This window comes from Parus major, chromosome 1 (assembly GCF_001522545.3).
Source record: "Parus major isolate Abel chromosome 1, Parus_major1.1, whole genome shotgun sequence".
Taxonomy (NCBI): domain Eukaryota; kingdom Metazoa; phylum Chordata; class Aves; order Passeriformes; family Paridae; genus Parus; species Parus major.
Genome location: NC_031768.1, coordinates 12420114 through 12564292, shown reverse-complemented (window position 1 = coordinate 12564292; position 144179 = coordinate 12420114).

The following is a 144179-nucleotide window of genomic DNA, read 5'->3' as shown; positions in this document are numbered from 1 at the left end:
ACAGAACTGCCAGCAGAGCTGCACAAATCCCATGGATCAGTGTTTGGACTGTTAACTGGACTTTCACATTGCCTATTTGCCTCTGGAATGTGAACTTCCAGTGTTCATTTTCAATGTATATCCTAGTGGGTAAACCTTCATGAAAATATAGTTAAGTTTAGGAAACTAAAATTACTATGATGCTAAGAATAGTCACCTTCTCCTTGTCATCAACCACCCCTGGTGGCCCACACTGTTCTCTCTTTAAAAACAGTAGTAAATTGGGCTTCCCAGCTCAACCAGGAGGTCGATGAAGCAAAGTGTGCACCTGTGTAGGGTACAGATGCCAGAGGAAAGAGCCTGCCCCATTGCCTACATCTGAGGAAGCAGAACTGTTGCAGTGTGCTTCTTGTTAATGGTATGTTGTGTTGCTTAGGTTGATGGTTTGGTCCAAATGAGACTCTCCCACCTCACATTGTCAATCTACCCTGAGTCTCCAGTCAGTCCTATCTTAAACTCACCACTTCGGAAATCCCCTAAATGTTGACATTTGATTAGTCCATGTGACCCAATTTTCCCTCCCTACCTGCGTCATTGGATGATGGTTTTGTGAACCCTGCCTTTTACCCTCCCCAGGATATCTCTGATTAGCTGATGTTTTGTACCCTCCCTTTGGACCTTCTCCCTATTTCAGCTGTTGCACGTTTGCATTTTCTGTCTTTTGCCCCCAAGATTGCCCAGAGCAATAAATCCTCTATTATCCCATGCAAAAGACCTCCCTCTCATCCTTGTCTCCTCAGAGCACAGACTGACAGCCAAAAAGCCATAGAGCAAGTGCTCTGGTGGCACCTTGGGTCATCCTGCTCCTGGGGTGTGACCCACTTCTGGTGCAGGCTGAAGTGACAGAGCCAGATCAGCTCCAGCCCGATGTGGTAAAGAACAGACTTTTCTAGCCTTACAAGCAGTACATCTCTGGAGCCCTCTGCTCTTGCTGGACATCTGACCTTGTAGCTGGGAAGATCCTGGACAGAGACAGGAAGAAGTTTCTTGCAGGACACAGGAGTGTTCAGAGAAGGGCACCTGCTTCTCCCAGGGCTATGAGGTAGCTTCAGAGAGGCAGCACAGCTTCTGTAGCACAGCCATTTCTCACTCCCCATCCTGACTGCTGGGAGCTGCTCTGGGAAGTCTCCCTTCTGACTGAGCACTGGGACTGCCCAGTTGTCTTAAGTACAGATGCCAGTAGGTACACCTGGCTGTGCAAAGCTCAGGGTGTGCTGTGCTCTGCTGGGCATTTAATCCTGATACAAAAGATGCACTGTTTGTTTGTTGGTTTGTTTGTTTGTTAGAATATTGCAGGCATCAATTTTTCTCTCTTGCCACTAAACAGAGAAAAGCAAACCCCAAAACATATTAATAACATAGGTTAATCTGCTTTTGTGTTATTAGTATGATGTATTAATACAGGGACATGGACTACTTTCTTCCATATTTAGTTAGTGTGGGTATGCAGCTTTGCTCATATACAAAAAATAAATCTGAAAAAAAAAAGGTTACTATTTTAGTTTTAATTTATACTCAAAGACAAGAGGTATGGTTTCTCTGCAATAGTTACATTTCAGCTATTTGAAGCCAGCTGAGTGCCAGCTGTGTGCCCACAGCCTCTCAAGGGTGTGATTATTTAATGATAAAACTAATTTTCCTCAGTGCTCATGATTACCATTGCAAAAATTATTTTAACATAAACTGAAGTGGTGAATTTTTGAGCGGTCAGAAGGCAGGGTTGGTTACTCAGAATATTGAGCAGCCTTTTCAGCGGAGCTGTGGAAAGTCCCATAAAATAACACTACCTGTCAAAATCTAGGCTGAAGTCTAGAGTCCAATTTATCTTAGAGTGGCAAATAGCCTGCCCAGCTGAAAAAGAAAAATTTCTACTACGCCACTAACATCATAATTTTTCGTTGTATTTTCTTTTAAGACAACAGTTCTTCCAGGTCAAATGGGCTTTATAAGCATTATATTTAGCATCCTCTGATGCCAAGACACTGCATTGGGAAAAACTCTCTCTTCACTCAAGTTCAGAATGAGCCAGACATGGTCCTTTTGATTACAGAATTATAGAATACTTTGTGTTGGAAGAGACCTGTAAGCTCATGGAGTCCATCTGTGCACGAAGATGAAGGCTGAGGGATGTGGTGGGCACTGAATAGGACCTTAGAAGATGGGGTGAAATTTTGAGGCACACAAAAAAGCCATTGTGATGATTCTTATGAGATATAAGGTACCCTCATTTTAAGGAAAGCTTTTGCATAAATCACTAAGTTTATACTTTCCCTTCTTTTCCAAGTGATGATGCGTCCCCACCATTGAAAGGTCTGCCAAGGACCATCCTGTCTTCAGTATTTGGAAAGGCAAAGGAATGAATGACATCTAATTTCTTATTCTTCTCCTGTTGAACTAGATATTATACACTAAAAAGGACAAGAAAATGCATTTTTAAATTTGTGAGATAAATTGTTAAGGTAGACCCAAAAAATACTTCTAGGCGGGACCTTTCCAAAAATGGAAAACTATAAAAAAATTTGACTTTTAGTTGCATCTAGAACTTGTAGATCTTGATGCATTCTTATTTTTTATATTTCTCTAAATTTTAAAAAATATTCTTAATTTCTCTTTCATTTTTCATTTCTCATTTGACATCTGAAACGGCTGCCAAATTTAAAAAGAGAAAATCTAGTTCCAAACAATTTTGGTTTAAAAATAAAATATTTTAGTCTTATTAAAGTAAAACATTTGATTTTGAAGCTTTTAAATTTTTCATATTAAAATATGTTTTTTATTTATGCCTCTCTAAAAGTTTAATATTTGGATAACATTATTAGCAGCTAGAAAAAAACCCCAAACCTTCTAATTTTTGTGTTCATTAGCAGAATCTGCCACAGACCGATGGTTCCAATTGATGAAGACAACATAAGCCTAGAAAAACCACCATTAGTCATAAGCATGGGTTTTCTCTGGAGAATTTCAACCACCCTCTGTTTGGGAGACCTTGCCAGATGGCAGCTGATTGCAGTGCAAATTTCTAAGGAAAAAGTGGTACCAGCATTTGCTGTCTGATAGTTGTCAAAAAATTGCAGGATTAAAATTTCTATATTTTTAGGTGTACTGCACTGAAAGAAGCAGCCATCTTAAAATTAAAACCAAGGGATAGAGTATGGGGTATAAAGACTATATCTGAGGGTTATTATTACCCTGAGTTATTATGTAAATTATTCCCCTTGCTCACAAATACACACATGCTTTTTTTCATCCTGATTTAAAACATAATTGCAGTCCTTGACAGATTGCCATTGAATTTTTTCTCATAGAATGAATTAAAATATTGAAAATAGAAAAGGATAGAATGGAACATTATGTCCTATTATACTAATCAAGTGTACTAAAACTAACCCCTCCACCCCAAAACTACCTCCTGCTGCCATCCATTGCATCAAGATGGGTTATGCATGAACAAATCCACTTGGCACTTTACAAAATGAGGTCATGATAAGTGTATGAAAAAAATGGAATCAAAGCCCTTTATAGCTGGCAGGATTCTGTCTTTGTAGCAGTGAGTTTAAATCAGGGCAGCAAGATCATCAAAGTGATTACAATTCCTTACAAGAGCAAATTATAATTTCCTGTTTCCTGACTGTCCATTCACCTTTTCCTACAGGATGCTGTAGAGCCAATGGCAGGAGTTGACTGGAAAGAGAGACCTATCAATTGTCAGGAGGGTAGGTCCAAGGAAATCTGTAGAAGAGGATGCACTACATGTCACTTCATGGGTAAGAAATCCTCCTGTGCCTGATGGTCAAAGGACAGGGCAGCAGAAGGAGGCAAAACAGAGCAGCATCCACCCCTGACTTGGAGCATCCATTAGTAGGACCTCTGTAAGACTTGCTTCCCCTCCACAGCCTTTTTTATGGGATCCCTTCTGCAGTTATATTTAACTCAGACTGTAACAAAAGGTCTTTTGCTACTGAGAAATAACCAGGTAGTGGGAATATAACTCACCATCTTCAGAGGGGCTGTTTTTATGTACTGTAGCAATTTAATTACTGTGACAGTTAGTCAATGCAATACAGCCCTTGTGTAAACGAGGCGGAGCTCTTTTTCCTTTATAAATTAACTTTGAAGTATTTCTCTTCATTTTGGGATTAATGAACTTGAGCAACGTCAAGCTCTTGGTGCACTGAGTTTTTTGGGAGGTGAGTTCCAATTTAGTTCTGAGTAGTGTCTTTGGACATATTAAACCAACAAATCTAAATAAATTAATAATTGACTTTGGCTTTGAATTGGTTGGAAAAGATTCCCCAACACACATTTGGGTATGCCTCACTTTTATATTGTTGGTGATGTGCACATTTGGCATATTTTCTAGACAGTGGCTTCCTGTAGCAATTCCCCTCCTGAACACTTACGTTTTAAACAGTTGCAGATTTCTGAAAGGTCTCCCAGGAACTCATCTCTTTTCCTTTCCTTTACACACCAATAGAAGGACATATTTCACACACTGAGCATTTGATTAGGTCAGTGGCCCGTTTCTAGTGGTATCACGTCCTGGAGCTGCTCCTCTCTGCTCAGTGCAGTTTAGTGCCCTGTCGACTTTTAAACTATTTGAAAATGCACTTCAGATGTGATAACTAATTTTGCATAAAGAAAAGACATGATCTAATGTACCAACCTGAAAGGATCGTGTGAAGAATAATTTCAGACGTTTGCATATATTGAAGCGTTAAGAAAGATGTTCTTCACTCATTTAATGTGCATACACATTTTCAAGACCGGTTTCTAAAAATGTGACTACTCAACACATTATATCCTCTCAACTTGTAGTCTGAGTAATTCAGGTATGATTCTATTTCAGGTAGCAATGAAAGGAAGAAAAAAGTTAATAGAGGTAAAAAGAATAGAGGTAACACTCTCCTCATAGTGACGCATTTTTGACTGTGGCAAGAAGAGAAGTGCTGGCCTGGTTTTTACATATTAATATTTAACTTTGTATTTAGAATTTGCCAAGAGAATTTTAATTATAGTACAGATAATTTTTTTTCTCACTAATGATTTAAGAACCTGGCATTTTTTTTTTTTTTGCCACTGCTTGTCATGTAAGATGATGAAATGGGCTTCAGTTGCCTTAACAAAGACTATTTTGACTAATTTAGACCTTCAAGGATGTACCCACCTGCCTCCACTAAAAGGATACAAGTTCCTCTTGGGTTCCAGGTTATATCTGCCAACATTCATGGATGCCTCAGATACCTTGGAGGATCCAGAATGGGTGTTTGTGCTGAGGCAGCTGAAACCCATTTTAGCTGCCTTTATTCTAATTTGAAGTTACTTTTACATATTTTCAAAAGCTATTGATTTTTTCTGAGTGGTTCAATATGGGCATTCAGTTTATTGCTTTATATCTGGAAACTGTACCTTGTAATTGACCTCTTATATTAATATTTTCCTTGCCTGTCAAATAATATTTTGACATCATTAAACATTATTAAATTCACTATAACCCGGAAGTAACATGCAATTTCGGGGTGTTGGTTAAAATAAGAATTATCCAATCAGGACAAAAACTACACAAGGTCTCCTTGGTGGTTTGTTATAAATTCCTGGTTTGTCAGTTAAGTAAGTGGTTCTATTGGTTAGTTCCTACTAGCCTATCTTACAAATATATAACTTTTAAAAAGCATGAACAATAATCATGATTTAGACTAATATTGAGGTTCCACTGCTCTGGCTGTTTGGGAATCAGGACACTGCATGAACTACAAATACTCAGGTCTGTGCTGAATGCAGAATTAGTGACATATAAAATTAAAAGTTTGTGGTTGTCATGGTTTTTAGCTAGCTTAAGCTAAATACTGACTTTTTGCAAGTTTTTGCATTAATGAAATTAAAGTGCCTCATCTGTACGGGAAACAAACTTGGGAAGAATTGCGAACACAGTAAAATGAAAATTCTCTTTTGAGAATTTTGTGCTCAGATGATATGGAGATGGGTAGCAGCATAAAATCTTAAAACAAATTTGAACAAATGTTCAAATATTCCCCCAGCACACATTTACAATATTTGCAGCTAGTCATCCATTTCCTACTGAATGCTGTGTTCTGGAAACCAAGCGAAAAAACAACAGTAGAGAGGTTAATTAATCATAAATGAGTCTCATACTAGAGAATTTTTATTAGCCATAAAAGACCACAGTAACAGCTCCACCCTATGTATACAATAAGAATATGAAATGATTATGGATATACTGGTCTTTTTTCACTGATCTGCTGTTTTATACTATAGGGAAGACAGAGTGTGACCTTCTCAGAGGCCCCTTACATACACTGATCAAAACCATAAACCTCTGAAGAAGTGTAATTTTGGTAGACAACACCATTTTCATTTTGTTTTGTATAAAGTGAATACCATGCAGATACCCTGTATTTTATTAAAATACTGGTGAAACACAAAAATAGTCATTGATAGGCATAAGGGAATTATTTTGATATTTCCATGTAATGGTCTTGCACAGTAGTTTGCCAGGCTGTCACGTGCAGATTGAACTGCACAGAAACATAGTCTTGGTACTTGGTGTACCACTAATGTCTGATTATGACGTGATTTGTTTTTTTGAAGAGGTTATAAATGCATATGTGTAGAGTTACTAAGAATTCTGTACTGTCTTGCAGTTTTTCTGTTCTTGAAGAATTGGTGTGGATGAGTACCTGAAGTATCTGAACATTTGAAAATTTTATTATGGTATTTAGGTTATTTAGGAGAGTAAAATAGACATGCAGATCATCTCTCTCTTGTGAGAGGAATTTGTATGACCATAAAACAGGATGCAGAAGGAAGACAGCTTGGATTTTCTGCTTGTAGAATTGCTTAAAGAAATAACTCAGTTCAGGAATATTTAGTAAGTGAATGTTACTCTACCTGAACCAGAATAGTTTAATTCTGGTCCATATTTTGAATATTAGGAAGGATCAGTTTGCACTGTTCTAGGCAGTGTTCTTCCCAAGGCAAATTTACTGCTATTTCTCCTCTTTTCGGTGTGAAAGTAAGAGCTAAACAACTAGGCTTGTGGAATAAGCCTATGAAAGATGAAAACCAGGGCATGAATCAGGAAAACTGAGCAAAAAAGATGGCTGAGGAGTTAGCTCCGTGTTCTAGATTCTTTTTATCTGTCATATCTCTGTTGATTTGCTTGTTTATTTAAACATTTTTTGTTTTTAAATTTTTCAAACAATTTAAGAAGGAAATTCCATGGAACAGTGTCAATAGAAGGGTATTTCGGGGTAGGTTAAGTTAATTGACATGGAAAAATACTTCCATTTATAGTGCAAATTAGAAAGAATTTCACTGAAAAAAAATTACTCCTGTTAAAGACTAATTATAAATGAGCTTCAGTGGAAAATTTATATGCTCATTTGGGAAGGATCTCTGGCTTTTGCCTTGAAGTGCTGAATGATGATTAAAATAAAAGGTATTCCTGCAGTGGGGCCAAATACACTATAAAGGCTGTACTGCACAAGCCCCAGGTTTCCATAGTGTGGAGCCCTTAAGCATCAACTCATGTTTTCCAATTAGCACTGACTAATGTTCCTCTGTGTGTGGCAAAAATATAGTCAGTTGTTTATTCCTCCTGGAAGCATATGAGCAGAAGCCCCCACTAAAATTATGTATGTGTATATATACAAATATATATATATATACACATTGTAGTCCTTTGTTATGATTGAACATATATCATGCTATTTTTTTATTTTAACCCCCCCACCCCTGAGCTATTTAGGATTCATTATAGTATAGTGTGACGTTTAGCCTATGCAAAATGGTTGCCTGCTGAGTAACAAAGAAGAGTTATGAGGAAATAACTGAAAAAATAAACTTATTAAATTATCCATAGCCTAGCATGCATAGCTTGGATCATAAAAGATTTAACCAAAGGCTGGAGCAGGGCTGCCCAGCTCCTGCACTGTGTGAGTCCCAGCTAAAGGCTGTCACACAATATCTGGGCTCAGTGTCCAAGTATATGAGTATGGAAGCAGTGTTAATGCTCTCAAACCTTATCTGAGCTTCTGGAAGCAGAACAAAAACCAATTTTATGGTATTTTATATTATGTGAGTTAATTCAAACTATGTTTTACAAAATTGACCCTTGACACAAGGGTCCAAGCAAGCATAGAAGGAAGAAAGCAGATTGAGGACCTCCAGGTTGGGCAGGGAATAGGGCTGGGGATCTTTCTAGAAATGATTGACCCATAAGTGTGAAGCATAAGAAGTAAGTATTAAATAATATGTCTGCCTTATGTACTGCTTTGCCTGAAATGTTATTCCTCACAGAAGGCATCATGTTTATTACCACTTTTAATGTCAGAAAGGTTTGTAAAGCGAATTTTCCCAGAATTTTAGACCTAGTTCTTCCTTTTTTGCAGCTTGTTGGATTTCTTCTATTCAATCCCAAGGATATTTATTTTCCCTCCCCGTGATTTGCTCCTACTGGAGGATGCTAGAGATCCTAGATCTCTTCCTTAGATTAGCACCACAAAATATTACACAGTTTGAATTTAAACAAGAGCAGATCAATTTCAGATGTGGTGTAGGGGTAGTGCACTTTTCTCTGGCTGCCACTTTAAATGTTCCTGAGCATCCCTCTGTGCCTTGATTTGGTCATCCATAAAATAAAGGTAACAGACTTTGGCTTAATTTTTTAACCAAAAATCTCCAATACCTGTTGGGGAAGAATGAGATGTATATGCTTAAAGTTCATTACTATGCCCACCACATGCATGTGATGCTTGATACCTTCATCCCCCTCACTCCCCTCCCCTTCCCTCTGTATTCCATGCTTAGATTTTGGCTGTGCCCTCCTGTTTCACCTCTTTTCTAGTTTATGTTTACATCTAACTCATCACCTGTTCTTCTTAGGGTCTGATCTGCTGCACATTTCCCATGATGAATCTCTATCTATATTACCTGAAAACATGCTTAGTTGCAACAAAATTCTTGTTTTTTTGCTTCTAGTGTTTGCAGAATTTCTTGATTAGAATCCTCAGTAGAACTAATTAATGTAGCCTATAAAGGTGTATTTATACATGTAAGTGATCTGAAAAATGTTAAATAAGTGGTTGACATTGTGCATTACAATGGGATTACTCAAAGTTCACGAAGTTAAACCTATGCAGGATGTTGGAGCATCTGGAGCCATTGATTTAAAGCAGCACACATTCATTCATTCACAAGGCAGCAAAACTCTCTTGAGCTGAGTACTGTGGTGAACTTGGATTTTCTTTAATTTTTTTTTTCACATGATGGTTCTTGACCCTCTGAACAGTAAAGTCTGGAGCCTCTTCAGGAGAGTAGGATGTTGTCTTACTTTCACACTAGGAATACTGTCTGTAAATGTGACAAGATTGATAACTCAGACATTAGTATTGGTAATTAAACAGTTAAGGAATAAACCAGAGGGAAGAAAAGGAGCAATAAATGGTTATACAAGGTTATCTCTAACAGGTTGACTAAATTAAGATGTGCCTAAGCTCTATGCCTTTTCTAGCCTGGATGGTCTTTAAATGTCTCTGTGTCAGCTCTGAAGTCAGTTGTCCTAGAAGAGGGACCAGACTCTGGTGACAGTGGGAGTTTGCTGCTGCACACTCACCCAGGACAGCTCATTGTCTGCTGACAGCTTGTTTCACACGTGGTTTATAAATGAGCCCTCAAAGGCCTGATGTTTGGAAATCCAGTTGAAAATTAATTTTTCATCCAAAACCCTAAACCAGATGGTACTTGGCCAGTACTGCTGTTTGGAGCATTTCAGTGTGTAAATAGCTAGCCAGTTTCTTTTGATGAGGGTCCTCTTCTGATTCAATAAGCTATAATCCTCTTTTAAATGTTTGGACAAATCATTCACCAAAGTCATGGCAGGAGGATTAAATGTGCAATTCTACACAACTCCTAGAATTCCTAAAATACCTGGCTGAAGCTGGAGTCTGATACACACCAGAAGCTGTGGGAAACAAAAATATAATTTCTAGTCTCAGTGACAGGAACTAAATTAGAGCTCAGAAGCCAAACACCTTTGCTGGAAATTGTCTGATACCTGCTGATGCCAGTAATTGCAGCTACTCTGCTAAAATAAGCCAGAGTGATCATTGTCACTGGCAATCTGCTCTGAGATAGCAGCTACTGCAAGCAAAGGGCTTGATACCAAGGTAGCATGTGCCGATATCAAAAGATGACATGCACAATTTCTCTGGAGGCTTCTAGTAGATGTCAGACACCTGGCATGGCCTCCCCATGCTACATCTGCAGGAAGCCATTTCCTTGCATTCTTTCTGTGGTAGACTGCTTCTTTATGGGTTTGGGCCATACTCTACATGATTTGGCTGTTTGGATACCAGTGTTTTGCTCTAAAACATGTTTTTTTGCCAGATCTTTCACTTTAATTGTACACAATTTGTTTTAGTAGAGAAAAACAGAGGGTTGAGCTGCTTTGAGCTGGCAATGTTGATAAAAATCTGGAAGAGTCTTTTGCCTCATTAAAAAAGTCTTTGGAGACATGTTATTCTTATCTTCATTTTAACAGTTCAGACTTTGGATGGTATGTGCACTTAAAAATAAATTACCTTTGGAATAATACAGAAGGTGATGAGATTTTTGGAGACAATGAATGCATTCTAGCTCTGTAATAATTTCAGTTTGCTCGAGGAACCAAGGCTAATATATGTAATACTTGGATTTTTCCAGCAGCATGTTTCGTGCTGCAGTATGCCAGGAAGAGAAAAGCCCATGCACAATGCACCAGATGTGCACAACTGTTTGTACGGAGAATAAATCTTCAAGACAGGCTGCAGCAATGTATTTTTCTTCATCCCTTACAGCATGCTTGAGAAGAGTGCCTTTTAGGCAGAACTCTGAGAAGGATGAATATGTATTATCCTCAGCCTGAAATGCTCGTTCACCCTCTCTGAGCTCCTCAGTTGTGCCCATGCTCAGTCCTGGAGACAATGCTGCTTCCTAATCTGCAAGGCACTCTGCTGGCTGCTTCCTCTGGAGGACATCCCTTTCTCATGCTATTCATGGGATTTCCAAACAATGAAATTTGCTACTATATAGCTGCTTAACTGAAAATAACCTAGTGCTAAATAGCTCTGATTGTTTTTTAATGTTTGTGTGAGGAGGGAAAGGAGGCTTTACAAACACTGCTGGTATGAGGGGTCACTTGTCATTGAGGAACCACAGCTGTATCACTTACAACCATTAGGAACTGCAACCATGGTGGCAGCCAATAAGATCAGAATAAGAACACAATAAATACCTGTTGCCTTATCCTCTGATTTATTGCTTACTAACATGATTGTACATTTTTTATTTATTCTAGATATTATGGTCTGTCTAGACATTACTTTGTGTTAGATTTTTTGTAAAACACTGCACAGTGAGGAATTGATTCTGGAAGAAATTTCTTAAACATTGATAGAGTGCAAGTGACACATTTTACTGACTGCCTTCCATTATTCAAGACAGGAATTCTGTATTGTGTTGGTGTGTTTTAAAAGAAAAAAGAGTTTTTTTACATGCCTGTTCTTCAAATGTTTAATAAGGAATTTGAGTGGTGGCTCATATGGCATTAACTACTCTGAAATATATACTGTTACTCACTATGTATTTGTCCTCTCTGATGTTAAAAGCTATGAATATATAAAGCAGTCAAAATGAATCCTACTTATTGCTCACTTTCACACAAGTAAATCCACAGAGCTCAATGTCTACTATAAGCAGGTAACAGCTGGTAAAATAGCTCTCACTTTACCTGCCTGCAAAACTTCTGTAAAACATGCCAAATCTTGTGATTCCACAAAGATATTTTTCAATAATGAAACAGAAGATGAAATGCTTGAAAAGAATTCAGCTCTTGCTGACACAGGGCAGAGATGCATGGATTAAAATGGTAAAAAACCCTAGTCTTAAGCCTTCAAGTTGAGTTAAGTTCTGAAAAATTTACCTAGCAGTGGGCATCCTGGATGTTTATAAATACAGTGGTGACATTTTTAAGACTGTTGTGAAATTCTGCCTTCATGTAGAAAGAAGCTGTTTTGTGCCCTGATTCTATTCACCTCTCTGCCCTTGTTTGTGGTTCAGTTAATGGGGAACCAACTACTTGTGGTACATCTGCAGGTCACATTTTTTCTTCATGTAGTCCCTACCCAGCCACAGCTTTGCCACAGTTTTATTGGATAATATTCAGTTATGCTTTTCATTTTGACAGATGCTCTTCAAAGTTCTGTTCAAATTACAGCAACAAAAAACCTTCTCATCCAAGTTACAGCTCATTATTGGACTGTTTATGTTATCTCAGGGCTTCTTAGACAAAGAAACTGCAAACACTACACTGAGTTTATGTGAGCTAACTGTGAGATTATACTCTGGATTAATCAGTGTATAATCTCATACAGAATAAGATCTGGTAGTTACAGATATACTGTTGCCTATGAGACAAAACACAAAGTGGTCTTACAATACAGTGGCCTCAGCCTTTTTAAAGGCACTTTTATATATGATTGGGATAATTTACATCAGAGGATTATATTCCCTCTTTGGGAAAGGTTTGTAGCCAGAGCTGGAGACAGTGCAGGGACTGTGCCAGAGGATGCTTAGATGAGCTGGCCTGTGTGCCAGTTCTTGTTTGTCCCTGGTAAAAGCTTGCACTTTTTTGGATTACAGCCTTATCCAAGTGTCTGGGCAGAGCAGTGGAATAAGCTGTGTGTGTGGTGACTTGCTTGTAACCTTCTTCCACTTACACTGCTCTATAAACATGTTAGGCCATGCTGACATCAAACACTTTTGATGGAATGAAATTTGTAAAGATGGTAGATTTAATCCTGGACATATAAATGAGATTTTTATGCATAGAGGGCATATGAAATGCATAAAAATGCATTTCAATCACTAACAATCTCTGAGAATATGGTTTAGAAAGCTCATGTGTACCAGCCAGAGGAAAAGTTAATTTTGTATTAATTTTCATAGAAAACATGGTAAGATGGAAATTGAAATGGAAATCTGCATTGGCCAGCCAGCTTCCAGAGGCACTGTATTTTCTTGCCCATTAGGAAATGTGTGGGAGAGAAGCATTTTCATGGATCTTACAGTGCAGCACTTGGCACTTGTAATAATGATAAAGTGGTTAAAGATACACCAGCATTTAATGGAGTGACTATTTCAACCAGCTCTGCTCCTGTATTTGAAGAATTCAGTGGTACCAGGGGAATCCTGTCTGCCTTAAACCCAGAGAAACTTTTTCCTGGGTCCTCTGTGCTAGAAGGCTTAAACTAGCAAGGAGTGACAGTGCTTTGCCCTCTTGAGCTTCTTAAGGTTTCATGGTTGCAAAGGCAAAGTGACTTACAGCTCTCCTATAGCCTTTAAACATTTGTATGCATATAAAATTTGAAGTGCTGAAGTGCTAAATTGGCTGAGCTCTAAGCCAGTTTACCTCTACATGCATAATAGTTTAAGCAGTTGAACAGAGTCAGAGGTTCCTGTTGAGGACAAAATGCCTGCAAAACTTCTGTGGGTGGTAGATTTCCTGTGCTTTGCTTCATGTCTTGCTGGCAGTAACCTGTAGCATGACATAAATGCAAAAAACACTGTGGCTTCACCAGGAGAGATTAAAAAATCTGCTGGTTTGAAGGCTATTGTACATTTAATTTGGTTTAAAACTCACTTCCCTAGATATCTACTATCTATATATCAATGTGGGTATCTAAATAACTTTGTGAGCCAGGAGACAGGGCTCCTCACAATTTGCTCTTGAAAGGTATGGCAATATTGAGCTTGCTGTGACTCGAAAAAGATGTTTTTTAAACAACTTGAGCTATGGAATAAATTATTTCTGTCAGTTACCTCAATATTTATTCACTCAGGATTAATGTAGGGCAGCTTGGTAGCCAGAAGTGCAGAAGGAGGAAGATGGGCTTCCTGAGCACCAGAATGAATACTGAACAAGAGATTTGAAAGCACAGGATAATATTTCTAAGTTTATTACCACCACCTTCATAATCAACAAGAGTTAATGTGCAGCTAAAGCCCAGCTAACAACTCTTTCCTTTCATATGCAAGGAAGAGTCACTCTGTCTGATGGCACTGGCAATGCAGCAGCTACAGATAGATTAGTCCAAGTGAGGGGCTTTGCTTGTTTGTGTGTTTTGTTTTGTTTGTTCTTTTTTGTTTACACAGAGTGAAGTTAAGCAATGAAATACTAGGTTTGTACAGGTACTTTTCTGACAATGTTCATAAAAATGCTCAGATTTCTCCATATGAAAAGCCATCAAGAGATCCAGGAAAACTAAGAAAGCAAGAAGAGTGGTAAGTATTTTTTTTTTTCCAAGCAAGGGATCGTGAGTCTTAAGGTGCTGCTTTTTAAGGTGTATTCTCCTAAATTATAAAACAAGATGAAGCTTATTCAGCTTTGAGACATAAAACTGCATTGTATGGTTGACTCTACTTTGCTGCTATTCTTTCAGTTTTCACATTCAAAATCATACATGAACTAACTTCTAGGACTGAAATATATACTATGGAATTCCCTTTAGCCTGACAGACATTTGGTCCTTGAGATCACAAACTCAACCAGGCTGCCACCAATCCTGTCTCCTTTAATGAGCTCATCCATAACCATTGGATAATTCAACATGCAATGCAAATTCACTAAAAATTAATCAAGAAAGTTCAGAATCCTGGTTTAGTTCTGTGTTTTTGCAATAGTTGACTAAGACTTCTGAAAAGCTAAGCCCAGAAACTATCTCTAGTGTCCTTCAGGGATCTAATATATAAACAGGAATTGTGCACTTCTAAAAGTATTATAAATCAACATTTTCATTCACTGCTAAAATATTCAGCTCCTTAAGACTTAAGAATTTCAAAGGACAAGCAGGAGGCCTGTGATGCTGCTGTGGAGCTCCAAGTGTACCACTACCAGATTTTGAGACCATATGCAAATGATACATGGTCCCACTCACCCATTTTCCAGCAACTTGTTGCAGAATTTTTGGCAAATGTTTGTTGGTATTCACAGCAGTATTTTGCACCACTTTGTTTCAAACACAGGTGCTATTCTCAGCTTGTCAAAATACAGTAAAATAAACGAAGCAGAATGAAAGTTTTAACATGGTTCAAATTCTTAAGTGTGGTTAACATATTCTTCAGATAAAAATGGTGCAAATTTCAGATAATTCAGGTATTTCTTGAGATAAAAATAAGCAAATGGCCTTTCAATTGAGAAATACACTTGCTCTTTTAAAATTGTGCTAATTTGTTTCTAGCTTCTTGAAAGAAGACATGGCTGGTGTTTTTATTATGAATTTATGGTTAATAAATGAGGAATACTTCTCAATTTATTAGAAAAATCATGGATATTGTTGGAAAAAGGGAGAGACAAATGCCAGCACCTCAGAAAAGATATTAATAAGAATTATGATTGTGCAAGGCTCTGTTTTTACTGTATGATTCTTTTGCCCCTACTGAAAAATTTAAGAATTGCTTCAATTTTTAATACAATAGTTACAGAAGATGATATTTGTTTTAATTCCTTATTTAGCTTGGTAAAATGTTCAAGATTATTTTATTTCAATATTATTATATATTATTTGATTTCTGTGAAACATGGACAGTTCCTAAATGTCAAGGAAAATAACACCTTTTGAACCAGTAATCTGAATTTGTTACTCCTGAGTGTGAGTGAAAAATAAAGCAGAATCTTAAATATTTAAGAATTTTAGACTATATTCTGTATCACAACATTTTTAACGCTATAAATAATGCTAGATAAATTTGTTCCTTGCACTGAAACGTGATATTTTTTAAATGGAAAATTATAAATATACCCAAAGGAAAGGCTGTAACTCCCTAGTATATGGCCAAAAGAAAATCAAATGAGTAGGTGTTTTTACAAAGAATAGGATGAATTTCTCCTAATTAAAAAAATCAGATAGCAGACATACCAGATCTTTACAAATCAGATAGTCTTAAACTCTACATCTCCTTGCCACACAAATACCATCAGAGCTGCAAATGGAGCCAGCATTTGACCTCTGTAATTTCTATAATGTGACAGAGTAGGGACTTCAGAATCCCTGATGAGATGGTGTTTCCAAAAGTGATGTCAAAGTAATCTTCCAACCCTGCCCCTTAATGCAGTTAATAAGATACTGAAACTCTGCTGTAATCCAAGGAACTAATTGTTCATCCTCTTCTATGCCAGACTGTTTTGACAGTGAATTCCTAGAAAGGAGACAAAAATCTAACCTTCACTGGCAGAAAGAAATCTAACATGAATTAAAACTTGTTAATACCCCTGTGACAGTTCCAGGACTGCTCTTTAGATGATTTACCTTTAAATGAGGTATAAAACTGTCTTCATTTAGATAAAGCTTAGTTACGATTATTTCTACTTGCCAGATGGGATTCACCAGTATCTCTTGTCTTTGTATAGAAGATATTAGCAATATGCGATGGAGCAAGGCAGGGCTTGCTGCTGTCTTGATGGGATGAATTTCTTTTTCTAGTTTATTTAGACAACAGTCTCAAACACACTGGTCACCTTCAGACACATGGTCCTTGTTAAAAAAGAGCATAAGGATGAATCTATATATAAAAAGACATGTTTTTCTTTTCCCTCCAGCAAAATATTCATAATTAAGAACAGTTTTTACTTAACATACTTTTAATGATAGCATTTTCCAAGGTTTTCCACACTGCCAAAATGACACTGAAAGAGTTAACACTTGTTTCTCAACAGATTATAAACTCCAACACTTTCACTTACTGGGGAGATAAAACTTAATTATCAGGGTATTTTCCAGATAATTTTATGTTCCAATCTCATTTAGAGAGGGTAACAATTGTTATGACCTAACAATTATTTTAAATAATGAATAAAGCAGCTGTGGTTTAAATTAAATTGTTTCTAGAAAAAAATAAAATGAGGTATTGCGTTTTATCAAATTCAGAAACTATTTGAATATTCTGATTTCCAGGCAGATATCCAGAACTGGTGTGCAAAGAAGAAATAAAAATGTATCAGAGTGAGATAGATTTTGTATAAACAAAATTGATGTGGACTTTGGGCCAAAAAAGTTGAAATAAAAGGTAGATGGGGGTTACACACAATTGGAGGGAGCAGTTAATACTAAAACTGTATCAAAAAAGAAAGGGTAAATTAAGATTATCAGAGGGCAGAATTTATGGAGCTGCTCCAGAACATCATTGTTGTGAACAATGGCATTAAAACAAAACATCTCCTATGGATGTCTGTCCTTTATCCTCTCTCAACACACTGTAGATCCCTCATCTCTAGCCTCAAATGTGAATGCTTCTGCCTTCTTACAATTCAGCCAGTTCCCCTGTGTTACCCCTTGCCTCTGCAGCCTCCTCTGCTCTCTAAACAGCATTTTGGGAAAGGCCCCAAGGATGTTGCTGCTTCCAGGTTGCAACTGTGCTGTTCAGGTGTGTATATTTGCTGGCCAGTGTGTATTTGCTAAGCTGCCACCAGGGCAAAGAAAATAGATAATTGTTAGATTTGGGTGGCAGAATTTGTGTTAGATGAGGTAGCAATTTGTGCTGCTCTCTCTATTTGACTGTCTGTGCTCATGACAGTACTTCCTTTGAGACTGCTCCTCTGGCAGATTTGTTGGAATTGGCTAATGACTTCAGCAGCTAAATGGGAAAGATACTGAGAGGCTTATAGAGAAAAAGGCAGGCACATGGTATTCTCACTTCCTTGAGAAGCTTAGGGGAGAGAATAAAACTATTTTAAAGAAATTTTGTTATTCAGCATATGATTTACTGATTTTTCATATCTTGAGGATAGTGATAGGGCATAGCCTTGAATATTCAGGAAACAGAGCCTGAATTAAGTTCTTCATGTTCTCATCTGTGCCATTAGAAAAGAAGGTTTAGTGTGTGAGTCCCCAGCTGAGCAGACAAAAACCTGAACACCAGGGTTAAGTCCCTTAGAGCAGATGAAGGTACATAACGGTACCTAAGAGCATCAGACGGGCTGAGGACACTGGAGACAGAGAAGAGAGGGAGATGAGGAAGCATTTACAGAAAGCAAAGTACAGATTACTGTAATACACAGTAACACTCTCATCTTACCAAATAGTTTTGTAATAAAGTACAGTACAACAGTGGCCACAGTCCCCCAGGTACTGATTTCATTTGTTATAGAGTTTATTTTCTTAGTAGCTAGTGCAGTGCTGTGTTTTGAATTCAGTATAAGAATAATGTTAACATATGGGAACTGGACTGGCTGGGATGGATAGTGGCTTAGCTCAGGTGACTTGTACAGAAGGCATAAACCTGAGAGCGTGGGAGGAGTGATCCTGAAGGATGGAAACTAGGATGTTACTGGGATCATTCCATAACAGGCCATGTTTCTGGTTCTGGCTCTCAGTTGGTTCAGGACCTGTCACATATAAGGTCATGTTGCTGGTCTGTGTTTGCCATTGGACCCCTGCCCTCAGATACCCCTATCTATTGTTAAGTTCACCATGTCCCTTGGTCTTTGGAGCTTGCCCCAGAATGTGTGGTTTCTGCAGTTTGTTATTTTACCATCAATAAAGTATTTCAGACAACTCCATTGTTCCCGTCTCTGTTTTGCCACGCTCACCTGGCCAGACCAGACTTGGAAGTGCAATGAGCTGACTGTGATAACAACACATTGCAATTTTAGTTGTTGCTGAGCAGTGTTTACACCTAATTAGGGACTTTTCAGTGTGTTATTCTCTGCTCTGTGAACAGGTGCACAGGAAGCCAGGAGGGAACATGGCCAGGACAGGTGACACAAACTATCCCAAAGGATGCTCCATAGCAGGTCATTCCCAGTATTCCAGCTGGGGGGAATTGGCTGTGAGGGGTCATTTGTCACCTGGGGATAGGTGAGTGTGTGGAGAGCAATTGTATTCTGCCTCACTTGTTTTTCTTGGGTTTTATTCCTCTCTCTCCTTTTGTATGCAGTATTATTGCTATGGTTATTATACTTACATTTTGCTTTATTTCAGTTATTAAACAGTTCTTATCTCAACCCACAAGTTTAATATTTTTTTTTTTTACAGTTCTCCTCCCCATCCTACTGTGGCAAGGGGAAGGAGTAAGAAAGTGGCTGTGTGGTACTTAGTTGCCTGCTGGGTTTAAATCACAACCATTTTCCTGTTACTTTCAATTCCATAAAGTCTCTATTACTTTGCCCAGGAAAAAATTATCTTCAGTCCATCACACCCTTTGTGAGCTTCCTACCAGACCACTGCAGTCTAAAGGGTGAATGGCATCAAGACTCAGGGGGACAGCTAAACTCATGAGGTACTTCATGTAACCTTAGTTTCAGAGCACAGGAAAAAGCCTTAATGCTTTTTCCAGTCTCTCCCAACAGACTGGAGCATCCCATGTTTAGTGCCCTTTGCCCAGGTGAGCTCTCCCATCCTGGAGAAAAAGCATAATGGCCCTGAACAAAGGGATTAAAAAAATTGCTGGGCGTCTGCTGGCAATTTCTGTGGCAGAATTACATTTACCACAGGGGAGAGTATCTCTCACCTTAAGAGTAGGGAGATTGGTGAAAACACTTTTTTTGGGTGTGTGTGTGTGTGTGTGTGACTACATGAGGGCTGATACTTCCTATTCATTCTGCTTCAGTATATAATATTTGGATTCCCAGGTATGAATATCATCCTCTATGAACATAAGTGCTGTCATTGTTCTTTTGGGGATTGTGTATGAAGTTTGAAGGCCTTGATAGTTTCATCCGACTTTCCAAAATTTTACCCTTTTATCTGAATCTACAAAATACTTCGAGAAACATTCTTGGTGCACTTGAGTTACAATAAAGGCTCAGCTTCACAGCTCTGGTTTAATCCAAGCTGTTGCACACTTGGCAGTGGCAGCATTTGAAAGCAGCTTGACTTTCAAAGACTGATCATAGATTTACTTAAGCTGTCTAGACAGTAGTTATCTGTTTTATACTCCAGCTTTCCAAAACAGGCATCTAAATGGTGCTTTCCTTTTGCCTCTGATTAGTGAGGGAGAATGGTAGAGACTAGATCAATAACTTAAAAGACTTGAAGAGGCCATGACTGCTTGCAAAAATGAAAATAACAAGGTATCTCAAAGACTGGTGGAATATTTCTTCTCAGGCCTTAAATGCAGTGCATTTCATTTGCTGTATTGATATTTCCAGCCCATTTTAGCACTTGTTCTCTCCCTGGTACTCTGTTTCTCTCAATTTTCCTGTTATAACAGGAGAGATGGTAAGTTTTGGTTGGCTCTTTACCTACCATTTTCCCCCTGAAAGCTTCTCTCCCTAAAAAAACAAATTATCACTCACTTTATTAATTTTAGGCTGTACAGAATTAAAAGATTCCAGACAGGAAGAAAGAATTTAATAAAGAAAACACTTCTTGTGAAGCATTGATAATCCAAATACCACTGTAAAACACAGTGCACAGAAGTCATTCTACAAGCCATAACTTTCTGCTGCTTAAATGCTTTTTTAATGACTTCTTAGTCCTTTGAACTTTAATTTCCAGCCATCCAGTGTGTGATTACACACTTGTCTGTAGGTCTCTGTAAATACATCTATTTTTGTTGCATAAATTTTATGTTCTTTTATGGAGTTTATGTGGAATGGGACTCTGGGTGAATTTTCTTGTAGTGCAGAAATAGCCTGTAGGAGTCCTGCAGTGTTGAATATCTCTTGTTCAGAGTCGTTCACACTGTCATCCAGGATGTGGAAACTCATTGACCAAGTGACTTGATAAATATAGCTCTGATTTTATATGTTTTCTGATTCTTCTACCAGCCACGTATCATCTCAGGTCTCATGCTTGAGGTAGAGTGTGAGGACTAGCTCTTTGAAACAGAATCCTTGATCCTAGTTACTTATAAACTTTTTTTTTTCCTATCTTTTCTTTTCAATTAAATATTGTACTAGAGTTTAAAATTATACCTTGGATAATTGATTTTTAGATAAAGAATACAGGAAAAAATATGAGGCTTTTTTACTAAGGCATGATACTTCATAATACCTGCATTATTATAATTAATTGGAGTGTACCATGTTGAAAAATAACTAAAAGAATATAAACTGAAAAGCAACTGTGAACAAGACAGAAAAGAATACTAGTCCTAGATTTTTTTTATAAAAGTAAATAATCCTCCAGAATTTGAAATATGATGCAAAATAAGAAGGATCTTGTAATCGGTGGGACAGGGCTGTGGGACAGGGAGTGAGAATTGATGGCAGTTTGTTTTGTGGTAAGTGATAGGGCAGAGCAGTGAAAAAGGGGCCCCCATTGAGCCCAGCTGGGCTGTGTCACTCCCATCTCATCCTGCAGTGCTGTGCTCTGGGTGCCCAGGCTGGCTCTTGGTAACTGCTGCGTGTGCTCAGTGCAGAGCTGCTGCCCTGAGCCCCACCCCACTGGTGCAGCTTTCCACCTGGCTGAGAAGCAGAAGTTTTGCCTCACCACAGACATCTGCACAGCCTCTGCTTTGAGAGAAATGTCCATGTTTCTCTGCATTGTGGAAAACACACTAGAAAATCTATGTTTATCCAGGAATGAGCTAGTTACTGGCTTGATTGTCTGTGAGTCTAGCTCTCAGACAGGTCTTCTCATCTTGCTCAGGTCTCATCACAGGAGCCAGCATATTCTGAGTCATGTATCTGGCAGGATGTGAGACCACTTAACAGGAGCTCAAACTGGGACATTTTGGCACTCTGGTGTGATGCCTTGACTCTAAAACCTGGTAGACGCTGGGATAGGGTGGAGCCATCTCAGGTTCAGAAATTCTTTCTTGGAAGGAAACCCATGACACAATTAACAAATAAAATACAGATACTGCAGCAGGAACGTGCCTCTGAATCCAAGTGTGACCTTGGACATGCCAAGCAGTCTATGAAGTACAATGCTACACCAGCTTCTATCCTCGCCACAAGATGTTCATGCTGCAGAGAGAAAGCAGTCCAAGATTTCTGATTGCTAGCTAGATTCACATAAAAGATAGGGCAGTGTTCAGCAGAGGTGGATCAGGAATTTGCTTTCTCTGCTAAAAACACTGATTACTTTATCCCAGTGAAATTGGATACCACATTGTGAAGCTGAGAAGAAACAACTTTCAAGTGAAATTCTTCCTCCCTAGAGGAAGTGCCAGGGTAATGGCAGACCTTGTTTTTACTGCCAATTTCATATGAATGGTATTCACACCTGTAGGATGGACAAGGAGATAAAATTTGTAAGATAGACAGAAAAAAATAAATAGTACAAAGCCAGAGAGTACTACAGTACTCTGTTCTACGCTGTGGTATGTCTTGTAAAAGCTGAAAGTTCCTGCCATGGACAGCAACATGAGATAGCAATGACTGTAGATTCCTATCTCAACATCACTCAGATGTCATTTGGCTTTATTAAAAAAAAAAAAAAACAAGTTTCCTGCTTCTTTAAAAATCCAAAATTCTTCCATTCACAACTGTCTTTCAGTCTATCATTCAGATATGCAATTATTTAACTACACAAACATTTTGTGAACAAAAGAGTAAAGAAGTCATCAACAAAAAATGAAAAGAAAAAATACACAGAAGAAAATCTCTTTTTATCCTCTCCTCTTGGTGCTTTCACATTAATGTGCATTTCCTTACATGTTGTGTTTTAGATGATGGCAAATTCTGTTGGATTTTTGGAAAGTGGGGAGAAAAGCCCGCCTACATGAGAAATAATTGTGCTGTACAAACAACTATCATAAATTTGAAGTAGTTTTTGTTGTGTCTTTTATTAATGCAAGCATATGTGTTTGATTGAAATGTGAATTACCTTGTCATTTTTTCAATATTTTTTAAAATAAATTGTTCAGATTAGTTTATTTATATTTATTGTGTATCCCCTTAATGGCATAGGAATTTAGGGTGTAAAAGCATGCTTTAGACATGGATTTTGAGTCTCCTCTGACCAGCCTGCAGGCACACAAGATGAATCTCAAGGTAGGAAGTTTGACCTATCAAATGCATCCATGTGGTGCAGATGACCTGCACGTGCAGAAAAGGCTCTTGTTGGACTAGAGAACATTTGTAGAGGAAATGGGTAAGAGGTAATAAATGACAGATACATTTGATTTACTGCATTTATTCTGCCTAGAAGTTCTATGTTTTGTGTTAGATGCCCTGAATTCAGAACAAGTCAGGTTTACTTTGCCTCTTGGGATGAACTATGCAAATCCCAACTGTAATTTATATTTTATAGCTTGGGTGCTGCTGCAGAAATAGGATTCTTCCATCCAGTCTCTGTATATATTTTGGCATCTATTGCAACTGTCTAACAAAAAGCAAACCTCTTTGTTTTGTAATCACATTGACATACATTAAGGAAAGCACATTTGTGATTTGTCTCTTTTTAATGATCTCATTAAAAAAGATGAGGATGTTTACCCAATTTTCATGTCAAATTTGATTTAAACTCTGCATACAAGGTACAAGACATCAGATGCATTGGTATATGGCAGAGTCCATTTAGACTAATTCTTGGTGTAGGTGTTGTAGACATCTATTTACAGACTTGCTGCTCTAGACCAGGCTCCTGTTACCGACATATGGAGAAAAATTCTAAAAAAAAATCAGATGTCTAATGCCTACAAGTACCTGTTTCTCTGCATTAGCTATAAAGGGAGCTCTGCTGTGTGATAAACTCAATTGTACATGTACTCTTTGAAGATATTTACAGTTCCTGCCTTGTTCCATCAGTATTTTCTGTAGTAGCAGAGGGCTTCATATCCTTGGCAAAGAAGCTCGGAGCATAAGATGCAGCTTATAGACATGACTTGCATTTACAACAGAAATGTTTCTGTTCTTATCCGTTATTATGATCAGAAACCTGGCTTTCTGAAATAACTAAGCCCAAATATTCTCTGTTTCCTCAAGACAACAACAAAAAAAAGTCCGATCTCTAAATTTAGAAAATGTTAAGTTGGCAAATATAGCCAACTGTGAGGAATCAGTTTTGAAGTCAGGACAACCTAGTGAAAATTTAAGCGTCTTTATAAAAAGGTTACAAAAAGTAGAAACAAATAATTGTTAAAATAATTTAAGATTTAAAGGTACCAGGCACTATTGAAATCTGATAATACAAATTTTCTTAATGGCCTTCTGTTTTTTCATTTCACACAACTTAAAAGTCTTGCCTGTCCCACCCTAAGTCTGGGGCATTTATGATTGTGAAGTATTACGTTCCCTTGGTGGTAATTGTAGTTTGCCATTTATTTGACAATAATTGCTTCTCTTTCTGCTCCACTCTAGGGAGCATCTGAGGACACCAGCTGGCTGTACATTATTCTCCCTCCATCATCTTTATTTATAGACAAATAAAAGAAGCCTTTGGGAAGAACAAATGGTTTCTTTTAACCTTAGAGTGTGCCTCTTGGGATAGTATGACCCTTCTCTTCTAAATCCCATGTTTCCTACTCTCAAATTTTCATTACAGTTCCCATGATACCAGTATGTGTCCCAAACCATTCCATCTCCAGACTGAACATTAGGCATTTCTTTGCACCCAAATTCTCCTTGATCTTTTGATATTAAGCTGGAAATCTAATAACATTTTTCTACTTTTAATCTCGGTGAAGTGCCTCCACTGCAAAAAGACAATAAACCATTGTGCTAGTAGTTTGAACAATCATTTGTCATCCATGGAGCAATTATACTCAGAAAGAGTTGACAGAATGGACCACTTTCTGCTAATAGTGCTAACACTCTAAAGCAGAAACTACCCACAACCAAGCCCAGCTAATGTCTGTGTGTCAAAAATGATGTTTCTGAAGCAAAATCTCAGGTACTTAAGTTTCTGCTATTTCCTCCCCCAGACATCTGCTTAAGCTGATGAATGAGAAACTGCCACTCTTCGGTATAATTATTGTCTGAAACAATATTTGCTGATAGCTGACTGTCCTTAATATTGATTACCTGGAAAGGTCAGAATGATTCCTTGGTATTCTATTAGCTTTATAAATAGAAATGGCAAAGACAAAACGTGAAAGGTAGCAGTGAGGAGATTCAATAGAATTAAAAGTATGAAAATGGGAAAGGCAATGAAGATATCTCAGGAAAAAGTATTTGTGCAGAATAGCAAGAGAAATTTCTTGGGTTTATGTAATGTATACATAAAATTAAAAGAAGTGTTATGAGGAGTAAGACAGAAAGCCAAAATAATTGAAAACATGCCACCAAGAATAAACAAAAGGTCACATTTTCACTTAGATTTAGAAAGTATCTTATTTGCATGCATAAGAAAGAGACAAAATGTGATTGAATTGGTGCATGTAGCAAAACCATACATGTGTTTTGAGCTACATGAAGTGCCACAACTATTAAATTTGAGAATTGCAGTCAGCAGCAGCATTTTATACCCAACAGTCAACAATACTTTAGAAATGGCTTAAGCCAAAAATGAGCCTATGTCCTGGTTCTGGCCAGGGCAGGGTTGATTCTTGCAGAAGCCAGGAGCAGGGGCATGGCTGGGATACAGAAGTTGTTCTACACCACCACACATCATTGCCAAGGTGGGGAGAGGGGAGTTCCTGGGAGAAGTTTCTTCTGGTCAGTGACTGTGGCAGAGGGAGTGGTTGGTGATGCTGGTTCTGAGCAGGGTGGGGTGGCCAGGGAAGCTGTGGTTGGGTTGGGTCAGGCTCTGTGGTGACCATTTTGCTTGTGAATCACTCTCTCCTTTGTACACTTTTGTTATTATTATTGTGCACTTTTTTATTATTAATAATAATAATTAATATTAATTGTTATTAATACTGTTTGTTTTCTTACCTCATTGCTGTTTCCAGTAAATTTTTTCTTATTTCAGCCTGTGATCTTCATCTTTTGTGCCTCCAGTTCTCCTCTCCAGCCTGACACAGAGGAGAGGGAAGTGGGCGAGCGGTGGGTTTGGAAAGTCTCAGTGTGAGCACTGTGTTGGGAGTACCATTCCTAAACCACAGCCTAATAGCTCATCCTGGTTCACATTTTGTTCTCTCATAATTTATGCTCTTTCTCAAAGTTGTTATATACTGTTCAGAAAGCATCATGTTGTATCTCTAAATAGGAAAAGGTCCCGTGATATTTTCTGCTAAACGGCATTGCAGAAGTGCTGGAGACTTCATGCTTAAAGGTCTCTGACCATTGCAGTATGCAGATGTAGCTGAGAATTCTTAGCAATACCCAAAAAGGGAAATAGTCACTATTAGTTTTGTTGAACCTGTTGAACATCACCACCAGCTGAAGTCCACTGCCACTAACCTATTGTTCCTCTCAGACAGGGAAATATATTTGTTCCCTTTGTTGCTTTGTTTTCAGAAGTGGGAGAGGGAAACTCTGCTGTGAGGATGCATGGCTGTCTCAGTTTACCTCACAAGCTGAAAGCATTGCCACCTAAGGTATCATTCTGTTATCAACACTGTTATCAATCTAATCACATCTCATTGTACTGCCACTAAGCAAAACTAGGACTTACTTACCACACAGTGTGTACATCTCTCGTATTATTGCCAATTCTAAAAATGAAAGAAGAGATACTCTGTAAGGTATGAAGGAATAGTTCTGGGAAACCATCCCTCCATGCTAATGAATTTTTTATGCTGCTTTAGTTTGCATCAAATGACAAGATTGAAGCAAAGAAGCCCAAGTATTGATAGTGTTAGGAGTGTCTTTTGGCCCTGTCACTCTCTGTGATAGACTTTTTGCTAACATATAGTCAACTCTCCAATGGGATTCCAGTCCCCTTACACCACTCCTATCCCTTCTCACTAATCTGGAATAGGAGAGCTGCAAAAAAGCCCCAAAACCCAAAGCCAAACTCTCCCCCTCTCTGACAGTGAGACTCTCTTCATTAAACTACATTAAAAAAAGATGCATTGCAGCTTTCCATGAGAGAAATGGCATTTGGATTAGGTTGTTAATTTCAGTTTCTGCTGAAGAATTTCAGCTCATTTAAATTTGGCATTATTTTCTACTGGTGGCTTTCTAGATGTTTATAAGCAAGTTTTTCCCTGAAATTGCCAGAGGAGTGTGTGTGACTTCAGGAAAGCAGTGCAGAGGTGACAAAAAGATCATTGTCCTGCCTTTATGAAAACTAAATGCATCAGCTCTCATATCACACTGCTCCTTAGATTCCAGGATGTGAATGGGTGCAAGAGATCTGTAATACAAGGTAGATCTTCAGCTGAGAGGTGAAGTAGAGAGACTAAGGTTCTGGCAAGATGTTTTTTCTGCCCAGTAGCAGGACTTCTTTCTTCCTTTTCTCCTTTCAAAGCCTTGCAGCTCCAGGTTTTGAATCCTTTCATGACTTGAGGATCACAAATGGCACAAATCATCCAAGCGTGCCATCTTACATTTGCGTCAGGCTAGGTACTTATTAAGAGCCCTCTCAAAATATTATTTTTCCATTGCAATTATCTAAGCCCCCTTAACAGATCAGAGTACAGCCATCTGCTCTGCACTGGGCTAACCCTGAAGCCTAAGAAAATGTTACAACTCATAGAAATCACAGCTGCTTATTTACTTAATCATATTAAATGTAAAATATTATCTCAGTTCTTTCCCAGATGAATGAACTTCATATTGTTTTCTGGAAAAAATTCAAGATGTTTGTTTCAGACTGTGGAAAGCTGTATTGGTGTTAAATACCAAAAAGACTATCACTGATGAAATTACAATATAATGAAAGTAATATTCCCAATTTCAACATCAGGTGGTTGCTGCAGATTTTTATAATTGTAAAGCCCTTGACTGGGCTTGATTCAACCTTTATATAAATATTTGATAGAACTAGAAATTTACTGAAGGGCATAATGAAAGGCTTAACTTTTCAAATGCTTGTGCTTTAGAGAAAACTACTTATATAAATATTTATTTTTGGTAACATTTGGTTTTATATTTATTTTTGGGGTAAATGACCAGTTCATATACAGTGTGATATATGTACATGAAAATCAGTAAAATGTACACTTAAAGAAGGAAACTGAAAGTAAATTGAAGAATCTTGAGGCAGCGTATTTTCTCAAGTAAATAAATATAAATTAAAAATTAAATCCTTAGGCACTAAAAGTTTCAAGATACTCTAGTGAATTAAAAACAACAGGCTGGACATACATATACATGTACATAAAATACATAGCTGGACAGTAATCTCATGGAAAATGTCAAAGAGTTTAAATGTGGATATTCAGATTCACTGGAGGTAAAGTAAGAACTTTTTGCTAAGAAACTTGAACCCAATTTACCAGAAGTTCAGTACATCAAATATTTAAAGAGGAAGTAGTAATCCTCAGTTAGTAATTCCTCCTGGTTCCTTTCTATACACGGCTGTTTTCTTGTCCTGAGACAGACCTTTTGTATAAAGGGAAATGTGGAAACTAAAAAGTATCATGACACATATCTGGAGAAAGAAAATAAGGCTTCCGTCTCAAGTGTTAGTTCTTTACACTGATGACCTCTCAAAGGTAATTCCTGACAAAAGTGAGAATGATAAACAGTCCTAAAATCAAAGCAGTTTTTGTCCAATTCCATTCAGTTGCTGAATTACTTTTGCTCTTACTGTTTTCCCACTACTGTCTCTCCATTTCCTGACAAAACTGTCTTTAAAAATGTTTTGCCTGTTTTGAGTCTGCATCTTGCTGAAAATAACACTTACTACACCTGGCAGAATCAGAGAGCACCTCAATTTTTGACAATGCTTTCAATGTAAACGTGGTTTGACAGGTGCATTGGACAGGGGCTAAAGCCAAAGGCACCACTGTAGGAGCATAATTTCTCAGCCACCGAGGATAACTACTAATCACAGCCTCTGAAGGAACAGATGGAGTCTATTTGGTATAAACTGACAGCCTAACATTAGCTCAGACATATTGCTTGACCTGATGAGATGCCAAAATAAAGATGACAGTATTCAGGTGTTACAATTTGTTGAACAAAGGTGTACCTAAGTTCATGTGGGACTTGTAATACTGACTATGCATAGCTCTGCCATCAGACTGTAAACAAATGCTGCTCTGTTTAGCAGAGAGCAAGGCTTGTGACTTTCGAAGCCAGACATGGTCTGTGCAAAAGAAATAGTGGAATACAGAGCCAGAAGGTATTTGAGATCCATTTTTCAGAGATATGCTTATGCAGGTAGCTACTGCAAATGCTCTGAGAGAACAGTTACATTCTCTCTGCTTTGTCAGCAACTCAGCCTAGCTTATTGTTTTTGTGATAAAGACTGGTTTGGTTATGGGAACAGTGTGCCTTTCTTCATAACTTTTGTTCCATTGATTAGGACTGTGAGGGTTGCAAATTGTACACACAGTAATTTCTTCACCATCATAATTTCTAACTTCTGAATTTTCTGCTTATAGCAGATATTATTTTTATTTTTCCTTAAATAATAAAAATAATATTTTTTTCAGCATATTTTAGTATTGCACATCATGCAAATTGAAGTCCATTCACATCTCACAATATGCTGCCCTTACCCTCACATGCACAGACAAAATCTCATGCTCATGTCCAACATTCTTAGCACATTCCTGCTTTGTTTTCCTTGTGTATCTAACAAAACTGTAAACAATTTTAATTCTTCAGGATTGTGAACCTTTATCCAACACCAGTGGTTTGCTTTCAGCATGACATTATTGCCTCCTCATAAGGCAATTTAATAGACTTGTTATAAATCCTGTATTTGTCTTTATCTTCTCCATCTTCTCCAGCTGAACTAATTCCTGTATGTCCTCATGCTTTGTTGAATCAGATGTAGATGAGCTCTGCTGAATTCCCCATCTCTAGTAAAAACCAGTCCTTACCGGAAAAGTTGTCAAGTTAGTCTGTAAAAATCTCTTTGAAGGTCTGACACCCTGAATTTTATAATTTTTCATGATTTAACACTGTGTCTTTGATTTATTTTCATATAATTTGTCACCTCCTACTTGTCTAGCTTTTATTGAGTATTTTACTTTTGCAGTTTGCAAAGCTGGGTTTGCTCATTTTCTCTGTCTTTTTCTCATCACTTTTTTTCCCCACTTTCTGAGGTGATAAGGCAATAGACAGAGATTAATTCTGGTTTTGAATTTTCCGCAATAGATTGTAAGAGTAATCTCTACTTAGGCAGGAAAAGGGAAAAGGAAAGGGAAGCTCTGCAAGAGTGACAGTATCTGTTGATGCAGAGCTTTATACCCCATTATTCACTGGTAAACTACAAATGCCATACTCTCCATGCCCACTGGCTGCTCTTGCTGGGAATGTCCAGTGTCTAATCTGGATCTGGAAGCTCTGATCTACTGCCCCAGGCAAAGCCACATGTCCTGGAAATCTCACTGAGAGGTGGAGAGGGGCCCTCAGGTCCTGGTGGGGACACAAGGCACTGGTGTCACTTTTTGTGTAGACAGTTACGCTGTCCTTGAGATGTGGGCTGCTGGGCCTCATACACAGCATAGAGATTTGGATTCTCTTAGAAATGCAACCTCACCCTGATATTTAAAAGTTTAGGACTGAAAAGTCTCCAGTGAGATGCATCCACTTGAGTCACTCTAGGAATCTGTATTGCTTGACTTGAGCAGTATTTGCTCATAATTGAGCTTGGCTTCACCTCAAGGTCCAGTCATGCTGTTTTTGAAGTCAGCAGGACTTTTCATACTAAAATGGAAGAAGGATCTGAGCTGCAAATATATGCCACAAGCCTAGCAGCAAGATTTGAGCCCTTGGGCACCTTTTCCATGGAGCCAGGCTTGTAGGGCACCTGGACAGATCAAGAGCTGCCATGTGAACCAGTGTTGGTTTCTGTGCATGACAAGCTATGCCATTCTTGCCTTTGCAATTCTTCACAGCCATCGGGAGAAAAAAGCTAAGTGAAAAATGCCATATGATTCAAATATCCTTCCTGGAATATAAATGTATTCCTATCAGGAGAGTTGCCCTTGATCTACACCCATGTGAAAGAGAACTGCATCTGCTCTGAAAATCACTCAGCACAGAAAATATTGATGGGATCCCTGCTGTCTCACTAGGATAAAACAGTGCTTTTTAACTTCCACTCCAGGTAACTAAATCCTAGAAATGAGGTCCAAATCATTTTCACTGAGGGAATGTTAACTAAGAAGCACAGGAATCCAGTACATGTAGCAATAAAACAAAATCAAATACTCAAACAAAATTTAAATACAGTAAAAAATGAAGTAAAAGAAAATAAAATTTAGAAGTTGCATTAGTGTTCAGGCATTCAGTCAAAAACAAAATGAGGTTGTAGAACCACTGAGTAACAGTCTTTAACATTTCCTTTTTCTAAAAGCAAAGGAAAACAAACTCCAGTAAGATGTTAAGCCAGTATTACTCTTAGTAGTAAAAATTACCCTGCTTCAAACAGCAACAAGAACAGTGCATAGTATTTGTCTTTTTAAAGCTGCATATTAAATGCAGACATAAGCATTTGTAAACATGACATACTGATGGAGCATAAATGCTGTGGCTCCTTGTACAGACTCCCATTTGAGAAATGTGCTGCCTGACTGAAAAGTGCAATATTTCTGTCTGAAATTTATTCACTTCCCAAATCCCTGACAATGCTAGGAAACATAAACTTAACTGTTTTTATTGCCTTCATCAACCAGTGCTAGTGAGACAGCTAGTGGTAAATAGGCAGTCTCTGGAAAGTAAAAGTGTCTGGAGTTGTTTTTTCAGTCCAAATGCTGCCTACAAATTATTTATTGTACCAAGAGATACAAAAGTTAAGCAACATGAGAGATTTTCAGTCTTTAAATTGTAAAGAATATTATTTATATCCCTTTTAATGGTCTTGCTGTGTTGTCTTAATCTTGGCAACAGAAGGATATATTATTGCTTGCTCAGAAGAAAATGGGATATCCTTGGTTTGGTAGAAAACACTTGTATGGATGTTAACCAACCATGACATAATGAACAATGAGGTGTGTAACTAAGCATTCTTAATTGGACAAACACTAGACTCTGTCAGCCAAAACAAGTGAAGATTAAGGAGAGTCAAAAAGGAGCTATAGTGGATTTTTACACATGTAACACCTGCTATAGCATTACTAGTATAAAGTAATTTTTTCTGGCAGTCCAAATCAGGCATACCTAGAAAGTTAGCATGAATTTGCTGCTGAAGTTGAAGAACTTTTTAAATGAACATGTGTACACACACATAAAATATGAAGCTCACTAGATGTAATTTAGCAATGGTCACAAGCATATATAAATTGTCATTCAGCTATAAAATGGTGTTTAAAAACCCAGGACATTCATTTCTATACCTTTTGTAGGACAAGAACTCTCAAAAGGCAGAAACATGCATGCAAGTAAGAATAAAATATCACAATCATTAAAAAATGCTTTTTAAGTGTTACAAAATCTACTAACCACTTGCATTTCATGTAATTTCAGCCTTTACCTTCTTTAGCTGTTTTCAGCTAAAGAAACAGTGTTAACATCACTTCTCAAATAAAATTAGGGCAGGCAAATCCTTTGCTGACAATTTGAATGGATCCAATATGAATTAAATCTTTCCAGAAGCCTCGGCAGACTCAAACTGAACAGAATATTTGTGCATTTATTTAAAAAAAAAAAAAAAAAAATCCTTCTATTTTCTCAGCTGTTAAACCTTATCCTTGGTAACTTACTAAACATTATACAGCACTTTTATGAGTTGCTGTTGGACTTTACAATGATCCTAAGTTCTATCAGTCTCCACACAGAAAGAACCAGCACAAAGTGTTACAATTTAGCTTTTATGCTCGTATGAAATACAATTATCTAGCAACTTTATCACACTGGTTTCTGAAATTTCCACACCTTTTCCCAACAACTTTGCTAGATTTTGTGAAAATCATCACTTTGGGTTTTTATTTTTTTCTGTTGTTCCTTCACCATTAAGGATACTTTAAAGAGGGACAAGATGTGGAAAAAAAAAAGTATAAAAACATACCAGAACAAGCAGCATTAGAAGATGAGATACATGAAAGGATGGTGTGACTGGTCACAGTTAAACACAAGTTGTTTGGTTTATAGAGCTAACTCAGCCCAGTACATCTGCCCTTATGTTCCCATAAAAACACAGCAGGGCAAAGAACAGTAGCTATAATAACATCACATTTTTATCCCCCCAAGCAAAATACATCCACAAATTCAAGATGGATTGGCTCTGTCCAGTTCCTGTTGCAGCTGTAATAAAGACACCTTTAAGACCAAGTACTGTGCATGCTCTGTCATGGCTGTGGACAAGGGTGCAGGCTGAAATGACGCCCAGGGAGTGAACTCCTGTAATTCCCTGGTGGGTTAGTGAGCTGCCAGGGACAGATGCACAAGGCTGTCCACCTCAGGCTCTGAAGCCCTGTTGTGGAGTGCTGCAGGTGGCAGGTGGAGTGGGTAGTGCTGCTGGTTGCCCTTGGGACTGCCTTTACTAGAGAGGAAAGATAAAGGCTCACAGTTATGGCTGCTACTTGACTGTAATAACAGTCTCCTGAGGAGCTGGAGTGGAGAGCAGGCTATGAGTACCTGAATACAGCTAGGAAATGTACATGGCTGACCAAGCAATGAGCTCTTGCCTTGGCACTTACACAGAAGAAGAAACCTTGCTAATAGTGTGTGAAAAGAGGAGGTTTTAATTTTCTCTTCTCACTCTGGATCTGTATGTGTTGTTCTGCAATGGATTGTTTCCTCCCCAAGGCAGTCAGGACATATGGATCTAACTACCCCTCACATGCAGGTTATCTCTCCTCTTTCTCCTATGTTCCAGCAGTGTGGGAGGGACAGGACAGTGTCCCTGAGCTGGCTCACACCACAGCTGCACACACATTCAAGCATCTGCTCACAGAAATGGTCTGTAAACAATACGGCAGGGAGGCATTTGTTCTGCTTAACTCCAGCTCACCTTAGGACCTTCAACTGTGCCCAAGTGAAGAAAGATTTGCCTGGCGTGTTTAAAGCAGTGCTTACACACTGAAAATCTCAACAAAATGTTATGGCTAGCAAGTTCGTACAGCTTTTACCAGAAAATTTGTATATGTTTATCCTGGGAGGGGCACTAAAATCAGAGTTGGGGTAAACTTGAGAAATGAAAAATAGAAATTGGTGGCACTAATTAACTGGTGTCCATTAACTGGACAAGATTATCCAAAGACTACCCAGTTAAAGATGAGGATTTAGATGAACTGTCCTGAGCTGGAAGGTAACCTGGTTTAAGGTGTTATTTTTGTGCCTTCTCCATTTTCTATCAGAAGAGGTTTTTCTAAAGAGGCTTGGAGGACTTGTTAAAGGTTTTGATCTGATTTCACGTACCTTATAAAACATAACTGCTTTCATATATCTCAGACTTCTTTTACTTGCATTTCTATTAGCGTTGTTTCTAAATTAGTATACCATTACACTAGTTTATAAAAGTTAGATCTTGTAAATATTTTAAAAAATTGGTCATCAGCACACCCTGATTTCACCAATATTTTATGAGAACATGAGGTGGTAAAATCTCATTCTTGTCTCATCTAGCCTTGTATTAATTGAACACATTAATTCAGTACAAGTTACCCTGTTAACAAAACCATAGGCTGCCTTGTATGTCTATGGTCCTACAGTGACTTCTGTCATCAACATATGTTTCTGAAACAGCAGTCTTTCTTGGGCACTGAGCTTCTTATTGCTTACCAAACTTTAAAATAAGCATAACCAGAAAAAATTTTGAACATTCAAGACAGCTCCTATATAACATCCCCAATTACTGATCTCTCTCTTCTCTGCAGGGTCTGGGAGTTACAACCAACCTGATCACTGATCCTATTTTGGGGAAGAATACAACTCACTGTTTTCTTTACAGAGGACTTTTCTGAGTTAAAGCCTGTGCTTTGCTCATTTTCTGGTCTTGATAGCTGAATGAGCTAACCCACATTGGGGTGAGTTAAGCTTGGCTGCCATATGCCCATCGTTCCTCTCAGCCCTCCTCTGCAGCAGGACAGGATAAGAAAACAAGATGAAAAAGTTCATGGGGAGATTGCTTACCAATTACTGTCCTGGACAAAACAGACTCTATTTGAGAAAGATTACTTTAATTTGTTGCCAAATAAAAAATAGGCTAGAATTTTGAAAAGCAAAGAGAGGAACTGAAACATCTTATGTCTGTGAACCCCATTCTTCCCAGACTCAAATCTGTTGTGGTATGTTTTCTTTTAAAAAGTTGAAATTTTTCTTTACCATGGTTTGTTCTGTTTTATCCTCCCCCCCCCCGCTTTGTTGGTTTAACCAAAATTATCTCCTCCCCTTTTCCATCAATCATTGTCAACCCTACCCCTTGTTCCTGAATGCTCCCTCTTCTCCCTCCCATTGAATTGTCAATCCCATTTTGTACCTACCCCTTAATCTGGAACCTTCCCTGTCAATCACCCTGTACTCAAGTTCCTATTGGTTTATGTAAACTGTCCCTCCCCTTGTGCTTCCCCATTGGTTTGTGTTGTAAACCCCACCTTATGCTCCTCCCCTAGGTGCTCCCTATTGGTTAGAATTTGCACCCGCCCCTTGATTTCCCTGTATTTAAGTTGCTGTATGGTGGTGTCCATGTCTTTTGTTTTTGGAGGTTTCTGTTAAATAAGTTTCCTTGGGGACCATGGAAAAGACCCTTCCCTGATCTTTAATCTGACCCTAGGCGCAGATCTGTTGTGTGCTGTAGAGAGTAGCCTTGCTCTGCTGCTGCTGGGGCTATTTATAGTCTGAGGGTGGCCGTGATCAATGCAGTCTGAAAAAGGGCAAGCCGGCAAATTACCTCCAGCACTGCTTCAGACTTCGTCATTCCTGACTCCTCTACCTTCTCCCCTTGTGAGCATTTGAAGGGGGAATGGGAATTGCAGTCAGTCCACAATGCCTTGTTATTATTGTTAATTTCTTCTCACACTTTTCCCTTGTTCAAGTGTGAGGTCTCTGCTGTTGCATCTGCTCCATATGAACTACTCCAGTGTTGCTCCTTTCCACAGGCTGCAGTTCTTGAGGAATTGCTCCAGAGTGGGTCCTTTTCAAGGGGTGCAGTCCTTCAGGAATGGGTTACTTTAGTGTGGGGCCCCCACAAGCCACAGATCCAGAAAACCTGCTCCTGTGTGGACTCCTCTCCAGAGGCCACAGTTTCTGCCAGTCTGCTGCTCTCTAGAGGCTGCAGCTTTCTTCAGAAGATGTCCAGCTGCTGCAACATGGGATTTCCAGAGGCTGCAGTGTGATACCTGCTCCACCACGGTTTTCCAGAGGCTGCATGGAACCCCTGCTCTGGAGCACTTCCCCCTCCTTTCTGATGAGCTCAGCTGTGTTCTCTGGTGGGTCCATTGGAGCTGGCTGGACCTATGTGTCCAGCACAAGATGGTATCTGGTTTTGTCTCGCAGAGGCAATACCTGCAGTCCTGCAGCTGCCGAAATCCTGCCAGGCAATCCTGTTATGTCTCTGTTCTGAAACCTTGTGAATGAAAAAGTGAGCTGGTTAGGAGTTAACAGTAGGAGAAACAGGATCCCCAGGAACATCAGGTAATCTGCTCATTAACAGCAAGCCTACTTTGGAGATGAGGAGCAAAACCTTCAAAATAGCATTGAATAAACATTCTGAGTGGTTGCCACAGTTAAAAAAAAGAAAGTTTTGCTGAACTATTACTTGGCAGCATCATTAGCACAAGTGTGTATCTTGGGAAGCCAAGTAGCCTGATCCCTGCCATAGGAAACAGCCTTTACTATTTTTCTGGAAGCTCACAGGTTTCCATCTGTACCCATAACAGATGCTGAGGAGGCTGAGTGGGAGCCAGCACAAACTTGGTATTACTCATATGTCTAATAATGAGATAATCAGATCTGGAGCTCTTTTTCACTGCTCTGGACTCTCTATTTATTCAAAAATTGGTGGGGTTTGGACTTGACCACCTTCTTCTCCAGACCTGTTCACTCTCATTAAAAGCTTAGACTGTTTATCAGAAAAAAAATTTTTGTTTTCTATCTTTTTTTTTCAAACCAAAAAATTCAAATATATATATATAAATATAGTGTTTCTTATTTTGTTGTAGGTTTTTCACGGATCTCTTTCTCCTCATGAAGATCTCTTGTTAGCTTGAAGTGCTCTAAGGCTCTGCTAGCATCTATTCCTCTGCACCCCAGGTGTTCCTTTTTGCCTTCTTCCAGCCCTTCCCTCCTTGTAGCAAACCCTTTGTCCCAGCCACTGTCAAGATTGGGCAGAGCTCATTCAGCTGTGAGATCTAAAGGTCTGAAGTTACACTTCCCAGAGCATATCCAAGGCACTCCTCAATCCATGCAGACACCAGTAGGCTCTGGTGTAGTTTCAGTGTGGCTTCAGTGGCACGGATGTTCTTGTTTAATTGTGAACTCTGGCATGTGCTGAAGAAGCCTGGTAGCTGGGAGAGCTTGGTGCTTGTGAACCAAGCAATAAAGCTGATGTAGTGTGGAATAGCCTGGCCTCAGCCTCCCTAGGCTTCTCATCCAGAAAGACACAAACTACACCAGACTGTGATTCAGAGCAGCTTCATCTTCTGAATGTCCCTGGCAATTGCGTCTCCTTCTGCACTGACAATAAATATCGCTAATGGCAGCCCCTTTCTACCTTAACCACTGCTTTAATAGGGAGTGGGAAGGTCACAGTCAGATACAGTAGAGCTTGAGAGTTGAGAAAAGACTTGCAGATAATGTATCAAAGTTACTATGCAGGTATGCATTTGCTGGAGAAAGTCACTAATAGCACAAAACAATAACAGCAAAAAAGCCTTGCAGACAGATTTTAATATTCTTTTTCACCCATCTTTATAAGTTGCTAATTCCCTGATCAGCAGAAAAGAGTAGCAAGGAAAAAGTAGACAAGAAAAATATATTCTTATTATCTGGATTGAAATTTTGCCTGGAGCTTTCTTTCTATTTTTTTCCCTTTAGTGTGACTGAGCAATGGCTGCTGAACTGCCAGGGAGCGTATTTTATTGCGATCCTGTGTATGTCATTGCCCTGCTGCCAGTGGCATGTATACTCATCAGTCAAACAGAACTATCCAACATGTTTGATTTACTGTCACTGAATCAAATCTATTTGTGGGTTTCCATAACATAAAACATTTTGCTAGAGATTAATCCCCTGATTTGCATGTTGCTCTTGGGAACTATATCATTACTTTCTTTGATGGATTCATTTTGAAGTCAAGAAAGATGCAACTTGATTTTTTTACTCTGTATTCCAGGTGGTGCCTTGCTCTTTGTTATCTGACCTTTATATTAACTCTTCCCTTTGTCAGTCTCAGAGGTATTACTCATATTTGTGTCTTCTAGTGGAAGATTAAGTGATTTTAGCTCAGTCAGGACAGTAAAAAGAGACTCTTAGAACACCTGGTGAATGTACCAGCAAACACCATGTTTCAGATTTTGGAATTGTTGCCTTTTCTCAGGCTTGCTGCTGTGAACATGCTAGAAAAGAAAATTGTATTTGTTCACTGACATCTGTTTCAATTTATACTCCAAGAGGAATATCCACTTGGATGAATACCTACAAAATTGGTCACTTGTAAAGAAGGTTACATATGGTACAAAGGTTATTAACTTACTGTAATGTTTGTAGAAAATTCCAAATATTTTGGACACTGTTTACTGGAATTTTTGAGACATAAGGAAAATATTTAGCTTCTAAAAAAGAGTTCATAATATAATCCTCTTTTAATACTCATAACCTATTGCTATCTGGGATGGTTGCCAAAGCAATGATTTATAACTTCTCAATTCAAGCAAGTAAACACTGAATTTAATTTGGCTTGGTAAATCCAGCATTCTTGCTTGAGCTATCGAAATAATTTAAATGGGTTTCTTGCATTATAAATGTTACAAGGGCTGCTGATTTTTCTTTTGCTCACAACATTATAAACCTGATATTCTCCACTTGTATCACTTACTAAGGAAAACACCAGTTTCAAAGGGAATGAGAAAATACTGTCACTAGATGGGTCTCAGTGTCTAATTAATCCAGTCAGTACAGTTTGCTTTCAGCACCTTTTCATGTTTTTCATGCCATGAGAATTTGCCCCAGACAAAATCAGCAGAATAAAATAAGGACGCAGGAGACTTGACTCAGTCCTCTGCAAAAAGTTCCCAGAGGAGTTTAGCCTGGTGTTTAACTAGTGCTGCAGAGGGCAAAAATGTTCTGTAGGTCTTGTATCACCTCTGTCAGTGTCATGCAGGGATGTCAGATACCCCAGCACACCTGAATGGCTCTGGGAACATGTTCTTGGGCAAGTCACCCCTGCGTCAAACCCCTCATCCTGTGCAGGCCAAGGAGCCTGAACTGTGCATGTAATAGCTATAGGTGGGAACCTGGAGGGTTTTTCTAAGTCCTTTCCTTGTACTGAACAGGGATTTCATTGCCCACAGATGAGTGGACAGTGCTCTGTGTTGGGGAGGGGTGGCTCCATGACAGCAGCTGCATCCATGCTGCCAGCTGCGTCCACTCCCAGAGCGCTTTATGCCATTAAAGCAGGTTGCTCAGTGCACATATACTTACCTAGATTTTACATACCTAAACTGGATGTGTCCAGTTGGTGGCTGAATCCAAGCATCAGTAAGAAAAGCCAAATGTTGGTCTCAGGCATTTGTATGTGTCTATACACAGAAATGAGGAATATTTTTGAAAGAGACAGATTCCTAGGTTGCTTTTGAGACACTGTCTGCAGGTGTCTCTTGCTAATATTGTTGAGATATGTCATGTGAGAGAAATTAATTCCTATCCTGGAGTTGTTCTTTAGCAGAAAGAGCTGGAACCCAAGCCTTCATCTTCAGACAGTTGTTTTTAATGTAACAGTACATTTGTCAACAATAGGGAAATGAGGTCAGTGTTGACAAGTGTCCTATGTACTCTTGCATGGTCTTGTAGTTTTTTTCTTATTAATATGGGACAGCTAGATTCTGTGTTGGCTGGTACACAGGTGTTGCCTCTGAAAAGTAGATATTGGACAATGTGATTAACAAAGGCAGAGTTCTTTTACTGATACAGACTTTGCCTCATTTGCTCTGGGTTCAAAGCAGCTGAACAACTTGGAGCTTTCACAGTGAAAGCTTCTACAGGACAGTGTTTAGTGGTGTGTTTTGAAGTTGTTAATCGTGTTTCATGTATTCATCAGCAAGGTTAATTACACAGCATGTGAGGTTAGATGAGGTTAAAGCTTGTATCCCATCTTTTTTTAGAATGGGAAGAGGCATGTTTGAAGTTTAGCTGAGGACAGTTTAAAACAAGGTCTGTTGTGTTCCGTAAACATACTTATATCTATCAATTTGTGTGAAAAAATAACCTGAATTGCATGCATTTCTCAGGCTGCATTTCAGATATGTGCATGGCATCATGTGATTAATCTTTTTCCCAAAGTTATATCTTCGGGTTTTTAGGGTTTTTTTTTCAGATTTGTGTTGAAAGATGCTTTTTTGATCTATTCATGAAGATAATTTAAACTTTTCTCCACTTCCTTCTGTCCTCACTTGTTTTCTTTGATGACTGTAGCTGGAATGAGTCTCCTTTAAGACTGCTGTTGAAATTACCTAGGATGTTAACTAAGACAAATTCAGAAGCTGATAGGAATAGCCACAATTTATGATAGTTTAAAGCAGGACTAAAACATGGCACTAAAAGTGTTAGAATTTTCAGGGGTGATATACTATATGGATGCATAGGAAAAGGAGATGTAAAGAAAACTGGAGTTAACCTAATATTCGGTAAAGGGCTGACAAAATAGCTCATGAATGTATTGCTAAAATATTTTAAAGATTCAGAGAAAGAATTAATTAAGAAAGTAAGAATTACATAACAAAATACTATTTGTCTAACACAGATGCTCTCCTTCTACAGAAACTGTACATTTAGGGCTGCCCATTTTTCTGTTTTGATAAATTTTTGGCAATTCTTTGGTTAAGCTTCTGACACAGCTTAACCAAAGAATTCACTCTTGAATGCAGTGCACACCCCCCACCTGAAAGGAATTTTGTCTCATGACAGAACAGTGCATGTAATCCCTTTTGACCTCACTCTGACATACCTGAAATGCAATGTAAAGCAGCTTCACGTGAGCTTATGCTGCTAAAATAATCATATGCCTGAGATGGATTGGGATGTGTTAAACAGTTTCATAATAGATGAAAAACTGCTGATGAAATTAAATTAACTTTGAAGAGTAAAAAGGAAAACAAGAGAAATGAATTTTGAGAATATGTTCTGGGAAAGTATTAGCTTATATAAAATACAGAACACAGATGACAAACTTTTCTACATGGGTGAGAGCCAAACTTAATGAATATAGCTAATCAGAAGGATGATGTTTAGTAGGAGTGATGTAGATGGATGAAACACATTTGGAAGGTACATCATTTGCTTGGTGCACCTGGGCATACAGAAATTAAATGGCTTTAAACTCCTCAGAGAACAATAGAGGAAGGCATAAGGAAGAATAAAGCAAGAATGAAGAAATAATTTATGCTTCCTGTTCCCAATGGAAGACAGGCAAGAAAGCTGTCAATGTTCCCTGAAGGAGAGAAGGAAAATGTGAGAGAACAAACCCAAGTTGGGGGACAAGGAGAATGAAGCTGACTGAGCTTTGATGCTAAAGCCACAGAAAGACTCCAACTGTCCCTGAACTAATATTTTCTTAATTTTTTTTTTTTTTAAAGGAGAAACATGAGAGTGAATACTAGGCCCTGTGGAAAACAATGAATTTTTTTCAATTATTTAAACAGGAAGATTTCCCATCATCACATATGCATTCACATGTTCCTCCCCAGCTCTCTATTACTCCGTAAAATTCTGCTAGTTACACATGATACATCTCAAACTTTTGGGATCACTCTGAATATTAACTGCCACCAATATCTGGCAGTTCTTCAAATCCTTTGCTACTTTTTGGGTTCCTGATAGTGTTCAGGTGAAATAAGTCCTTATCATTAGAGTGAAACACAGCCCCATTGTTATTAGTCACTGAAAAAAAAAATTCCCCATCACCAACGAGGGAAAAAAACCTCCTAAAATCACTTTTAAAACTCTCACTGAGTTCCATGCAAAACGAGTACAGATTGCGGGGAGTGAGGACAGAAAAAACATTGCCTAACTGGAGTTTACTGGCTCACCATTTTCTAGACTAAACTTCTCCCTGTCCCTTGCTGCTTCTCTATTTTTTCTCCTCTTGAACATATATATACATATATATATGTGTGTGTGTGTGTGTGTGTGTGTGTGTGTTTTTAAATCATTGATATTGTTACAAAAAAACCCCAACAAGCTGTGCACGATATGGCCAAGTACCTTGAAATGACGAATGGAAATATTTCTGCATTTGTGCTTTTTTTATTCCCTGGAAACAGTATCCCACCTATAACACTCAGAGAAACACTGAGGAGAAGCCAGTGGAGTCTCCTCCCTCTGAAGTCTTTGAAGGGCTGAAAACTGTTTTCAAAAGGGAGAAATGTGATTCTGCAAAAATAGATTTTAGGGTCCAGATTCTGATCTTAGTTTTCTTAGTGTGTATAGATGGTATGTTATATATATAGATACAGATATATTGACACAGGCAGTAGAAAATCCCTATAATTACTCCAGTGTAACTAAGATCATATTGTATGTTAACCTGTTCTGAAGCAGGTTGTGGGTAACTTCGAAGTCAGTTCAGAAAGCAGGCAGTTTTTCTCTACTGAGACTCATTCTCCCTTCAGTCACCAATAGAGACAAAAGCAAATCTCATGGCTGAGACAAAATTTTAGAGTAACAATGTCATTGTGCACCAAATGATCAGGATTGTTGGTACTTTACAGCTCTGTAGTGCATGGTGTTCATTTTGAGTAATTAAACTGAATAGAAAGTATTAATACAACTGAAAATTTCAGTTTGTTTGTTGATGTTAATTTAGTGCCTAAAACTGGATGCTGCTGAGTGGTTAAAGACTCTAAATCTGTTGGGCTAACATGGAATTGTGAAAATACTCAGTATCAATGTAAACATGTTTGTGTAACAGATATTGAGCAATATCACAGTGTGGTTCTAGAGAATACTTTTAGCTTTGGCTAATCAATTTCATAAGAGACTTGTGACCTGTCTTGTGCTCCAGAGACAGTTTCTGAAACGAGTTCTGACATAAAACATCACAAATGGGAATACAGAGCTGCCAAAAGGTTTGATCAGGTTAAAATGAAAGGGGGAGGAAAGGGAGTATAACTTTCATTAGAATCGATCTAATAACTAGATAGATAACTTAGGAGCTTTGCTTGAGTTGTGGTCAGTGGAGGAAAAAAGGGGGTCTTCAGGATGACTCAGGACTCCTGTGTGTCAGGGTCTTACCCACATTTTTCAGATACACTCTGCAGATGTCTACTTCTTTCCTTAGATGTAACATTGGGAAACAAAGGCTATTAATTGATGGACCTAAGATATATTATTTTTTAAGACCTTTGCAAAAATCCTATTAATTTCTACTTTATACCTGTAGGGCTGAAGCTTAGAATTTATTTTGGTGCTTTGTCACAAAATAGGAGCCTATATAGAAATGAATTTGAGGCAGAGATTGATTTTGGCTTCTAAATCCAAATTGATTTACTTCTTGTGAAACCAAAAACCAGCTATTCATTTGTTCCTGTTCCTCCATGCTCTATAGAGGAGGTAAAGTGAGTGAGTAGCTGTGAGTGCTCAGCTCCTGGCTGGGACCAACCTACCACACTGGTCTAAACTGGACTGGAGGGGCAGAGGGAAAGATTGGTGTGAGGGTCTCCTTTCCATAAATATGACATAAAATAGAAACTTCAGAATTGAAGTAGCTGTCAATATTCTATCCCAACTTAAAGAAAAAAATTTGAATGTTGTATGATTCTGAAGGGCATGATTCTGTCTCTGCAGAGATTCAGAGAAACCTGAATCCCCTTGTAATAAAAAGATGCAGAGAAATGAGTGCTATGGAGAACTTGGAAGACAGCTATAAAATCTAATGGGTGGAAATAATTTATCTAATATTTTTATTATTTTTATAATACTGTTTATACAATTATTTGGGAAAGTATTGTTAGGAATGGAGAGGACATTTATCTGGGAGATTGTGTTTTAGTTTTATGTACTTCTATTTGGTGGCTTTCCAAAGATGACACTACAAGGTGCTCTTCGTTAAAGTCCCCAGTTTGCAGCCTCTAAAAATCTGCTGATTCAAGGTGGAACACAAGTCTTTGGAATAGATAAATAGGCTCTGAGCTCTTGACTTTGATGGAAAGATACTGGGAGTCATTCAGTTGCTTTGTAGCAGGAGTCTGTCTCTGGAGTAGCAACTCAGACTTTTGAATAGAGAACTTCTACCTATCTAATATCATAAAGATCTTCCTGAAGCAGCAATAAGCAATTTTTCCCTGTGTAAAAATATGTGGCTTTAAATATCTTCAAGGGCATGGCTTGTTTGCAGGCAAATACCCTGAGGGGTTGATAACACAAGCTATATACTCAAGGTGTTTGTACTCACCTGTCACCCTCTACTGCTGATATAATGGAAATAACTGAGTCCAGCATGATTTGGAGAGAGACAAACCAGCAGAAAGGCATCTTTCTTCATTGTGCCTGGGGTACAATGTACATTCCAACCAACTGCTTTACAGGCCATAGCAAAGTAGGTGACAGGCAGGTCTGGTTCTCCTTCAATTATTTCTCATATATTGTTGCATGATTTTTCCCATCAGTAGAAATAATTTAAGAATTATTTGTAATCCTACAGACATTAGTCTGGTTTGTTCTGATAAGATCAAATACCTAAGGAAAGCAAACAGTGTCTGCCAGAGGGAGAAAGCAGTGATGGATTCCAACAGTCCTTTATGCAGTCCTCAATGTACACAAGGCCCTGCTACTCTGAGCAAAGCTGAAAGTAAACATCAGGCAGCAATATCTTCTCTCAGTGAAATTCCAGGCACTGTGCAAGCCAATGAATTCTATTTTTTTTCTTTCAGGAAGCATACCCTGCTCCCTGGTCAACATTTCTAACCTACCCTACATCCTTGCTGTGCTGCTGGTGCCTGCTTTCTGTGTGCACTGCACTGAGTAAACAGGGCTCAGTATCTTCTTTTTCACCAGTTTCCCATTATAGCTTTTCTGCCCTCCACATTTAAGACTGCAAGCACATTTTGAACGTGCCAGAATTGCTGTGTGATATTTTCCATTATTTTTTCTTTTCCACAGAGGGGCTGAATAGTTTCTTACAAACCATTAGTGGTGTTCTGCATAAGCATTCTGTATAACATCAACTATAGGAGGGGGAAGAACAAAGGAAAAAATCGGTCTAGATTCAGATAATTGTCCAAACAATATCATGTTAGGTTGTATAGTCATTTAAGAAGAGCAGTTATCTGAACTACTTGCCTTTGATAATACTCTGTATTAGTCAGCAGATGGCATTCATTGTACATTAACTATTCTACCAATATTACCACAACTACTTTAAAGCTCAAAGCATATGGTTTCCTCAAAGAGACACATTATTTCTTCATTTGCAGTTCAGTGTTAATTGCAAACTATTTAGTGACAAAGAAGGTAATTTTTCATCCCCATTTACTTTGAGTAACAGATTAAATAGAGTCTACCATTGTGCAAAATGTAAATAAGACCCATGACACTAAAAGGGTATTCAGGGTATACAAGCTAATGGAAGGTCACACGTTGGCTTCTGGCAGGGAACTTGACAGCGCTGCTGATACATTTTGGATAAGACTAATTGAGAGGTTCCAGCAAAGTGCCAAAAAGGGAAAAATATCTTTTTTCTCCCCAAAACATTAGTTCAGATAGCAAAAAACTCACTTAAAATGGCTTCAAAAGAAATTTTTGCATTTTCATTGTTAGTGCAGACCACACTGGAATGGTGATAGCATACCCCAACCTCACAAAAGTGCTGATAATCTGCACAGACTGCCCTTTCAGTATCTCTGGGGAGGAGTCTGGCTGTTCCACACAGCCCTGATGCACACATTGTTCTCTGGCATGCCTTGAACCTATGCTCATACCCATCTGTCTAGATGGCAGAATGCCTGCTGCTCATAAGGTGTCATATCACTTTTGATAGTGCATAAGTGCCAATTAAAGATTGCTTTGCAGCTAGAGTGTAGAGTGGGAAAAGTGTAATTTTCCTTTACAAGGAGAATGTCCTAGTGGAAAATAATGATAAAATGAAGCCCATGTTCCTCAGCCCTTTTGATTACAGTTACTAATAGAATTTTGGAGGCACAAAAAGCAAAATTAGTACAACAGGAAATTTGAAAAATTCTCATCTGTTTTCACTCATTTAATGAATGAATTTATGATACTTTATAGTCTTATTTGTCAAAGGCATCCTTGAATACAGATTATAAATAATTATACAAGTGATAATTCAATAGAGTAATACTAACCATGAAGGCCACACATGCACACACACATGTATATATATATTTGCTTACACGTGAAATGTATTTTCCTTTTTCCCAACCCCTCTGATACTTTGTTATTTTTTAAGTAGTCATGAGAAAATTCAGCATTTTCCTGATGCAAAGTCTTCAGACTGTACATGCTTTCATCCTGTTCACCAGATTATTCACTCACAGAAAAGATTTTATTCAAACAGCTATTACCAGGAATGCATTAATTTAAGGTAGGAGAATATGTATTCCAGCAGCTTTTCCTCATCTTCATTTTTCTTCTTCTGTTTGTGATCTTCCTCAGACAGAATTACAGATGTATCTGCTTAACAGAGGATATACTCATCTATTTTTTCATTTATCACATCTCACAGACAAGTCTGAAGTACAATAGGATTTAGTTATTGTATGCTGTAATCCACTGTTAGGTGTCTCAGTGTAACAATGAGGAGATAAAGCACTTTCCTAAGTGGTAGTACCTATTACACATGTCAGTAACCCATATCCACATGGATGTTGCTACAACATCTAGATGCCAAATACCCTGGGTTCTGGCGTGATGCTCTTAGCGTGCACAGGAGCCAGTTGGCAGTGCATTTGGGAGTCAAGCTTGATGAGTTTGGATGGCACACAGGCACGTACTTTACTTTCATAACATTATTTCACAGTGCAAAAAGACCATGGTATTGCATAGGAGAGTTCCTTCCTGCCCACCTTTCTCCATCCTGGCAGAAGAACATTCTTCTCCTTCACGTAGAGGAAACAGGTGAAGGAGCTCACATGAGCCCAGGGAAGCACACATGAAAATGGCTGTATTAATGATTTTCTCACAGGAGGAACTTTTCTCTGATGAACTAGATATTTGGATCTGGGTAAAAGTCACTGAATCACTTGGTGTTCTTTTAGAAATTGGAAATACTTTAAGGCATAGCATAGTTAGTAGCTATATGCTTGTCCTGCACTTCCAAAGCATTTTGCTAATGTCCATATGGAGCTTCTAACTCAGAATTGCAGGAAATGTTTTTGCACTGAGCAAAACACAGAGACATTTCAACAGGCGTATGTCTAAAAGGGTCTTTCTTAACCTTTAGGAGGTGGTCTTAGAGTTTTAGTGATGGTGACTTGTGCTATTTTTTTTTGAACCAAAATATGAAAATTTTTAGCTGAATACAGCTGACATCCATGATATATGTACCACATTGTACTGACTTACCCCAGGTGAGGATGTATAGAGTATTTCAGGTCATTGACTCAAATTTCAGAGCTGTTCAGTGAGCCATGAAAACTCAGTCAATGTGATCACCACTTTTTGATGTTCCCCATCACAAACAATAATTACAGTTGTTGCTACTGCGACCAGTTGGAAAATGCCATCCATGGTAGGGACAGCTACGTCGTCCAGGGGTAATGCCACTGTGTGTTTATTTATGCAAAACTTCTTGCTCTGGCCTGAGCCTGCAGATCCAGGCTAGTCCTTTCTTTATTGTCATTATACATTTGAAATTATTATCTCTGGAAGTCGATTCTTCCCACAGAGGCCATAAGGTGAGATTTGTCTTTATGGTCTGTATTTACAGGGGATAGGAAATGGAAGAAATAAAGCCACAATCATCAATGGCTATCAGTTGAGACAGGGGGATTTTTGTCTCCAAAACCAGTTTTAGGCTCTGCAGGTTCCAAGAACATAAGTTATGACAGAAGCAGAAAAGGGCCATCTGGTCCAGTTGTCTGCATATCTGTGCTGTTCTGAATCCCAGCTCTTAGTTTATACTCCAAATTCCTCATTTTCCTTTCCTTCCACAGATGTAATTTGATATTTGTTTCTATTTTTTTCATTGTTTTGAAATTTTATGTCTGACCTCTGTGCTGCATTATCCTCTACTGTTGTTCCATGTATGTTTTGCTTTTGATTTCTGTTTTAGTTTTTTAGTTAGCATTTTTTAGTTAGCATTCTGCAAAAAGTTTAGCATATTAGTGGTGCAAACTACCTTAATACATATTATTGCTTAGTCTGGCCTAAACTTTTACAGACTTCTGTGATGTGATCTTTCAGCCTGAGCTATTTTTTGTAACTGTAACTCAAAGGTCTTTGTTTATATTCTTTTTATTCCAGCTTGCTGTTACCGTATTATAGAGATTAGTACTGTGACCTATATTCAGAAATACCACCTCTGAAATGAAGCTAGGAATGCCTCAGTATTACCAGATAACAATGTATTTACAGCTACACAGTCTCTTTTTCACTCACATTCTTCTCATTAACTTGACACAAAATCCATTGTTTCAGAAACTCTGGATTCAAGCCTGGTTTTGCCACTATGATAGAAACATCTGAAATTCTGAACTTTGAATTTCTGAAGCCATCAGATTCCAGAAAGACATACTTGAAGGACATCAGACTACAAATAGTTGAGTGTTACAGGAATATTTCCTTTACTACTAATATAAGATGAGGTGATGGGTAATAGAATCACAGAATATTCTGAGTTGGAAGGATTGAGTCCAAATCCGGGCTCTATACAGGACACTCCAAGCATCACCCATGTGTCTGAGAGCTTTGCCCAAGTGCTTCTTCAGCTCTGTCAGGCTGGTGCTGTGACCACTGCCCTGGGGAGCCTGTTCCAGTGTCCAGCCACCCTCTGGGTGAAGAACCTTTTCCTGATATCCAACCTAAACCTCCCCTGTCACAACTTCAGGCTGTTCCTTCGGGTCCTGCCACTGTCACCACAGAGCAGAGATCAGTGTCTGTCCCTCCTCTTCCTCTCACAGGGAGTTGTAGCTGCAGTGAGGTTTCCCCTCAGTCTTCTCCAGGCTGAACAGACCAAGTGACCTCAGCTGCTCTTCCCACAGTTTCCCCTCAAGGCCCTTCACTATGTTTGTTGCCCTCCTTTTGGATGCTCTTCAACAGCTTAATATTTTTATTTATATTGTGCTTTCTAAAACTGCTGATAATATTCAAGGTGAGGCTGCCCCAGTGCAGAGCAGAGCTGGACAGTCCCCTCCCAGGTGTGGCAGTGGTGTTATTTTGCTGATTGGGCTGCAAGATCACCCACCATTAGAAAAACAATCATTAATCAAGTGAGATGTGTTTAACATTAGAAAAGTGCCATGAAAACTGTCTGCTTTTCTTATTTTTTCTGGTGTTGAGCAAAGGATTTTGGTAATATGTGGATGAACACCTTTAGCCAAGAGATGAATAAGGGATAGAATTTAGGTAGCATTGCCAACATTTCCAATCTGAGTTTTAAATTGATAGCTTTATTCTGTGTCCTTATGTTCACTAGAATTTTAAAGAACGACTAATTCATTAGAGGATGGATGTAACTCTGACTACCTTGGTAGTTAAGACATTAGGTAGAAAGCCAGAATACCAAGCATTGTTCCAGCTCCACCAGAAGATGAGTGGTTCAATGAATCCCTTTCCTCCACTATGTTTCAGTTTTTCTATCTGTAGAAATCAAGCATGTACCACCTTTTATTGTTGCTGTCTGGTCTTCTTCCTGATATGTTAACAACCTTAGGTGTAGTCCCTTAACTAAAGGGAGTTTAAGTATTGCCAGGATTTTGTCCTGCCTTGGGGAAGACATCCACAGCATTTATTAATAAAATCCTCACATAAATTGCTCTGATTTTAGACTGCTAGAGCATTCAGTGAGAGCCATATCACGTGTTTTTAAGGTCATTAGTAGACTTTGCAGTGTACAAAAGGTACTGTGAGTGGCCAGTCCAGATGAAGTTTACACAGCAGGGGTGAGGTGAGCTGCCTGTTTCCTCAAGATCTGCTGTTTATTTCAATGCTTTGGAAGAGACTGTTCTGCATCCTATCAGTTTTCTCTATACAAATGTAACAAGGCTGTAAATAATTCCTTTGAGTCACAGACATTCAGGGCAGAAGAAAACAAATTTGTTCTGATTTGATTTAGTTAATTTCTCCAGTAATATTGCGTTTATATGTGAAATTTCTTTTTGTAAAAGCAAAAGCGAGGCTGCAAAAATGTCTTTAAAAGAGATTTCATAGGCAGTTTCAGCACTTATTGTGCTAATGAGCCTCTCTGCAGTCAACCCACTGAACGTTTTCTGCAAGAAGGGGCCAGCAACATCAATATTAGAATAAAATACACTGACCTATTTCATGAGCAAAAAAGTAAAGTGTAATTTATCATTTAGAGACTTTTCTATATAGAGGGAGCTGAAGTTATTGTTTCAGTGAAAATTCACCATGACAATAATCCAATTACTGATGTGTGATCTGCTATGAAAGAAAAATGCTCTTGATGGCAGCAGAATTCTAGTCATAAGCATGTAACTCATGTCAGCACTCCAATTAACTATTTTGTGCTGTGTCTCTGCCACATGTAGGATGCTGAACAAGCTTCAGCAAGCTAAATTTCAGCTGTGAGATTTCTTACACTCTTTTTTTTTCTTTTATTTTTTTATTTTTAGTTAAGAAAACCCATTGAGAACTAAAAAGTAACTGTAGTGGATGAAATCACATCAAAGTTTTACTTCGAGGATGGTGAAGATGACAGCCTTTAGTGGAACTGGTTTTTTTTTCCCTGTTACTCTAAACATTCTCTCATATATGAATTTCAACTAAACGATCTCAATGAAATGAATGGATTTATATGTTATAAAAAACTAATATGTGCTCTTGTTTATGTGAGCAAAGTAGAAGAAGAGTAAGCTTCATATGAGTTCTCCCTGTCAAGAAACATGTTTTTTTGTTTTCCTTTTTATTACTTTTTAATTTTTTTTCTGTATATTTCCTGTTTTCTGCTGTGAATCAAGAACTCATTTCATATCAAATTGATATTGAAGATGTGGAAGAGATTTCATAGATACATAAAGCCAGATAAATACAAGGAAGAAGTCAGATCCAGTATGAAAGCAATATAATACTAATACTTTTGGATATATTTCTCAGAAAAAAAAAGTAAGAATAAAAAGAAATTAAAGGTGTCTCTGTCCAGGAAAAAACCCACTTTATTCAGACCACAGATGTTTAGGAGTAAACCTGAAGAGCCAGAAGTAAGTGGAAATTAAAAATGAAATGTTTTCAGAGTCACTTAACTCACTCTACATTCTCAAGCATCCTGCAGTTTTTAATTTATTACTCTTTATAATACACAACTACAGGGCTGAAAAACTTTCTTGATTCTGCTCTGCAAATAAGTAATTGAAACCGAGCACTTGGAGAGTCTTGGTTACATCAAGTGGTGTCAGAGGAAAATAATTAAACTCAAGAATGATCTTGCAGAGAAGAAAAATGGACATATTTAAAATAATATTTTAAGTAAACTGAAAAATACCTGGGAATAAATAAGTAATAGATAACTGTAGTCTGAAAAATTGAAATTGATGTAGCTTAGTGAAGGATGGATGTGTCAAACATATTCTATACCATCCTTTTTGGGAAATCTGTCTTTTTATATGCATGGCCTGTGCATAGAGGGAAGTGTCCCTGGTAGTTTTGGAGAGGCTTGTGCATGAAAAGAAAATGGAGAGATTGTGAAAACCATAAACAGAGTCCAAGAGCAGATGTGGGCACAGGTGCCTCTCCACAGCACCGGCACTCCTACTCACCTGAATGCTCTCTCCATGGATGGTTTCTTGGTTTGTTTTATTCTTTTCATCTCACAAGTAACTATGGGCCAAATTTCTCAAGCTGTTCCATGTTAGAAGGGCTCAGGGCTGTGTGCTAGAGAGATGTTATAAACTCATAACAAAGTTCTGAGTCCCGTGACAGCACTGTGCTTCTACTTTACCCTCACTTCTGGTAAGCAGTGAGAGGAGCTACTGGGATTCCAAGCGTGCCCCTGTTAATCAGCTCTCACTAGTTGTTAGTCATCAACATCCCAGTGATATTTTTCACTGAGGACTTCAACATTGAAAATTTTGTTCTTCTGTGCTACAGAAAACAATCCCTCCTTTTTTCTTTTTTTTTTTTTTTTTACAGAAAAATCACTGTAGAAAATTCCTTCAGGGTTGTCCCAGATGTAAGCATGTTGTAGAAAATAATCTTTCCTGAAAAGCAAGGAGGAGAACAGTGTTGGGAAGAAGAAAATCCTATGTGGCTATGGTACATGCTCACCTATGAACTAAGAATTCACTAGTTGTGCTACTGACCACGGCAATGAACTGGGGTACATCACAGCAGTTAGTTTGTGCAAAATTTCCTTATTTGAAAGGAGGTGGAGAGCTAACATGTCACCTGGAGATTGCAGGGAAGGAAGTCTTAAGAAGTAGATCTTGCTTCTGACTCTGCTGGGTTGCCCCATATGTCACCATTTCTCCTTCCAGCAATAGCACTAGAAATCCATGATTTTCAAGATCCTGGTACAGGCAGTGGCCTTTAGCAATAGGCTTAATTTATATGTCCATGCTGTTGGGCATGAGGATTGCAATTATTTTTGTCAAAGGAGCAACAATATCCATCTGGGCTGTGCTGGAGGACATGCTTCCTTCAGATAGTACCACTGTCTATATCTTTATATACCCTTTATAACTGTCCCTTGCTGAAGCAAAATTAATTTCTACCCTTTTTTCCAGAAATATCATGTCCACTTTTCTGAGAAAACAGATTTTGCTTTCATTTCTATCTCTCAGTGAATCTTATTTAAAGTTTTTTTTCCTTCCAAACTGACACATGCAGTTATTTCACTTCCATACAAACATGATTTCTTTTCATGAGAAAACAGGATGAAAAATTATTATGTAGATTGCCTTTACTGTCCCAAACCTGTGTGTGAATAATCAAACCAGATTTGCAATCTCCTTCTGCTCCCACCACACCCAGGGTTTTCCTCATCTGAACTGTTTGTGTTATCAAAATATGCTGTACCCACATATTCATTTTTCTTGTTATTTATTGATATCACATATAATTTCTTGACTAAGAGTTTCTGAATTGTCACAGAATAATAAAAGACCTTAACAATATATTGTTCAAGGAGCCCGGCATTTTATCTTGAAGTATGTCTAGTCAAGCAAATCTTCTGACTTCTATCTGGTTTCAGCTAAGGCATCAACAGATACCTCTTAAACACTCCTGCCTTTCATTTATCTTTCCTAGGTCAGCAGTCTTTACTGTGTTGGATGTCCTCACAATTAATTGCACCACATTGCTGAAGATTTAAGATGCCCAGAGAAGTGTCACTGGGTGAATGTAATTGGTGTCCTTGCGAGTGTTTGCTGCTAAACTGCCAGGAGAGGGTCAGGAGAGGCTGTGGCTCTGTGTGTCTCTACCTGAGCTGAGCTTTGTGGGTGAGCCAACTTCAAATGCACTTTGAGACCTCTCTGAGAGACAAGTTACAGCATCCTGGGTTCTGAAGACTTCTGTCACAGTCAGAGGTGTTAGTTAGACCAAGATAGAACCTGGTTTCACTGCCTGGGACAGAAAGTCTTGGGAATGTCCTGTTGGGTTCTATAACCCACATTGCCCCCTGAATGCAACCCTTATGGTTCAGTGTTTGTAGAGAGCTGGGGCTGTCACATAACTCTGTTTTTTCAGCTACACTCTGAAAGCCTGACATCTTATTGCAGTCCTGAAAACTAAAGTGCAAACTCCTTCTCTGCTCTTCTACCTCATGGAGTGTAGCTTCTTGTGTCTGGCTTTTCTGTGGCCAGCACTGCTTTACTCCTAACTCTCTGCATCAGTGTTGTCCAAAGGTTGACATTGCTCCTGCATGTCACAGAGCTATTTGTATCTGTCTCACTGGTCTTACATAAGAAAGCTTTAAATATTTCTTTCTTTAATCCCTACCTCAAATATTTATAAGCAATCTGATTTTTTATCCTGTCTTCTCTTTGAACAGCTGATGGATGGTTGTAGTGCTTCTTTTGTCTTCTAACTCCCTAGTCCTTCTAATCTTATTTCTGACTACACGCTGTGTATCCTTCTCTAACAAGCTGTAGCTCTCCTCATGTAATTCCTCCCAGTAACTCACTTTTTCGAGGAGGCACATGCTATTTTAAGAACTGTGCAGCGTCACGTTATGGATTCCTCTCATGCTTTTGACACAGCTTTACAGTTTTAACTTTCATTGGGAAAACACTCTGCTTTGCAGAGGAAGTGGTAAGGGATTGTAAAAGGATGGGGCTGCTGCTGACTCTGGCCTCTAGATTTTATACCATGTGTGCATGTCCCGGTTTTGGCCAAGGACTGGGTTAATTTTACACAGCAGAGGGGACAGGGCCTGGGGCCATTTGGTCATGGCCAAGACCCGAATGTTATTCCATTCCACAGAATATCAGTATATAAACTGTGAGTAAACATCAGCAGCCTCCAATGTCTGATCAGGGATGGGCTGACTGGACACCAGTCAGCAGTTGCTGAGCAATTGCATTATGCATCACTTGTTTCTCTTGGCTTTTCTTCTTCTCTCTTTTTCCTTTTCATTATATTTATTGTTATTATAAAATTTATAATTAACACTGTTGCCATTAATTATTTAATATATGTATATTTATTGTTTTTATAATATTTTTATTTCAACCCATGTGTTTTACTTTCTTATTTGCAATTGTCCCCACCTGGAGTACTTCCACAGCAGGGGAATCAGCCCAGATACATCAGGAGTAATACCTGAAGAAATGGGTACTGAAGGTAATATTCATGAAGACCTTAATTCAAGCAAAAGACAGGTGAAAACTCTGAGGGGTTCTGGCATAAAGTAATGGTTTTCTAGCTCTGCAGTATTTTTAGGAGATTTATCAGAAAAAGCTGTGTTTAAGAAATTCTCCTTGAACACTTGTTCTACCTGTTCTGTGATTTCCAAGGGGCTAAAGTTGGAAACAAGATCAACAGTGATGAGAACCTGAATAATATGGAAATGACTGGAAAGGCTTTATTAGAGTTAGATTTTGGAGACCAAAGCAGTTCATTGTGGAGTCCTCTAGCCCACAGAGGAGAGATCTGATCCTGGGTGAGTGGTTATGTACACCACAAGTGGGAACTATAAATATACTTTGTTCACAGCTAATCAGTTCAGAGAGATGTGTGTGGTACAAAGGTTTGGTCCAATTAACACAGTCTGTTGACTTTCTATATAGAGGATTTAGCAAGGACTGTGATTAAGCTCAGAAATACATGCCCCTTGAATGATTTCTCTGCCTCAGAAGAAAAAAGGCACAGGTGAACTTTTTTAATGGAGGAGGACAAATATATTAAAAAGCAAGATCTACCGTGCCTTTGAGATGTATGCAATAAACAAAGGCGTTAGAGCTGTTTGCTGTCATATCCAAATTATATTTCAATTACTCTGAGTATAGATGCATTCTTTGCTTCACAACACATTTTATATACTTCTGTTCCTGTATGGAAATACTATTAATTTTTTTGTGTTTACTGCTAAGGGACATAGTATGATGTCTATATCAGCAAGAGGAAAAAAGTGCATATCCACCAATTTTGATTATTTTACTAATTAGTATTAGTATTGTAATAAATTATTATGTTAATAATTGTGGAGTAATTTCAGCTCCTTGTATCTTAAGAGTCCTTCAGTTATAAATGGAAGTCTGATATTATATGGAGCCTGCTATGTTCCTTTGTAATGTGTAACATTTGTTTTGAAAACATCTCATTTCACAGGATACAGAGAAGTACTTGCACAGTAAACCCATGACATCAAGGACATGTGTTTCTGTCTCAAAGGGATAGAATCCCATAGGAGTTCCATGGCTAAGGCAGTACATTTTTTCTCTTCCCAGAAATTTTGGAGCAAAATAGTGTTGAGACTGTGGGAGAAGTGTTGGGTGAGATGAAACAAAGCTGTAGACCTGTAAAGACTAGAGAAGCTTGGTGACCTTTATGAAGTGTGCCTCTTTGGAATCTCTCTTCCTGAAGGAAGCAAAATGCGTGGTTCCAAATTTATAAGCAAGTTTCCATGATGTGAATGGTACCATCTTAACTGCAGAATTTAAGGGAAATTCACCCTGGGATTCTGGGAAACAACTAAAGGATATTTCCTTTGGGAGAAGTCAGTTTATGAGACTGATTACTTCTGAAAGGTCAGCATAATGTGTCCAACCTTGTTTCAAGTACACATCCATCTTAAAACTCATGATGTGTAATATGTTATCAGGTGTCCTAATGACACAGTTGATGATGTAGATCTACACCAGTCAAATTTTCAGGGTTACCCTTAATGATGCCAATGAAAGCAAAAGTTCTTGGATCTTTATTTCTATTTTCAAAATCATTTGGTCTATTTCCTCATTATTCTTTCATCATTTACTGTCAGCAGCCTGAGAAGTAGATAAATAATATATAATAGTAGAATATATAATATATTTATAATAAATATTATATATAAAATGGTATAATGTATTGATAAGTTTTAGATATGTTTGAGAAATCTTTTCATTTTGAAAATTATGTGCCTTAAATACAGAATCACAGTGTTTTTCTCATGAGCTGAGATGCAATTTTGTTTTAAGGACAAAGATAAATCTGTTCTCAAAATTTACAAGTTCCTCAGTGTTTGTAGAGACACACTTTTTTATTGATCAGACATGAAGTGTACCTTGGTACCTAACAATATTCCTCATATTTCTAAGAGAAACCTATTTGTAAATGTAAATGTTCTGTCAATGATAACTGATGCCTTGGAAATATATCAGCAAAACTTAATTTGTTTACTCTGTGTAATTTGTTTGTTAATGAACTGTGTATGAATGGAGCGCAATCTCAGCATATACATTTTCATTATTCAGATTTATTTGTTGAAATGTGTTGTTGACAGGGCTTGCTGCTCCTTTGTGATTAACTCATTAAACAAATTTGCTACTCAGTATTTTTAAAATAAGTTGTTCTGCTTCAACACTAAAAGCACATTGACTGGTTGTTCCTTTAATTTCTGAGTACAATATTTAGGCTCAAGATCCACATGGAGACTTGTGAGCACATAAATGTGAAGCAGTTCATTGAATTAACCTGCAGTGTATTTTTTGAATTTTATTATTTTTTACACACCTGTTTTCAAAAATGTCCTTTAAAAAAATCTTATATGTCATTGTGTAGTCATGGTAGGTTTGCATAAAAATTCTGGAAGCCTTTTTATGGAGAAATTTTGCAGTCAACTCTCCAAAATCCACTCATAAATAGCAAGACAAGAGGAAATCATTTGACAATTACAGTTGCATGGGATGATATTCTAAGTGTCAAGTTGTTGAGAAAGAAGGAAGTGTAGATGTGCTACACTGGGAACTTTTCTCTGGGTTTTACGACTGTAAGAAGAGATCCAGAACGTTATTTGTTAAATCTGAAAATGAAAATCCTCATGAATTATTCACCCTACTAGCTGCTTTATGAAAAATAATTAAATGTTAATTTTAAACCTTTAGGAATTAGAACATGAAGTGTATAGTTATTCTTTTAAAATAAATAAATAAATAAAAATTATGGTTCCAGTGTTGGGATCAAATCCCATGGAATTCATCCTTGTTTTCCTCTATGAATCTGTAGCTATTACTAATTCTATATTTTTCCATCATATGCTATGTCACAATGTATTTTGATTAATACTAAATTAATATGCATTTTTTTATTGTAAAATTTAAAGACTAACATATTGCCAGTGCAATAATAAAAAATAGCTGATAGAATCAGGAGTAATTTAGGTTGAGAAGGAAGCTTAATTCAACTCACTGTGCGAGACAGGGCCTGATTTTTGAGTGTGTCCAAGGATGTCATTTAAATCCCCTCTGTACCTGTGTCATTGTTTTGGTTCTGCCACTCTTGCCATTAAGACCATTTTTCTTTTTTCTCCTACAGAACTTCTGTTCATGGGGCAGTTTGTGTCAGTTGCCTCTTCTCCTTTGGCTGCACACTTTCAAAGCACCTGGCTTTACATCTTCTGTACCCTCCCCTTAGTTTCTTCCTTACTCTACTCTTCCCAAGTGAACAAACCCGCTTCTCCCATCTCTCCTGGTATTCCATGCACTCCACACCCCTACCAGTGAACTGCCACTGGGCTCATTCCAGTGTGTTCATGTCTCTCTTCAGCTGAGGAGGCCAGAGCTGGACCAAGCACTCCTGATGTGTTTCACCAGGGTTGAGAAGACAGGAGTCACCTCCCTCAGTCTGCCAGCTGTACTTTTGACAGCTCAGCTCAGGGTGTGGTTTGCTTTCTTTGCTCCCTTCTGACTCACACTCACTTTTCTGTTCACTGGGATGCACAAGCCTTTTCCTGCAAAGCTACTTTACAGACAGTCACCCACCAGTCTGTACCAGTTCTTGAGTTAGTCCCCTGAGGTGCAGAACTTCACATTTCCTATGGCTGAGCCTGATAAATTTCCTGTAAATGCATTTCTGTTGACTTACAAAACCCTTCTCAACAGAAACCTGTTGGTTTGGTATCATTCACACTCCTCCAGGTTGATATTATCTATAAACTCTCAGGATGCATTGCATCTTATCATTCAGGACATTTATAGAAACAAAAACCCAGTGTTGGCCTCAGTATAATTCCTTCTCCTGACTATTTTCCACTTCTTGGCCATTGAACCCCTGATTACAGCCTTTTCAGTTTGGTAATCTGGCAATAATTTTCTGCTCACTTAACTGTCCATCCGTCAAAGTTTTATTTCACCAGTTAGGTGAAAAGATCTTTTTGAAATTTTTATGGAAAGCCTTCTTACATTTAACATAAATGACCTCAACTGTGGTACTCTTGCTCACAAACCTGTAATTTCTTTGTAGAAAATAATGACATCATGAGTAGATGAAAAATCATCCTTTGTATGTCTTTTGCCATTTGGTCTCTGGCCCCATTAAACAGGGGTCCCATTATCTGTAATTTAATTCTGTTGGTGACAAATACATAGAAGCCCTGGTTCTTGCCCTTCATATCCCTTGCTAGTTTCAGTTCCAGCTGAGATATGTCTTTCCTAAACCTTCTCAAGTTAAAACATCATCTCTCCATTCCTGCTAGGAGTCCTGTCTTGGTCCACACTCCTGAATACTTCTTTTTTTGGGTTCATTCTTCAGTGCCTTTTCCATCCATGGTTGTCTTTGACCACTCTTCTTTAGATTTCTGTGCGTTGCAGTTGTTCATCTGTGTGCTTTGAGAAGGTTGTTCTTGATCAGTTGTTCTGTGCCACTGTCTTTTTAGAGCTGCCTCCCATGGAATCCCACCTCAAACTAATATATACTGTCCTGACACAAGGGATGTTGTTCAGTGATGCTCATCAGAGCTTTTAAAGAGAAGTTTAGTTCACCTTTACCGTGTGTTTCTAGGGCTTGACCGAAGACATGTTATCATCCCATGTAACAGGAACACTGAAGTCTTTGGCCTTGAAGATATAAAGATACCTACATTGATTTAATTGAAAATTAGAATATTTTTACACAGATGGCTGGATATAGCCCTAAAATATCTTCATTTAGACAGTGTGTTGTGCTAATAAAAACCCTTGACTCAAAGAGAAATTTTAGCAAAACTTCAAGTCCAGGGAAATGAACCAAATTCAGAGATCTGAGTGAACCATCATGATGCATAAGTAGGAAGGAATAAGCCAATTCAGATGCAATCTGAAGAAGTAGAAAAAGGAAATACTGAAAAATCTCTCTTGACTTACAGTTGGCATCTGCTATCTGCAGGATGAGTGATAGAAGCATCTCAAATTGCCTGTCAATTTCTTTGACTATACAAAGTCATTCTGGGTAGCTATCAATGGAAAACTAAACAGTTTAGATAATTGGAACGTTTGGATGACTACAGAACTTTAAAATTGTCCTGGTTAGAGTTAATTTTCTTCTTAGCAGCAGTGCTGTGTTTTATGATTTGGTATTAGAGTAATGCTGATAACACACAGATATTTCAGTTTTGCAACGTAGTGTTCATACTAAGTCAAGGCTATTTCAGTGTTTCATGCTGTGCCATTAAGGAGGTGCACAAGAATCTGTGAGGGATTACAGTCAGGATATCTGAGCCAGACTTGCCAAAGGGATGTTCCACACCACAGAGTGCCACAAGCAGTGTATGACCTGGGGAGAGTTTGGCAGGAGGGACTGATTGTTATTCAGGTACTGGCTGAACATCAGTCGGTGGGTGGTGGGGCAGTTGTACTGTACATCACTTGTCTTTCTTGTGTTTTATTTACCTGTTTCCTCCCTTCTCTTGCTATGGGTTTAAAAATTTGGCAGAAAATACCCCTCCCCCCTGAAAATTTAGCACACCATTTTATTTAGAATTCTTATTCTATGAGAGTGGGGAGGTTGCCCAAAGGAGCTGTGGATGCTCCATCCCTGGAAGTGTTCAAGACCAGGTGGGATGGGACTTTGGGCAACCTGATCTATAGGAAGATGTCCCTGCCCATGACAGGGGGTTCCAACTAGATGATTTTTAAAGTCCTTTCCCACCCAAATAATTCTATGATTCTGTGTTTATTATTGGATTTTATATTATTTCAGTTATTAAAGTGTTCTTACCCTTTTCTTCTGATTCTCATCCTCATCCTGCTGGAGTGTAGGTGAGCACTTTGTTGCCAGCTGAAGCTAAGCCAGGATAAAGACCTAAGGTGAAGAAGTCTAACATGGATCTTACTCCTCTTCCCAAATCCCATCTTTCATAGAACAGTAAGAAAAACAGGTGCATATCTGTCTGTCTATCTGTCTATCTATCTGTCTGTCTGTCTGTCTATCTATCTAATCTATCTAACCTATCTATTCATCTATCATTTTTCTATTCTTAAACCAAAACCACTGAGTGCTTCCAGAAAAGAAGTTTTAAGAAACCTTTGTGTCTTTGTTCTCTGGAAATGCAAGTGATGGCATTACTTGTCATGTGTTAATAAAGTGCACTGGTCTGCAGACCCACACTAACGACTAAACTGGAGGTTCCAAAAAGTAGTGAGGAACATCTTGGCTATCTGTATTGCCACCTGAAGGAATTCCACCATTTCCAGTCTGGAAATGAACAGATCTATGAAGACAATATGAGGAGATGGAGATGAAGTTTATGTTTACTGTGAACAGTGTGAAATTTATGATGCTTTTATTACTGTTTACTGCTTAATTTGTATGGGTTGTGAGGAAAAAGCATGATAGATAAATAAACTATTCAGTGAAGAATCTGATCAAGTGAAATTCTGACACACATGTAAATCAGCACTGACCCATACTTCAGCTCTGTTCTCTCATGCCTTTTTCCTTTATTTTTATATTAATAGGATAAGAAACATTTTCATTAGATAATAATAATAATTTTCATTCTTTCTTTTGCCTGGGACTTTGTACTACGTATTTACCTTTTATTATCTTAGTAATGCTAAATTTACTACTCCCATGGACATATGTTCTGTGTGGTTTTATGTATTTTTAATTAAGTGGCATAATATATTTATTATTTGTTCAGAATAAGAGAATAAATTTTAAGACATACAAATATCTGCTGAGTCATTGTGAAGAATGAGAACTCAGATTGTATGACTTTTTTGCTCAGCTTTCAACATCTACTGAAAATGCAGCAGAGAAGCTAAATCTTTTATGTCTCTTTTTATCATGTATTGTTAATCTACCTTTCTCTCTGAATTGCTGACTTTGTATGTGCTCTTCTGATCCATGCTATTGTAAAAGGCATTATGACATATATGGTATCATTTATTATATCTAAATTTAATAGTATACATAGGATAATGTATAGCTTTAGACTGATGTTTGTTTCCAAAAAAAACCCAGCCAACCAAAACCAAACTAACTACCTTAAAAATATTTCTCATGGTATTTGAATTCATTAATTCAGAATGAGTCTGGAGGATTACATTGGATGACATAAGATCATACATAATGTAGTCTTAAGTACTGATATGTAAGAATCTTCTTCCTCTATTAAGAGATGTCCTTAAAATCTTTGAAAAACAGGTCAGAAGGATGCTCAGAAGGCTATTAACTTTTTCTTGTGAATTTTAAGGTCTTCTTCAGAACTATTCAAAACTATTTTCATGTCTAGAATATAAAAAGGATATAAATAAAGAAGCTGGAAGTTACTGTAACTCATACTGATAGCCTAGAACTGGTTAATTCTCCAGCTCCCATGTGATAATCACAAGTGGAACACATCATTAAAATGAGAGGTGTTAGTAAGAAAGGTGTGATTTTGTGCTTGATTTAATTTGTTTATATATTTTTCTAATGAATTGTAATTAATTTAGTCAAATGGATAACATATGGTTAAATTCTGCAGTGAGTTAATATAGAGTTAGAGAGATAACAAATGACACCTTGTCATTATATTGACATTGAAGGCTGAAAATAATTGCCTCCACTGACGTTACAGTGTAGTATACACACAGGTGTATTGAAATGGATTTACAAAGTGCCTGAAAGTTCAGGTCATTAACTTGTAAAGAATACTGTAAATCCCCATTTCCCCAGCAGGAATGACCAATGTAGGCTCCCAAAAAGTTGGATGTACAAAGACTTCCATAAAGTAAGCAAATACTGCAAACGTTTACTGTCTATTTCACCTTCTTAAACATACATCTACGGTTTTGTCACCTTACTGGACGTGTGCTCACATCAGCAGCATTCAGAAAAGACAAGCTTGTTGCTGCAGGCAGCAGAGGAGCCCCAGGCCCGGCAGCCCCCCAAGGCTGCTTGGCTGCAGGGGGGACTCAGCTCCGTGGCTGAAGAGCCGCTGGCAGGAGCTGGTTTTGTGCTGGCTCGGTTGTCTCCTCGCTCTCGTGCTGTGACCTCGGTGTCTGTAGCATGAAGGTGAGTAAACTGGGAGGTTGCAGGTTTTTGACAGAGGAGGGAGTGCATGTAAGCATTGCAAAGTGCACAAAATGAGTTAATCTGACTCTATTATAAAACCTTATTTTAAATGTGACAATAATACATAATTGCTTTTCTGTCCCTTTTTCTGTTGCCATTCATATTTTGTGTTCTGCTTTCTACAGCATCTTCCCAAGGTTAATTTGTCAATTATAAATAAGAATTAGAGACAAAATGTAGAATGAACATCTTGCTGATAGTGGCTGATCCTTTTCCCTGTGTACTGAAACACTAAATCTCTGTTCTCCGAGGATTTTTTTTCTTAGTGTTGCAAATCTTGAGCATGGAAGGGAATTGTTATTTTATGTGTATGATGACAGCTGGAGAATGAGAATGGGAGACTGCTCCCACTAATTAGTTAAAGAAATGGAATTTTTATAATATTTTCAGACCAAAGACAGAACAAATATGCTGCCGGTGTAGAGTGTATGATAGACTACAAAGGATGCACCCATGGATTGGGAAGACAGTTGAGAGGCTAAATCCTGTCTAGGTTCTCCTTTCACATAAACATATCAGACATATCATACCTGACAAAATCTTCACAAATTTAAAGCTCCTTTCCTCTGAAAAACCCACCAAATTGATAATTGACAGAGTAATACATTTGGGATATTTTATTTTATTTTATTTTATTTTATTTTATTTTATTTTATTTTATTTATTATTTTATTTTATTTTTTTATTTATTTTATTTTATTTTTAGTACAAGTTAGCTCAGTTTTTCCTTAGAATAGTTCTAGCTATTCTAAACATTCTGATGAATGTTGAGCACTTTTGACAGGTAGATCTTCAAACAAGCTAGGAGCTTGGTGTCATTGCATATATGTAAAAATGTAGTGGTTTCATAACCTGAATCCCTGTAAATGACTGTGTCAACAAGATATATATAATTATTCAGTTTATAATAGTCTAGTTTTGGAAAGTGGATCAAATTTCTAGTTCCCTCACATAATATATTTTCTTGTAATATTGTTATTTTCCCTTAGGATGGTAGCTTGGTTTGTTTTGTTTTTTTTTTTTTTTTCAAGTAGATATAGAGAAAAAGCAAAGAATACAGCATTTTGTTTTATTTTTTAAAAATATTTCCTTCTCTGGTAAAATAATAGACTGTAGCTGTCTATAGAGACTGGTGTGATGACAAACCTCTGCTTTGCAGGTCTTGAGGAAAATTTGACCAAGTTCATCTGGTACTTGTATTAAAATTTTAAAATTTCCCTTTTCTACAATTTAATTTGTTTGTTGAGTTTATATGTGCCTTGTGTCCTCCTCATTAGGAAAAATAGTACAGAAAAGGTTTGCAGTGAAAAAAAATCTGCCACATTTCAGAGGTATTTGTATGACTATATTGGGATGCACTGAAGCAGGCAGGAAAGCAATGATTATGATATGATCTTCTGCCTCCCTGTGCCCTATGTACACTTCCTGCAGCTCTGTTTTAATAAGATTCTTTGTTGAGAATTTGAGAGAGCAGACCTAGTTTCTTTTGTGCATTACAATCCAGATTAGTAAGTGCAGGAAGAGTGTATCTAAATAAAAGTTGTGTTTTTAGGTTTTTTGTTTAATTTTTTTATTTCATGCACTTCAGCATTTTTCTTCTTTGAATTACTGATTTCCCAATTTCAGACTGGGAAATGACTTATAAATACATGATAGCCACAGACACAGTTATTAAAATCTTTGTAACACACATTAATTCTTTCCTGAAATTATTAATTTGAGTTAGTAATCAGACATGGCAAAAGAGAATGCTCTTTATAGGAAAGTCTCAGGTAGGGTAAGGCATTGTTTAAAAATGAAATCAAATAACACCTGGTTCAAATGAAATGCAAAAACATCTCAAATACTCTTCTTAAAAGCTGCATACAGCTGCTGAACAGTAGTTGTCTCTCAGCTATCTTTTTTCTCTGACTTCCCTTCAGGCAATTTTAGCCAGCTGCCCAGGCTGCTGGACACATCTCTCAGGAGGAAAGGCTGAAGGAAAGGCTGGACGTGTTCAGCCCTGAGAAGAAATGACTGAAGGGAAATACATCATTGGTTTTAAGTATTTGAAGGGAGGATATGGAGAGGATGGAGCCTTTTGCAGGCTCCTCTTGCTGGTGCCGAGCAACAGGGAGAGAGGGAACGGGCAGGACGTTCCACCTGAGTGTGAGGAAGAACTTTTTCACTGTGCAGGTGATCAGTCAGTGGAACAGATTGGCCAGAGAGGCTGTGAACACTGGAAATGTTTAAAAACCATCTGGACACAATCCTGTGCCATGTGCTCTGGGATGGCCCTGCTTGAGCAGGAGGTTGGAGCAGATGACCCCACTGTGGTCACTCCCAAGCTGACCTGTTCTGTGGTTCAGTGAAGACATAGTGGACTCCACTGTGTGAAGCATGAAGGAACAGACGTTTTCTTGTTCCTGGTTCCTGGCTTGCAACATCTTGTCCATCATTGCAGTGAACAACCCTATACACACAGGGTACCCAGTTTCAGCTCTTATGTGTGGTGTATTTCTATTATTGGTATCTGTGAGGCTGAACCTATTATTGGCAAGTTGACCACGTTGCACATCACAGACACCCTCACCTTTTCATTTGCTCTTATTTTCTCATTCTGCTTCTTTAGCTTTTCTGCTTTTCATCCCTCATGGTTCATCCTGTAGAGACAATTCAGCAACTCCATTATACTGGTAGCTGTCTTGGTTATCAACAGGGGAAAACCAAATAATTTTCCCTTTTTTCCCAAAATTTTTCAGAATTTTTCTTTTTTTTGTAGGTACAACTAAATGTTTACTTTCCAAAAGCAACCCAAAAGTTAAAATGAAGGAAATGTCATCCTTCTCCTGAGTCACAAAGATGTGCAATATGTCACAATGTATTGTGATTTAAGTGCCTTACAATGCTGTCCTAACTGCTTTGCTGATGTTTCCCCTCACCGTATACAGCTTCATTTTCTTTCTGAGCTTTATTTCCTTTGATTGGTTTTCCACTGCAGTTAAAAATTAGTGGAATGCTATTGCTTGCTGGCATTTACTGATTTCATTGTGAGTCTTGGTAAGTACCTGCATCTACAGTGAATTGAAAACAAAGAGATTTAGGTCCAGAGAGAGTCTAAACTCTTGAGTTCAACTCATTTGTTGAGTTTTTTTTTGTTGAGACAGACTCTTTCTGTCTGATCTTTGGCAAATCTGCCTGAATGCATTGCATAAAAGAGGAAATGCAGTGAGGATTGCAGAAATTTCCTGTTACAGAGCTGATAAACCTCTGGGTTTATTGATAGAAATATATAGTTAGCAAATTAGATGTAAAAAGAAAAGGAAAAATAGGTAAAGAAGATTACAGCAGCTAAATCTTTTTGTGTCTTAAATGAAATACAGCAAGATCCCCAATGTTTTGCTCCATGCAAGAGAAGTTTCCAGTTTATGAGGAACTAGTGTATGACAGTGCTTCCTCAACAGATTTTCATGGTAAAGATGCAAAACAATTGCTGAACTGTCTCTGATGGATAAAAACTATAAAATAGCATTAACTCTGACCTCCATCTCCCACAGAAAATTGAAGAATGAGATCCTTACTGATGAAAGGGGTTAATTAACATGTGTGGGCTTTCCAGGAGATGTTTATAAACTCAGTTTGAGGAAGTATTTCTAAGATATGTAAAAAATGAAAATCATTTTTAGGGAATCTTACATGAAAAACCACTCCTGTAATTTATATTTTGCAGGCAGATTTTTGGAAACTTTACTCTTTTAAACACAAATTTAAATAAATGTTCTTGCCACCAAGATCAACCACAGAGTCCTCAAAAATATTATCAAACAAAGTAAGCACAAAACCTATGAAACCAGTTACTAAGTTTATAATGGACTATGCAATTCCACCTATAATATTTTTGAGAAAATCAGCTCAGCTAAATGCAAGTCAGGTTTAATGTAAGGAAATGTAATGTAAGATTTAATGTAGTTAATCGTTTTTCCCTGTTAAATCAGAGATTCTCCAAGATGAATCTATGAGGAAAACAGTACAGGGATAGGTACTCTTGCTTTATCTGCTGATGAAAGACTTTATCAGTAACTATCATAAAATAACTATTTAGAATGCATACTGTGGTTGTATGGAAAATGTTTGGAGATAAGACAGTCACACTGGTTAGAGAAGTTGTGTTTACATTAATATAACTTCTGCACCACAAATTATTCTGGTTTTCATGCTGTACTGAAATACGAAGAACATTGCTTTGTACTTGTGATGAAGAGTTGACCTACTTTTTAAAGCTTACTTTGTGTTTTGGTCACATATATTGAAAGAATTCAACTGTAACCTTTTATAATTAAGAATAATGGCTATGCATGAGATCTGAACTGCTTAAAGGACTTAAAAATCAATTAATTTTCTTACTAGTTGTACTGTACTGATTAAACCCATTCAACAAAACACAAGATAAACTTCTGAACTGAGCTTTGTGAAATAAACCCAACTTGAGCTAATAGTTTTAATGCTTTTTTGTCCCTGTTTTAATTGTGTTTGATCCTATAATGCAAGTTGGAAATGGAGAAAAAGTTTTATTTAATCTTACCTGATAGTGTAATCAGGATAATGAAGTATCTGGAGTATTATAAAGCTGGCTAGCAACATAAACTATACCTAAGTATATTATATTGTTTAAAATGTGTTTATGTATATATAAATAAAATACAGCACAATAATGCTAAATTTATGATCTGAAAAGGAATCAAATGTGTAAGGAAATATAAAAAAATGCAATGCTGAGTTTGATCTGTTACAAAACCCAATCATACTCATCAGAGGCACCTTACCACACAGTCATTTTGAAGACCATACCAAACTTGCACATAAAACTGTTTATGTTTGCTGGTTTTTGCCATACAAAATTATTTTTAAAATGAGTGCACAGTTCCCCTCCAGGTAGCAGCTCTGTGCTGTAGAACCTCACTGCTCTAGAGGCAGAGGAACTTGTAGTTTCCAAGCTAAGTGTGTTGCTCATCTTTATACACTCATTTGTTTGTAAGCCAAAATAAAATTTGTTGTCATTACCATGTCCTGATCTTTCCTTGTGTTGATACTAACTTTCAGTTTCATGTCACCAAAAACATTCCCAGCATATTCCTGTTTTTCTGAAAGGTTATGAATAATTCTCTAAGCAAGAATGGTTCTTTTTATGCTTCTTAAAAACTTACATATCTTTTTTGAGCAGGACATTTTGTCTCTCACTTGTGTTGGATTCCTCATTTTTGTCAGTCTCTTACTCAGAATACATTTTCTTTAGGAACTTCCAACATTTGCAGATTTTTTCAAGAGTTTTCTACAAGACATCATGAAATGCTTCACTGAAAATCCTCACAGCAGGTATCTGTCACACTTTCTTTGCTTAGAAAAATCACTCTTCCCATAATCTCACCTTTTATCTTTCAAGCACATGTTGCAATGCAATGGCAATTGCTTGGCCTCAGAACCTCACTGGTTCAGAAATCCCACCTCTTTGCAGAGTAGACAAGATATGAACAATAAGGGAATAAGGCAGTTTTAATTTAATTCTGAATAAAAAAATTATAACTGTGTACAGTACATCTTCTGTGAGTTTATGAACATTTTAAACTCCCATATGCCTACACAGAATTTATAATAAAATTAAATTTAGAGTACAGTTCCAAACATGGACTATGAGTTGCTTCTACCTCAGCCCTGATAGCACTGCTCACACGATTTGATCAAGGCTGAATGAGGGATTTGAGGTTTATGGTCTTTCACTGCACGTTCTGACAGCATAATGAGGAAATGACTTTATAAAACAGCTGGAGAATCCATTTAATTTTGACTTCAAGAGTTATTGCATTCAAGTTGTTGGCTCTGCAACAATACTGCAGTGGTTGCCATGTGCCATTACATTTTCCTCATTTTTACATTTATGTGCTGAAATGATCCAGTTCATTATTATACAGGCAGTATTAAACTAAACATTTCTGAATTTGCACTGAGACCATTATCTTAATTTAATCATTTGTGAGCAGGGATATATATTATATATATATATGTACTTCAGTGGTCTGCTTTTTGGTCTTATAGAGAAGACCATGCTTAAGTGCTTTGCTGGCATGGGCTCTTAACATGTTATACTTGAGAAGGATTAATACCACTTGTTCAAATAATTATAACTTTTTTAAAATGAAAATTCTCCCTTTCTCCCCGTGGGAAAACGAAATGTTTGATGTGCAGTTTCAGCATTGTGATTTCATATGTACTGGTTGTTCTGTTTTACGTAAAAGCTTTGTTTGCTGGAATCTGAGTTTGGAAGGTCCTATGGTAATTTTGAAAAGAGCAACAGGACATTTCTAAAAAAGGTATCTAGGAGTTATTTTATGGAGTTAGAATTTTCAACCTTATGACTTGATGTTTAGAAAGGTGGTACACAAATAGTGCAATAACATGGAATAAGAGGGTGTAATGCCATCATGCTAAATACAACATGTCTCTTGTCCCCATCTTTTATCATTCACATAGAAAGTGACATTTAAAGCATGTTTAAATATGGAGTGGAGGTGACAAAAGTTATCACTTTTCCTCCCCTAAAAGCCAACTATCCAGTTAAGGGCTAAAAGTTTAAATCTTTCTTAGTGTATAACATTAATGTGTTCTGTATAAATGCCTCCTTAACTTTTCTTACAGCTTTAAGTGGGATTTTATTTCTATATACACCCAAGTATACATACCTAAAACCAAATAAATATTCATATACAAAGGATAGTATTCTTACCTGTTTGAAATTGTTACTAATATGCTTTTACTTAAATGTGGTCTCACATTTTGTTGGCATTGCTCTTATGTTGTGAAACCAGTCACTTCACTAAATGATTAAAATTTTCTGTCCCTGAAAAATTATTTTTTCAGGAAGATGCTTTGTGGAATGGCTCAAATTTGTAGGCATTTAGTGAAATGACTGGAATAGTAAATCTTTGTCACCCCATTGGGCTGCTGGACTCAGTCATGTGAAATCACAGAATCACAGAATATGAGTTGGAAGTGACCCACCAGGGTCACTGAATCCAGTTCCTGTCTCTGCCATCCATGAGTCTCACTATATGTCCAAAAATGTTTCTTAGAATCAGATTTGGTGCTCTGACCACTTCCCTGAGGAGCCTGTTCCAGTGCCCAACCACCCTCTGGGTGAGGAAATTATTCTAGTATTCAATTTAAACATACCATGACACAGCTTCAGGCCAATCCCTTGGGTCCTGTCACTGGTCACAGAGAGATCAGTGTCTGCCCCTCCTCTTCCCCTCATGAGGAAGTTGTAACTACAACTCCTCAGTCTCCCCTGTCTCCTGCAGGCTTAACAGACCAAGTGACCTCAGCTGTTCTTCACACAGCTTCCCCTCAAGGCCCTTCACCATCTTTGTTGCCCTTTGGATGTTCTGTAATACCTCAGTGTCTCTGCTGTCAGAGTCCACAATATTCGAGATGAGGCTGCTGCAGTGCAGAGCAGAGCAGGACAATCCCCTCCCTTGCCCATGCTGGGCCTGGTGCCCCCAGGACACGCTTGGCCCTCTTGCCTTGTCCATGTCCCTGTTTTTGAGGTTACCACCATCATCCTGTAACAGGCAGATGTTATTTCTACACTGCCTTTTGCCATTAATATATTTGAAAACCTCATTTTGTTGTCCCCACAATTCTGGCCAACTTCAGTTTCAGGTGAGCTTTGGCTACATGACTTTTTTCTACAGTGGCAAGTAGCATCTCTGCCTTACTCTTTTGGGCAGTTTGTTAAATCACATCAGTGAAATCTAACATATTAAAAAGTGTAGCATGTAGGATGTTCTGCTGCAATACTGCTACCGGAAGTAAAATCTTCCATCAAAATGGTACTCTCAGAAGCTTTTTACAATCTGATTTATAATAGGTTTTAGCTTGGTACTACTTCTTTTCATTTGCAATCCATTTCAAATTAGATTTGGGATTGTGTCTGCAGCTGCAAGCATTGTAGAAGAGAGGTCACTGACATTAGAGGATGGAAGTTGGGATTTTGGTTTTCTAGAAGGGAGCTTCATGGCATCCACTGTTTTTTTGAAAAGCAAGCATAGGTCTATTATGTCATTGATGGACATATACTAGGAAAAGGCAATAAACTGTTCTTAGCATAGTGCATTTCCATATAAAATAAAACTCATTGAACAGGTTTGGGTTCTTAGAGGAACATAAAGTCTCCTTTTAACTGGATATACAATGCTGCATCTTTGGCTCTCACTCAAAAACATTTTAAAAGCATTGCAGTTTTGACTGTGGGTTTTAATTTTTTTTTATTCACATTTCTTTATAATAAACCACACCCATATTTATACAGACTGTAGATCTTTCACATTTCTGTTGCTTTGGATTTGATCATCCTGATGGGTCCCTTCCAAGTCAGCTTATTCTATAAGTAACAGCAAAATATACCAAGTAGAATGGCTACGTGTTGTACCTAGGTGCTACTAGGTACTGCCTGGAACTGCTACTCTAGAATGAGTTTATATATATAAAATATACATATTATATACTAGAATATATATTCTAATGATTGGCCAGCTGTTAAAAAATGTCTGCTATAGGGAACAGGAAAATGATTGCTTTTTATGAAAGTTCTTTTTTGATGTGTTTATAACTGAGTGCATCATATACTGCTAATATTTAATGCTTCTAGCATCTACTCAGAACTCAGAATTGTAGTACAATGTGATCATAAAATTCTTCCCCAAACCCTATCTAATAAGGTAGCTTTCTTATTTCATTATGCCTGCTCCAATAACATCATAAAATCACCATTAAAAACATATTTTTGACTCCAGGGAAGTAGGTTTAGAGAAACTGCTTAAGGCTCGAAGCAGGAATTTTGAATACCAAATATTTTTGAGAATAGATATTTTTTTGGGGGGTTGAGGAGGAGGAAGACGAGGTCCCTCACCTTATGGAGAGCTTGAGAAAGGGAAATTAATCTTTCTGAATTTTAAAAAGTTTTCTTTTTTACAATGTCTCATAATCTCTTTTTAATTTATTTTTTTTTATTATTTTTTGTACACAAAACAGGCTCGGTAGACAACATGCTGTTTTTTAAATTGTTTTGGTTTTAAAGAAATCACTTTAAAAAATCCATTTGGATAGAATAAGAGCTGTTTCCCATTTCTGCTAGGGAAGAAATCACAGAAGATCTGCACACAATACTATTTTACAGCAGCACTCTAACTTTTCTCACTTTGATTGAAATTCCTCAAGGTTTGATGCTAATCCTGGAATGAATCCCAGTACTCCATACATGTCTCTTCATTTTGAAGGGTAGGTATGTCTTGCAGATGTTATTTGGTATAATCAAATGAGTAAAGAAAATCTTGTCTCTCATTTAATGCAATTGGATGAATTGATCTCTGACATCCATTTTCCCTGATTACTTTAGCGAGACAATTTACTCTAAATTGGCCAATCTTCACAATAAAAAAGAAATCACAACAGAAATTAAATAAATAGGCAAAACTTCGGAGTTTCTACAGAAAAATACTGTGCAGTGCAAAAGGTAAACAAGGATTTGATTTGGCTTCAAAGCCTGAAAAAGCTTTCTGAAAACTTACTCTGTCTTTTCTGGTGGGATTCAAGTGAGTAAATAAAGACCTTTAGCAAAGGTCCCACAAACTGATACCTGGAAAACATTTTTGCTGCTCTCCTCAAAAAGTCAGAGCCAAAGGTGACTATTGCTGTTGTAGTCTTCCTCACCCTGGCTCTCTGAGACCAGGTGAGATCAATCCCACATTTATTATCTGCACTGCAAATTCACAGTGGAGTGCATGCCCGAAGTCTTAAAAAATGTAGGTGTTTTGGATGTGTGTTTTACCTTATTTAAACAGGTTTTCTGATGGTATCTCACATATTGGGGAAAATTACCCACATCCAGGATCTTGAAAAAATATCTTGCAAATATGGATAGCTAAGTTTCCCATCAGAGCTGGTAAATGAGTTTCATGTATTGGGTTATTTGTTTACTTTTTCTCCTGTTTATTTCCTTTAGTCTCAAATATTTCCTTGGCTAGGTGATTAAAGGAGGTTATACCAAAAATGTTACATAGTTCTCTGTTGGCTATCATCTAATTTAGACTTTTCTTGTGTTTTCCCTGTCAAATGTCCATTAATTGCTGGAATTTTAATAAAGAGATATCTAAAATTTTGTCTGGTTTTCACTTTAATTCCTTATTAATATTCATCACTGCAAATGCATGCCTGAAGATAAATAAAAAATTAGATAGAAAAAAAAATTGCATTAATTTTGCTTCTCATCCATTCAAACTCTACAGTTTAATGTCAAAGTATCAGAAAACAGTGTACTTTTATTGGTAAAAATGAAGGAATTACCTCAATTTTATTGAGGAAAATAAAGGAATATGCCTTCAGAAAAAGAGGATGAAATGTCTATTGTATTTTTAGAGGTATTGAATAAAATGTGTATGTCTTACTGAGATGAGGAGCTGGTCTACAGGTCATCTATGCCCCTCAACAGCATTGTTATTTGCAGGCTAAAGAAGAAGGTTCCTTATTGTTTTCACTCTGTTTTTGTGAATATTTACTTTTTGAAAGGTGTCACTGCCTCCATTTCAGTGTCTGAGACTGCCCTGTAGCTTTGAGCCACTTTGGCCTGATTCTATGATTAATTCTATCATTCTATTATTCTGTGAACTCAAAAGTAGTACTTGGGAGTACCTGTGGCTAAATAAGAGCATTATTTTTGTCCCTAGTGGAAAGTTACACATCAAACAACATTGTGTTGAATTTGCTGCTTTCTGAAGCAGACTTTGTATTGGAATACATCAACATACACCTACAGCAGGCATTTTAGTAGTCCAGAAATAGCTTTAGTAAGGAGGGCATAAGCAACACTCACATTATTCCAGTTATGCCAGGTCCACAGACCTGCCTTTTCTCTTACCCCTTCCCAACCACAGTGAAGCAGAAAAGTGAATAAAATGCTGGTGGGAAAAATTCAATTATATGAACTGTTCTTAGAACTATGAGACACTTCACATTTCAGATTGCTGTTCTAATATAAATAATTATATATATATGGATTTTAAATAATTTTGAGCAAGTAACTCAAATACTTTCTCTTTCAGCGTGTAGTATATGTTATATTTAAATTTGACTCCAGATTTAGAGCTGTGGTAATGACTTTGGAATATTTCTTCATCCTTGTCACTGCTATAAGGCAATTTCACACTTCCTTGACTCTTTAAAGGTGTAATACTGGGAAGTGTTAATTGACCAAATCCTCAGTATGAGGGAGAGAAATAAGGGAACATGAAGTATTATTCTGTTTATGAGTTTGACTTGGAAATTACACATTACACAGAAAATATTTAGAGGCAACAAAACTTAAGCTCTTTTCTATTTCAATAAACTGTCTTAAACCCTCAAATGGACTACTTGGATTAAATTATATATATATATATATATATACCAGCTTTCTGTTAAATATTACACATATACCAGGAAAGCTGGTTTGGCCCAGACACTGACCTTAATTTAAAGATAAACCTTTCTTCTCTCATCCAAATGCTTAGACAAGGAAAGAGGCATGGCTGTGAATACAGAATAGAAGGTACTTTCAGGTGTTGGGAAACTGCTACAGTTACCCTGCCTGTAAAAATCCCACACCTTTCCTGGGTTTGCCAAACTTTGTCATCTGTTTGCTCCTGATGCTGGCAGATGTCACAAGGTTCCCTTCTTCTTCACAGAGAGATGAAGTGAGAATTTTTCAATGAAGTCTCCATGGATATCAGAGGACAAGGGAATGGGTCAGCAAAACAGACCCCTTGTTTAAGCAGGTTGTGGCTATTCCTGTTGAATCTGACAGGTCTCTTTCTCATGAGTTATACAAAAAAACAAAAATAATTTTTCACTCTGTTTAAAAGCAAACATTAGTCCCAGTTCTTGTCTTTTTCACTGTAATCTTCATCTTCCTCACTTGAGAACAAACAGAACAGCCAGCAAAATTCAACCTCCAATTCTTCTCTTTAAACATGTATTTGAATACTATTTTCTTCTGATTCTTGCTGAAATTACACAATCAGCAAATATCTGGATATGAGTGGCCTTAGTAACAACTGTGCTCATAGAAAACACATCACTCCTGTATGTTTTGTTGGTCATTTACATTGTGTTTCTTTTTAAAAATATCTAAAACTACCTTGGCTTTGGAGATAAAAGAAAAAGTGAAACAATTAATGCTGCAGAGCTAACTCTGACTAAAATTTGCACTTTACCTTTGGCTTCTGAGCTGACAATGATTTGCATTCCTTCCTGCCCTCCGTACTTCCCCCAAGTGTAAAGTAATACTTCAGAACTTAAAAATGTGTCTTTGATAACTTTAAATTACTCTTAATACCACCTCCTCTTGTCATAACAAAGCAGGCTAATACTCCAAGGGGGACTGTGTGGTAGTTTTGACTAGATCAGTGGAATTATCATGGATTATTTTTAACTTTGGTTCCAGCTCTTTGAATTTTGTTCTGTCTGATTGAATTAATGGGAAAATTGAAAGCAAACCCTGGCTAAAGCAATGGGGTTTAAGGTAATACTAGCCAAAAAAGCTGATAAAACTGCTTACAGACTGTATTAAAGACACAAAGGTCTCAGTCCCAGCATGTTGTGACGCAGTTCAGGTATTTGTAAACAAATCAGGTGAGACCTGAAGGTAGGTATATATTATTACTGGCTTGCAAAGTTGTAAAGTTTTTTATTTAATTGGAGCTAGGAGAGCAGATTTGTGCTTAAAATCAGTTACAAATATCGTCCTTCTCTTGCTGATTTATTCTTCTTACAAAAATAGTTTTGATCTAGTGTGATCTTTGGCACTTTTTTATGTCCACTGGAAGAGTGGGAGATGCACAAGGTGAAAGAGTGTAAGAAATTAGAAGAAGAAGAGGAAGTAATAACCAGAAGGAAAAGAAACAGAGTCAGAGTAAACTGGACAATGAACACGAAGAGATAACATTGGGAAGGGAATACATGTTTAGGTAGTACAGATTATTTTATCTTCACTTTTTAGACTGTAAAAATTTCCTGGATAAGCATACTTAATTGGTAGAAGAAAACAAATCAGATCAGATTCAAAGTTTACTACAAAAATGATACTTTAAAGTGATAATCATTCTTCATTCAATCTTAATCTCAGTTGTTTATTTTAAAACACAAGGACTTTTAATTGTAAAGATAATGAAGGTATCTGATTTTTTTTCTGTCTTTCCTACTTTGTCATTGTCAGCCTTTTGTGCATCCCACTGCATCATGAACAGACTTTTCATTACAAATGTCTTTAGCAAATCTAAGCCCTTTCAAAGGGCTGTATTTCCGTCCTGGAGAACCCTGGAATAGTGAGGTGTTAAAATTGACTGTGTCTCTTCCTTTAACTGTGATATAAACATTATAATAAATGCAATGAATGAGAAAAAGAAGTATTAGAAAAAGAATCATGAGAACAAAAGGGGGAAGCATTAAACTTTTAAGGGTCAAAACCTTACGCTGGTTGTGCCCTTCAGGGTTGGGTTAAAAAGCAAAATGCATCCATGTGTGTCTGGTCATTTAAAACAGTCCATCTGAAGCTTCAATATAATAAGGGAAATAAAATTGTTTATGGTTAGTTATTCTGTTTTTATTGCCTTCTCTCTTTGGAAATTAGCAAGAGAAAAACATTTCTGGGTTGGTTTAATATAATTATTGAAGGAACAAGGTTTTAGGGTCTAAAGACTGGAAGATTAACACAAATAATTTTACTCTCAAAATTAGTTTTGGGTTATAGTCTGTCTGTAATATAAAGAAATGAAAGTGGTTTTCCTTCATATTCTTGATCAGCTTAATGTGAATGTGAGTAGCTTTTTTAAAAAAGATGACTATCAGATTCAAATATGCCTATGATCTTGCATAGATGTCAGTGCTTTTAGCATCTCTTTAATTTAGTCTGTCTTCTATTATGTCAACATGTCATCCCTCCCTTCCGAACAGGAGTAATATAGGGTAAAAAGGTAAAAAGGATTTTTTTGATTAATAAATGAGTGCATAAAAATTCAACCCTGCATAGCTAGGTGAGGTACTAACAGCGCACCAGTTCATAATTCATAAATTGTCTTTGACACCCCAATGAAAGTGAACATTTTAAATCAGTCAGGAGCATCCCTCTGTTTCTGGATAAAATAAAATTTGAAATAAGCAACACATTTTAATGTTCGCATCCAGCAGCATGGATAATTTTTTTTTAAACAGAATATTTTAAATCTTGTATTAATACAGGCAGCTACTCAGTTTCTGAACACCTTTTGGAGAGCTGTACAACCATCACCGGCTCCATGATCTGCAGTCTCAGGACTGTACTCCACAACCAGACAAACAAGTCTGTTGACTCATTGCGTTTTAGGTTTTGTAAATGGGCTCGCAGCCCTCACATGGAGCAGGTTTAGTAGTTCTATTTACTTTTGGGCAATTACTTAAATTTACTTTTCCTAAAACTTTAATAACATAATAACACCAAGTAGAAAGAATAAAAATAAAGCTCTACAGTCAATCAGGGGAGTGTGAATGAAGAACAGAGTGAGGAAGAGAAAATAATAGATGGCATTTTCTAGCTAACTAGGACAGGTCAGTAAGGAAATAATCGCTTGTAGGATTTCTTTTAGTGGCAAGGACAGAGGAAATGTCATATGTGAACTGTAAATACAACACCGATAAGATTGGAAAAATTGCAAATATATATCATTATGTATTCCACTTATTCTGACAAAATCAAAAGCCAGCTTGTGCTGTATAGCTAGTAGGAGAGTATCAGGCATTCAAGGATATGATTTCTACTGAGTTGATGTAGACACCAAGTAAAGGTCAGATAAATCCTGACCTATAAATATGTGTTTCTTAATTTGTTAATGAGTTATTTTCTTCCAGACATAGAGAGCTTTGCTCTTGCATTTCCCAGTGTTATCTCCTTCATCCATGGAACTCAATGTCATTTAATGGCTAAAACAATACTTGGGATCTTCGAGTGGAATGAAGAAGCCTTTATTAAGATTTTGCCAGATAGGACTCAGAAAATAATGTAATTTACAGAACTGCTGGTTCCCAGAATGGCTGAGAGAGGAAGGCACCTCTGGAGATTGTCTAGTTCAACAGGTTAATTGAGAGAAGATTACCTGGGGACATGTTCAGTCAGATTCTGAGTATGTCCAAGGATGTAGAGTCTGCAGCCTCCCTGGGCATCCTGTGGCAGTTTCTTCAAGCCCACACTAAGAGTTCTTTCTTTTTCTCTCTTACTCTTTCTCTTACTCTTATGGAACATTTCCTGTGTTTCAGTTAGTACCTTTAGCCTCTTGTCCTGTTGCTGGGACCCACTGAGAAGTATCTGGCTTCTGCCTTCCTTACTGCTCCCATCAGAGTTTTTATACACATGGATAAGATTCCTCTGAGCCTTCTCTTGTCCAGACTGAGCAGCCCCAGTACTCTCATCCTCTCCTTATATAACAGTAGGAGTTCCTTCGTCATCTTCATGAGCCTGCACTGGGTGTGCTCTAGGATGTCCATCACCCTCTCTCATGCTCAGGAGTCCAAAGCATTCACAGAATCACAGAATCAGCAAAGTTGGGAAAGACCTTTGAGATCATAGGGTCCAGCCTATTCCAGATGTGTCTCACCAATGCTGAGCAGAGGGGAAGTTCCGACCACATGACTTCACCTGCTGGCAACACTGCCTAGCGCAAAGTACCACTGCCCTTCTTTGCTGCAAGGGCACTTTCCTGGCTTTGTCAAACCAGGGCCTTTCAGACATTTTCTGTCAAACTCTTCTTCAGCTAATTGGCCCCCCCTAAAACTGGTGCCTGGTTTAGTTTTTCCTGGGGATAGGGCTGACATTTCCCTTTGAGCTTCATAATGTTCATGTGTTGTCCCATTTCTCCAGCCTGTTGAGATCCCTCTGTTCAGCTGTGCACCCATTTGGTGTATCTTCCACTCTTCCCTGTTTTGTATCATCAGTCCACTTTTCACTTAGACTCTTCTCCATCAGCTTTTTTGTGGGAATGACATGGGAGACTATCAAAAGTAAGACTGTCAAAGGTAAGGAAAACAGCATCCACTGCTCTTTCTTAACCCACCAGTCATCCACTTGTAGAAGGCTAACAAGTTGGTTAAGCATGATTTTTCCCTTACGTCCATGATGACTGCTACAAATCACACTGCTGTCCTTCATGTATTTGAAAGGCTTTTGGAAGATTTTCTCCATCAATTTCTTAGGGACTGAGGTGTGGTTGTCCAGTCTGTGGTCCTCCATGTATTTCTTCTATATTTTTCAGAATAGGAGTGTCATTTGCTTTCTTTCAGTCCTCACAAAACTCCCCCAATCAACATGTCATTTTGAAGATAATTGAGAGTGACCTTGTAGTGACATTGGCCAGCTCCCTTCACTCTTGTGGGACCATCCCACTAGGTCCCATGGACTTGTGTCTGTCTGTTCTCTTTAAATGTTTCGTAAGATCACCCTGCTCTGGTGAGAAGTGATCTTAACTTTTGCTCTCATGGGTCTGGGCCTGCTGAAACCCAAAGGCAAAGAAGGTATCCAGTACTTTGATCTTTGCTGTGTCTTTTGTCACCAGGTCTCCAGACTCATTCAGCAGCAGGCCCACAATTTTCCTGATGTGTCTCCTGCTGCTGCTATATCTCCTGGAGTCCTTCTTGTTGCTTTTCACTACCCTCATGAGATTCAACTCCACATAGACTTTTCCTTCCTGTGTCCCTGAACACTCAGTGTCTCTCTACATTTTCTGGGTCACCTGTCCCAGCTTTTGCCTCTTGCCCACTTCCCCTTGATGTCTGAGATTTTTTGGGGGTTCCTTGTTCCTCCATGCAGGGCTCCTGCCACTTTTGCTTGACTTCCTGCTCACAGAGATTGACCCTTCTTGGGAAGTGACACTTTTCAGTGCCAGTTTCACAGTTCAGCATACCTACATGCATTCCACTTTTGTGGATGAAGCCTTAGACATATTGAGCTTACTTTAATCATGACCTTAATTTTACTCGTGCATTGTTCCATTCCTAATTAGCTAAATAAAATTGCAATACTTCAGCTTGGTAATTAGCCTTCTTAAATGAATATTTGCTTGCTCACCAGTTTTAATAAAATCAATGAGGGATATTAAGATTTGGGTTGCTCTAACAAATTAAAATATGGTCCAAGAACTATGAGGGCATGGCTAGTGTCAAAGATGTCGTTTTACAACAACTCAGTTCATCTTTCAAAATAATAATTAAATCTTTTTAGACTGTTACTCTTAGAGAAGGCTATGTGGGTTAAGAAGATCTCCCCTGACTCCAGTGACAAGGAGCAGCAATGGCTCAGGCCAGGAGCTGACACAGAGCTGTAAAGAAGCTGATCTTTGAGGTAGCTGAGTGTCACACTATGTTAGGAACTGCAAGGCAGTACGACACTGACTCCCTTAGCTGCATTGTCCAAGACAGCAAAGTTTATTACTCTTAATCTTCTTTTAGGCACATGTTCGAGGAGGTCTGAGAGGTAAAAGTGTCATTGGTAATTAAAGGCACACATCACCATCATTGGTTAAATGGAACACCAGCCCTTGACTGTTTCCTAAATAACACCTGCAAAGACTGTTGCTCTTTACCAAGGACTATTTGGATTCTTTCTCCTGCTTTCCCAGGCCTGAGTGAGAACCTTGTGTGACTTAGTTTCACACAGGCTCTGTGCTCCCTGCCTGCTTTCAGCATTTATAGCTGAGCATCCTGCTTTCTGTTCTTTCTGGCCACTACAGAATCACCTCTGTTTCTATAAGGCACTCATGACTGGGACTCACCACAAGAACACTGTGGTTGTAACCTTTCTCCTTCACTATCCCACTGAATTTTTTTTAAAGCTGTGAGTGAGAAAACTATGGAATATACAACATGTATTGACTAAGTTTGTCAGGAACTCTTCCTTTGAATTAGTTTTTGTCTTCTAGTACATCATACAGCAATAAACTACTTATTTGGGTTTGGGAAATGTAATGAAGAACCCTTGGCCTTGAGTATCCAGTGCATACTTAACACCAAAGCTTGTGTCTATATCTGAATAACCTATTGTCACAGTGACTGCTGTTCACAAAAAGTTGCTGGTGGGATTTTCACAAGGATTTAGAAATCCAAGAACACATGCACTGTCAATCAATGGACAAATTTGAAACAATACCAACATGCAATACTTTTGGAAATCCTTGCCCACATGCTATAGTGCAGTCAATTGGAAGACATTATCTACATTTTTTGTCACAATGTCAGAAGATAAATAAATACAAACACTCAAAATCTATTATATGAGTAAAAAAATGGAGAAAAAAAATCAAGTTAACAAATCACCTTAATTCAAAGCCTTTCCTACTACTCCTTTGATGAAGCAGTAAAATACCTAAGCAATCTCAGCTCAGGATAGGAAACTAATCTGGCATAAAGCCCAGGTTCTGCACTCTGACATTTTGTTGCATAGCTAAATGCAGATACTAATAAAGCACAATTTAAATTAATATAGCTTTGGTTGTTGAATATAGAAACAAAATTTTGGTAAAAAATACCAAAAATTTTGATAATAAATGAGCTATTACAAGCTGTTTGAGACACTGCATTGAATGTCTCTGAAAGCCATTTCTGAAAACTGAAATGATGGGTGACATTTAGTTTACATAGTGGGTAATATAAAAGATTAAATAATTTTGAAATATAATTGGTAATAAAGAGAATAAATAGTGTCTTATAAATATGCTAACAAGCCATTTTAGTGATATTTAGTATAGACATACTTAAAAGCAGTTAATAATCAGATCTTCACATTTAATGATGTTACTGTTTAATGGTGTTTCACAGCTTGATCCCTGAAATTATGTCTTTAAATAATGTTACCAACTGTAATCACTACAGTGCTATCAATTCATATTTGAAATTGTCTGTGGTGGCAAGAAAAAGACACATAACATTCTTGTGTAATAAAGATCTCTATTAATGTGAATTTACCATACGAGGGAGAGAGTTTTTGTATATGATTTCAGTGTTGGTGTTCAGCTTAGTAACTTGATAGATTTCAGCAGAGGATTAAAAAATTTCTTAGAGTGATTCATTTCAAGGCTAATCATATAATTTCAGAACTTTCCAAGAGGACTGTCAAAGGAAAAGGATTTATATAATCAGTTATCTTGCTGAAAACCCCTTCAAACTGTGAAACTATACAGTGAATATGAATGAAACAAAAGCCAATGCATGTATTCATCATGTGTGTGGAGTAACTTTTACTGAGATAATAACTAAGGATAAACAAGGTTATTTTTTTAGAAAATACCTTTTTTTTCCTCCGAAGCATTGTACCAGTTTAATATTACTAGAGAAAATATTGCCTAGTACCTCTGTGCTGTGAACAAAATTTCCTCAAAATGTGCTTTGGACACATTCCCTCATTTTTACATATTAGTGTGACAGTGGAAGAGATGCAGGTAGTACTAGGGGACTCCTTGTCTTGATGTCCTCTCAGCTTGGTCATTTAGGCAATGGCTTCTGCATCTTTGTCAGTCAAAAGGCACTGCATAAAGTCAGAACAGTTTAAGCAGCAGACCTTTGCTACCTGGATTACTCTGAAGAAGACAAAGGCAGTGTTGAATTTTTAACTCTGTAGACCCATGCATGGGAATGGACCAGGAGTAAGTCAGAGAGTTGTGGAGGAGGAGTTTTTCTTCTTTTCCATTGTGACTAATGAGTCCAGAAATGAGAAGTGCAGTGGGGTGGATCTGCCTCAGGGAAATACACCCTGGAAAAATCCTAGCCCAGGGACCTGTGTTTTAGCACTGGCACTTGATGTGAAGGCTAGGAGAGAACAAGCTGAAAGATGTGGAAAAGAGATAGTCCTGTCACCTTGTTGCAGTGGTGCCAAGCAGACCAAGTAGCAGGAAAGTCGATTAGTTTGCATATATTCCCTGCACTTCTTCTGCTCTCTGTCTCTTTCAGAATCCACTGGTGCTGAAGGTCAGAAATTGCATGACAGAAACCTTCATATTTTTATGCAGGGTGAATTTTCCTATGTTCTGGAAGCAGATGTTCTTAAGATTCTGTTTTGCCTGGTCTTATTCATGGTTACCCAGAGAAGCTGTGGATGTCTCATTGGTGGCAGTGCCCAAGGCCAGGTTGGATGGGATTCTGAACAATCTGATTTAGTGGAAGGTGTCCTGCCCATGACAGGGGACATTGGAGGTAGATGATCTTTAAAGTCCCTTCCATCCCAAAGTATTCCATGACTTATGGGCATAATTTCTAGTGTTTAATTGTTCTCCTAGGAAGTTTTCCCTTTATGTCCTTATATATGTCACACAGCTCTCTGTAGAAAAAGAATGAGGTTGCACAAATATGATGGTGAAATTAATGCAATTAATGCAAGATAATATGACTGTCCCACAAATATTTGCAATAGTAGAAAGAGAACTTAAGTAGATTGACTTTAGAAAGTAATAAACCAAGGCCATAACTTTGTGTGCCTGTCTACATTAATTCCTCATTTTCTATTGCATCTGGAACCTTTGCACTTTATTCATCTCCTGACACTAATTTTCACATGCTGCGATTTTACCAGCAAAGCTGTTATTGACTTTTTCTATTTTGTTGCAAGTGGCCTCAAGGCTTCTCCCCACTCAAATTTAAAATAGTGGACTTTTATATTGCTCCCTAACCCTTCCCATGCCAGTGTATTTTCAGACTACTTAAGACAAGTACTGGGTTTATCAGTCTTTGTGCCATGATTTCTGATTGTCACATTCTATTTTGTCTTAATTTTGAATTAGAAGCTTTTTTTTTTGAGTGATAGGGGTCTTGTCTTTAAGTGTCTATCATGGAAAATAAGTTTCTGGTCCTTAGTTGGGTTCATTAAAGGTCCAAGGAATAGTACAGAAACATTCTAGAAAGCCAATTGCATATATTGGTGTACAAATGAGATTTTAAAACACTAATTAAAGGTTTCATAAATCTAATCCATGACAATGTCATTGCATAAAGTTTTGGTTTTTTTTTTTTAATATATTTTTGTAAACAGAAAAATAATGCCTTGGTCTTACACCAGGAAATGTAGATTTTTTTTAAACTATCAGAAAGCTTGCAGTGTGAAACTACAGCTTATTGATAAGAATTCTTATGTCTTTAATCTCAAGATTATCCTTGGAATTACATTGAAATGTTATTTGCAAGGAGCAGAGGATGGCACTGTTGGACTGCAATTATGAGGTGTTACTGACTGCATATCTTGAATTACAACATTGCACTACATCACAGAAATTCTATCAGATGTCTTACAAGACGTGACAGTGGGAAAAAGATTTGCACTGGTTTTTGATCATCAACATTGTGCTTGAACTGTAGCAGTGAGATAGGAAAATGATTTTTTTTTCAAATGGGATGTGGCTGCAAAGTAGAGTAATGGAGAAAAAGTGGGTGAATAAAACCAAAAGCATTAAATCACATATTATGGGAAATCAATTATTAGTATAACTTTGAAGGGCCTTTCTGGCACTGAGTCCTTGGCTGTGAAGTGCCTGAGGTACTGACTATTTGCAAAGACTTTGGCTCTCTGAAATAGGCACCGTGATATCCACAGGCTCTTCAGATGAAATAACCCACAGAGATTTTAATTCACATAGGAACAGAGGATAGACCTGCAAACAGGTAAACCACTTAAAAAAAATGGACTTTCTTCTCAGATGTATATCTCTATTCCATATTGGTATAGGATACTTCTAACCTGTTTCTCTGGATTTCACAGGAACATTTTTGTCTTAAAAAGCTATTCAGTATAATGAAGGGGTAAGAATCACATTCCAGGAACATTAATAAGAGTATTTAAAAATTGTGCAAAGAATTCAGTTTTGTTATGCAAGAGATCATTAGCTGTGCAAGCCTCTGAATTTTGTTGTCCATATGTTACCAATAAAATGAGCATGCACTTTATTTCTCTGTCATTCTAGCTAAGCTTAAGAAAAAAACCCCACGACTGCACCTTTTGGCTAAAGAAATGAAGTTTCACCTCCAGTATGACTGCTGCAGCAGGCCTCACTCGGTCTAGAAAATTTTGGAGGACCGTTCTTTTTGTGAGAGTGGTGGGAATTTTTGGTGGATACACAAAAGCCACCTTGCAGTTCAATGTGATTTGTTTTCCAGGACTGCTTATGCTGCCAAGAACATTGAGACAAACTTGGAGTACTAGGCTGCTGGTACTATTTGCAGGTTATTATCTCTTAAAAAGATTTGTGAAAAATAAAATTAAAATAGAAGTGAAATTTATTTGAGACCATTACTTTAGTACTGAGAATTAGGCATGATCATTTTACTGCAAGTGGATTGGCATTTAATACCCAAACCATTCCAAACTGCTCCTATAATTTTGAATTATAGCTACAAATCACAATGAAATTCCATATTTTCTTGAGAGTTTTATGAGTTCAAATGTACTTCTCAATAAGTCTCAGCTCAGTTTCATTGCAGTGAGACCTCAAGACAAGTGATGTTTTGGTGTTCACAGTTTTTATGAGAAATCATAGTACAGAGTCCTGCAAATACATGTTTTCTGTGTGTTAAATGTGTCATTGTTACCTTATTTATTTTTCTGTTATGGCAAAGCTCCTTTTTTACTTGTTATTTTTTAAAATTCAATTCAGTCATGGGAAGGAAACAAGAGAGAAATTTTACATTCTGATTGCCATATTTTTTTCATAGTACTTGTCTCAGTCATTCCCAGTTTTACTGACTCCTTGTGAACACTGAGTGCTGTGGTGTGCACCAAATCTTATTTTGTCAGCAGTAGTGGTTTTTTCTTTCCCCAGTGAGAATGACCTTTGTGATTAAAGCAAATTATTATTTATTTACTGGGAATAACTCCTGTAAGAAGGATTTTAGGAATCCTTTTTAAGTTCTCCTTAGCAAGTGTGATTTAATGCTCAAAAATTAATTTACATTGGTCTAAATTCTCTACAGTCACAATGGTTTATGGCCTGATGGTATCTCAAGGATAAATTGTAGCTGTACCAATTTTATGTTATCATTATTCTGGTGACATTTCTAGTTTCTCACGGCCTTCACTTTTCTAAAATACAGCATAAAACCTGTCAAACCAACAATGATCAAACCTAAAAACAAATATACCAACAAAAATGAAACTATTGATAAAAATGCAATATAATCAGTGGCTGTACCCACTAAGAATCCTCAGATTTTTCCATGTGTAGACTTTCTAAACCTGTTATCTTTCCAGAAAAAAAACTAACAGAGAAAATCAACATGACAAAAATAGTTTCTAGGATTATGGATTCTGCAAATTTCTGCCCACAGAAGGATGTGACAGCAGACAAGTAGTTTGATACAGAAGTAGACAAATTCTTGGACTGTTTATCCATAAACTGATCAAAAAACCTCTTGGTAGGGATGAACCTTTAGCATCCCTAATACAAGAGTTGCTGAGGAGAAGGGATCCCAAGAATTTGCCAATCTTGAGGGATTGGTTTAACCAGAATCTTCTTTGCTACTGCCCAAGGCTGAAACTTAGGCATTCATGGATGCTTGGTCAGACATAGTAGTGCATTTATTATACTCTTACAGTCTGAAATGCAGGGCAAACTTATGTTTTCATACCATTGCATGTGTTGGTTTTAACATTCAGAGTTTGTGAAGCCTTGGAATAATGCTGTAAGAATATTCAAGACTGCTCTCAAATCTTTCTTTAAGAATATTCAACATCTTGTTAAATAAACCTTCTGAAATAAAATTAATCGGACATTTTTGTTTGAAAATGAAGGTTTTCTTTGGTTTAAATTTTTAATTGAGTGACAAGAAACATTTGTCTCAATAAATAGCAGACACTCTAGGACAACTTTTTGCAGTAGCTTATTCATTTGTAGGTCCTAATGCTGCTTTGGGTTAAATGTGTAAGCACAAGTTTTATTTTTTATTTTAAAAGACTATCAGGAAAATCCCCTCTAATTCAGACTGTTTGTAATAGTTTCACAATCAGACCAGTCATTATTCTTATAGATTGCTTCCTTTAAGAGCAGAAGTGTTATGTCAGAAATGTAAATTAGATATTCTTGAAATAATATCCTACAGTCAACACATTTTTGGATAATATATAAAAAAGAAACTTCTGAGAGTTATACACAGGCTAAAACATTTGGAGTTTTTAAATTAGTGGGATTAATTAATATATTAAATTTTAAATTTTAAAGCATAGAAAGTCAGAAATTAAATGCCAGAATGAAATAGTCAGGATAAAATCCTAATTTTACTTAGACCTGTGACAAAGATTTTATTACTTTCTGTGGGGCTCTCCCCCTAAAAACACTATCTGTACAATATGCATGCTTGCTTTAATATATATATAAAAATATATATTGTGTATATGTACCATATATGAGGCACACCTGACAAATGAAAACTTAAGAAAAAAATCCTAAAAATTAATTTCAAAAATTTGAAACATTTATAATTGAAACAAAATTTTAGAACTTTTCTCTTGTTCCCTGACCTTTCTGAAAAAACAGGGACAAAATGTGAGCAATACTTGTGAAGAAACATGAGTGATGCTGAGCTTCCCACATACAGAGGAGTGACAGTCCAGCTTTCCTTATGACTCTAGAAAATCACAAATACTAAAACAAATCAGTTGAGAGTCTTGTCAAGGTTTGTTTTTTTTTTTTCCCCTCCCATTTTTTACCTGTTTTTATCCAAAGTACCAAAAGGTTACCTTGTACCTGCTCATTCATTCTATCACAGCTTTTGTATCATGACTTTCCAAAATATGTGCAGGTACTCACAGCAGTACTCCAGGATGACTGGTCAGTGTAAAAGGCCATCAGGGTTTATGGGGCAGCAAATTTGTTTTAGGGATAATTAAAGACTATTTTTATCCCATACCATTATTTTTCTTGTTCAAATGTTTCACAGCAATAGAGGGCTAGGCACTGTTAATGATTTCTATAGTTGTCACCAAAGCAAAAAGAGATATATTTGTCTTAAATGATCTGTCTAGTGCTATTTATACAGTAGCACAGTAAGCAATTGCTATATACTAGAAAGTTCATGTGACAATAGTGAGAATAGTAAGACCAACAATCATGTGTCAGGCAGCTCTGAATGCCTGCAGGGATTAATTTTTTTAATCTTATTTAAATTGATATATTTTCACATTTACAGCCTGTACCTCAGATAATTTTAATCCCTGCAAAAGTCTTGTCCCCACGATTGGTCCTGAGGAAGCTGAGGTCATTTCAGCAGTGGGGCATCAGTGGTTTGAAGGAAAATGAGTAGGCTATGAGGGCAAGAGAGGGGAAGCTCTTGGAAGCAAGAAAGCTCTAAGATAATTTTCCTCTTTGGGTATATGCACATATACAGTCTGTTATTGAGCCACAGGCTATGCTTTCATGATTTTATTTTATTATTATTATTACTTTCATTATCTTTTTTTTTAATATATTTTTGCTTTGGTTTGTTTTGTTATATATAGATAATCCAAAAGTTATGCAGAGATATCCCTGGTAAAACATGCAAAGATAACCCTCATATGACATTGAGAGTAGTATGGTGGTTGAAGACCTATAGTACAAAAAACTTTTTGAAACAGTAAAATTTCCCAACCTACCTAATCAAGCAAGTTTTGATGTCTTTTGAGGGAAGCTGAGAAGAGCATACAAAGAAATTTGTCCTTTTGATTGCTATTTCTTTTTCCTTTAATTGATCAAAATATATACTTGGAAGTGACTTTGGAATACACTACTTATTAATAGAGCTGAATAGGATTTTTCATCAATATTATTTCTCCTTCAAAGACGAATTCAGATATTGCATTCTGAAAATAATGTATTAAATGTCTACTTTTCTAAACCTGTTTGAAAATTGTAATTAGAAAACTGAAATGAAATGTATGTCTAATAGTAGAAAAAGTGATCACCTGGATGTATTGGTATTTCACATTCATATATGTATTTCATATAAATGAAAATGCAAAAAAAAAAGTATTTCTGTTTTCCTCCAATCAGATTTTAACTTGTATTTATAGACTAGAGAGGGTTTTTAAAATAAGAATGACATTGTTTCGTGGAGACAAAGATCTCTCTCTATTTTTTTAAGTCTGGCAGCTCTTTCAGTCTTATCATTTTATGTAATGATTAGAACAAGGCATAAAAGACTCTCCTGGCTTCTAGATGTTTCTCCCAATTAAGACTTTCTCAGAAACAAAATTTTAATGAAATATGTCTCCTATATCCCTAAAAATACATATTTTCAGTGGATTTTTGAAAAAACAACTACTTTTTCTAGTGTTCTTCTGGGTCTTTCCTCATTATAATAAGGCAGTAATTTACTGGATGAACAATAGGTAATACTTGTTGTTTGAAATGCTGGCCATCAGATTTCTCTGTGCAGAAACTTCACTGCAGCTTTAATAAAACACCTTGTTACAGCAGTATTAAATCTGTATTCTGTTGGCATGACTTTGCATTCTCTGCCAAGGGCACTTCAGCTCATTTGTATGAAGATAAAGTAGGGAGGCAATTCTGCGTTCACCAACTTGCCTTTGATCTGCTGGCAAGAATATGGAGTTTATACACACAGAATCTCAGTTTAATGACTGACTGAGCAGGACAGACTTTTACAGCTTTGGATAACAATGTATTTTCTACTATACTGAGTCTGTCCTGATGCCTTTTACTTGAGATACAAAATATACACCTAATTTTCCCTTTAAATCTTGTGTTTGCAGACAAACGAGTGTTTCTTTGTGAGCTGTCCAACTTTCTGTTACAACTTCAATATATTAGATGCACATGGTTGAATACCTTTAAACCCTGCTGGCACTGGATAAACTGGTGAAAGTTGGAACTGTTTTTCTCTAAAAATGGAAATCTTTCCTGTATAAAGAATGCTGACTATTTCCAATTCCCTAATAAAGTTTTATTTGCCATCTAAGATTTTATTAATTAAAAAAAAAAATTCAGTTGGATTGTTCTTAATAAGATAGGCATATAACAAATAGAATAAAAAAAATATTTGGACATCTTTTATGGACTTCACTAATTAAATACTTTCAGATTGTTCTTGGCACCATAATTATACTGAACTATATCATATCAGGTCATTGCCTTTTTCCCTCTTGCATTATTATTCTTTCTATGCTCAAGTGTGATAGTTAACATTTATTTCTTACCATACCCATCTAAATTTGATCTGAGGTTTATTAAAACTAATATAATAATACCTGTCTTGGCCAGAAGTTTTCCAGAAGATTATGATTTATATTATATTATATATATTTAGCTTTTAAACAGTTAAAAGCAATTGTTAGAGGGATTCAGGTATTGTATCTTGGCATGCCATAATTTTTAGTGTATTTTATGAGTTACACTCTCACATATTTTTATCTCTACATATTTTAAAGTTATATAGATATGGTTTTATGTAGTGTGTAGTGTAGGTATACACCATACACTTGTATCCACTGATGGAAGGCCTTTCAGCACAATGTGTAGATAAAGCCCTGAAAAACAGCACAGCTGTTCCTGATGCCTGTGACCTGTATGACTGACACCTGAGACAAATTCCTGGCTGAGGATACTGAAGAGGAGGCTAAATGTTTGGCTGCACATCCCAAACCCAATGCATGTTTGTGGGACAACAAGGAAACTTAAATCCTGGTCATGATTGATATCAAATAAACAAAGCTCAATTTCAGAGTCCAAAAGCCGTAAGTGATAGAGGAAGCACGGAAATTATGAAAGCAAATCAACTCTTCTTTGCTTCCTGGAACATTCTTCAGTCCTTCAGCTTTCCCATACAACCATTTGTCTTCAGGTCTTGGTCAGTTTTTGGTGTGCAAGCCCATCACAGGTGGATTTTTTGGTGGGCAGGTTCATGTGAAATGCTGCTTTTATGTAAATGGCTCAGCTGAATTGAATAGATTAATGGGAGTTGTGTCTGCTGGTCCATTGGCTCTGCTGTCTTCTAAAATGTGAAACTCCTCTCTTGACCCAGAGGAGACATGAACCAGAATTAGGATCATGCAGGAAAGGTAAATCCATATATGGGCTGCAAAAATGCTTCCTTGTGTGAGGATAGGGTCACATTAGGTGTTGTGCATTGCCCATGTAACCCTCAGTGCTGCTGACACCTTAACACCCTCCACCACACACTCAAAGGTCAGCTCAGCCAAGCAGAAATGAGACTGGTGGACAGGAAACCTGAGTAACTTATATCTCAGACATAATAAATCTATTTTCGATATGTAACTAGGTGAGAGCTGGGCTGTGGTTAAGTCTAATATGTTCCCAAACTCACAAATATTACCTAGAAACACATAGAAACCAAGCAAATATGTCTGATAAAATAAAGACTTTGAAAGAGTTAAGTGGTGAGGATTTAATGGTGTATAGTGATTTAGAAACTAATGTTATCTGGAGCAAGAAGCTGGCTGAATGCCTTGAGAGGATCAAGTCAGCCAGGGAAAAACAGGTTACCCAGAAAAAATAAACAGATAAATTCCCTGAATTTTTAAAGTTAGATTACTGTGGTTGCATAAATATGTGCAGTTCATTTCATAACTATTTGCTGAAATGTTATGATAAGAAATGAAGAAATTTGGTGTGACCCAAAACCTGCATTGCTTTGGTAACAGTCACTGTTGTGAGGAATCCTCTGTGAAATTTCTGGTATTTTAGGAGGTGATTATAGCCTGCAGAGAGATTAGGGAGAAAAGGATGAGATACCCATGGGTGCTTGGAGATGTATGTGGAACAGAGGCAAAGAAAAGCCAGGGAGATTTTCTTTGGAAAGCCTGAGGCTAAATATCTGAAGAAGTGAGTTGAAGGCAATGGAGCCTGCACATTTAGAGAGAAGATAAGGGTGGATTCTTCCCTGTGCTAGAAATCTGTCATGTCACTACAAGACATCATTCCCACAGGAAAAGCAGGCATGATGGTAGTGCTGCCTTGGCACTGTGGAGATATATATATATATATGTATATATATATATATATATATGCTACTTAGGGTTTGAGCATGGGGAACATACTGAGAGAACGAGTGTTTCCAGAAGAAAACAGGAGAACATGAATGAAAAACACTTTCCCTCCACCATCAATTTCCAATGTTTCTTTCCAGTTTCTGATACTGTGGCTGAAATCAGCTCCATGTCACCAGAATCCACCTGGGTTTCCAGCAGTGTATCTAAGATTAGTTTAAAAAATTTTGTCTCTATCTATAGCTATCTATATATCTGAAGCTTGCTGGCATTTCCTAGATAAATCTATCTTTAAATTTATCTGTAATAGTTCTATGCACTAGAATCATGACTTCTGAAGGAATCCATTGAATTGTGGCCATTGCTAGCTGCAGTTTATTTTTTGGCTCAGCCTGTTCACTAGTGGCAGTATTTAGTCAATGGCTGAGCAAGGCTGATTCCTCAGACGGTGTAAATCAGCCCAGCACCACCGACATTAATAGATCTTTGCCAATTTACATCAGATAGGGGCCTCTCTTGCTCTTTCTTCCCAAAATTTATGAGGATTATGGAGATGAGCTGTAGCCCTAGTGGCAAATGCATCATTTATATATGCCAGGTCTCTGCATAGTGTGATTGCTGTGCTCTCCAAATCTTTACAGACATTCTATGATATATGTGATGACTAAGTAGTGGAAGTCAACAGAAAGAAGAGTAGGCATAGCATATGGAATTTTTCTTTGGGTACTTTTCCCTTCTCTTTCTTTCAGCCAAGGGATGAGGGTTAAAATTATAGTTAATAAATAATTTTATTGAGTTATTAGCATTTGAACTCATCTTGGCACTTAGGTTTTCTTCTTTTCTACTAATATCTTCATCATCAAACTACTTGTATAATTTTCAAGGTCTGAGCATTCTCGTAGCTTATTCATATGCTGCCTACCAAGGACTGAGGACCTAAAGGCACTGCTGAGCTTACATTTCACACAGAACTGCTGAGTCTGTTCTGTGAAAGTTGTATATCTGTGAACTGTGGTAAAAATAAAAACTTATACTAAGAAAACCAGAGCCCTGTGAATCTTGAAAGCAACATTTATTGTGTCTCCAGTGAAGACTTCTCTGAATAAATTCAATATTTCATTTTTAGATAGCTATGCTTTAGTTTCAGAGAAAGAAAATTCTTAAAACAGAGGCAAGGAAAGAAAATAATAAATTAATAAACATATCATTAAAGAGGCAACTTCATCACCAATACCTATTTCTTTCCCTTTCCTCTGTGGCTTAGAAATAGAAACAAAAGTACCTTGGAAAAAGTTGAACATGAAGTCTCTGTATTTTTGACTTTCTTACCTCATGGTATATTTGAGTTGTTTCCTCTTGATTTGCTACAGAGATTAAAATTGATAATAGATTTATTTGCTGTTTGAATATCATCGCTGAGGATGTCAATTATGAAAGTACTACCTGCCATTTAACTGCTAGCAAAGAATTAAATTTAAACTTATAAGTTTCTATAAGGCTGATGACACAAATACTTTCCCAGTGACTTCTGATCAGAAAGATCTCACTTTTAGGAAGAACACGGAGTTCTTGAGGACTTGTGGTGCCAGTGCTGGCTCCAAGAACAGTAACAGGTTTGCCTTTCCCCTCTGGGAAATGTAATATTAGTGTGAGCTGGGTACAAGTGTAGGTTAATATGATGAACATGAATGCTTTTAAATGGCTGGGGATAACAGAGAAGTGTTATATGAAATATCAGGAAATGACACGGGAGGAGATGAAAAAGTGCAGTAGTGCCTGAGCAAGTGCTGCTGAGCAGGGAAAGCAAGCCCCTCTTGGCCCTTCAGCCCTGATACAGATGGAGACAGGTCCACAGCTCTTCATGGGCCAAACAGATACTAGAAACAGAGAGCTTTAATATTACAGCAAAGAACATACTTGTCTTTTGGCAACATTTAGTCCCAGCTCAAATCAGGTGCCTCAGGGCTTTACACAGTGCAAACAAAAAGAAATTTTTCCCCTGCAGACCTTAAAATAAAAACAGAGAGTTCATCCAAAGAGTAGGAGGAAGAACTCCTTCTCATTTGTACACACCAGATTATATTGCATGTTAAATTAAATTAAATTCTGTTCTGGGGCTTGGCAATGGAAAACATCCTGCTCCGTTCCACCCAAGGTCCAACCTTCCTTCTGGAAATCAGTTCCTCCCAAAATGGCACTCAGACTCTAATATGATAAGTTGCTGAGGAGCAGATGTCAATGACAACACTGGAGGAGGAGAGCAGGGCTCTGTTTTGTTAATCATTAATAACAGAGACACATGATAATAAAAGATTTACATTACTTTTTAATTATCTCAATGTTAGTGCCTATGTGCATGCCTCCTACCTGACCTTCAATGCCTTAGTTCCAGTTAGAAGTCAAGGTAGAGATAATTTATATTACTGCAGATATCGGCATTTTCCTCTCAATTCTTCAATTTTTCTCCCAGTTTCCTATATGATTCCTATATGACCATGTGTGTTTACCACACTGAAGAGGAATGAAATCCAGTTGACAATTTCAGGAAAATTAATCAGAAGAGGATTCAAAATGTATTAAAATCTGGTTTCTTCGTGAAAATATGTCATGAAATAGAAATTCAGCACACAGCTGTCCTGAATGAAGGGGTGGCTGATCCTGCTGGACACAGAGAAGAAGCATAAGAAGCAGCTACAATGAACACTTGAGAAAAGCTCTAGGAATAGAAGACATACATTGTACACAGCAAGAAATGAGGCAGCCATAAGAAATTTTAATTTGGTGCTTCTCTAAATGTTTTTCCTAACTCTATAAAAACCTGATAACCTCATGGGGGAATGCTGAGGTGCAAGTACTGATCTCTTCACTTTTGCGACCAGTGAGAGGACTTGAGGAAATGGCATGAAGCTGAGTTGGGGATAGCAAGAAAAAAGGGAGTTTTTTACCAAAGGAAGTGGTTGAGAACTAGAACAGGCTCCCCAGAGAAGAAATCACAGCACCAAGCCTGAGAGAACTCAAGAAGAATTTGGACTGTTTTTCTCAGGGACGTGGTGGGATTCTTGGGGTATCTATCTGTCTGGGCTTAAATCCTGACACCTGTGCAGGGACAGGACCTGGACTTGATGATCCTGATGAGTCCCTTCCACAGCATATTCTGTGATTCTATGAAACAGAAAGGTTGAAGTTCACCTTAATGCAGGGCATAGTCACATGCTAATCTGATTTATTAACTAGGCTATTTGTTGGTGTACCCTTATTTCTCCTTCTCTGAATGCATTTATGGCTCAAGATGTGCTTTGCAAAAAACAAAATTTTATTGGAAAATTGAACAGGTAGACTGCCAGTGGAAGCAAAGCCCTTCTGAGCTTTCCTGTGTACAGTGCAAATCCACTATAATGGCAAGCATGGATTTATTCTTTGGGCCACTGTTACTGAGATGAAGCAAAGAAGGCTGGCACAGGACAGCTGGATGTGCCCATCAGATTCTTAGGGTTTTACAGGCTTCAGGATCAGATATGACCACAAACCCTGTGTGTAGTTGATGCTAGTAATGCATTCATTTTTGTTATCTACGCATTGAAACCACAAAGCAGTCGATGTATTTTTGTAGCACTAGTGACCAGAAACCATTGAGTGCCATGTCAGCCTAATTTAAGAAATTATACTATGGTTCATTTACAGCCCAGGGTCAGGTAAGTGACATAGAAATCAAAATTTCAAAGGAGTTTTGGCAGATACTTCTAAGTCCTAAAGAACTGCTTTAAAAAATACTTTAAAAGGAGAATGTAGTTGGAAGTACACTTGAAAATTGACAGAACAGGAATGACTACTCATTTCTCCCTTGCTGAGCTTACTGTTCTTATTTACCAGCTGTTTCTGAGTATGTCTTTACGGGACATACATAAAGATAAATATGTAAATATACATCTGCATGAGTGTACATGTGTGCACACACACAGGGACACACATATATGGGTATTATAGAGCTCCTGACATCATGTTATAAATGCCATCAGGAATTTCTAAAGCTAAACTTTAGCACTGTGTTCTTTAACCTACAGGTAAAAATTCATCATGCTGAAAAGAATTTTAAGCCCTGCTTGAAGCTACTTCAAACTCCAAATTGCTCTGTAACCTCTGTCATTAAAAAGATGGAGGCTGGTTGTAAACCATTTCAGCTGTTGCTTCTGCTTATTCAGACAATAACAGAAGTCAGGACTCTACTGGAGCAGAACCCATGATAGAAGGTGCAGTATGAAGATGAGACAGAAAAACAGTTTGTGCACTAGGAGTGTGAAATCTTCTGTTTTATACACATCCAGTATATTTGATACACAGTTTTCTTCCCTCTTTGCCCCTCAGCTCCAGGTGAAGGTGGACGACACAATCTGGCTTGTGTCTTACAGGGAAGTAGAGACTGTCTTTTATTTTCTAATATCTGAAATTAGTAAGGAGTAGAATACTTTGTGGATCTAGAAGACACTACCACAGTAACATAAATAGACACTTACAGGTTCTGCTAATTAAACTACTTTATGGTAACTCTGATGCTCCCACTGGAGACAAGAATTCTTATCCTATATGTATGTATTTCTGAAAGAGCATAAATGTTCTAGCAAAGTTTTTATGAGAAAATAATATGGTTCATGATTGCCTTCCTAACATAGCCCATATTCTTCTTTTTCCTCTTTTAGTATTGAATTTATCTTCTCCTTTCTCCTCTCATATTGTTAGATACTCTTAGAGAATCAGATTTATTTCATCTGTACATTCTTTGTAACAACTGATTTTTTCCTCTGTTGTATGATGTACTGGCTTATTTCTGTTATATGCTAAATAATAATAATAATAATAATAATAATAATAATAATAATAATAATAATAGTAGTAGTAGTAGTATTGAAATACATGAGTACTTCCAGGTACTCACTTGGGCAAATAAAACAATATTTTCATTTTGATGGATGGAAAAAAGATGGAGAAAAATTAGGAGGGCTGCTAGCTGCCCCTGAGGCTAGATGTTTTTCTGTAACACCATGTTTCTCAGATTGTCACACATCTAAGGAAGAGTCATCTAGGGGTGTAAAGCCTTTCACTCCTACACTGGTATCCTAGTGAATTTGAGGAAAGTTGCAGTGTTTCTGCTGGTCAGAGATATTGGAACACAAAGCAGTTAAGAATGCTTTTCCTCTTTTACAACAGAACGGCTGTCACTGACCTCTCCCTGACCAGCCCTAGAGCTGTAAAAGATTAACTTTGAAATGTGAAATTTAGCATGAAAATACTGTGAACTTCACTGAGGGGTAAATGGACAGCCTAATCGTAATGGAAATTAGCTTTGATTTGACTATGTTAAGGTTATTTGGAAAAGCATCTTTTGAGGCAAAACTTACTGCAAAGCTGTGGAATATGTACCTACAGATGCCTGATTACACATATTGGCCCAATATTTCAGTTTTGCAGTAAATTTATCAGATACCAGGTGGAAACTGGATTTGGTCATGGATCCAACAGGCCTGTGTTGGATTTTCAGTTCAGTTCCTGAGGTTATGTTATTCATAACTTCAGCTCTCATTTTTAAGCAAGATAAATTTTTCTAGGCAGCCCTCCCCTGTCAGCCCTCTGGAGCCACATCTTACTGAGGCTTCTGTGTGTGTGGGCAGCCTCAGGGACACAGCTGCCCACCCTGGCACTGGGGGGTGTAGAGGGGATGCTGCTCGTGCTGTCACAGCCCAGCACATCATGGGACAAGGCAGGAGCAGGAGAAGGAGCCATTCTTTGCTTTTAAGGGAGTAGAGGACATGACTGTTTCCCACGCTGCTGCTGTGGTGGACAAAGAAACCCTTGCAAACTCTTGTTGAAATAAAAAGCAGATTGCTTCCTTCCCTTTTTACTAGTTCAGCTAAGAGGATGAGGAAAAGTAAGGCAAGGAAGAGCTTTTCCTTCATGTATAAATATAAATTTTTTCAGGATTTCCCAGAAGTATCCCCATGTGTGTCACAGAAAGCATGTCAGTCATTATGGTTGATTGGAGAGTTAAGATACTTGAATAATTTTAGGAACAGAATAATTTAGTGTTAAATAATATAATGAGATATTTCTTTTTTCTAAAATACCATGTATCATTTTCAAGAGTACAAAGTTTACATGCTGAATCTTACAGAGGGCATTTCCTGAAAGTTCAAAACAAAATACTCCATTAAGATATGCCTACATATGACATAAATCAAACAGAATTAGACAAGTAAAAGGCTTGTATATCTGTTATCCATGTGCTTACCTACAATGTCTTTTAAAAAAGTTTTGCATCAAATATGCTGTTGAAGCAGAAATTTTTTAAAATATAAAGCTTTTTCAAAGTTTTCCATGGAGAAATAGGATCTTTTCTTTTTAACAAAAAGGAGATAATAAATTGCATTGCTACAGGGTAAATATTTTTAAAAAATGTATTTATGTCACCAAAGGAATATACCACACTGAATTTGTGACTTTTCTTATATTTAGCATCCCTGTAATCACTCTAGTTACAGTTCCCTTGGCTTGTACAATTAGTTTTTTCTGGAAGTCTGCTTCATGTTTTTGTGTCTTGTTAATTAGCTAGAAAAAGCTTTTTCTTGCAATTGTGTGATAGGTCTATTCCTGTAAACTAACAAAGAAATCATTCATATGGAGGTTTAAAATCATTTGCTTTGGGAACAAAGTTTAGTTAACAACTATGTTTATCTTCAAAACAATCCAAAGGGGATACACAAATCTGAAGGTTTTAAAAGAAAATCTTTCTTACTTTTATCTCTTGGCTATGTAAATGAATAAAACAAGGAGCAGCAGAAGAAGATTCTCACGGACTGAAGATTGAAAACAAATCCATGCTTGTCATCATGTGATAAGATGGAATGTTCCAGACATACATATATATTTATTTATATTTAATGTCTTAGTATTTTTGCTCTGATTTTATTGGTAAGAAAAGAAATTAAAAATTATCCTTATACTGTGTTGAAACTTTGTTTTTCTTGCACTGTTTCAGGACTTCTTCTAGTGCTCTGTCAGTAATTTCACAGGTTTTCATTTTCTGATATACAAAGACTCATGGAGTCTGACGGGGTAAGGGAAAGGAGACATTAATTTGATCTGTTTTTGTAGAGAACTTTGGAAATCTTTGCAGCATTCATCTTGTCTGTGCAAAATGTAGAAGTCCAGACTGAGCTATTACAGTTCACAGCCCAAGCTGATATAGTTATTCCTGAAAAAAAATGATCTTTTCTGGTTAGCTCCCACACTACCTCTTGTCTATGGAGAAGTCTGAGGGTTTGCAGCAGGTTAATCCCAGCCAACAATGCAGCCACACACAGCTGCACAACTGCTTCCCCCTGCTGGGATGGTGGGGAGAATAGGAAAGGAAAAACTGAAAAAAACTTGTGGACTGAAATAAAAACAATTTAATAGGTAGAGCAAAAAATGCACATGCAAGCAAAGCAAGACAAGGAATTCATTCACCACTGTTACGATCACATTATTGAGAGTTACCTCTGCTCGAATTAAGGTGCAAATAACACCATATGCTGAAGTCAATAGTATGGATTTTATAACAAGAAAACGTGATAGTAGAGAGATAGAAAGGAATAGAAAAGAGAGGAGAGAAAGAGGGTGGAGGAATGAGAGAGAGACAAAGCAGGCAGAAGATATTCACCACCTGTGGATCCAACAGCATCCCATTGGTCCTTCTTCCCCACCTTTCAGTGGTGGGGGTGCTGAGGTTGTTCAAAATGTTCACTCTATGCATTTTAACCACCAAAGGAATAACTCTTTGGCTACACAGCTCTATTGGTTAAAGGATTCCCTTGCTTCTAATGCTGATTAGTCCTCATGTTCAAGTCTTTCTCTTCTCTTGAGTTTCTTGGGGTGAGTTTCTTGGGTCAGTGGGCCCCGAGTTTGTGGTCATGATCTCCCCTTTGACAGACTACTTCTTACCCAGGTAGGGTAATTTCACTACAGTTGTTGAGTTGTCTTTCATTGTGGATCATAAATTCTGTATTTTTTTTCCAATATATTTTTCTTCCAAGACTTGTTAACCTCCCCCTAGGTTTGGGATAATACCCAGACAAATAGTACCACCTTCATCTTATTTGAAGTTCCTGCTGTGGTGGCTTAACTTACAGTCCAAGTTCCAGGTATTTATAGAGGCATATTTGGAGGGCTTTGGTGGTCATTGGTGGTGAGAGATGCCATCAGTCCCATACTTAGGGTGATCTTTGTTTGACAGGTGAAATGCATATGGGCAGTTGCCTCTCTACAGTTTGCCACAGTAGGAATTTTTGTCCGGGTGCATTGACCAGGATGTGCTAACCAGATATCTTGCCTCTACTAGGCCTGGACTTTGTGCCATTCTGTCACTCCATTCTGTGCTTGTCTCACGGCAAAGTCATTCTGTGGCCTTAAGAGTTTTTGAGACAAGCAACTGCACTTTTTAAGTCCTTAGAAGCACTTCCCACAGGCAGGCAGGTATTTGTCCATCCCCAGGAAAGCCAGAATTCATCACATGTAACAGTGACTTTGGAAAACAAATACCATCATTCAGAATGTTCACCCTTTCTACTACTTATCTCAGATTTATTGCTGATGCTGTGTGGTGTGGGATATCTGTTTGATCAGCAGGGATCAGCTGTCTGGGTTGTGTCTCCTCCCAACTCTTGTGCTCTTCCAGCCTGCTCTCTGGTGGGGTGGGGTGAGTGTCAGAGAAATGCTTAATTCTGTGCTAACACTCCTCAGCAGTAAGTAAAACACCCCTGTGTTATCAACACTGTTTCCAGCACAAATCCAAGCCATAGCTCCACATTAGCTACTCTGAAGGACATCAACTCCACCCCAGCCAAAATCAGCACAGAGGTGTACACACAATTAATTATGTCTTCAGTGTCTGTGTCAGTTTTTTCCCCATCAGGATACAATGAAACCTTATTTATGATTTTATAGAGGTCCTGTGATTTCTTCTCTGTAGTTAATCACACTTAATTTTCAAGTCAGTTTGTTTTGGTTCATGACTTAACATTCTCTGTTTTTGTCAGCAGTACCTGGTAAGTACAGGTGGTAAGTACACCCTTCCTCAGCAAATGGATATAAAAAAGAAAGAGCTGCTTGTATTCCCCTGTCTCTGGTAGAGGTTCATGCTCCACTGCTAACTACTAAAAGCTGAATGCAGTGATTCCATCAGCATGGTTCACAGCCTGTGAAGAGTGAAACTAGATAATCCTGAAAATGTACATGAATAAATGAAAAGCCCACTTCTAAAGGAATGGAAAGTAATTTCAGGCAGACCCCCAAGATATTTCAATGCCTGTCAACAGAACTTTTTATGAGCACAAGGAACTTCTTGTCCAAGTTTGTTGTCGGCACGAGCTTGGAGAAGGCTTTGGCCCACTGTCTACAAGATGGGTGTGTTAAGTCCTCTAGGAAGTACTTATAAAATTATTTTTAGACATTAAGATTGATCTACATTCTATAATGACACAGCAAGCAATATCTCCTTTAAATTCTCCTGAGAAAAAGTGCAGGGAACTCAGATCAAATCAGGTTTAATTTCTTGTTTTCCTTTACCCTGAACCTTCACTTTAAATAAAAGCAGCAATTACACCTGATCAAAATGCATATTCTTATTTTAATAAGCTGTTACACACTTATTAAACCCTTCTAAAAATCAATTTGTAGTTATAGTATCCCACTTGTGATTTTGGGAAAAAATGGAAGTTCTGACTTTGGTTATGGAACAATCAGTTGGATACTTTGATTTATGGCAAATATGGTGACCAAGCAGAGTAATGTGACTCTGTCAAGATTTTGAGAACACATGCACAATCCTGAAAGCCTGAAATGTTTCTTTATTCTAAGACATTTCTATAATAGCAGCAGAATTGACATTATCTGTTTGGGTTCATTCAAAACAGAAAAAGTAAAAAGCAAGTAACTTTTTTTCCTAATTATTTACAGATAAAAGGAGCTACCTTGCAAGTCTCCAATCATTGGAAATATCTTGATTTGTTACTGTATACATGACAAGCAGACTAAGAGAAAAGGGCACTGGGTTAAAAAAACAATCAAAGAAACTTGAGATGGTTGCAACTCACAAGAAAACATGAAAGAAAGTTCTGCAGCCTCCACAATTTGAAGAACCAGACAAAGGTAACACAAGAATAAGGAGGTGAATTTTATGAGCTGTAGTGCCAGAGACCAGTGTGATACGTGCACAGTGCATCCTTGGCACTGGTGTGGCCACACCTCAAATCCTCTGTTCAGCTTTGTGTCCCTCACTAGAAGAAACAGAGGTGCTGGAGCATGTCCAGAGAAGAGCAGTGGAGCTGGGGAAGCTTCTGGGGCAAAAGTCTGATGAGGAGCAGCTGAGGAAACTGGGGGTGTTTAGCCTGAAGAAAAGGAGACCCATGGGAGGGAGATCTTATCACTCTCTACACAAATGTCTGAAAGTATTTTGTGGTGAGATGGGGCTTGGTCTCTTCTCTCAAGTAATGCAACAGGAAGAGAGGAAATGACAGCAATTTGCACCAGGAAAGGTTTGGATGAGATATTTGGAAAACATTCTGCAGAAGAAAGGTGAAAGGGTCTCCCAGTATTGGAATGAGCTGCCCAGGGAAGTGGTGGAATCAACATCCTTGGAAGAATTCAAAAGGCATGTGAATGTGGCACTGGGGAAATGGTTTAGTAGTGAACAAGGTGGTGCTGAGTTAACAATTTGACTCAATGATCTCAGAGGTCTTTTCCAACCTTCATGATTCTATGATTCTGTGTAATGACTTGGAGAATGAAGATTGTTCAGACATGATTAGGTGACAACTATATAATGTTGGGATAAAAATAAAAACAAAGATGAAGACATGGAGTTCTATGCCTCTTTTTATTATTCAGAATAATTATAAAAACTTAATGTAAGTTAGTAAGAAAACCCCATTTGCCACATAATTGTTGTCAATGACTGACCAAGAAAGTCGTTTATCTAGGCTTTTTTCTGGTTTCTGTCCAGTGTCAGTTCTAAATCACCACACAAAAGAGTCATGGTATATGTTTAAGGTTGCTCAGGCTGTGGAGACAAATGAGCTTAGATAGGATGGAAATATAATGATGTCTAGATTACCAAGTAATGCAGGTCAACAGGACTGTATCTGCAGAGAAACAGATGGCACTCAGGAGATGACATTCTTTCCATAAGCATTTAGAAGTATTACTTCGGGCGGTCTCTAAACCAAGCCCATGAATTCAATGCCTGGGAGTAGTTAAAAGAGCATTAGAGGTACCCCTGGAGTGCATATTTCATTTTAGATCCATACAAAAGATTCTAGTTTTCATCCCAGAGACTTCTCTGAAATGTGAATCAAAACACATTTGAAGGGTTGTTCAGAAGATTGGATTCTAAGCCTATATTAGAACTGAACTAAAATGTTAATGCAGATGCACCAAATACATACATATCTCCTCTGGGAAACAGAGCAAAGATTAGTTTGCACTGAGGTCTGTGCTGTTTTCATTTGCCATAGCAGAACTTTTACTGGTATAAAACTTTTTATTTTCTATGAATGTCTATATGTTTTTTTAGTTAAGAGGCTGAGATCTTTCTGTCTTGGTGAACGTAACCTTTATACCACATGTTTTAAAAGATGAAAAGATGATTAAGGGTAAAGAAAGGATGGCTGAAAGGGCTGAACATTTAAAAAGTCTTAAATTTTAGAAAAGTATTCACTTACTGTATATGTGTCCTCTTATTTAGAGAGAAGGATGTTGTGGGGGCTTGTGTCAAAGGCTTTAAAGAAGTCCACATAAATGACATCTGTATCCCTTCCCTTACTCACTGATGTAGTCACTCCATTACAGAAGGCCACTTGGTCAGGCAGGACTTGCCTCTGGTGAAACCCAAATCACCTCCCAGATGTTCTCCATGTGCCCCAGCATGGCTTCAAGCAGGATCTGTTCCATGATCTTCCCAGGCACAGAGGTGATGCTGACAGGCCTGTAGTTCCCAGGGTCCTCCTTTTGACCCTTTTTAGAGGTGGGTGCAATGGTTGCTCTTTTCCAGTCACCAGGGACTTCACCTGACTGTCATGACTTTTCAAATATCATGGAGAGAGACTTGGAAACTGCATCAGTCAATTCCCTCAGGACTCTGGAATGCATCTTATCAGATCCCATAGACTTACATCCATTCAGGTGCCTCAGGGGGTCAGGATCTTGATCTTTACTTACAGAGGGAAGGACTTTGCCCTCCCAGTCCCCATCCTGATTTCCATCCACTCAAGGTATGGGAAAAGAGGTTGCCATTGAAGACTGAAACAAAAAAAGTCTTCTCCTCAGCTGTTAGCTGCTTTCCAGCATTATTTATCAGGTGTGTGCATCTGTGTGTGTGTGTGATACAGTAATGCTGTGTACTTTTAGAAGATTTTGTGGTTTAAAATGTAAAAATGTTTCTTTCTAACAGATAGAAGAAATTATTTTAGCTATTTCATACTTATATTATCTGAGTCCTGGAAAGATCAGATAAAGGAATGGAGAAAATTACCCTACAATAATAGGGCTTCATGGTGTGCACAGAACATAATTTAATAATGCTTCTTTTCTGAGTGCCTACCAATAGTACAGCAGTTCACTATCTGTTATCGTTATCTATAAACCATATAGTCTGAGGGACCACATTTTATACAGGAAAATAAGAAGTTAAAAATGAATTTAGCAAGTTTAGACATAACAAGGAACAGACATGATTTGAAAGGATGTGCTGCACATTCTTAATTCTAAATGTAGTTCAGCATCTGGTATTTACTTCTGCTAGGTTCATGCTGCCTGTGTAAGCAGTGCTAGCATTACCTACAATGTATTTTCAAGTATGAGTTTAGTATTGTAGCTTAGGTGTCTGCAATATCTGAGGACACAACTATGTGAATACCAATACTGTCTTTTTGGTGAATTTACTTTTTTTTAATTCTCAAGGTACTTTGGCTTTTAAAATACTTCTATGCAAAATGAATTACTAAAATTAAGGCATGGCTCAAGTTGAATAATGTAAATGGAAAACTACATTAGATGAAATAAATGTGGGAGGATTGTTATACAAAAAAAAGAAAAATATTTTCTGTAAATAAGTCTAAAATGCCTACCTTAGCTCTGAGTATCTTAAGCTATTAGATAGCAACTAAAAATTGTATATTCAAAGTACACAGTTTAAGAGCTTTTGGCACATCTTTTTCTACTATTCATCATTTTATATCCATTTCATCAGTATTGCAGCAAGAATTTGGCAATATTACTCCTAAAGAAGCTATGAATTTGAAAGTTACTTCTGTGTAAATATGGGGGTTAAAAGCTTGTAAAGATAAAATTACAGAAAGCAGAAGTTTAAAAACATTTATTTTTTTCTTGAAAGAGTCTACCACAAATAAACAAAATCTTGGATGGAATAGAGATTTCCTATGGCAAAACAGTTGTGTAAATACTGGCATGATATAATGCGTTTATTGGCAATATTTAATTGTTCAGAAAAGTACATTATTCAACCACCACTAGAAAAATTGTATTAATAAAACACCAGACTAACCTGTTGTTTTTTTTTTTTCTTGTTATCTACTCTGCTACAAAATCCAGAACATAAAAAATTTAAGAGAAGAAAGACAATGAATTTGCTAACAAAAATAAACCCACTATGCAAATTCACATTAAGAAACGCTTTTACAAGTATAGAGTGTTCTTGTGGCAGGTTGGTACAAAACCCTGAAAAGACCTTTCTCCCCCTTTACCAATCTCACTGTTTTACACAAGTGGCTTCTCTCATTAGATATGCTACAAGCTTCAGGTCTACCGCAGAGCTGGTCCATTAACAAACAGTTTGTTGTTAAATATTTCATTGTTATGAGCTCATACTTAAAGAGCAATCTGTGGAAGAATGGAGTGTTAAAGATTTTATTGCCCATAAAACAACAGGAAAGTAACTTTGAGAATCTGTAGATTGTGGAGTAGGATGGCTTTCTTTGCATTTTATTTCTTTTTGGTGAATATTTTCTGTTTAGTGTATCCCTATAGTAATGCACGGGATGAATGTTGAATATCTTGTGCAAACAAAGAAATTGATTGGCAAATCTGAATTATTCTAGTCAACTGGCTCCATGTCTTTTGGGTGGTGCCCCTACAAATGTGAACATAGCATAACTGAAAATATCTAGTTTATGAATCTTGATTCAACCTTGGATTATTTATTACTCAAGGACTGAAATTTTGCACAAGTAAAATAGTCTACAATAGCCATTGTGGTGATGAACCTTTAGCCAAGAATCAACACAGCTCTAAAGATGGATGTGTTGTCCATGGAGAAGAAGCCAGAAAGGGATTATGTAGTTCACTCATTTTGTATTATTTTTCAGCCTGGAGTGCTGGTTTCAAGCTGATCTTTCTTAGAAGAAGTTGCTGAGGTTCCATCACTTAAAAACCTTCCTCTTTTGGCCACACATGGAACATGAGCTTGCTACCTTTGGCAAGATGAACTGAATATATGAATTGCTGCAGTAAATAATTTAGGATGGCTTTATTTTGCCCTATATATGATTGTTATTCAGCCTCTTTAAAGCTGAAACCTTTTTTTGCATTCATGTGCTTCAACTTTATACTTGGATTAAAAAATCAAATCTATCAAACTACTAAATAATAGATATTAATAAATATATTTTTTGCAAAAAGAAGGAAACCTCTCTCAGATATATAGGTATAATATTCCAACAAAAAGAAAACAATGTTCTCCCTTGGTTTGCAGTGCATATTGTTATTTTTAAGATTTTGTTTTTTGAGATGGTAATTTTCTCACCTTGCAAATATGTGGAGTGTTCTAGCAAATATTTCCCCTTTTTTCATGACTGGATATATTAGAAATACTTCCAACCAATTCTATTTAAAATGGCAGTATAATTTCACAAGAATTGAAGACTTTTGCAGATTCAGAGATTGGCAACTCATTTAGGGCTTGCATACATGCCGTGTCACCATATTGCATTTAAAATCACCAAGGAGTGATGCAGGTAGTGCTTTCTCTCTGTGACAGGAAAATTGAATTCATTGTTGAGGCACATGCACTCATTTTTTTCCCCAGGCCATTTACACATTAGATAAAGAGCTGCAGTCACAGGGACATGATATGGTCTACCCTTCTAGCAATTAGTGTACTCCATCAGGACATTCTTATGTTTCTGAGATACAGGCAGAGCAATGATGCTGCCTCCAGATTTTCTGAACCGTGAACTCAATTGAGGAATATACTGAAAGGACATAAACAATAGTTGAAGATAAAGAATGTTGGCAAGAGATTCAAAAAGGAGTCACAGATAATGGCAGTACTTCAGACAGAGGTCTATTGATGTCATCTGAGAACTATAGCAAAAGGGAAATCAGTTTAAAAAGCCCATAAATAAAATAGGAAATGAATGGACCAAAGCTTATATAATAATATATATATATATTAAAAATTAGGCCTAACTTTTGAATGAATACTTGAAGATGATTAGTTCCTTTTTCTCTTTTATTAAAAAGTGAGCTCAGGAATAGTGTGGAAAATGATTATGTTTCATTTGAAATCTTATTCTTTCTGCTTTTCTGTATCCATTCTCTATCTGTTTTGGACTGATTTTGAGACCAATACCTCTGTACAACATCAATATGATGAGGTAAAATTGCCCATTCAGCTCTTTTCACTTTGAAATTATGCTTCATCCATAAACACTGCCAAAATCCAGCTCTAATGATGCCAAATCCTTGTCAGAAGCTTAGTCTAACACAGGCCTGTGTATTAGCATGGACCAATGTACACTTTCTCATCTCAGCTGTGTGTACCATAAACTCTTAAATTGCTTGTTTTGCTGATAGCTGCAGCTGTGGGAAATACTTCTTGCTGATATGTAGGATTTGAGAGGATTTTATTGGCTTGTTGAAATGAAATTGTAGTTGATATGAGCAGCTTTGATATGGAAACAGGGGCTGGAATTGGAAAGACTTAGTGTATTGCCACATACACATATCCTAACCAGGCTGCTCGTCTGGTGGCCATTCACAGGAATAAGATCAGGAAGGGGAATGTGCAGGTAGATTGATGGCAACACTGGAATGAGTGGCAGTGCCCTTAAAAAAGAGAGAAAGAAAACTATACAAGATTTCTCACATCATAGCTCATGACCTGTTTGGTTTGGGCAGGTTGAGGAGTGGCTATTTTAGTCACTGATGTGAGGTATGGAACTGCCTGTAGCTGATTATGTTCTGGTGCAGTTGTAGACAAGTCATGGTCACAAGACTTCTGAAGTCGTTTGCATGTCTTCCTCCATCACCTTGGTTCCTTGAAGCAAAGGTTTGGCTGGAATGAAAAGGATTGTCTCTGACTGCCCAGAGACGTGCAGTGTTCTGCCTTGAGAAGGCAGCCAGGATCCAGAGCAAAAGCTGCTGCTAACAGACTTGTCAATTCAAAGTATCTTCTTCACTGAATGTTATCCTCTCTTTGGTCTGAGAACTTCCAGAAAGGGTTACAATTTTTCCAGCTTCTGTTTTCTGCTGTCTTAAAATTTGTGTCAAAACCAGGAGCACCCAACACTTTCTTACAGATGACTTCAAATTTTATCAGGCCTAATCTTTATGATGAAGCGTGCTTTTGAATAAGGCTCAAAAGGAATGTATTCATTAAAAAAAACAAACTAATTTTAACGTAATAATTTTTGATTTCTTTTTTTTATTGAGCTATATGCTTTCAATTTGTCATAGATTTTTGAATTTTGTAATCAAAGGCACAAACTATGGTTAACTATGGTATAAATGACAAATCAATGGTATTATATTGAAATTTCTGTGCCCAATAGTTTCATTGAAATTAATGCAATTTTTCATCTCCAGAAAAATTAAAAATATTATCTGGATGAAGATACTCCATGAGTCTTACTGCATTCTTTCTTAGCTCAAATTCTAACTTTCACATTTGATACTAAAAATATACCTTAGAAAATGCATTTTTATAATTTATAGGAAAAAGAGGCTATATTTATCTCAAGGAAAGCTACTTCAGTGAAGGATAAGATTTACTGGTTTATTGACAACACGGGGTACTAAACAGATACACCCTCAAATGGCCACTGCAAACATCTGTGAGGTTGCCAATTACAGCCACATGTGTTTGATCATAGAGGGGGTGACCAACTGGCACTGTCACACCGACCAGTCTGTGGCAGTATGGTTACTGAAAGTTAACATTAAAGATGTTCTGTCCTTTTGGCATTCAGCACCTGCCTATATAAGCAGAAAATTTCTTATTATGCAAGAATGTGCATGCACAGTGGAGTTTTCTAAGTTACACAGAGGCATCTGGCTCATAAATCATTTTGTTCTTAAGTAAGAAAAAGTGATAGGAAGGATGGCTTGGGTTTTGTCCACTGACTGGAAGTGCTCATAGCTGATCAACCTGCTGTGAATTCCAGACTCTGCTGCTTGTGTATCCCTTTGTGTTGTCACAAAGATGGACCAGGGAAAGCTCTACAAGAATACCTCAGTGCTCATCTCCTCTCCAAGGCTGGGGACCTTTGAGAGACACTGATAGTAAAAGGTTCTAAAATCTTAGAAAATTAGGAGACTTAGAAAGAAAGTTAGGTTTGGAAAGCCCTGGGAAAAGTAGGCCCTGAGAAATGTTAGGCCTTGTGCTTGCTAAAGATCAGGTCAAACTGCACCTGTGTAGTCAGTATATGATAAATGATACAATTGTTAGATGTGATTAGATATAATTATAATTTAAAGAACATGAGGAGCAATGTTAGGGGGCTAGGGGGGATCACGAGAAATTCATGCTTGGGTAAAAACAATGCATACAATAGGACAAAGTAAGTTTTATAATTAATATGTAAGTTGTAGAATGATAGAGTATAAAACATGTTCAACTCAAAACCAAGTGGGGTCAGATTTGGGTATGTGCACCCCTGACACCCAGAGCTCTTCAATAAAGCACCTTCATATAATCATTCCATGATTATGTGTTCCTGAATGCTAACAACACAGGGGCCATGGCAGTGTCCCAGGGCCTCCTGTGTGTACGTGGTCTCTTCTTTGTGAGTGGCAGAGAAAGGAGGCAGAATACTTATTCTTTTCTGTCCTGTGAACCAGAGAATCCTTGTCTCAGAGCAACCCTAAGTGACAGTGTGACATTACAGAGATTGGAAGCATAGGGGGTCTGTATTTCTGTGCATATAACAAGGAAAAGAAACTCCACAATGACACCCAGGTGGGTTGTCCTGGTCTAGTTTCACGCTTTAAACACTTCATACCTCTGAGAGATACATTTGAGTAATTTGCTAAACATTATACTAGACATTATGCTGGTGCTGAATTATATACTGGGATTTGTATAAACACAAAAAAACCTCCCTCTCCCACACCCTCACTGTCCTTTCACATGGATGGACTGTACTGGTTAGCACCTGCCAGAATTCTCTTGCATGAGAGGAATATTTTGAAAATTAATATAAAAACAGGGAAGAAAATAAAGAGAGTCCATGGACTGAGAGCTGTCCCATTGACCAGGACTCAAATGGCTTTATAATAAAAAGAAACAGTGTGGAATCATTGAGGGACTGTTTGATAATTTTAAACATATGAATGAAGAGGTATTGTTCACTGGTTAGATGGATAAAGAAAATAAAGGTGAGGTCTAAAAGTGAGTGGCTATTAATATGAGTGCATAGAAATCACTCCCACTGGGGAAAGACAATATCACTGGCAGAGAGCAGGGAGATTCTTTCTAGTAGTCCCAGGTGGCTGTCTAAACATCACAGAAAAATCTGAAAATTCTGTGTTGAAGTGCCTTGGCTTTTTGGTAACAGTTAGCAATCATGAGATTTAACGAAGATGTAGCATAGTTTTGTTAAATATTTGTTAAAAACCAAAAAACCCCACTGAAAGACCATAATTTAAATTTAACGTGTAAATGAACTTGTGAGATAACTACAGATGTTTCTTTTGTAAAAGATCCAGAAGGATAAAGCCCAAAAAGCTGACACATTATTGTCTTGAAAGTAAAGCCATCACAGAGAAAAGGATCTTAGAGAGTCCTTAGACAGTCCTGAACTTCCTGCCCCTTTTCAGTGTAAAGAAGCAAATAGAACAGAACAAAACTGAGTTCAACAAAACCACGTTTTATTCTAAATAAATTATGGAAAAGGTGGGTTAGAGATATTAAGAAAAATAATATACTCTATAATGCTTGCAAAGACACTGCCAGGAAACTATCCAGAATAGCATTTTTGAAATCCCAGAAATGCCCTTTGCAATAATTGAAGGGCTATGATAAAATTCATGAAGACACAGACACTCCTGGTTTTTTAACTCATGATACCTGGGTATCTTAGCCTGTAAATTCCTACTTGCAAAAAATTGTAATAATAATTGATGGTTGGTCTTAAACTATCAGAAGCAAAAAACTAAAAGAACTGGAGGTTGCGATAGAAGAGTAACTGTAAATAATAAGTTAGAAGATAAATAAAGACAGATGAAGAATATTGCAAGAATAATGGATGCAAAGGACAGTTTAAAGCATATAAATATAAAAATTGATCATTCAGATGAACTTCTATCACACAGAGCTGTAGAATAGTTTGAGATAGATGGGACCTTAAAGATCATCTAGCTCCATCCTCTCTGCCACAGGCAGGGACAGATTTCACTAGACCAGGTTGCTCAGAACTGTTGTGTTCTGGGGGCACAGGATCATGTACAGATGGACTACAGTTACCAGGAACCAGCATGGGACACCAACGAGACAGGATTCTGCTCAGGAAGCCATTTAATCAACACAGAACCAGAGATCCAGAGACAGAGAGCCCTGAACAGAGGCAGGGTGATGGGTTTTGTGTGACATAACCAGAGTGGAGTTCAGGGTCAGGGACCACCAGGAACACAGCAAGGGAGAACCCCCAGGGGCTCAAACCCAATCAGAACCCCTGGGCTGACAGTCCATGAGGGGTCTGGGGTGGGACAACTCTTCCTGGGCTCACAGGGCCCTGCCCCTGAAGAAGAGGAATGGAATTCAGATTTCCCAGGCTTAAAACCACACCTTTCCACTTTAGCAATGCTTATCTGAAATGAAATCTTTGCCTCCCTGGGCGGGGGGGTACCTCACACAGAATTCCATCCAACATGGCTTTGAACACTGTCAGGGATGAAAAATCTGTGCCACTGCCTCACAATCCTCACAACAGAGAATTTCTTCCTAATAGCTAATCTAAATTTACTCTCTGTTTAAAGCCATTCTCCCTTGTCCTATCACTGCACATCCTTGTCAAAAGTCCCTATCCAGCTCTCTTGTAGATCCCCTTTAGGTACTGGAGGCTGCTCTGAGGTCAACCTGAAGCCTTTTCCTGTCTGAGCAGCCCCAACTCTCTCAGGCTGTCTCCATAGCAGAGCTGCTCCACCTCTCTGATCATCTTGGTGGCCTCCTCTGGACTGGCTCCAGCAGGTCCATGTCCTTCCTGTGCTGGGACCCCAGAGCTGGAGGCAGCCCTGCAGGTGGGGTCTCAGCAGAGCAGAGGGGCAGGATCCCCTCTGGTACTCTGCTGGCCACACTGCTTTGGATACAGCCCAGGACACTGCTGGTTTGCTGGGCTGTAAACACTCTTGCTGAACTTTTCATCAATGAACACCCCAAAGACCTTCTCCTCAGGGCTGCACTCAATCCATTCTCAGAGCAGATAAAAAAATGGAGTGCAAACAAAGACTGCTTGTTCCATTGCTGAATGGTGAGAAATTCCAAAGAGAAGAAAAAAAGAAAATTACCGTATCTACAGACTAGTAATGGATCAGAATGCTTATTATATAGTCCTTTAAATTTCATTAAGTCGAAAGAGTACTGAAAATAGGAATAATAAAATCCTGCCATTGTCATATTTAAAATCCTTTATTCCTACCTACGTAAAAGTGAAGGAACAGAGACACTGAGGAAACAAAACTGAATTGTGCCAATTATAAAAGAAGAATATACAAAGGGACGTGAATGTGTCCCAGACCTTTAAGCATGAATGTATCCCAGACAAAAACAGACAGCTTGCAAAGCCTGCAATTTACCAGTATGTTGGTATGGAGAAATCACCAGAGAAAACACAATGGTACTGACATCAGAAGTCTCATCTGATGAGGAAAAGCAGGACAAGCTGGGTCAGGAACATAGGAGCTGCCACAGCAAATTAAATCAGTAATTCATTTGTTCTGTTATCCTGTCTTTGACAGGGAACAGCTATCAGTGCTTCAGACAACAGAGAAAAATATTAAAATACATACAATTCTACAGTGACCATCTCACTGGGCATGGTTTTTTTCCTCCTATATCTATAATTAGAGGTTGGCTTGTCATCCTAAGATTTAATCTTATTACTGCATTCAAGGAAACACTCTAAGTATTATATATCAAATGCTGAATTTTAATCATGTCCATATTTTTACTTACAATTTTGTGCAAAAATGCCTGTGAAAATAAAAACAGCTTCAGAGCTGGACGAAAGAGATTTTCCCCAGGCATCAGAGTATTTTATTATGCTTTCAAGGCTGGCAGAGAAGCTGTGGTAACAAGGTAAGTCCTGTTCTTCAGCATGTTGATTTAAATGTGAAAGTTCCATGTTGACCAGAAATACCCACAAATCTTCATCTTTGATACTTGGTTTGTTAAAAAAACAATCAGTTTCGGGAGTTCTAAAAGCACCCCAAGCCCTTAAATGAGTCTTAAGAATTTGTCATGATGATTGCCAGACTTAGAACATTGACTTTTTGCACAGACACCCGGCCTTTACATCACTCATTGGTTTGTTTGTTCTGGGCCTTAGGGATTTTACCCATTCTCAATTCCCCCAAAGCTTTAAGTAAATATTTTTAAGCTCTGGTGACTCTTTCCAAGATGTCGCTCATTTGAAATTCACTTGCTTGCCCTCCCTAGTCCTCTTCCATCCCATAGGTAAGATGGTGCTTTTATACTTGTCATATTCTCAGCCAGACAAACAGAACACACTTCTATTTTGCAGTCCCATATGCCTTGCCATCTCAGCACAGAGTGATTCAGAGATCCAGGTGAGTGCTGACAGAGCTGCTGGTGGTGTCAGTGTGCCAGGGCCAGCTTGCCCAGTCGCCTGCCCTGAGGTGAAGGGCTAAGAAACCTTAGGGCAGCACTTCAGGAATGCCAGTCTATATTGTCCTTGTCTGGCCTGAGGAGCCATCCCTGTGGTGGTTCAGGAGAAAATGGGGCTGAAACTCTTGAGACTGAGATAAGAAAAAGCCTCTAAGTTCTGGTTTCATATTCACAGAATATCACTGTAAAGTGCAGAGCCACTAACCTGTATCCTCATACTGGTTTTGACTTCAATGCACACATCCATCCTGCAGTAGATCTCACTGTATTAAACACAAACACAGACACTATCCTGGTAGCTTGTGGGAACATCCAGCAGTTAGTGAATCCTAAGGAAAATTAAAATGTAGCAAAGATTTTGTTTCTACACTATCTGAATGATGGCAGGGCCAAGTCGCTTTTTGTCACCAGATGTAGGTGATTATTCTTTGAAAAAGTCTTTGCATTTGCTCTATAGAAAAGCCATAGTAGATGTAAGAGGATCTGCTAGAATAGATTTTATTATGTATTTTGGTGCTTGAGAATTTCTTAAAAATGTCTTGGTGTTTTCAGTAAAACTATAAAAGTTCATGAGAATCATAAAAGGAAAAAAAAACCCTGAACAGCATGTTTTCCTTAAAATACACCATGCCATGGAAAAATATAAAAAGAAAAAGCAGATTTAGGAAAAGACTCTTCAAATTCTATTCCATTTCTATCCATTTGTTTTAGAAGACGCTAAATGAAGATTATAAAACTGTACGGAGGTGTACCTTCAATATTCTCCTAAACACACCAGCCAGAAGCTGAGAAACTTTTTCATAAAGCTTTTGAAAATGTACCCATCATCTTAGAGCTTGTGGAAAATTGAATTTCAGTTTGATTTTAGGTGAAGAAGGACTTCACAATGACAAGAGACAAAATTTAGCTTGGTCTGTTCATAGATGGAATGGGAACATGGTGTTCCTTAAAGGCTAAAAGCTTTCCTTAGCTCACAGGTGGACATGTTCTGTGACTTTTTCTCCATGTAAGCTTTTATACAAAAGTCTAGAGCCTTCTTACGATTTCCAGCTTGAAAAGTTTTAGAATTGTTCTTGTTTTTCTTCACACAAATAGCATGAATCACTGTGGAATAGTAGACAAAGCCACAAAATATTTGATTCTCTCAAGTCTGATTTACAGACTTTTGGTTTCAACAGTTGTCATTCATTTAAGTGTTTCCATGATTCTGGTCTTCTCTTTATGAGGAGGTTGTTTACAGATATGACAGAATTATATCTCCATGATGGTTCTGTTAAGACAGAATTAAAGCCTACACGAAACTCATGACTCAGTTTCATTCTATTCAATCTATTTACACTGTTCTGATCATAAATGGAGCTTATAAGTCATATGGGTTTCACAAGCCTTTCTTATTTCTGCAGAATAATCTAAATTTATGTTCAACAGTATAGGCAATGAGGCAATCTGTGATGTTTTGCAAATGTTCTATTTAACAATAATTTAAAACTTACGTGTTTAAGAAACCTGAAGCCGTTGAGGAAAATTAGGCATTATTTATGAAAATCTGAGGGTCTATTTGGCAACAATGCATGTAAAATCTTCTGACTAATTGTAGATTTTTGACTTGACTGTTAATTATGTGTTTGAACTTTTTTTCAGCAAAGGAAAAATGGCTTGGCTGTAGAGAAAAATGGCACAAAGTGGAGTTCACCTGTGAAATTCTACATCATTAGAGAAACATACAAAAGTCCAAAGCCATTCCACTAAAATGCTTTTCTACATGTTACTAACCTCACAGTTTTATAAACTGTCTTGCTAGGATGTAGATGGAAATAATCCTTTAGGTTGGCAGCTCCAGTGAAAAATGTGCTCTGTACTAGGAAGAGGCTCACCACTGTACATGTACATGCTCAGCAGAGTGGTGTGGGACACTCATCCTGACCTCTGCCAGTTTGGATTAGATACTTTTAAAATACTTATTAAATACTTCAAACATTAGGTTTAAGTTGCTGGATTTTGCTCAAAGGAGGATCCACTGAAACATTCCCTGAGCAGATCAAATATAGATTCTGTGCATTGGTGGCTGTGGCCTGTTCTGTAAATCTGCCTGAACCCTGTGCAAACTTCTTAATGTTATCTCCATTTATAAATACTAAATTTTTGAGTTTTTGTATTTAACTTTTTATAAATAGTAAATTTTAGAGTTTTTGTATTTAACTTTTTAGAAATAAAATTCATGCATTCAGCTAAAGAATCCCAAATACTATATTGTACCTGATATATTAGATTAGCTGAATTTAGATTATTCTAAAAGGATGGGTATTCTCTCTGGAATCTGACCTATTTCAAAATTTCTCAGTATGAAATTAAAAATTTAAGAAACTTTAATATTCTTCCAGTAAATTTCTTATTTCCTTTATGGAGGTTATTCTCTTTGTATTGTCTCTTGGAAGCTTTGGGAAATATTTTTCCTGAATGTAAATTAAAAAAAATAACCCAAACCAAACAAACTGTGGTTGGATTTCAACTGTATAAATCAAACTAACTTCACCAGAACAGAAAAACACATCAACACAAGTTCCCTACATGAGTGAGAAATCTCTGTGTGATAGGAAAATTGTTTTCAACCCTCTTGTCCTTTTAACCCATTTTGTTTGAAAAAATCTAGTATTTTGTCTATATTTTTTCTGGATAAAAAAATCTGGAATCTTTTTTCACCCCTCTTCTGGGATAATTTTTAAAATCTCTTCACACTATATATTTTCAAAAAATAATATAAAATGTAGTTGAATAGCCACAGTCTATGAAGAGGATGACTGTGAAAGACCTCCTGCTTTCACTCAGAGCAAATTCTTTTATAAAATAAACAAAACCCAAACCTATTCCACGTTTTCTTGAAGTGGCTGCCATCTCTCGAAGAGGGACCATTGTATTTCCTCAAGATCTGTCTTTCTTGCACTTTCAGAGTCCAGTGTTTAAGGCATGTCAGCTGACTAAGTGGCAGATGATTCTAACTGATTCCACAGTAAACTCAAGTTGAATTAGGGACAAGCATCTGGCCACAGTCATCACAGACAAGGGATGGAGAGAACTTTCTTCCCTGGCAACTTTTCAGAGCATCTTGCTAAGAAGTTGGACTACACTGAAGTTTATAATTTGTTTCTAAGCTCCTAAGAAAGCTGAAACAGGAAAAGTAAGTGTGAATTAAAGGTATAGTGACTCATCTCTAATCTCTCTGTACTGTAATTAACAGCATTTGAAAATATAGGTGAATATAGCCACCTCTTACATAGTTCAGGCTGGCCTTGCTCTCTGCCAGTCCAGATAACCACTGCCACAAACTCTATTAATAAAAAAGAAGAAAAATGAAAATAGGAAATCTCTCAAAACTAGTGCATCAGGCACTTACTTGGGAACAGGGAGAGGATTCATCTTCATTTCAAGAAATGTCCTTTCTGTAGTTATTGTTGACTGTGTGAAATCCCTTTATTATTTTTTTTTCCTTTACTATGCAATTGCAGGTAATTCTGCCTCTCTTTTTTACCATGAAAATCCACACAGTCCATCCAGCTTTGAACTCAAAACTCAATTCCCTAAACGTGCTTCCTTCTGTGCTTGGAGACTGCAATTTAAGCTTATTCTGAGAGTGTTCATAGGAGAAGAAAACATTGTCACTATTTCTCTTTGTCCTCAGAGACCTTTTGACCCTCTGTTGGGAGATTTTCCCTTCTGCCTGGCACACTTGAAGGCACTTCTGATAATCCACCTAGCTCTTTTGAGACTAATGATTATTTGCTAAGCTAGCATCTGGAAAGCCCTTCTGGCAGAGACTTGGTGAAGAGCAGACCAACCCCTGGCTGAGTTGTATACCCAGTGCCTGCAGAGCATTAGGGCAAGCAAGAAAAGAGAGCAAAAGTTATTTTTTTAGCACAATAGCTAATAGCTACTCCTTGTACCTATTGCACTTGACTGTAATAATGTCATACGAAGATAGTAATAATACATGGATATCAGTAAAACCTAATTATGTCCTGGATTTCCTTAGATTTTATATTGTATAAAGGCAGTAGGGCTTCTCAGTTTACAGATACCACAGAGAGATAAAGTATTGTAACCACACTCAGTTTAGCCAGATTTCATGAGAGGCTGAAACTCTAAACTCAGCACAGACAGCTAAACATTTCAGTAAAAGTCTCTGGATAGGCCAACAAGGTATAGTTTGTAAACCTTTTTTTCAGCTTTTAGCCAGCTCATGGATAATTTCATGCTGTTTATATCATTGTCAAAGATTGCTCCATAACTGTTATGAGAGAAATTCTTGCTACTGGTTGTTATCAGCCCTTCAAGACAGTCACTTTATTGGCCATGTGCAGGGATATTAATGCAATGTGTTAAAATGCTATGCAGTCATGATACTTTTTACTATTTTTCCTCTTTATTTTTTTTGGTGATTTTAAATTGAAATTTAAATGAAAAATAGAAATGCATCTGTTTTCTGAACTTTTCCTTTTTAAATGCTCATTTCAAGAGTGTGCCCAGCCATGCTGCTGAATCTGGCCCAAAGTTTTCAGCAGTGCTGGAAAGCACCCTCAGTCACTACAGAACTCACTCCCAACAGCCACAAGGAACTGTCATGTGTAAAGGGTGGCTTTTGCAACTTGCTATTTACAACTGAAAGGCAAATAAATACATGGAACTCAGAAAAAGTGGTGACCTTACCATTAATTCAGTATAATCCTTAAGCTTTGAGAAGCATTAAGAGCTTTACCTTGATATTCAGGTTTGACTTATTGATAGCTCTTTTCCATTTGCTTGACTGACATTTGCTCTTCTCATAATAGGCTATGGGTCCATGTCTTCTGTAGTGAAGAGTATAGATTAAAAGCAAGGAAAAAACTGCTTGAGAACCAGCACATATTAGATAATACAAATTGTTTATAAACTCTTTTAAGAGATAAAATAATAATTTGTAGTATTTAAATATTTTTTATATAAATAATTTTTTATATTATATCTCTTTCAAGAGATATAATAATATTTTTTTTCTGGAGCATGTGTGTTTCTAAAACAAAGGCAAAATCAAATCTGGGTTTTAGAATAATTACCAATACCTGACTTTTGTAAAAAAAGAGTAAATTTTGGCTGTGCTGTGGAAGTTGGAGCACTTCTGCTTTTGGGACAAGGGTATGGAGCTTTATGAAGTAAATTATTCTGTTGAGATCAGACAAAGAAAAACTGCCCACAAATGCACAGGAACTTCTCCTTTAGTAGTGCAGTGTGAAGACAAGTGTGTGCTGAGAGGTGCGGATAAAAAAAGGTGTAAATTTATGTGAACACGGAGTGAAAGAAAAGCAGTGCATTACACTATCTAATTCAACTTTTGGGTCCACCTTCTGTGATTTAGTTTTCATTAACTTTTGAATTTTAATTATCTCTGCTTAAAAGCAGAAACATTCAAATCTAATGCAATATTTCTCAGATTCAAAATGCTGGAAATTTACTCACATAACCTTGACTGTTTGTCATATGAGAAGGAGCAGTTTGACAGAGAAGAAAAGATCATTATTCTGAGATCTCCCTAGCAAAACTGAGAGCTGAGAAACCTGGATAGATTAGATAAGATTCAAACAGGCATCAAAACATGAATTTCCTTCTTTGAACCGAACCCTGCTTCCTCAGTTTCAGAAGTGCTTATGACATCTACAAGACTCAGTAATGAAAGACTGAATGACTCGGAAGAAAAATTACAGCTGAAGTGCTTTTTTTAAGAAAGGGAGAGCTGCAAGGTACAGTGCCTGAGAGCAACAACAACAAAAAATGAACAGCTTTTGTTCAGGCTATAAATATAAACTAGAAGTGTTCTCAGCCTTGCTTTCAGGGAATTGTCACAAGATAAACTGCTCCCACTGATGCCAGCTGAAAAGTCATTTAGTTGCTTGGTCTTCTGGTAAACTTTGCATTTTGTTTGAGCTGAATGAGCATAATATTAAGAAGAATTTCTAGCTCATTTAAGAATGAAAAGTGTAGGTATATTCTAAGATAATTGTTATTTTCAAAGTTGTCTGAATTTACTAAAATCAAATGCCATATGATTACTGGGGAAAAGTACCCATCCCTTAGGCTCAGAGCTAGAATTATTGAATTTTAGAGTCTATAAAGAGAAATACATATTTTTTTCCATTTTAGTTGAAATAAATTTGTCTCAGGAAGACTGTGTCTGTTGTGTCAAATTTCTTATCTTGAAAAACTCTACACATTCTTCCTTGACAAATGCAAGAATTAAATTTCTCCAGTTCTACTGTAGAAAAAGTTTTAAAACATGAAATGCTTCCAAAATCCACAATCAAAGTGAGACAGTCAATGGCTGAAACAAGGTGCTTCAGATTATTGCAATGTCATTTCCTTTACATATTCTCACATGATATTTTTCTTTTTATCTTGTGCTAAAGATGGGAAAAGTATAAAACAGGAGATGGGAAAATAGCAGAAATATTCAAAGTTAGAGCAAGATTCAAAGTCAGATTCCTCTTTTCTCTGCAGAAAGAATTCAGTTACTATGAAGATCATGTCAGATTATGTGTGATGATAAAAGGAAGATTCACTGTTCACCTAGAGAGTTGATTGCCATCCAGAAACTCTATACGGTGCATAAAATATGCTTTTCTTCTCACAGGATTTATGAAGAGATGGATCTATAGTTCATGGAATGTACTATAAAAAATGAAAGGCTAAAGGACAGTGTAGTTTTGGTGTCATGTGGGAAAATGAATGAGGTAAAGTATTGGCAGAATCACAGAACCACAGGTGGTTTGAAATTGGAAAGGACCTTTGGAAGTTGTCTGGTCCAACCCCTCTGCTCAAGAAGGGCCACCTAAAGCTGCTTGCCCAGGACTATGTCTAGATATTTTTTTAATATCTCCAAGGAGGAGATTCCATAACCTTCCTGGGGAATGTGTCAGGGCTTAGTCACCCTTAGTCACCCACAGGGAAAGTGGTTCCTGGTGTTCTGAGTGCTGCACAGACCCTGCTGTGTCTCAGTTTGTGCCTTTTGTCTCTCATCATGACACTGGGCACCACCAAAAGGAGCCTGGTTCCATCCTCCTTGCAGCATTCCTCCAGTATTTACATGAACAAGTAAGAGCTCCCTGGAGCCTTCTCTTGAGGCTGAACAGACCCAGACTTCTCTGCCTCTCATTGTTGGATTCCTCTCTTAGGAGATTCTCTAGTCCCATAATTATTGTTGTGGCCCTTTGTTGGGGTCCCTCCAGTACTCCCGTGCCTCTTTTGTACTGGGGAGCCCAGACCTGGACACAGAACTCCAGGTGTGGCTTCACCAGTGCCACAAGAAAGAATCTCTTCCCTCAGCCTGCTGCCAAGACTTTGCCTAATGCAGTGCAGGATAACTCTTGTCTTCTGTTTTTTCAGGGGAACATTGCTGGCTCATGTTCAACTTGGTATCCACCAGAATGCCCAGGGTTTTTCCTATCAAGCTGTTTTGCAGCTGGGTGTTCCCAGCATATACCAGCCCTTGGGGTTGTTCTTTGGTGACGATGAGATCTGTTGAAAACTTAAGCGAGTCAATGTCATTGCTGATATTTGACAAGAAAGAAAGAGGGTCTCATCATGGGTTCATCCTTTCATTCTCAGAAGTAGACACTGTTATTTTCTGTTAAATTTTGACTTAACTCTGGGATATATATCAGGCTCAAGATTAATTATAAGTTAAAAATGTCTTTAGTATTCAGCTTCTACCAACTCTCACTCTTTCACTTATCAATTAGAGTGACAAGAGAAGTTTTCTCTCCTGTTCAGAGCTATTCCTTCCTCTTGGGTTGATGCTGACACTGACATCCATGGGGTATCCTGTTTCTCTGCACTGCAGCTGGAGATGTGCTTGGCTGGACTGAGTGTGTGCTACAGGAGCCAGCCAAGGTGATGCATGGCCAGCCCCAGCTTTCTGGCATATAGAGTGAGATTAAGCTTGATTTATAAACAAGTGATGTATTAGCAACATGTGACAGTTCTGGAAAATCTAGGAGTTAATCCAGATTGCTAAAGTAACCTTTTTATCCCCCATCAGTTTTATTGTTGCTTTATTAAAGCAGTTAAAGGTATTGTATGGTCCTCCTTACACTACAGAGTTTATTGTGCTGCATTTTGCTTTCTTTGCATTATTTGTATCTTAAGGGGGAAAAAAAGACATTTACAACCATCTGAAAATCCATTTTTATCACTATGAACAAAGGTAAATATGTATCAAAAACCTTTGTAACATTTCTTCCTTCCAAAAATAATTTGTTTATAAATGCCTTTTCACTGTGGTTTTATTTTTCAAAAGCAGGTGTTACAACTGCTTAAGTCTGAGAAAATTTTTTTCTCCTCACAGCTTTGAGGAGCTGAAACAGAAAAAATCCCAAAGTGGTCTCATCCTATTCGAATAAATTGAATTAATATCAGAGGAAGGGTTCTGAACAGCTTAATGTGTTACCCTACAGAGTGAGGTGTTTATGGGATAGGCAACAGTCACAGTAAAAATCACACAGCCATAAAAATAGTAAGTTGAAGACTGCTGAAATAGAGCTTTACTACATGCTTCAAACTTCTGATTAATGAAAACTGAAATCTGAATTTGACTATCATAACTCACTTAGCACATCACTGCATTTTGTTATAAAATACCCTTAATGAGCATTTTGTATAATCTTGGGTTATTCATTGACATTTTACATTTGTGTGTAAAATCCACGCAGCACCCTTCATGACAGAGCTCTGCTCTGTTTTTCCCCATGATTTAATTAAGAGTTGTGAGGCAGTAGAGATCCTCTACTGACATCATGGATTGAGAAAAATGTTGAGATTGTTGCTAAGGACGGGCATAAATTGTACAGTTATGAAGGAATTTGGCTTAGCTATCAAAAGAAAATGTTTCACCCCAAACACCATGATGAAACTAGAATAGCACATCCTTGTCTTAGTGGTTTTATACATTGAAAAACAGGGTTGAAAACACCTCACTTTCCCATTAGTTCCCCAGATATTTGTTGCCACCTCTCACAGCTGCAAATTGCAGCTATTCCCATTGTCTGTCAAATTCACAGGTCACGTTATGACTTGGCTCAAGACAATACTGGCAGCTGACACAGAATGGGATTAGGAAAAATCACTAGGATGAATTAAAAAGAAAGTGAACATATAAACATAATGAAATGATCTTCCTCCTCAAGTGCAAAACCCAGAGTGAAAGCAGAAGGCTCTGGGCTGGTGTATGTAATCTTGGAATTGGTAACATTTACCTCTAGAGGAAACAATTTTTCTCTTCTCAGCACAAATGCAAATATTTGTTCATAGTTCAAGTATACAAACAACTTGTATTCTATTGTCACTGCTGAGGTTTATGTACCAACAACTAAGTGTCTCTTTCTCCACCCTGCTGAGAGCTTGTTAGAACAGTATCCGGAGAGAAGGAAAATTGTAGATATGTTTGGGAGCAGGAGGACAGTATATGTTTTGTCTCTGCTATCCTGGGCCTGAGGTTTGCTGTTTTTAAGAGCTGGGATGGTTTATTCTCAATTAATTGGGGTCAGGGGATCGGTTATAAATGGAGATTGTATTCCTGCAATGCCAATCATCCTTCTTTTGTAGAAGGTATAGCAGTCATAAAAAATGAATACAGGAAATTTATGAATTGTTTGGATGCTTGCAGATGTTGAATGGGTGCACTGAACCATTGCTTACCTGTTGACAGGACTCCCTTCTGAGCAGAACTCTCTCTGTGTCCCTGTGTGTTTCTTGGGAATATCTGTCAGCAGCCCTTGGTTATGGTATTTGTCATTGCTCTGTTCTCTGTCACAGGGACAACTTGCTGGATGGAACCTGCCAGGCAGCTGGGACTTCACTTTCTCCTGACACAGCTCAATGTTCCCTTCCTTCCCTTGGTGAGTGGGAGGTTCTGCAGGGTATTTGCAGAGTGGGAGGCCCAGCAGCAGTGTGAGCAGCTCTGGCAAAGGTCAGGTGAGACTGAGCTTGCAACATCTCTCGAGGGCAGAAGGGGCAGATGATGGTCACAGCTCTCTCTAGAGCTGCTCTTGCCAGCATGGTGCCACCCTTGTGCTCAGCCAGCTAGATGAGAAGCTGGAAGGTGCTCGAGGCTGTGACACAGTTATAGCCTAAATTTATTCACACACAATTACACTTTTGGATTCTCAAGTCAGTGCTGTTATTTTATCTTACTCAGCCCTTCTTTTTTCCTGGTTTTTAGGTACCCCATCAGCGATATTTGCAGAGCTCAATAATATTCCCAGTTGCCTTATTTTTGCTAGATTGAACAGTAGACAGTTTTTCAGTCTCCTCTTATAGAAGAGGTTATACATGTTTTTTTTCTAGTAGCTGTTCTATGTAGCTCTTAAAGTATGAGGCAATTTTTTGGTGTGGGTGACTAAAATTAAACAATACTTCATCCTCAATAATGCCCTCATTTCACTGGAAATACATTCCTGAATTTCAGGGTTTGGAAGTAAATAACTGTCTTTGTTGACTATAGATTACACTAAACAAACCAGTATAGGTCAGACTAAAAATCCAAATATATTTATAGAATAGAAGTTGGCATGGAGTAATGTGGAAGTTTATATGCTTCAATTATACAACTAGAAACAAGCAGCAAGAATTATTTAAACAATTTGTAGGAGATTATAAATCTCAACTGTTTTCTTCCCAGCCTCCTCAGAGATGTAGGTATGCTTGCTTTTACTGACATAGTATTGAGTTTGCTGCATTTTGTTTAGCTTCAGTTAGACTGATGGGATCATCCAGAAACCTGTTTGGAAAGAACTTCCCATAATGATGTGGTATTTAAATATCCAGTGGGATAAACAAGTGAATTTCCCCCTTATTCTATGTGAACAGTCATTTTCTCTGTTAGTCAAATGAATTCAGAAAAGTACATAGGTTTATTTTTATAGTCCAAGTCATTAGAAATTTTAACATTTTTAATTTTTTTCAGGCTTATAATAATTATTTTAAGTACCTATATCTCAAACATTTTCTAATAATGTAGAAATATCATAGTAATAGTGCACTGCAATGTGTATTATGCACACCACCATTCTTGTACTACTGCTATAATATATACAAAATAGACAGAAAATGTTGAAAAAGCACAGCAAGCCAAATAAACACTTCATCACAAATATGATTCTGAAAGGAGAAAGTACAGAACTAAAACATCAGCACAGGTTAACATGTTAATACAGAGAGAAACAAAGAATTTAGATCAAGGCTTAACCATCTTTCAAAGGCAAAAGTAAGCAGAACTGAATATAAAGGAAAATCAGAAATGTCTTGTACTGCTTTGTCTCTGAGAGGAAGACAGAGATGGGAAAAAATAAAAAAGAAAAACAAAAAGCTGAAGCAGGTTTGAAATAGGAAGAAAGATTAAATTAGATAGAAGCAAAAGTGGAGGAGTAACAGTGGAATGAAAGAAAAGAATGACATTCTATTAAAGAAAAATGGAAGTAAGCTTTCCTCAGAATGAAAGAGGTGACTTATTCCTTGGAGATAATTTACATTTACTACTCCAAAGCAGTTTAGAAATTTTATCTGAGTAAAATCAGAGGGGTTTTGTTCATCATGGAGATCCAAGTTCTCTATAATTTTTCTTCTGTACCAGACTAAGTTCTCCCAGTGTTGTGCAGTCATGTGTTATGCCCCTGGAAAAGAATGCATGCTCTACAGATTTGTAGTTCTGCTGAGCAACAGTGAAAAAGAGAGAGAAAAATGAATTAAAGAACAGTTGTGTTGATTTTAAAAGTATTTTATATGGTGCAGTGTTTCTCTTTTTCATTCTGTTTGCCCCATTTTTATTAATGAACTGCAAACTACCCTTTGGGTTATTCCCAACAACAGTGCTTATACTCGCACAATTAAGTCCCTAGAAGATATGTTTTTCTTTCTTATGTATTTCCCAGTTATTTGTAGCATATTTTTATTTGCTGCAGAATTTTCTGAAGATTTGGGTTAAGTCAGTTCTAGAAAGTAAAATATAAATGGGTGAAGGAAGTATTGTAAATACATTTTAGATAAATGCACAAGAGGAATTCCTTTGCATAACATATGTTCTGTCCCTAATCTCCTCCACCAAGAGCTGCCAACCTATGCATTTATTTGATGTATAGAACAGTTAGAGAAGGATACATTTAAAAAGGTGAGACTTGCCACTGGTCTTAAGAAATAAAATATACCACAGGGACAATTTGCATATTAGACAAGTTTTTAGCAAGTGAGGAACTTTGAAGGAGTTTGTTCATTGTGACAGAAACATTCTGCTTGTCATCATGGAAAGCAACATGAAGAATGAATAATCTTTCTTTAAATACTGTGTCTCTTAAAAAAACAGCATTTGTGTATGAAGGTGACTTTCCCTGACATTTTCCTCATCTTCCTTCCTGTGTCATTATTGAAATTGCAGAAGATATTTAGGAGAAAGAAATATTAGTTACCAGATCCTCCTGTAGGCACAACTACAGAGGCAGGATAACAGTCTGAAAATGGTGACTTAGAAAGGATGAATTTGGGAGACAGAAATTCCAAAGACATTCAATTTGATTGCAAGTGTGAAGAAAAATAAAAGTATTTCACTGACCCATATTGTTTTTAATATATAGCATCACATCTTCATGGCATTTGGCTTTATTCTCCCTTATTTCATTTTCTTTCAGCTAGTTGATCAGAGGACTGAATGCATAATTATTTTGACTACTGAGTCCACAGTATCCTACTTAATAGCCAACTGCCACTAGGTACAGACTGAGATCTGCTGATGTCTCAAATACTCATAAATATACATATATACATATAAACATATACATGTACATATACATGTACATATACTTACAACAGTAATTTTAAATATATAGACAACTTCCTTATCCTTGTCACTACAGAGGAGATGGTATTGAATGGATTCCTTTATGGTATGGTTAACATAACGGCATATCACTGCTCCAGGCTGATATATTCACAGAACACATTTGATAATGGGTATGATTAATGTCAGGATTTCTCGATAACTTCAACCACATTTTATAAGTATTCCCTCATTCTAAATAAACACCTTTTGGTGGAAGTAGAACTTGAAGATGGTTTGATTGTGATCTCTTTGTGGTGATCAGTGGCAGGACCCCAGGGAATGGCCTGAAGCTGTGTCACGGGAGGATTAGGCTGGATATCAGGAAAATGTTTTTGAGCAGAGGGGGATTGGGTACTGGAACAGGCTCCCCAGGGTCACAGCACTAAGACTGACAGAGTAAAAAAAGCATTTGAACAATTTGCTCAGGCCCATGATGTGATTTTTGGGGCATCCTGTGCAGAGCCAAGAATTAGACTTGATGATCCTTGTGGGTCCCATCCAACTCAGCATATTCTGTGATTCTGTGAAAATAAAATCACCATATAGCAAGTTCTAGCAGTTCATCAATCCACTGGAAAAGAGTTCCTTTTGTTTCTAGTTTTAGACACTGTGTCTGATTTAGATGAATTACTTAACAATAGCTAGGCATAGCTCTAAAACTTGCAACATCTATTAAAGATAAAGGTTTAAAAAGGAGAAGGTTATACACCATAAGAAGAAAATATGAAGCTTTAAATACTGTTTTCTACAATAAATCTATCCTGAACTTGTCATATTTGCTCTTCGTGACATTTGTAAATTGTCTCAGAACAGTATATGTCTGTTACAGGAAATCCTGAGTTCATCATCACATGTGGTAGGTATTTTAAATCTACTACTAACTTTTATGTATGATTAATGGGTCTGTTATTTCAAATTTGATGTGAAGTTCACACAATGTACAAATGAGTTATGTTTAATAAAACATAAAAGTGAGCTTCAGCTTTACAGTTTAACTATGCTTAGCAATTTTTTTCGCTATTGATTCAGATTCTCCTTGACTTTCAAACTTTCTTTTTTTTTCCTCTTGTAATGAGGTCTTTTACTGTCTTACAAGGCAGATTACATCTGTAAGCTAATTTCCTTTGATATCCTTATGGGAGTACTCTTGATTGTTAGAATAAAAGTTCCTTATAGATGTCCAGTACCTAAGACAGCCTAACAAGTGTCCTCCATTATTTAGTTCTATGAACATCATATTTCATTGAAATATAAAATAAAAAATTGAGATCTTTGGCAGCTTCTAATGTGTCCAGAGAAATGGCCTAAAATAGTTTTACTTGTGAAAAATATAGCAAAAAGTTCACAAGGATTTAAATGGGAGACATTTAATTATAGAATAATTCAAATTGGAAGGGACCCCTAAGGGTCATTAAGTCTAATAATGTCAAAGGATAAACAAAAATAAAGGCTGATACCTCTGTAGAACATTTATAAGGTGGATACTGCAGGGCCTGACTAAACTGTCAGTTCAGACACTCTTGCTCAGTCTCTCACCATAGCAGTACCTGGAAACTTGGACTGTAGCTCTGTAGGACTTTGAAGGGTGCAGAAACACAAAAAAAGCCCAAAGCTTCTGCAGTTGAACCCTAATTCAAAGTTTTCCTTACTGGTTGCTCTCTTCTAATGACCAGAGGAGGTCCTGCCATGAAATGCCAGCCTACATCTCAGCTCTGCACACCAGACTCTGCTCCAGTCCTCAGCCAAGCTGTCACTGTCACAACGTGCTCCGTGTCTGTGTGAACAGCCCTTGCTCTTGCAGTGTACAGTCAGAACCAAGACTGCACAGGCATCACTGAAGAGCAGCACAAACCCTGAACCATCCCCCAAATGAAGATGATCCCTCTGTGAAATCTCATTTTATTTACTCAAAAGTAGGCCAGGGCCTCTCAGGGATGGGAAAAATTTGTTTAGGGTGTAGGTTTGTGAAAAGAAAGTATGTAAATATGGTAGTGGTGTTTATTTGTTTCTTGTTGTTTGTTTGTTTTGGTTTGTTTTGTTTTTTTTTTGTTCTTTTAATGAGTGGTCCCAGAAGACCCCAAAGGTTAACACATCAGATATTTCTGGCTGGGTCACATTGATGAGCTTTTGGTTTGTAGGAGATAATAAATTTCTGAACTATAGTTTAAATTTAGGCAAGAGAAATCCTGAGTGAAAGCTGATTTTAAGTGCTGTCTTCAACCCTATGATAATCTAATACTCAATGGTGCCAAGAGTATTCATCAGCAGAAAGACAAATTGGTTTTGACAGTCATTACTTCAGATATTTCTTTTTGATATCCAAAGGAAGAAATGCTTACTACAATTACTATTGTTTAAGTAATATTTTGCTGATTACTGCCAGCGAAGCCATGATTCTGGTACTTCCTTTTAAGTTCTAATAATCTGAATTATTCTACTAAATCATCATAACATAGAAGTGAAATAGGTCCAAAATGGGGGTGTCTAGCTCTATAATTCAAGAAATACAAATGACATAATAATTATTTTAGGACTATTTATAACATCTTAATTTCACATGCATTTTTCAAGGATATGTATTCCTTGTGTTGCTGGAATACCTCCATGGGTGTCTTGCAAGAGCTCCCAATGCCAGCACTGATTATAATATCCAGCTGTGCCTTGGAGCAGCCCTTGGATATCTTCTATGTCATTGATTTGTGTCTTCCAGTTAAAGCAACACATGTGACAGGTTATACATTTGCTTTCCATCTGTGACTCACCTGCTTTTCTTTTACCCCTCTTTCTCCTTTAAAGTTTTTTTCTCTTGGCTAAAATTTCTGCTTCTCTGTCACTGCAATTTTGCTGTTACAAGCCATAGATATTTTCAATCTATTTACATAGTTAGCAATCAAATACATTTACAAGGTATAAGAAAGGACTAATTTATAGCCTGAAGGTACCTGTCTGTTTCTAGAGAAAAGTCCATGTTTAAAGCACACTTTAGAATCCTGTACAGTTTCCTGGTCCAGAGGAGTTTTGTAAGTATTTATAACATTTTCTATCTGCAGTAACATTCTTTTAAAATTATACCAAATTAAACAATACAGGTTCCAGATATGTGTTTGCATTTAAATTAATCTTTTTTCAGTGCTGTTTTTCTGCAAAGATAGAATATATGATATTGATATCCTCCTATACAAATATTTATTATAAGAATCTTTTTTGACTTAACAGAAAAGGCGGAGACCCTTGTGTCTGCTTGTTTTATGAAAGGCATGAATTGTATTAATGCATGTCAGGGACAGTTGGCTGAGCAGGTATGTGCAGATACTGGCACGAAGGCTAAACAACACTTAGAGGAAAAAATTTGGCCTGACTCATCTCATTGTCATCTATCAATCTACAAGAAATGCAATTCACACAATCTCTTTTTTTTTTGTTGTGTTTTTTATTTTTTATTTTTTTAAAATTTGTTTGTTTGTTTTTTCCTTTGTTTTTGTTTTTTGTTTTAAGAAAGAGCATAAAGAATCCTGAATCTCGTGGGGGAAACACGCATTCAAAACTTAGCTGAGTTTCCCCAGCTGAGAGTTATTTCCATCCCATCTTCATTTGTGTCAGCAAACTGTGAGTAGAGATTGCCTCACAGTCAGGAGTTTCAAAGGGAGCCCAGATTTTGGCTTTGTGACACTAAAAATAATTTTTATTCAAGGATAAAAAATCCTTTCCAAAAAGGTGAGAGTAAACTTAATAATGAAGTCATCCTTGGTTTTATTGCTTTGAAATTAATGAAGTTTCTCACTTTTATTTTCCCCTTTTTGACATTTTTATTAGTGCTAACAGGAGTATCTCATGCTGGTGTCTGGAAAACACTGAGCACTGAGGTTTGACAGCATAAACCTCCGCCTGGGAACAGCATGAAGTATCCTCTGCCTTGTCAGTGACATCTGTGGGACTTCGTGTACAGGTAATATCCTCAGCTGCCATAAAGCACGGGCTTTTGGCATTTACATGACTCTGACACCTGGTCCAGAATTGCTTCACTGATTGTTTAAACATGAATGGGGGTAGAAGTGCTGCAGGGCATGCCAGAAATGCAGCAAAGACCACAGAGCAGTCAGCCCAGATTAATGCGTCTGGAAGCCCTGGCAAAAAAATTGAGTGCTCAAATTCTCTCTATAAAGCCATACTTTGTTTTCCCCTTTAAGCATATTCTGAAGTTCTTGTTGTACAAGGAGCAGGACCATCTTTGCTCACTTTAAAGCATTATCAGAGCAAGATTTGGTTTGAAGCAGAGCAATATAGAAAATCCTCTGATGTCACCAAAATGATTTCCCACTGATGTCAGGGTAATTACAACAATGATAAAACAGTACTGCCTTACTGCAGTCAGATGATGTTCCTCTGGGACCTTAAAGCAAGATTCATATTTCAATTCCACTCAAAGGCCAAGTGAATGGCTAGTTTCTTTGCTTCAAGAAAGTAAGGATATTATAACTTATCCAGATCATTCTTGCTCAGCACTTGTGATATTGATGTGTGAGGTAATCTTAACAATATGCAGACTTAATCTGAGAATAATTAAAATGATGGGATCAAATATTGCGTGATCTCAAACCAGCAACTGGGATGAAAACTCCAAAATAAAGGTCACTCAGAGAACATACAGGCTTAATCTAGCATCTCAAATATTATTTTATTGCGCAGGCAAGTGCAGCTGTGAATTTATGGTGGTTTAATGTGTCTCTAGAAATTCTAGGGTTCAACCCTAGAGCTTCCTCAAAAAAATTATTTAAAACAAAAATATTAACAATAAAACTCCTGTAATTTACATCAACTTTCAGGTAGAAATAAAAATTATTCAAATGATGACAACTTACAGCTCCTTTATCTATTTCTGTCTGCTTTACAATTGGGCCCAGACACGGGCGTATGTACTAGATGAAAATAAATTGATTTCTGATTAGGGTGACTCAGTATGAATCACAAAGCAAACAGCTCTCTATCATGAGATAAAGGGTTACTAAACCAGCAGGCAGAGTTTCACTTCAGAGGTGGACATTTATTTTGTGACAAACTATGTCAGCTACAAGACACATCTTAAAAACCTGATCTTAATAGCACAGGGTTCACTGTTGAGTCTTTAACTGTTCAGGTTTACGAAGCACTCATGGAGTATTTCCCCAAACCATAGTCCTTTAATAATTTGGTAAATGTTAAGAAGAACACATTATTCCCATGTGGGCTGTTGACTCTTAAGAGTTCAAAAGTAGGCAAAGTACATTACTTTAATTTCTCTTATTGAATAATAATAATAATAATATTTTGAAGGTTAATTAAAGGATTTTGAGGGAGGATATTGGAGAATTAGATGCTTAATGTCCTTTGTCTTTTATAAGAATAACCTGAATAGGTATACAGGGATACCTATCCCTATATATAGTCCTACTACACATTAGGACAGATATATGACCTTTGCCAGTGTCAGAATGTGGTCTAAACCCCTTATTTGCTAAAAAAAAATATTGCCTAATTTGGTTTCAGGAAAATATCTTACTGACTACTATATATCCTCATCTTCTGTTTTTCCTCCTTTATAAAATAAGTCTATGGATTATCAGGTGAAAATTGGAAGTACTCACAATTGGAGGTCTCTCTTTGAAGTTCTTGGAGAAATATAGATAAAAGCTTATACTTTATTGTCACTTTTCCATTATGTTTTTTCAGAAGGGTAGAGTAGTTTGTTTAGGACATTGGTTGAAAAGAGTTTGGTGGTTTCAGAACATATTATTATTATTAGTTGTGTTAATAGCATTTTGTCTGGGTTTGGAAATAAAGACAGACCTCGACAGTTTCACAAGCTGAACCACAGTACTGGCAGATGTGAACTGCCATCTAAATGACCATAGTTAAGGATGGACAGGAAAAAGGTCAGAAAAAGACCTCTGAAGTACTTGGTTTCTACTACCACATTTTGTCTTCACCTTGTATTTTTACTTTTGAAAGAATATACTGTATGCAAAACTACATACTTGAAATATTTTCTGGTTTTGGATATTTGGGTTTCTGTTCTGTTGGTGATTACAATATAGCAAATAAATCCTTGGAAAAACAAAACCATGGAAGTTTAGAGGGACATGAACTGTTTAGCAAAACACCTGTTCCATATAGGTCATCAACTCACCAAGTATTGCTTTTTATGTTGGATTTGTTCAATGCTATACTTTGTTACAGACTAATGTTTCAAGGGACTACATATATTGTGTTTACTCTTTAAGCAAATGCATGGAATTCTGAATCTAAATCCCTAGACAATTATGTACAATCCTGACCAGTCATTACACAAAAGCAGTTTTAGGGTAATTGAAAATCAACAAGGCAAACCAGTTTTGTCAGAGGAGCAAAGCAAAAATTGTGAAGGACCTATGATATGTCTGCAGGTATAAAATACATTTTGATATAAAAATAAATAAATAAATAACTATATGCACCTTTATAATTACACGCAAATATAAATACATATATTCAAAGTAACACTACTGGAAAAAAAATATAATATATTAAGGATTCTGCTCTTTATCACATGAGTTTTCATCACAGACAGGGAAAACTACTTTTAGAAGATGTTAAATTAATGAATCTGCTTTTCACAGTGGGGACCAGAAGGCACAGTGGAAATTTTGCTGAAAAATTGTCAGCACGAATCATGAAAAGAAAACCCTGTTAAATATTGTTAGGATATTGGTAAGTAGGTTGGTGAATAATGTAATGAATATTAAACAACCAATTTACTCAATTAAAGCAATAATTGAGTGGTGGTGTGAGCTGTTTAAAAAGTCAGCCAGCTAGGCAGCCGGGCTATTAAAGAAGCTGCTCTGCAAGCATTTGACAGACTCTTGATTCTGGTTTTGAATAAAAAACATCAAAGAAAAGCAAGAAATGCTGGGGGACACTTGTTCTGAAATGACAAATCCGGACACTTTGGATGATCTCCAGACTTGTAACCATTAAATTTCTCTTTGTACTTTTTAATTTTTTAACTCAGTAATGCTCAGTCTGGTGCTATAAACGATATGAATAAATGTGTTTTCTGTGGCTCAATGGGCAGGATGAGTTGCATGATCTGAACTTTTACTTGTTTATTAAATGTGTTAAAAATCCTCGTAACCAGGGTCTTTGCTGATGGATAAGAAGATACAGAAAAAAGGAGTAATAGTGATGGGACATGGAGATACACATATACATATTATTTAAATTAGTGGATCACAAGATGTTTAACAATTAGATACTATTTCCATTGCACAGATGGAAAACCCCCTAAATATGTTTCCTGTTATTTTTGCTAATTAATTAAAATAGGAAAAAGAGTTATACTTCATTCAAAACATGATTGGAACAGAGTGGACCAGAGAAATCATGCCTGAGGTTACCAAGCATTTCATCCAAATCCCACTGTACTCAGCTGGAGATTTTTTGTGAACTTCAGCAAGATTTGGAAGAAGCTAAAAATATTTTTACTATGTCTTCAAAGAAGATGCTACAAATGTAATTAAAAATAAAGGAAGAAAGTTACTTTAGTTCTCTCAAATAAATCCCCACATAGTTATTTTAGAATAAAAAAAAAAATATTTTAATATATTTTTTTGTTATACTAATATTCAGGCATAAATGTAGTGGTATTAAAAAATATATGTTAATTGCACTTTATGAAAGCAGCAATAACACACACCTATATGTTATTCCAGTTAATATGTTATTAACTAGCTCTTAACCTGACTATTCTCATCTATTTATAGTATTCATGCACAGAACCAACAATTTGTGCTTCCCTTTATTTTTCACAGCTGGGCATAATTTTTAATATTTTGCTTTGGGTTTATCTAGAATAGCACTAAGTAATCAGTTTCCACCTTCATTTTAATTCTCATTCAGCATCAGTTTGAGTTAAAGGTGCAATGTAAAGTAAAAAGTGAAAATGGAGAGACCTTTGGACCTTATTCCCATTAGCTGCTGTAGGAACAGTATTTATTATCAATGCCCACTTTCAGAAAAATTTGTACAGAAAAATCACTTTCCGCATTGTTCCTCCATTTGACATTTTGGAGTACAGCCCCTTGCTCGGGTTGTTCTGGATTCTTTGACCAGGTCTGTGCAATACAGGGCAATTAGAGGCTGGGTTCAACCCAAGGAGCAACATTGTGACCTGCATCACAGCACAGGTGAGGGGCTGCTGTGCTGCAGTCTCTCGGTGTTGGCAGATGTTGATCAGTGACAGAACGACCCTTCAGCTGCCTCAGAAACCCTCCTGGGACTGCAGGGACAGGTTCCTCCTGTGTGCTGGGGACACAGGACAGCACTGGACACTGCCCAGCTCCTGCAGCTTTGGCTGGAGAAAGCAGGAGGCAGAGAGTGGGAAAGGCTTTACAGCTGGTAGAAAAAGAAACTGGGAATGCTGTTTGTGTCCTGAGTGTGTGAAGGGGAGATGATGACTGGGGAAATAGAGGACCCTCCTTCTTCTCTCCTTCCTTGGGAGAAACTCTCAAAAAGAGAGGAGGAGCCCATGACTCTGCAATTTCATGTCCAGAGAGGACTGACAAAATCTGAGAAATAAGGAGCAGTGCTAATATTACTACTCTTAAGTTGTCTTAATATTTAATATGTTAAGTTAATCACTTAGGATGTTCCTGTAGTCACTGGAGAGGCATGAGGCTCAGCTCACCCTTGAATGTATATCTAAACAAATAGAATAAATGTGCCCATTTTCTGCAAGAAAAGGAGTGATAGGGAATAATGCACCCTAAATTTTAAAGTAAGAGCCCTATCCAGTCTTTGGAACAAAGCTAAGCTATTTCCCCTGGTGTTCACCCATGATGTAAGATACCCTGGATACTTGCTCTCAACCTTAAAAGAGGTACAAAGAAGCAGTCCTAGCTTTTATGTTTAAAGCTCACAGTGTGTGGAGGTGGTGTGTTATAGAACACCTACTGAACTATGGTGTGACAGATGTCCTTCCTCTGGGAAACCTGGCTAGGAATGCATTCACTTCCAAGCAGGCTCTCAGCTGCTCAGCAGTAATCTCAGCTGAGGTGTTTGTGCAGAAGACCAGAAGCAGAAAAACTGCTGAGTAAATAATTTTACAGTAAACCCCCTCAAGTAACAGCATCCTGTTTATTGATTTTTGGCATCTCCAGAGGTGGAAGGAACCTGCAGTGTACTTTTAGTGCTGCAGTTATGCATGTGAGTAACTGGCTTCCATCCAAAATCCACACTATTTTTTTTTTATTTGATTCTCAACAATTGGCTTAGTTTTTAATGTGAACTGAAAACTAAACTCGTTGAAGTCATATGTAATGAAATTCAAGAAAGCCTGAATGCCTGTAGGATCAGCAAAAATAATTGACCTTAAAATGAACTAGACAAAGTTTTAGCTTAGAAAACAAGAAAGAGTATAGCATATTAAAGCAATAAAAAAAGAGATATATTAAAGGTTTGTTCCTTTTGAACGCTGTCAGCTGTTAACACAACTTATTTAAATAAGACAAAGAACATTTTATAGACAATACATAATGTTGCCCTGCTTCTAATGTCATAGCCTAAGTGAACAGATTTCAAAAGCAAATTCATAAAACTGAAGATGAACATACTATCAAAGGGAATAACATACCACAGAGGAAAAGAAATAGAACCTTGGACAGAGCTGTTTGTGGGTCACATGATGCTGGAAATAAACAAGAATTGATGAGTTTTGCTCATGAAGATAGTGATTTCCAGCATTATCAATAAAGTTTGCCTGGAGTCTAAAGGAAAATATATTCATAAATTATAATCAGAGGGTTTTTTTTTCTGGTATTTAAGGTCAGTTTCTCAAATGAATCATTAAATGCGGGTGATTTATAGAAGTAAATCTACATTTCCATGAAGTAATCATTATTCTTTTACTTCCTCTCGGAAAAGAACTATTAAAATGAATTTTCAACTTTAAAACATGGGTACAAAATGCTGTTAACCCTACAGCAGGCAAGGCTGGAATGGCAGTAACTGATTTGAATTACAAAATAGTACAGGACTGAAAGGTTGGTGCACCTGCTATGTTGAAGGGGGGGAGAATTAACCTAGTTCACCATCTGCCCATATCCTTATATGAAGGTATATAAACAAGAGCAAAGAAAAAGCCCAATTTTTCCAGTACTAACTGAAACTTAGTAAAGTTCCAGGTCTCCTAAGGCAGGTATACAGAGAAGTACAAAGCATACAGGATATTTGCATACATGCAAACTTCTAAACTGTTGTGCCTTTGGGTCACATTCTCTCAAATAATTGTCCAGTTGTTTTACTTTAAATTGTATAATGATATTGCAAGAGGAAATTGCTTGAATGCCATTTATCATCAAGTAGTTTCAAGATGTAAAGCAAAATGAAAAAGCTTCAACAGGGTGAAGGAAGGGTCCTGCATTTGAGTCACAAAAGTCCATGCAGTGCTCCAGGCTTGATGCAGAGTGGCTGGAAGACTTGGAATGACCTGGATTTGCTGGTCAAGAGCAGCTGAACATGATCCAGGTGTGCCCAGGGGCCAGGAAGGCCAAAGGCAGCTGGGCTGGATCAGCAATGGTGTGGCAGCAGCAGCAGGGCAGGGATTGTCCCCCTGGACTCGGCACTGCTGAGGCCACACCTCAAATGCTGTGTCCAGTTTTGGGCCTCTCACTACAAGAAAGGCACTGAGGGTCTGGAGCGAGTCCAGAGAAGGGCAGCGGAGCTGGGGAAGGGTCTGGAGCACAGGGGTGGTGAGGAGCAGCTGAGGGAGCTGGGGGTGTTCAGCCTGGAGAAAAGGAGGCTCCATGGGAGATCTCATCCCTCTGTCCAGCTGCCTGAAAAGAGATTGTAGCAAGGTGGGGCTTTATTACTTCTACCAGGTAACCAATGATAGGATGAGGAAATGGCCTCAAGGTGCACCTAGGGAAGATTAGATTGGATATTTGAAAAAATTTTCTCACTGAATAAGTTGTAAAACATAGGAACAGGCTTGCCAGGGAAGTGCTGGATTCACCATCCCTGGAGGTATGTAAAAGACATGCAGATGTGACACTACACGATTTAGTGGTGGACTTAGTAATGCTTGGTTAATGGTTGGATGCAATTCTTTCTTACAGGTTTTTTCCAAGCTAAACAATTTCATGATGCTAAGATTCCATGTATCTTCCTGCAAAAAACCTGTTTACTTTAAGTGATTAACAATGCTTGGCAAACTTTAGTTTTAATGTTACAGACCAGTAACTCAGTAGAAAATACAGCTCCTTAACAGGTGGAAATAATAATAATAATAATAATAATAATAATAATAATAATAATAATAATAATAATAATAATAATAATATTCTAAAACATTTAGTCTCTTCTCTCTTACATGTCAGTTTGACAAAGTATTACTTGGCATTACAAAAACTATTCCATTTTCTTTAACAATAAGTTTGGATGATGCATTTTCTTCAAAATACAGTACTTTATTTGATGGAGTTTGTGACAGTGTTACCAAGAAATAGTTTGATAATATGATTACTTAGCCATTAAACTGCTGCATCTGACACTAGAAAAGCTAATCACTGTTTCTAGGGGCTTTGACTTGGTGTTCATCCCAGTACTTTCCCAGCTAATTGTTCCTTTCCTACTTTATACAAATTCCTCACTTTGTTGCAGCTGTTAAACACTGTATTTTGGTTGATTTTCACTTGGATTATACAGGGGTTCAAGAAACAACAGCAATTTTATCTCAGATAGGGTCTCTGAGTTTCAAGAAGATGAAATGTTTTTCTATTTCCACTGTGGTTCTGCCAGTTAAGCTGCTTCTAAATACAGTAAGAGTAATATACATGAAATATTGTGAAAAGTATCAATCCTATTTCAGTATGGAAAATAGATTTAAATTTGTGTTCTCTGGCAAGTATATTATTATGTTCATTATACTATTTCCACAGGTCTATGTTTTCTAGAGCATGACCAGTAAATCTCTGGTTTTGGTACAAAAATGTAGTGTTTCTAGGCATTAGCAGAATTTCAGCATCTGGGAAAAAGATAATGGCATGAAATGCCTTTCCTTTCAAACATGTCTTCAAAACTTGTGTACAGATTCACAGTGAGAATGGCTAAATGTTATTACAAGGTGATGGCTGCTTAGTGCCCCTCTTGAAATTATTATAGTGGGTTCAGCCCAGGCACAACATTCACATCTCAATTAACTAGTACTGGCAGAAATAAGACAGAATGACCTTTCTTTAAAAGGCAAAAAGGTCACTGTGAATATCCAGTGCTATTTCAGAATTTAATGAGGACTGTTTTCACACAGTCCCAATGGCTGAGGGAAGATGACAGTTTGACTGCTCCTGTAACAATGCTGTTACTCAGGTTTTGTGTTGCCTCCCTTTTCCACTATACTTTAAGAAGCCTCTCAGCATGAAAGATACAGGACAGACTCGAAGTCTAAGAGCTGCAAAAAAATGAGTAATTTATCTAAGAGTGTTTGGAAAGCCTCTTCCTTGAAACTTGCTTTTTAAGGGGAAATACATCTCCTTAGACTCTAAATACATCTCTTAGACTCTCTAAGCAGCCATTCAGCCACCTGAGGCAGCCTTGACCTGGAGGATACTAGGAGGAATACTTTTAAGAGGAAAAGCTATATAGGAAGGCAACTTTCAGATCTAACCCTGGCCCAAACATTAACTTTAACTCTGCTCACCTTTGCAGAGCTCAGGGAGGAGTCAGGCTTGACAGGGCTGGGCTGATGTCAAGGAAAAGGAAGTAAAAAAGAGGTTCTGCAAAGAGTGGATGTTCTTGTGGGCCAGGCAGCTGTAGCTGGGGTGCCTGAGGTCAGGTGAGTGTATGTCTCTGCTAAACAGCGTGGGTAAGGGTTATATCTGTGGTTAGTGTAACATTCTTTGACTTTTGCACCAGCAGGGCTTTTGCTCCACCTGTATTTGACACACAGAACAATCCCTGCTCTCAGTAACTCCTGCCTGAGGTTCACAGACACCTGCTGACTTCACATAAACATTTTCTCTGCCTCACTGGGAATTTTGCTTAGTGTGGGGTGCTTCTGCTTGTAAGGAGGAAAGAAGAAAAAGATCATTATCCATTTCTATCTCTTCCACCTTCCTGGTAGGAAACTGTGCCAAGTACCACTACCAAACACTGGAGAACTGGCTGTTCTTTGTGCCACTGATAGCGGCATCCTGCGATGGGAGGCGGGAAACGCAGAGGAGAAGACAGCTGCTGATAGAACTGTTCATTCAGCTTTGACATCAGTGTACTCTGGAAACTTTGCAAACATGATGTTACCTCTAGTTCATCCTAACTTCATTACCTTCATTAGTTACCTAATATTATCTTCACTAGTGAAGTGTAGTTTATTTCAGAACTCAAAGGATGACCTCAAACATGACAAGAAACTTCATATGTTCAACTTAAAACCTTTTCAACAGGATCACCCCAGGGTTTTCATTCATTGACCATGAACATCAAATTTTCCTATCCCTGGGACACTCAGCAATGTCTCACTTCAGATTCTGATGTGTTGCTAAAATTAATCTGAAAGAACTTTAAACAATGTCTCAGGAGCTATCTGTCTCACCCCAAATACCTTATTAAAAATCTGTAATGTAGTTGGTGGTACACACGTGTTTCCAAAGTAATACCTAAATAAGATACTTATCATATTTTACATACAAATACTGTCATACTTCTTTTCTATAAAGACATCTCTTTAAAAGGTGGGATTCACTGGATCAACTTTGGGTTTGTTTTTTTCGTTGATTTGTTTTGTTTTGTTTTTGTCTTGTTTGAGCACATATGTAGATTTGAAATTAACAGTCTCCTGAAGAAAACAGAATCTGTGTTACCTTCTCTCCAGAGAGTTCACGCTTTCTCTCACTGTCTTTTAGGCTTTCTGCATTTTGTGTAAATGTCCTCTCTCTGCTCCTTTGATTCTTCCCACTTTCCTTACTCTTTCTTACTTTGGCTTATATATTTTCACACTTGCATCTTCCTCTCCATTACCTTTCTGCATTTGACTTGCCCTTGACATGTTTCTGTTGTTTGAAGCTTATTTGTTTATTTTTTCCATTACCTTAAAGCATTCTATACCCTGCAGATATGCATTCTGAGTTATCTAAGAGATCATGCTACTAGCAGGAATACAGCTTTTTGTTGTAAAAGGATTGATTAGTTTTTCATCCATGCATTGTGCTATAGCACAGGTGATTTCTCTGTGAAAATGGCTTTCAAATCCTCTTAATTCCTGATTTTCATTTCCAAGTATTTTTAGAGATGAAAGAAGAAAAAGCATAGGAATAAATGGTCTTTAAAATATGCTTTCATTTTTTTGCTGTCCTACTGTGATTGTTTTCTCTCATAATTTTCTCACTCTTCTCCTTCCATTGCTTGCCTTTGTATGTGAGAACCCCAATGCCTACAATATTTAGCAGTAATGCTATTGCTATAGATGAGCAAATTTAGTGCATATATTTAATCCTAATAATATTTTATATTGGTCAAATTAATATTTCATAGTCTCCAAAGGAAAAAATATTGTTTTTTTAAAACTTAGAAAAACTGCTCAGTAAGTAATTTTTTTCAGAAGATTTCTATATGTAATATCTATTTATCACAGGCAAGTTACCTCATTTTAGACATTTTTCTGAAATTAAAATTTTAAATTTTAAATTTTTCTACTAAAACTGTTACATGCTCATTACTTTCCCCACCTATTTTAAATCTCAGTGATTAAAACAGAACACCCTTCTAAAGGTAAGGTCTACCTCATCTGGGATTCAAGAGAATGATTTCTCTCCTCTTTTCTCACCTTGTTTTGGAGCCATATGCCTTAATTCTTTGTAAACAGTACTGCTTTTGTCCAGTAATCACTTGAGCAGCTAATATTCACTCAGCAGATAGTCAATTCTTCCTCCAAGACGCTAGTGCTAATTTCCACTTTGTTGTTCAATCCTTATTTATGAGAACATGCTAAAGTTCTCTTCTTAGTAATTCCATTTTTACAGCTGCAATAATTTATGATTGAAATTTTCCTGCAGATGCTGTAAATCTCATACACTTAATATAAACAATCCTTTGATTTATTTTAACCTCAAATCTCGCATTCCGCTCTATTCTTTATGATATTAATGAAAATGTGGAAAATGAAACTCTATGGTGGGCTTAGGGAACTGATCTTGTAGAGGCAGATGAACCTCACCCTTCTCAGCTGCACTCAGGTTTCTGCCAATATAAATGGAGGCTTGAGATGTGTTAGAGCTCAGCAACATCCCTGGAGGGAGTCAGGATATTTCTGCAGTGTACAGTGCAAACTGCAAGCAGCAGAGAAAATCCTATATTTTAGAAATTGATTAGGGGATAAAGAATAGATGAAAAACCCTCCAAGGAATTACCAAGGATATATTTCTATTCTCTTATGTTTTTGGCTAGATTATTGTCCGTCTTATTCCACCTGTGATCCACTTCCTTTGTAGTGTTCATTTGATGTGGAGTGGTTTTGGATTATGGAAGAGGAGGATGAGATAAGCAAAATCAACCAGGATTTAAGAAAAAGGACAGAGAATTTCCTGAAGACAGGAGCTGCTTAGACAGTTTTGAAAAGGAAAGATCCTTCCAGAAGGTGAAGTTCCAACTCTGGCACTGCAGGCTGCCAGCAGAGCTCTCAGCCTCTGTCCCGTTGTGCTCTGTGACCTGCTGAGGGTCTGAGAACAGCAGTGTGTGGCTCTGCTGTGCTCAGACAGGTCCCACACCCAGGACACAACGCCATAAAGTCACAGTCACATAAAGTCCTGCTGCAAGTGCTCAGGAGGGACAGTTAATCTCAGCTTTAACTGCTGAAGAGGCAGTAATGGGAAATTGATAAGAAGCTTAATGTTATTAAACACCTGTGAGAAACCATTTAAGGAAGAAGACATTTCTGCATCACTGAAGACATAACTCTATTCACACTTCATGATGCTTTTAGTGGAAAATCCAAGGCAATTAATGGTTATATTTCAGTAACTGTTCTGTACTTTGTGTCACCTCATAGCAATCCCAGAGAAGTACATATAACAAACATTTAATCATAAAATAGTTATGAAAGCTGATGGTCAAGTGGATGGACAAGTCCCATGGTCAGCTTGGCAACTGTATTTTGTGTATTCAAATGTATCTTTTTCTGAACCAGAAACTTCAGTAACAGTATCAATAACTAAACCAGGAGAATGAGAATGATATTTTTTCTGTTCCAACACAAACTAAGTCACTGGTTAATTACACAGTCTTTGGTAAACCATTTCAGGTGAGAGGGCCAGCTTCAGAGAAAGCTGTAAAGGGTTGAAGGCAGCCAGGCAGCTGTTGAGATCCCTCACTTACATCCTGAGTGACAGTGGTGTCAACCAGGTCATGTCTAGGAGCCACAAGGTTGTGGGATTAATACAGTGGCATGCCTGTGCTTGTATGACCACTGGAGGGACAGAGCTAAATACTGTGGACACAGTGAAATGATTCAACTTCCCAGGGAGCTCTGGATCAAAGCCAGCTTGAAGCACAGGCAGAACTCAGGTATACTCAGAATCAAGTTTAGCCTCCAGTTTTGTGTAAATAAATCCTTCATTGGGTCTGATCTTACTTCTTGGTAAACCCTTAATGGCAGTGTATCATGAACCATTAACTTAAAGGAAGGTGGTAAATGCTGTTACATAATTTGCAAAATTTGAAATTTCAAAGGCATAAAGCTGTTTAAATATTTTAGATTTTATTCAGCTTTTCTAAATGTAGACCTTCAGAGCTTATCCCTGTCCTTTTCTGATACTGCAATAGTGCCCAGCAGGCAATGCCA